The following is a 144,179-nucleotide window of genomic DNA, read 5'->3' as shown; positions in this document are numbered from 1 at the left end:
GAAAAAAGATTTAGACTTTGTATCAGTCATTCACTTTTCACTAGTTCAAAGGCCTAACTTTGCCAGGAGAGGTTTCATCCTTTGCAGCAGCTGAAATAAAGCAAGTAATGTCACTCTACTTCCTGGGATGAAGCTAAAGAGATTCATCTAAGGTGCCAAGGAGAATTGGGAAGAAATTGATGCAGGCTTAACTTTTGGCTTACCATTCTAGCCCAGGCAGTAAGGCAGATCCTCATGGCCTCTGTTGTAGAAAAGAAAGAGAGATTGTGGAGGTAAGACAGAGACATGCGTTGAGAATACATTTAAAAATAACAATATGGACCTTTTATAGCCCAGCAAAAACTGGATTTGTGCCATCAAATCTGTAATTTCAGTTTCCTGACCTAAAACTAACTCTGTGTAAATGTTTGTGGAAAACAGAATCCACTGTGGGTTTGGGGAAAGCTGGGCCTGCTTTTTAAATTTATCAGTCTTTTTAAGTGATATGTGATCTTGGTCAGAGTACTTTACTACTCCCAGTCTTGTTTCTCACCTGTAAATCATAAGTAATTTCTTTCTGGCATGCATAGATGCTCTTATGTATTTTGTAGTTGTTTGTTTTAATTTGCCTTATTGAGACAATGCTTCATGTATTCTTGCTTGATTTGAATTCACTATGTATCAAATGATGACCTTGAACTTTTGACCCTTCTCCCCCTATCTCTTAAATGCTGGGATTATAGATGGGTACCACCACACCTGGTTTAAATATTTTTATATTTTTGAAAAGAGAATAAATAGTTTAGATTTAATCTCTTAATCATCCAAAATACATCACTTCCAAAATTGCAGTCTCCTTTCCTAAAAATCAATGGAAATAAAGTTGATTCTGTGGAGTTGGAAGGAATCAAATACATTACAAGTATACTATGCAAAAAGTCATAGTAGATAGTATATCTTTCTCTGTTCCTTTCCCTTGTTGATCTCTCTCTCTCTCTCTCTCTCTCTCTCTCTCTCTCTCTCTCTCTCTCTCTCTCTCTCTCTCTCTCTCTCTCTCACACACACACACACACACACACACACACTAAGATGTTTTCCCTTTTTAGGTTACTCCCTAAACATAGTTGCTTATTTTTCTAGACTATTCAAAATTCAAAATCTTAAACAATTTTTAACTTTTAAAAATACTTCATATATAAGTACAAAATTTCAATCAGTTCTGCCCTCTGTGTTGTCCTCACTCAAACTCTTCCTATGCCTCATTCATACCCTTTCAAACTAATGGCCACATTTTAAAAATTATTGTGAGATGTGTATATATATATAGCGCCAGATGGAAAAATTTAGATATTCACTCTTTTCTGAATCTAAAAATATTGAGGCTTTGTGAGGAAGAATGACAGTACAATGTGAACAGTGGTATACCTATATAGCAAAACCTCTTGCATAGTCTGGGGTCTGTAAATGGGAGGACAATTTTTCTTTCAGTAATGCCTTTTTAGTCACTCTGGACCTAGAAATCTTTGAAATTAGCCTTTCATAAGCTTTATTCATCTGGTCAGGCTTTGTGTAGAGCTTGAGGAAGAATTTAAAGACAACAACCAAACAGCCACATTAAACAACACAATATCATCTGACCCTTTGAAACTCAAATATCTTAGCTTTTATTTACATTTTATGATTAATTTGGTATAAAAGTGAATCAAAATTTTAGATGGATGAAAGAATGATAAGTATGTTAGGGAAACTTAGAAAAACTGTCATTTTTTGTTTATTTACTTGTTTTGCAATAGGGTTTCATTGTGTAGCCCTGTCTTTCCTGGAACTCACTTTGTAGAACAGGCTGTCCTTGAACTTACAGAGATCCTCCTGCCTCTGTCTCCCTGAGTGCTGGAATTAAAGACTCGAGACATCACTTCCTAGAACAATCAATCCTTCTTTCATGTGACAAACAAACCTTTTTAGAAATAAAGGAGGAGTACATGGCATGATAAAAATCAGAGAGACCTACTCAAGTCATAACTGAGAGGAAGAGTTTCTCGGAAAGATTGCATTTGTATGAATTTGTTCTGCTTTTTCTAGAAACTGTTGTACTCAAAATGATGATTGATTCCATCAGAGAAGAGCATAGGTTACCAGTGCCTTAATTTAATATGCTGACAAAGCTAATGATTTTTTTATGTTTTTCATAGACTATCAGGCATGTGGTGCTGGTTAAGCTTATGTCTCAACATGTTGATGTGAGGTTTTCAAAGTTTTGTCTTTTAGAAAAGGTTTTGGGGAAAGCCAGGCAGGCGAAGTAAAAATACTTAACTCCCTATATTTTATAGTCCAGTTTCCTCAAATTCACTGAAAATGAAACTAATTCTTTGAGATTGTAGGGAAGCAAATTAATTCCAGACAGACTATTCAAACAGTTATAATAAATAATACCTCTTTTCCTGTCCCTGTATCCTTTCTTCCTGTTACAAGAACAGAGAAGAAACAAAAGAAATATTTTTAAAGGGATACAATTGAACGTTCTTCATTGTTTTAATAAGAAAGTGTACACCAATGATATAGGTTATTATCCTTGCTCACTGGGGGTTTGGGTTCAAATACATTTAAAGTTCAATCTGATGTGGTCTAGGAATGTTGCAAGGCCTACATGTTGGGCATTCTGTTGATATGCTTGTGTTTGACCAATGCAAAAGTTCTTTTCTTTTGCAGTTTTTCAAAGGCCTTATTTAAACAAGCTTACCATCACCATTTCCAACTTTTCTTCATCCATTTACCCAACATCAATTTATTAAGTAGTTAGATTGCTTCATATATATTTACACATATATATTTACACACACACACACACATACACACAAACACACACACACACCCTGATCCTTACATTTAGACTCAGAGTCTACTAACATTTTTTAGTTCTTTATTAATTTATTCTTGTTACATCTCAATGGTTATCCCATCCCTTGTATCCTCCCATTCTTCCCTCCCCCCCATTTTCCCCTTATTCCCCTCCCCTATGACTGTTACTGAGGGGGATTTCCTCCCCCTGTATATGCTCATAGGGTATCAAGTCTCTTCTTGGTAACCTGCTGTTCTTCCTCTGAGTGCCACCAGGTCTCCCCCTCCAGGGGACATGGTCAAATGTGAGGCACCAGAGTACGTGAGAAAGTCATATCCCACTCTCCACTCAGTTGTGGAGAATATTCTGACCATTGGCTAGATCTGGGTAGGGATTTAAAGTTTACTGCCTGTATTGCCCTTGGCTGGTGCCTTAGTTTGAACATTTTAATTACTTAAAAATGTACTAGAGAATATATTGCTTGTATTTTCTACTTTCCATCACTTATATAATACTAAAAACAAAAGATAAAGAACAAAAACTAGATTAGTGAATCCACTCCTTAACTTAATGCCTCAATTGGTACTGTCAAGGTTATTTTTAATCACTGGTATAGAATTTACAAAATGCAAAATAAGTTTAATTTTAGATACAGTGATATATAATTTAAATGTAAGATTATTCATCACACACATTAGATATATTTCTACTCTAATATGAGGTATTGTACCTATATAACTTAAATAATATAAGGCTTACTTCCAATTCTTTGAAAGTGCTATTGCAGGCTGTTTAGGATAAATGAGTTATATAAGTTAATTGTTAGTTGACCAAATCATGGTCATATCAATTACTAGTCAACTTTTATCACAAGAAAATATATCTTAGGCACAACAAATAGATATGATTCTATAGAAAAATAAGATAAAATAGTTAGACAAGGTATCCAAAAACCTCAGAGAGCTATAGAATATGACATTTTAAAATGTTTTTATTATTTTAAACATTCACTGATAATGATACAGCTTAACTCCTGGTAACACCCAGCCTACATCAAAGAGGATGATGAGCATCAAAGAACCTCCTTATGGAGATTGCTTCAAGTGTGGCAAACAAGCCACTGGGTAAAATGTCCTCATTTCTACCATAGACAGAACTCTGCCTAAAAAACGGCAAGATTGGATGCAGGCAGAGTTGATGGCCTTACTCTGCCTAGAAAGGGTAAGCAAGTCCTCAATAGTTCCTGTCTCATAAATGTCTGTCAGGTAAATTGGGCCAGGAGGCTGAAGATGATGCTCTAACGTTATAAATAGTTTTGGGTGACTGTTCAGGTAGCAAACTGTCTGTCTTCTCATTTGGAAAGCAACTACACTGCATTCCCGGTATACTTAGGTAATCAATTTTATTCCTTCTCTAGTCTTTGATAGAGTTGAAGACCAGATAGTTTAGTTTTACAATTAAGCTTAGTTGTTGAGGAGTTAAGATGTTCTTAGGTCTAGATAGATGTTTTAAGTTGGTAATGACAAGATATGATAGATATTGATTTACATTCAGAATTTTAGATGTGCCAAGATAGGAAAGATGTTTTCAAGGCTGTCAAATACAAATAGCCAAAACACTATGAGTATAACATTCATATAATTCATGATTGTGTTATGGTTCTGCTTGCTATAGGTAGTTTATTGTAAACATGTGTAATAATATAAATGTATATGTAAAAAAGAAAAAATAGAAAAAAGAAAAACAAAACAAAAATGTTGACATAAAAAAATCACAAGATAAAGCTAGTTAGCATTTACTGAGTTAATTTGTTTGAATATTACCTAAAAAACAAAAACAAAACAAAAAAAAAACCGCAAGTCTGTAATGGTTCTATAGGCCCCTTTTGGCTTCTATGGTGGTTAGAATAGAAATGGCTCCAATATGATCATGCGTTTAAATCAGTGGTTCTGAACTTTCCTAATGCTGCAACCCTCTAACACAGCTCCTCATGTGGTAGTGACCCCCAAGCATAAAAGTATTTTTGTTGCTACTTGATAACAGTACTTTTGTTACTGTTATGGATCATAATGTAAATATCTATGTTTTCTGAAGATCTTCAGTGACCCCTGTTAAAGGGTCATTTGACCTCCCAAAAAAGTTGCAACCCACAGGTAGAGAGCCACTTATTTTTAAAAATTCTTTTATGATTTTTTTTTAACAGACTGTCCTAGAGTAAGGGGACCTGGGGAAGAGAATAGAGGCAACAAGGCTCTAGACCCACAACCTCTCTCTACCTACCCCTTCTGCCTGATATAGTTATAATCTCTATATAAAACCCTACGGTGGGAACACACTCAGTAGGGTAGGTACATCCAGGCTCCTTGTACCTCTGGGACCCAGGCTCCCCTGCTCTTCAGGGAGGCCCTTCTTGACAACCTTGCCCTTTCAGTTACCAAGGCCTCAGTATTTAGCACAAAGCACCTGGTAGGGAGTCTTGTTGGTAGCAGTTCATGCACTGAGCTCAGAATACTCTGCTATAGGCTGAAAGTGAGGAATTGAGATGATAATTGAGATCAGAGAAGGACTGTCCAGCTAGGGGAATCTGCAATAACTCAGGCTCCCCAAAGTTGCTACTCAGCTTTGATAATCCTGAAAAGGTTTCAGTTCTACTGGGTGCAGCTGTGTTCATCCCAAGCTAGGGGAAAGAGCCTGGCAGATGAAGGCAAGACCAAGCTAGCAGGAGTAGGTGGAGACAGTACAGCCAGGCTCGGGGGCTGCAGAGCAGGACCTATAGGTAATAGAGAAAGAGGGTGGAACAGGAGATGATTTTAGCAGCAGGGAGCCAAAATTCACCACTGGCAGCTGTGAGTCTTCCACATGTAGAAGCATTTGCTGAGCAAAGCCCCTAAAGGAAGGAAGCCACCAGGCTGTAGAGTAAAAATCTGAAGGGGACTGCAGATCTTGCAATACCTGAGGCAAGAGTGGGTCAGGCAAAGGGCTGGGGCAGAAAGCTGTCATAGAATACCTCAGGGTTTAGTCTCCCACCTGAAGACCTCAGTGCCCAGAGCCAAGGCTTTTGGATTATGGTTCTCTGAGTCGGTGGCCAGCCTGGTGTACAAATCAAGTTCTAGGGCAGCTAAGCTTAGTCAGTGAAGAAAATCTTTGAAAATACAAGGCTGGTTGAAATGTAATCAAATGAGGGAGCTGTCCTGTATCCTCATCAAACAGAAACATTTAGTAGCTTCTGCCATGTTGCTCTGATTTTACAGTCAAGTTTACAAGAAAGGGGATGTAGAATTTCTCTCCACAGCTAAGCTACTGTGGCCAGGCATGTGCTAGGGGTGTCCCTACATGGAGCCTTAGAGAGGCCATTGTGTGAAGCTTTGAAGGTGAAACCTAGATTGTCTTGGAGACAATGTTAGATGTGCCAGTGTCACAGTATACCTGCCAAGGAAAGCTGTAATCCAGGTGTGGACCCATTCCAAGACGTAGAAGTGTGTTGCAGTCAACAGAGCTGAAAAGAGTGGGAGATCTGAAAAGGGCTTTGAAATCTCAGACATAGATATGCAGAGTGTGGCATTTTCTCTGCTGGCTTTAGGTATTGCTTTGTTCCAGTGTTTCCTCACGATGATCACCCCTCCCTTTTAGAATGGTAATACATATGCTGTGCCATGGTCTGTTGGAAGTATGTGATCTTTTTTATTTTGATTTTACAGGGAATCACAGTTAAGAGACTGACAGGAGTCTCAGAAGAGAGTTTGAACTTTAGACTTTTACACTTCATAGAAGAGACTCAAACTTGGACTGTTGAGATTTTGATAGACTACAGGGACTTTTGAAGTTGGAGCAAATGCATTGTTTCATTATGATGTTGCTACAAGCCTATGGAAACAAGGGAGTGTTACATGGTAGTTTAAATAAGAATGGCTCCCAAGGGCTCATATATTTAAATGCTTGGTCATTAATAGTGGCACTACTTGATGGATATTAAGAGGTGTGGTCTTGTGGGAGGAATTATGTCATTGGGTTGAGCTTTAGGGTTTCAAATGCTTAATGCAAGCCCAGTGTCTCTCTCTTCCTGCTACCTGTGAATGCAGGTGTAGTACTCTCAGGTACCTCTCCAACACTGTGATTGCCTGCTTGCTGTCACATTTCCTGCCATGTAGCTCTAAATGCACCCTAATTAAATGCTTTTCTTTATAAGAGTTACCATAGTCATGGTGTCCTTTCACAGCAATAGAACATTGACTAAGACAGGCTCCTATGTATGTCAACAAACACATGTGAAAATGTAAGTATCTGAAGCTGGTTTATGTATTAGTACCTGACACAGTGTGCTACTCAGTTAACTTCAGAAACAGATACATGAAAGTCATATTTTCTTATTGGTAAGAAATTACCAAACATTTCCATATCATGTTGTCCTTTTTACAACTTTAGCTATATCCCCAATGGGTCAATTTTCTTTTCATATTCCACGATCAATGCTGCACTCAGTCTTCTTTTTTTAGATATGAAATTTGAAGAATTATAACCTATGCTTTCCCCAACCATTCTTTATTTTATACAAATGATATTGTCTCTAGAAAATGGTTGGTAGTAATGCTCCTTCAACACACATTAAAAAACAAATTGCTTGTTTTTAATGGTATTCATAGCAAATAAGTACATATAAACTCTCCATAGCATAATATCATTCTCAAAACACAATATTTTAAACAGGATATCTAGTCAAGATAAGAATTTGTAACTGACCAAACTAAAAATTCATGTTTTAGCTTTTGCCAAATTGAAGGTGGGAGGGAAAGCAGAGTAATATGGGTTCAGAAAAAAATGAAAGGGTAGAGGGATGGGGATGGGGGTGAGGGGGAAGGGAGTCCCAGACTTAAAAGAGGACCAAATAGCCAAGCATGTTTGGCCAGGTTCTAAAAGGGACAGCCCCAAGATATCTCGAGAGCTCCTGTCTCCTGGTCCTTAGGAGTGTCTGAATGGTGCTTTTAAGTGTCTGAATGGGGCCAGAATAATTATACGTTTCTACCAAATAGGATTTTATGGTTTTTTTTCCCAGAAACAGGAGGGAGTTGCCTCCCCTTACTCATGCTCAGGTGAAACTGGATTTTCAGAGAAGAGCTGACTCAAACTCTGTCCAGAAAAAGTCCTTCACTACATAAGATAAAATAGTATTTTTAGTGAACTGGAGTATTTCAAGAATTTCCCTATAAAACTCTAACCTAATTTCTTCCATCTTTCTATGTCTGCCTGCTGGGATGATATGCTGACAAATAAAGCAGTTAAATTCAAACCATTAAGAAAAGACGAAGGCCATATCTGGTTCAAACAAAATGAATATGTCATGTTGTCCTTTTTCTCTCTAGGTTTTTGACCATATGTGGCATTTGAGTAATTTTGGCATGTTTTCAAAATGGTTATTGTGAACTGATGAGTCTAAACAGTAGCAGTTTGTTACATGGACACATCTCCTTGCATATTTATAAGGAGATAGTACTTTTCAGATGAGCACTATTTCTCTTCCTGGAAGACCGACATTTCTCTCAAAATATTTGAATAACAAGAAAGAAATGGAAAATTTTAGGCCTGAAATGAAGGTCAAAATTGATTGATTACCTGAAAAGTAGCCTCACATGTACAAACTAGAATTTGTTGTTTTGGAAAGCTTGTTACACACATGTGTATATACACAGTTGGCAAGTGTATGAGAAATTTATAGTTACTAAGAGGATATATATCAATATGAATCTTTAATTTTGTATCTGTGTATAGCACAATTTTGTATTTTTGTTTGGATCAAAACAAAGCCTAAATTTACAGCACATATATGCATATTTGTTTATCTCATAGGATAAAGGACATGTACAATATAGAATACTAGCAATTAAGTGTCTTTAAATATAACTGAATGTAAAATTTTAATGTAGCTAAAATTATAGAAGTATATTAATAATTATATCCTGAGACAGCTAAGTATAATTACATCTGTAAGCAAAGTTACAAACAAACAGAAATGGATGAGGTCAATTAATATGATAGGACATGTAGCTATTTTGCATTACAAAAGTGAAAATGGTCTGTAATTCATCATTTGGAAAAAAACTATGAATACTGCATTCAGTGTGAAAATGATCACCTTAGTTTAACAGTAATATAATTTGTAACCTACTACTTGTGTTGGAGTGACTACATATCCACAAGTCAATCAACTCAAGGGGTAGCTAACCTCTGCTGTTGAAAAAGATGATGACAATTCAATACAGATCATCTGGGTAAGAGACCTCAACCTCCAGACTATCAGGAATGAAAGTGAACCCATATTGATTTGATTAGATCGTCATGACTTCCTCATGATAGATGTAAGTCTACCAAGCATACCACAGGGCAAAATTAGTGGTTGTTTGTACTGCTAAGTGTAGAGGATAGCTTTTGTTGAGTATCATAATGTTGAAGATATTTTCTTCTGATTTCTGAAGCCCTACTCCCTTTTTACCTTCCACCAAACATGTACTAATTATTGTGATTATGTGTTGACTAATGAAGACTTGTTGAAATTATTGTTTGTTGAATAACTATAATATAGATGCACACATACACACACACACACACACACACACACACACACACATATATATATATATATATATATATATATATATATATATATATATAGAGAGAGAGAGAGAGAGAGAGAGAGAGAAATAGAGAATGAGAGAGAGCTATATACCTACCTGATCAGAGAGAAAAATTAGCTGTCAAAATGATTTAAGTAATCTGGTACTTCATGATGCCAAAACCATGCTCTCTAATGTAATCAGGCATGTAAAAAGAATTTCTGGTTACTCTTTGTACAGTAGTGCTCTGGTACATTTATTTCATATGATTTTGTATGTTTTCCCCAACACTAAACAAGTAGACTTACTTGGCTACAAAGTTTTCTCATATAGATCTTAAAGTCATTGAGCAAATGGATGCATTTTTAGTTACTCCTGAATTCCTTGATAAGAATTATCTATAGGGGAAAAGGGAAGAAACAAGAGAGAAAGTACAGGAAAACCATGTAGCCACTGCTGAGTCACTAGATGCCAGTCACAGTAAGGATAAGCGGTAGATAGACTGTATTAAGAAATGTTGTTTAGTTCATTTGCCTCTTAAAAAAAAATAGGACATAGTTCAATTAAATTGATTTGGCTTCTTTCTTGGGATGATTACTAGCTATGAATTCAAGGGTACTCATATTGTTAGATTTTATAGAAACACTAAAGTATGGCAGAAATCAAATAATCTTTCTTTGGGTTAAACTTCACATAGTAGTATTGTTAGCTCCTTCTATCTTTTGGACATCATGTCCTGCCTATTTGACATTTAGTCATCTGCTGATTCACACCATATTGAATTCATTTCTTGCCTACTTAGACATAGATTATTAATAAGATTTCTAGACCTCCTGATGCTTTTAATCACCCATACTTCAAATACCAAAAGCTGAAATGATTAAGATGGTAGTCCAATCCATGTAAAATGAAGTAGTAGTTTGATAATTAACAATGGAAAGCTGGGGCAAATGTATATGTAGCATGATTGTAATCTTTTGAAAATACTATGATTATTAAATGATGGCCTCTGCATATGGTCCTTGGCACATTATAATACGAGTATGATATTATATTATTGTCATTTTTAATCTTATAAATAGCAAAAGATCAGAGTCACCTTACTCAAACACACACACGTGCGCACACACGCACATACCCAGTAAAATAGTTTAAAATCAATTATCTCATATTTATACAATAAATGTCAGTGGTTGATCCTTAAATAACTATGAGTATGCATTTATACAAGCCCTCTTAAGTGATTGTGTCCTATATAATTCAGGGTGTGTGACTATTAGATAACACTATAGTTAGTTCCCAGAAGGTAGTATCAAAAGCATAATGACTGAGTGCAAGAAAGCTCATAGTTTTCTCTTTTCATCAATTATTCAGTGAACTCTCCATCTTGGTAATGCAAAACAAATGAATGAAGTGCTCTTGAAACAGATGAGCTACAACATGACAAATCCCGTAGATCAGAGCTGATGTTCCAAGAAGCCATTTTTGATATTCAGTGGTGATTTTTCATATTGAAAATTGGGCAAAGAGGGATCACAATGGCTGGCCAAAATAGAGCTTTCCATCTGTAACTTATGACTATTGTCACTTAAATGGCCTATATATCACACCAACTTGTTACCGGCCCATGGCATCTAATGCAAAGAAGATGTCATGCAAATAATTTATAGCCTATTGTGTAGATGATGAAAAGGCTGATGTATATGCTCTTTCCAAGCTGCAGATTGAACCAGGGCTTTCAAAGCCAAGGTTTCTATTCACTCACCTACTAATACTGGCCAATATTTTTCAGTTAGTTGGGGAGATTTCATGTTCCCTTCCTAAAACAAGTGAAGAAGAAATCTAGGTTTTTTTTTTCAATGCATTGTGACTATATTTGTTATTCTGACACTGTTTACTAAACCTAAATATTCAAAGAAAAACAAAAGTCATATAGTTGATATATTTCAGCATTATTTTCAGGTATAAAGCCACTCAGAGTACTGGCTTTATTTCAAAAAGAAAACAAAAAATTCCAGGAGAACCTCATAACTGTTGTCCTTCCTATCCAATCCAAAATATACAACAGATAGGAATACTCATAGAGGGTTAAAGTAGAGCTGAATGATGCTTCTTTTTTATCTTGAAAGATCAGACAGCTGAGCTATCTCCATAACTATTCTAACCTTATTTAATGATCCATAGTTGTACTATATGCACATTTTCCAAAAACCTTCTTCAACTCTTTATGTTTTTAATGCCCACCATATGTTCATTCCCTATTGAATAAACTAAAAAAGCAACTGTATGTCGTTGAGACTGAACAAGAAGCTTTATGTGCAGCAGGGATCTGTAATCAGATCCTGATTGTATACCCTTTGGACTCATTTATGCAATCTAAGGGACACAGACATCTGCCATTTAGCTGTGATTTTCATCAGTGTGGACAGCTGAATCATATAGTCTAAATCTAGGTTATCCTTTGTGCATAACAAGTCAAAATGAGGATAGTGATGATTTATGAAGCACATAGACTAGTTTTCAGCTCATTGTATAGATTGAAGTTTGCAAGAGTTGACAAAAATATTTACTCATAAAAAAGGGGGGAAATACCATATTGAAAAAAGAGAGTTCATTATGTTCCATGAAATGAGCCAGACTCAGAAGATATAGGTCACATGATATTCATTTTATGTGGAATATAGATTTAAGCAAAACATAAAGCCAAAGAGTAGAGGGGTTGCATTTAGAAAGAGAAGAGGAACAAGAATGAAATAGCAAGGGGAAATGATAGGTAATGGGAAGGTGGATATGTTATATCACTGAACAAACATGCAGTAATAAAACTCATTACTCAGTACATTGAATATATGCTTGTCTTAATAAAAATTGAGATGGAATGATTATGTTGAGGTTGAGGTAGACATTTGTACATTTCAGCATTAACTGTCAACCTGACAAAATTATCGTTACTTGGCCGATGGACCTCCTGGCATGCCATTGTGGGATTGTCTTGATTATGATAATTGAAGTGAAAAGACCAAGGCATTCATGGTAGATAGCACTATTCCATGACCAGGATCCTGGAGTGTAGGTAATAGAAAAAGAAAAGTAGCAGCAGCAAGCATTCATTGTTCTATACGTTCTATAAGTGTGATGTGATGATCTGCTTCAAGCCCCTGCCATCTGTCTTTCCTTCAACGATGCGCTGCACCTTGAACTGTGAGCTAAAATAAATCCATTTTCCCTTAAGTTGATTTTGTCAAAATATTTGTCATTGTAACAAGAAAATAAGAAAGATATTGACAGAAATAAAGGACAGAAATAAAGGATAGTCAGTTCATGAAGAGCAAAAATAAAGACCACGTTTAAAGCTCAGATGAAGAGTGAGATAGGTTAAAAAGCATTCTTGTGCTGAAGAGATGGCTCAATGCCTGAGAATATGTATTGCTCTTGCAAAGAAGTAACTTTCAGTTCGCAGCACCTATATCAAGCAGCTCATAACTGACTGTATTTAAGCATAGAGAGGCTTGAATTAGAATGCCTCTTCCCTAGGTTCATATATTTGAATAGTTGTGTCTCAGTTGGTGAGATGAGATCAGAGGTTTCAAAAACCCAGGCCATTTCCAATTCGCTCTGTCAGCCCCATGTTTATCAACAAGGATGCAGACACTCAGCTACTATTATATCCTGACCTGGCCTTCATGCTGTCATACTCTTGCTATATTGATCATAGACTCTAACCTTCTGGAGTTGTAAGCAAGCCCCCAATAAGCTTCTTTTTTCTATAACTTGCTTTGGTCATGCTCATTCTTCATAGAAGTGGAAGAGTAACTAAGACAAACTCAATGAGGTCTAAGATATTTTTTCCTGCCCTCTCTGGACACCATGTTTATATGTGCACAAACTTTATCCACACACAAACACATAGTCTAAACAAATAAGCATAGTTAAAAATTAAAATATAGCAAAGGGATAATTTCACATATCCTTTCAAAAGTTTTTTATTTTTATTTTTATTTATTATAATTTATTCAGATTACCTCCTGATTGTTATCTCCTCACTTGTATCTTCTACTTTCCCACCCTCCCTCTTCTGCCCTATTACCCTCCCCTAGACATCTGGCAGAAATAGTCTTTCTCCCCCACCATTTAACCCTAATCTATCAGGTTTCATTGGATAACCTGCATCCCCTTCTATGTGCCCACTGGGCCTCCATATCAAGGAGAAGTGATCAAATCAGGAGCACCAGAATTCATGTCAGAGGCAGTTCCTGCTCCCCTCAACAACCTTGGAGAATGAGCTGTCCATTTGCTCTATCTGTACAGGGGGTCTAGGTTCACTGCATGCATTTGTTCTTTGTTGGTGCAACAGTTTGTACAGGCATACCTGGGTCCAGATCAGCCAGCTTTGATGGTCTCCTCGTGGGGCTGCTGAACCCTCTGGGTCCTTCCATCTCCCCACTTTTCCATACCACTCTCAGAGATCTGCCTAGTGTCCAGCAGCAAGTCCCAGCATCTGTGCTGATCCAGCACTGGATTTAGTCTCTCAGAGGACATCTAAGTTGAGCTAATGTCCACTTATAAGTTCTTAATGGCCTTTGTACCCTAGAATCTGTTGTCCATATTCATGAAAACATGAATTTCCCTTAATACATTTTAATTTATATTAAAATACAATTACATAAGTTTCCATCTTCACTTTACTCCTAATTCTTTCCATACTCTCCTATATACTCTCTCAAATTTATGGCCTCTTTTTTTATTATCATTGCAATATATATATATATATATATATATATATATGTATATATATATATATACATATATATAAATGTATGAATGTATAAATACAATCTGCTGAATTCATTTAGTGTTGTTTGTGTGTACATGACTTCAGGGATGACGACTGAGTATTGAATAAACAATTATGGGTATCATCCTTAAAGAAGAATAATTTTTCCTCTATAAGCAGTCATTAGTTGTCTGTGCTTCTTTTTCTAGTAGTGGGACCCCCTTGAGATTCCCCTCTTCTATGTTAGCATAGATATATATTAGTGTTGTGACTGTTTATGCAGCCATATTGTTGTGGTATTGTGTGCATAGCTTCCCTGTTATTTGTGGGAGACACAGTTTCACACTGCAGACTTCCTGGTCCTCTGGCTCTTACAATCATTCTGTCCCCACGTCTGTGATGTTTTCTGAGTCTTTGGTGTAGTAATAGTATTGTAGACATATCTGTTGAGGCAGGGCACATCATGATCAATTGTCCTCTATATTTTGACCAGTTGCAGTTTTCTGTGGAGATCTCCATCTGTTGCAAAGATATGCTTCTTTAATAAGGAATGAGAGCTACACTTATCTAGCAGAGCCAATTTTTGAACCATGGGCCTAGGGATTGCTTTAAGACTCTTTGTTTAAGCTGGAGTAAGGTAGCAGAATTTAGGGAATTGAGTAACAATATTCAAATATGATTATACTTCATTTTCCACTTCTACCTCCTAACAGAGCTGTGTATGTTTGAAGATTTTTATTTTAAAATATATTATCTTTATTAGGAAGAAAATTGGCCTAAGTTTATTTGTTCCAGGGAGAAGGTATAACATCTAGTTTTTCTAGCATGTGGTACCACACATTAAGTCCAATCTTGCTTATACTATTATTCTTTTGATATTTATTTATGTTTTATAGCAATAAATTTTTATTATACTTTTATTACTTAAACAATTTTTAAGTTTAAATATATTTTGATCACATTTTTCCCTCCTTCAAGTTCTTCCAGATCTCCTCTCCCCCTCTATATCCATCCAACTTTATGTTCTTTCTTTTAAAAAATGCAATACAAGAGGAAGACACACCCAAAACAAGAAAAAACAAAAACAAAAACATGCCAATCTATATATAAATAAAAGCACACTTGGGAATGGAGAGATGACTCAGAGGTTAAGAGCACTGGCTGCTCAACCAAAGGTCCTGAGTTCAATTCCCAACAACCATATGGTGGCTCACAAACATCTATAGTGAGATTTAGTGCCCTCTTCTGGCACGCAAGCATATATGCAAGCAGAATACTACACATAATAGATAAATAAGTAAATAAATAAACAAATCTTTAAAAAAAGAAAAAAGCACACACACACACACACATACACACACACACATACACGACTGTGGAATCTGTTATATATTGGTCAACTTCTCCTGAACAAGAGGCCTGCCCTGGAGTGTCACTCCACTGAAGGAAACTGATTTTCCATCTCCTAGCATGTATAAATAACAGTTCAGTTGTTAATCTTTACTCTAGTGGCTAGGCTTCCATTCATTTGTTTTTTTAAATATATACCAGCATACAATATAGTAAATTAAAAAAAAATTGTTACATCAAATTTGATCAGGACAAACCAAAAGGAGGAAAAGGGCCCAAGAGAAAGTATAAGAATCAGACTCATTCACACACTCAGGAGTTCCATAATAACATTAAACTGGAAACCATAAAATATGTTTAAAAGACCTGGTGCAGACCTGTGTAATCCCTGTGCATGCTGTCTTAGTTTCTGTGAGTTCACTGAGTTTTGTTCATGTTGATTTATAGGGACTTGTTTTCTTGGTGTCCTCCATCCCCTCTGGCTCTTCTATTCTTTCTGAATCTTCTTTTGATGGATACCCTGATCTCTGTGGGGAAGGATTTGCTGAAGACATTCCATTTAGGACTGAGTGTTACAAGGTCTCTAATATCTGTGTGATTTCTGGCTGTTACTTTTTAATATTTGTTCCTATCTGCTGCTTCTTTGATGATGGCTGAACAAAACATTAATCTAGTGTAGCAGACTATCATTAGAAGTAATTTTGTCACTACGATTTTTGTTTTATTTTCTTTTTTAGACTAGTAGTATTTGATTTTACCCTAGGTCCGTGGGCTATCTAGTCTCTGGGTCTTGATCATGCAAGCAGTGTCAGGTGTGGGTTCTACCTCATGGAGTGGGCCTTAAATCAAATCAGTTATTGGTTGGTTATTTCTTCAAGCTTTACGCCACCATTGCCCTAGCATAGCTTCAGGCAGGTCATCATTGTAGATCAAAGGATTAATATTTCAGCACACCCACTATGGAAATCAGTGTGGCAATTCTTCAGGAAGATAGAAATTTATCCACTTCAAGTTTCACTTATACCACTCTTGAGTATATACCCAAAGGACTTGTTATCCTATCACAGAGAGGCTTGCTCAAACATGTTCACTGATGCTTTAGTCATAATAGCCAATAATTAGAAACAACCTAGATGGTCCTAAAGAGAAGAATGGATAAAATTATTTTTAATATTTATTTTATTTAAAAATATGTGTGTGGTTACATGCACATGAGTGCAGATGCCTTTAGTCACTAGATCTGGATCTGAATTTAAATGCCATCAATAGATGCTTTCTGACATGGGTGTTAGAAACTAAACTCTGGTCCTCTGCAAAAGTAGTGTGTACTCTTAACCTCTCCAAAACCATGCATCCACTATTAGTAACAGTACTAATAACAACTACATAATTCCATTGGCATGGCATAGAATAAATAACAGGGACTCTAACTGCATAAATATCAGAAATGCATCCAAAATAATTGTTTAAATGTTACTATCATTAATGGTTCCATTATCTTGCCCACAAAATGAATAGCAGGAATAGTGGTCAAGATTGGTGATCTTCTAAGTGACTTGTTTACACACACATGTTTCTGCCTGTATTTTCTAAGCATAATCTTATTCAAATAAAATCCAAGGTATAACTCCAACATTAAGAACAGAACAACAAGAAGAAAAACAATTCTTAAGCCATCTCTATTTTACAAAACCCACTTGTCACCTCTTAGGTTTATTGGAACTCAGGCTAAAATACACTGTTGGAATTTAAAGCCCTTCTTCATTCTGATTTTCATGATCCTATGACTTTGTGATTTGAGTCAACAGGTCCAAATCACCCAATTAAAATAAACCTTATCTTTATTTACCAGGATGAGAGAAGCTGTTGACTTATATAGTGGTGCCCAGCAAAGGAAGATTTGCCTATAGTATTTATTATCCACCACAATAAATACCCAATGTCAGAAATAGTGAGTTGTTGCAGGACTGTTTAAAAATGATCAGAGCTCTATGTTTACTCAACCACACACTGTGCTAAAATGATTTTTTCCCATTAAGAATGGACATCAAGAAATAAAGTCTATCAGAGAGAAAGGCAGCTAGAAAAGTTACTAAATTACTGGTGTATGGGCATGTGTATAATAAGTGATAGTATAGATGCCTGAGGTTTTTATTGCAATGAGTTTACAGGGATAGCATTACTTATAAGTGGTAGCACTAGGCATGAGTTATGCTAGTCTTCCCGTGTAAGTGGCAATAAAATCTTTATAGCACCCCATACCATCACTACATATTTTATTTAAACCACTATTTTCTTTAGATTTTGTTTCTTTAATTCATCTCCATTTTTCCCTCCTCATTTACGTTATCCAGTATAGAAATATGGTTCATATGCAGTGGGTGGGGCCAATTGCATTTGAAACAGACAGTGTAGAATCAATTTATGTTCCAGTTAGAAATTTATCTTTTGTTGTGGGAAGCTGACAATATATCTCCTGGTCATTGTGGTCAAATATAGATTAAGAAGGATACATTATAAGCCATAATTTATAAGAATAAATGGAGAAGGCATTTGAAACACTGAAACAAGAATAAAGATATTCAGTATTACTAAGTCTTTCCTCTACTTCTTCCTACTCAATGTATACTTATAGTAGTACTAGTGAGCATATTCCACTTAGCCCTCTAGTGTGGAAAATAAATTAGGCTCTATTAATACTTGATTAATAGTAAGGTATAAGCCTCACTAGACCAGTAATTTTTTTTAGTCTCTCACCAATCTAGTACTTAGAATATACAATTTGGTACTATGATGATTAGTCTTACTGTCAACTTGACCCAAGCTAGAGCTTTCGGAAAGGAGAAAACCTCAATTGAGAAAACGCCTCCATAAGATCCAGCTTTAAAGCATTTTCCCAATTAGTGATTGATAGGTGAGGGCCCAGCCCATTATAGGTGATACCTTCCCTGGGTTTCTACAGATGTTCATGTGGTACCCTAGCAACTGGAGGAGAGGATATCTCTGACATGGACTCTCATGCCTGTTTTTGCATAACTTTCCCCTAGCTTGGTTGACTTGTCATGCCTCAGGGAAAGAAGATTCACTGAGTCCTGATGTAACTTGATGTGCAGAGGTGGTTTGATACAGATGGACTCTCCTTTTCTGAGGAGAAGGGGAGGCAAAAAGGGGAAGATGAAGAGCAAGCCTGGGAGGAGATGAAAAATACAAACATCAATAATGAATGGATGGATGGATAGATAGATAGATAGATAAACAGAAAGTAGGCTGAGCAAGCAATGAGGAGCAAGACATTTGCTTGAATACTTACTAAGTATTTTCTATATCCGTTCCTTTGAAAACATTGAAGTAAGTTAGTCAAAATACATGTGGTAATGTTATCCTTGTGTTCAATTCAAAAGTACAAGGAACTGGAGAGATGGCTTTCAATTGCCTCTTCTGGATTCTATGTGTGATTGAGTACATATGAATGCACTATTCAAAATGGATGTGTGCATACACACACACACACACACACACACACACACACACACACACACACAGAGAGAGAGAGAGAGAGAGAGAGAGAGAGAGAGAGAGAGAGAGAGAGAGAGAGAGAGAGAGATTTAAAAATGGAAAGAATATGCATTGTAATTGAGGAAGGTGTATCTGACAAATAGATATTTTGTTAGATTAGGTTGCTGAGGATGAATCAGGTTTTCCATGCAAAATAACCATTACTGAAAATAATAATAGCACCATATAAATTAATTAGTATCACTACAGGGAGACCATTAGGATTAAAAGAAAAGCTGATTGTGTAGCTCAGTTGATAGAATACTTGCTCAGCATGTACTGAGTTTCATTTCTAGAACTACATAAACCTGGCATAGTAGTACATTTTGTAATCCTAGAATTCAGATGGTACAGTCAATATAATCATAAGTTCTAAATTATCATATGTTACATAGCTAGATACAGGCCAACCTGGCCTCCATGAAACCATTCTCCAAATTAACAAGATAAAACAAAAGTAAAGATCAAAAGAAGTAAACTAAAATTTGGGGAGGGATGAGACTGACAAAATTTAACAAAAATGCAAACATTGGTATGAAAAGCAGATGTTGCCTTATAGCTATGTGATCATTTATTTTTGAGCATGTATGTGTCCTTCTGTATGTGCAATAGCATGTGAACTGAATAATAGAACCACTATCATAAATTATCTTGATACCTTTTACTAGAATCAACATTTGTATCTGGAATTGTATCAGAATTCCTGATGTCAACACTGTGTCTTTGGTGTGCTAATACTTGTTCTACTCTTCTAGCTTTGCCAATTATTTTTCACTTTCATTTATTTATTTGGTGATCCAATGAAAACTATTTAATGATAAATAGTACTAGGATCTGTAATCACAGTTACAGAAAGATAAGCATAGTTGTAACTATCAAAAAGCATATAGGAAAGACTTTCATACTTCTCTAACTCAATTTTGAAACACTATTTTTATTACTTTCTCCTATAAAAGTGCTTTTTTAACCTGCCATCTTCCAGCCATGTATTATTAGACCCTGTGCTAGTTTTCTTCCATTTTATTAGTAGTTATTTGCCTAAGTTTAATGTGAAAGCTATATTTGTGGGAAATTAAGGATATGATGATTTTGCATCTATTTCTTTGAACCACTGTGTACCCAGATATCTGGCCAAACATTTTTATGATTCGTTCTGTGACTGTATTAAGTGACATTGACATATAAACTGGTAAAGCAGACTGTTCTTCATAACAATGGTGGACTTCACCTAATAAGTGGACAGCTGGAATACAACAACAACAACAACAGCAACAACAGCAGCAGCAGCAGCAGCAACAACAACAACAACAAAACCTGGCTGACCTCAAGTACCAATTATTCCTGCTTAATGACATTCAAAACTGGGACTTCATCTTTGTGCTGCCTTTGTACTTGATTTGAGTGAAATATAGGCTCCATCTCATTCTAAAGCCTGCGAGGAAATGCTACATTTGTTTTCTTTGTTCTCAGGCCTTTCACTATGCAGAGAAACTAAATGAATAGTTCCTTTAGGGTTTGCAGCTTTCTGTATCACCCTACAGATATGATGACTTGACAGCTTCCACAAGCCAATTTCGTATAATAAATCTTTGACATTCATATGTGACTATGTAAATATAATTATGTATATCTGAATATAAAGCTTTCAAAATATATTGTAACACATACAATCATCCTACTTATTCTGTTTCTCCATAGAATCCTGACTACCACAAGGTATTCTTGGGGAAAATATAAAAAATATCTCTGCATAACTTTCATATTCACTTTCTCATATTCACTTTGTCTTGTTTATATCTGGCTCAAAATGTGAGAACATAAATGAGATTGAGACTACTTTTCCTAATGTATCCCATTACTGGACATTATTTGCATTTTTTTACTAAATTGGGATAATGATTTTCCCTAATTAATCATTTTGTTTATGTAAGCTAAGTGTGCTTCCTGTTACTTGCAATATTTGTGCCTGAAAATGTCATTTTCGAGGCAGTAAAATTATAGGTCATGCCGTCTCAATGAAAGAATTCATGGAAATAAAATTACATAAAATACGAATATAGAGAAAACAGCACTTCACAATCATTTGCTACAGAAACTATTGGAACATGGATGATATTAACTGACTTTTGCCCCAATCCCCTATTGCTTTTATATCATAAATTTGAAAAAATAATGAACATGTTCTAAAGTGAATTTGAATTATTTATTTCCATATCTAATATTCTTCCAGTCCTAGCACCTTTTCCTATACGGACTGGTCCCCAAAACACTAATTGTTAGACACTGAACATAACTTCAGTTTATATGTAAAATATAAATATAAAAAGTTAATGAAACCTAACAAATATTTCTTCTATTAACAGTTCCTGCTAAGATATAATTTAAAATGTTTCTTAAAGCATCACCAATCTCTAATGTGAGTACTTAAGATATCCTGAGGCTGTTTTTTCATTTTCATGTCCATTCAGTGTTCTGCTTCTAAAAGAAGGAACTTTTCCTGGGTCATGATGACTTATTTAAAAATAATTGTACCAAGAAGGTGTTAAACAGGCTACAAAAGTGATAACATTAGCTCTTCTAGGCTATTGAACGTCTCATTTCTACTTTTAATGATTCATATGTTTTCCAAACCTTTATAAAATTAATATTACCTAATAGGTATAAAAATGTCCATAAGACATTCACCCAAGGAGATGAAATATTTTTTAATGGCTGCAATATAAAACTCCAAGCAAATGGGTTTCTCAGATAGTACTACTCTCTTTACCAGTGTAAGAGACATTTTCAAATTGTGCACATTAAAATTTTGACTGCACATACCACCTTAAAAGTATGCTTCACTGGCTACTGGGGGTGGGAAAGTCATTACTAATTGAAATGCCTTAATGACCTGAGAGCTTTCAAAGTTGGGTGAATCCAAGAGAAATGCTGTGAAGTAGATATTTGATTCCAGTTAGGTCTAGTACATGCTGGAAGTAAACCCTTTATGACAGTTATGTCGTTGTAACTTGACTCTCTGACTAAATAACATCTCAGTGAATGAATTAATTGAAAGAAAATTACATAAAATATGAGTACATAGAAAATACCACTTCACAATTATTTGCAGCAGAGATTCCTAAAGGTGTACATTAACTGACTTTTGTCCCAATCCCCATTGCTTTGACACCATAAACTTAAAAAAAAAAAAAAAAAAAAAAAAAGAATCAGATATAATTAGTGCTTCGTAGGTAATTTGGGATCTTGTGAAATATCTTACTAAGTTTGGTTAATATTTACATTCATTATCAGAAAAAAGTGGTAGTGACACTTTTTTTCCATTTAAGTGGATAAGCCTTTGTTTTGGTTAATTAATTTTAATGACGCCATCTTTGTTAAGTTTTTCTGACTTTCTGGGTGGTAGAGAAAACTGAGCGCTATTTTGAGGAAAATACCAATAGATATTAGCATTACCTTTCCATTACTCCTTATATTTCATGTATTAGACAGTTGGAATTCTAATCCTGAACTTCCTCCTGATACAATTTTGATTGTTAAGGAGATATGTAGGAGTATTTTATGTTTACCACTTGGCTCAGTTGAAGATGAAAAACTAAGTTAGATCTTGAAGTGTAAGGTATATACTTTTTAGTTCTATTTCTTATCATTATCATCATCAAGTTTAGGAACTCAAGAGATTTCTGCATATATCTGCAATGCCACATGCAAGCAGGTAATATACTTTCTTATATCTGTGCTTGGTGACAAAGAGGATATTGTAGGTCTTTCATGGTGAACACATATTTAATAATGCATAGTTATTGTACTGCAAAAGTTAACACATCCAAACTATGGGACCATCAAAACCTGGCCCCAGTGATACAACTCTTTCCAACAAGACCACACGTTGTAATCCTTATCAAACAATTCTACCAACTGGCACCAGTTGAATAAATTATTTCTAAATAACTAAATATTGAATTTCAAAGATTCTACTAGATCTTTGAAGGGCATAATAGGTTAGATTGTTCAGCAAATGTAGCCTATAAGACATGGGGGGATAGTTTTATCCAAAAGGTTCTCGCCAAATAAACATGCAGATTTGAGTTTGTTGCACAGAAGTCATACCAAAAAGCTGGGCATTGTGGCTTGTACTTGTTTTTTTTTTTTTTAATGAGATATTAAGATATTTTTATTTATTATTATATATACAGTGTTATGCCTGAATTTACACCTGCAGGCCAGAAGAGGGCATCAGATCTCATTATAGGTGGTTGTGAGCCACCATGTGGTTGTTAGGAATTGAACTCAGGACCTTGGGAAAAGCAGTCAGTGCTCTTAACCTCTGAGCCATCTCTCCAGCCCTGGTGGCTTGTACTTGTAATCCATGAACTAAGGAAGTAGAAACTGATAAATTCTCTCAGTTCTAGCTTACTATCTGCCTAGTCTACCTAGTGAACCGAAGGTTAGTAAGGAAAACAGGCAAATGCTTCCTGAGAAGAAATGACACCTAAATATGTCTTCAGTTGTACACATGGGTCTTCATAAATGTCTTCATAAATGAACATGTGCATACTCACATGTGCATGCACAGGGACACACACACACAGAGACAAACACACACACTACAGAGGAGACTAGAGAGAAGGAGAGGAGAGAGGGGGATAAAATTTAAAATGTATTCTTTATTAGGGAGAGCAATTTCAAATAGAAAGATAGGGAAAAGCTAAGTGTCACAAAGAAGGAGGGAGTGCCCATCCATGCATCATTATTTTTTAAAAAGTCACATTCGATATCAGGAAACATTTGCTTGGGGTTCAAATATTTTATAAGCAATTTCTGTGTACAACTCTATAAACAACTACTGGACAATAGCTCCAGAGACCTAATGGAAATTCTATATTCTCTAGTTGCTCTCCACCACTGGTCATTGTTCAGATTATGGGCCCTTAATTTCTTTGTACTCTGGCATCATGGGATTTGGAGAGAGTCTCCTTTTTACCATCCCCTAGCAAAACATGGGCTCTTCGGGAAAGAGGCAAACTATTACTGCATTGTTCTCCTGTCTTCTTTTATATTTTCATGGTTATTCACAGCTCCTTTTATGCTTTCATTAGTAAGACTTTGAATGGACATTTGCAACTACATTTAGGTAAATCAAATTTCTGTTTTTCTATCAACTTTCACTATCATTTTAGCTACCATATATCCTTCAGAAGATAGTGGCTATTTCAGCTCTCAGTCTCTGTGCTGGAAAGTAAAAACCTGTGAACCAATATGTAAAAGGACAATTTAAAAAACTTTCCTATTAATTAATATATAAGGGGAAAAATCACAGTTGTATGGACAATAACAACTTCTGTACTTATCTATATCCAGGGCTTATATCTTTTGATTTGCACATTTAAATGTTTTAAGGCAACATGAAACTGTAGAAGTGACCTAAAAAAAAAAAGGAAAAAAAGTTAAAACTAGCTCTTTTTTGTTTCATCATAAGTGGAAGCTCTTTTATAAACATCCTGCTAGAATGTTTTTTTGTTCATCTCTTTGACAACTAATTTTAAAGAAGATATGTAGATTTCCTGCATTCAGAACCCCGTGTTTATGAGTTGTTTTTGTATCGTTGGAGATCTAAGAAAAAGTTGTGAGATCAGATTGTGACAAATATCCATGTCTATCTCTTGATTGCCGGGAGGGTTTCTTGATTTGTATTATCTCAAGGCCTCCTTCAGTTTAAAGAATCACCACGGAAACCATGAGAGACAAAGTCATTAGCTCTTGATGAAATGGACGCGCTCAAATGTGAGGCACCAGAGTACCTGAGAAAGTTTGACCATGTCCCCTGGAGGGGGAGACCTGGTGGCACTCAGAGGAAGGACAGTAGGTAGCCAAGAAGAGACTTGATACCCTATGAGAATATACAGGGGGAGGTAATCCCCCTCAGGAACAGTCATAGGGGAGGGGAATAATGGGAAAATGGGCGGGGGGAGGAATGGGAGGATACAAGGGATGGGATAAACATTGAGATGTAACAAGAATAAATTAATAAAAAAATATAAAAATAAAAAAAATAAAATACAAAAAAAAAAAAAAAAGAAAAAAACAAAACAAAACAAAAAAAGAATCACCACGGAAAGGCTGAAAAGCAAGCAGTGGGTATTGAACTTTGGCTTTTTGAAAGGGTTGGAAAAGTGATATCTGTAAAAGTTTTAGCAGTATTGTTTATATATGTAATTGATAGTGATTGGAAATTCTATCTTATAATTTATATTGTATTTGTTTTATACTTACTTTTCCATGTCTTTCCTTTTCACCAGCATCATTTTCAATTTCCTTAAAAATTCACACAAACATACAAACGTTATCGTACACGCACACACACACACACTCACACAAATGCATATCCATTTTTAAAATCATTCATTTTTCAAAGACATTTCAGCATTTTCTCTATTTTGGCTACTGTGACTAATGTTACAGTGAACAGAAGACTGCAAATATACCTTCAAAATGGTATGCGAAATGTTTTTTTCTATCAAAGATAGTCTGCAAAAGGGCAACAGTCTACAAATCTTCTCATGCTGAATAACTTCAATGCAATTGTATTAAATCTTTTATTGTTTCACATTGTAATTAAAAACATTATTTTATATATTCCAGTATTTTGTTTGCAAGTACTATGTGCACTCCTGGAATGCCTGGTAGCCACAGAATCCAGAAGATAGCATTGGATCGCCTGGATGTGATGTTAAAGGTCATTGTGATATGCTTTATAGGTGAAGGAAATTAAACTAGGGTCCTCTGGAAGAACACCCAGTGCTCTTGACTACTGCGCTACCTTTCGAGTCTCACCTTGTAAGCCTATGAAAATATTTATGTTTCTTTGATCTGATAAATCTTTTGTTCACAGAGTGACTCCATTGCATTTTTAGAACTCAATGGCTTGTGCCAGTTGACCTGCTCACCCTTTCCTTCAGTTCCCTTGCACTACTTCTTTTAAAACTAGCAAATCAGAAAAGACTGCAAGGTGAGGTCCCAGCCAAGGGGGAATCATGCAGTCACCATATGCACTACAGTAAGAACATAGGAAACTTCTTAAACTAATAAAGTTGGTATCCTGGCTTATAACATGTTGTATCCTTTTTGCAAAACTAAACTGTCTCGTTGAATTACTTTCACGTTGTTCATTTTTCTCTTGTGTGACACTGAGAAAATTTATTTCTAACAATGGAAGCATTAACTTCTTTTGAACATATATGCAGAAATGAAATTGCTGGACCACTTAGAAGGTCGTGTGTGTGTGTGTGTGTGTGTGTGTGTGTGTGTGTGTGTGTGTGTTATTAAAACCTATGTACTGTCCTACAAAAGGGCTACAATTTTTTTCCGTGAAGTGTCAGGAAATTTTGACTTTTCCTACATCCTCATCAACACTGGTGATCTTCTGATTTTTATTTATTTACTTATTAGTCAACTAATCAGAAAATGTTAATTGTAGATTAGCCTACTATTGTCATATTTGTGAATGTGTATGTGTTTGTTTGACCATGTGTACAGGTATGCATGCATGTGTAGAGATGTACATATGCATTTAGGCTCAAATGCATGTGTCTGTACATGTATGGAGGCTGGAGAACAACTTTGGGTGTCATTTTGGGACTATAAGCACATACCAGTAAACTTGGCTTTCTTTTTATGTGTTCTAGGGATCATGTACAAGTCCTTATACTTGCAAGGTAAGTACTTAATGAACTGAATTATATCCACAGATTTCTCTTGATTAAACAACAAAAACCCATTTGATTCAGTGTGTGTGTGTGTGTTTGTATTTGTGATGTGTGTGTGTTTATTTGTGTGTGTGTGTGTGTGTGTGTTTATTTGTGTGGAGTGTGTGTGTGTGTGTGAAAATTTAAAACAATGTACCCTAAAGGCCATGGCCATGTATTCAAGGCTTGCTTGCTAGCCTGAAGGTGGATCTTTAGGATGCCTAGCCTAGTAAAAGGAAGTTCAGTCCTGGGGTGGGTTCTCTAGGAGTACATGAAGAGATTTGATCTCTTCTGATCTATCACCGCTTCCTAGCTGACCTAAGCCAAAAGGCTCTGTTCCTGTATGCTCTCCTCACAATGACAATATGGTTTTGCCACAGGCACAGAAAAAGTGGAGTCAAGAAACCATACACTGAAACTTTGAGAGAAAAGCAGTCTTTTCCACATTGAGGTTGATTACCGCAAGCACTTTTCCACATAGGCAGAAAACTAACTAGTGGAAAGTTCTACATATGGGTGTTCATTTTTCTCAGCATCATTTATCGAAGAAACCGTCTTATTGATTGTTTTATTAGTAAGCTTGTCAAAGATTAATTGACTACATTTGTGTGGATTAATTTTTGGGTTCTTTTTATATCTCACAGGTCTGCATGTCTGTGAACATGCACATATCATATAGTTTTAATCAATTTGGTTCTAGGATGTGATATGAAGTCAAGAAAGATGGCATCTTTTGTTTCATTCTCTGTTTCTTACACTGCTTTAACTATTACATGTCTCATAATTGCTTTTAAATTTTGAGTTACTTTTTCCTATTTCCAGGGAAACTGTGAGGGCAATTTTGATAGAAGCTAAACTATCTTGAGTATATCCTGGGTAGCATTAGGAAGTTTATCAATATTACATCTGCCAGTTTACACATATGAGGTATCTTTTCATTTATTTTTTTCTTCCACAGTTTTTGTTTATTAATGTTTAATAGATTTGATACATACAACTTTTACCTATTTGCTGAATTTTAAACCCAAGTATTTTATTATTTTAATTCTTTCTTTTCAATATGGTCACTCTCATCACTAAACAATAACCTATTTCCAGCTGACATCTGCTTGAAAAGAGAAACAAATTAGTTTTCCCCAATAGAGTCTCACTGAACATATTAATTACAAATAAGGCCAGGCCTCATGCCTAACAGTAGAGAGCCAACACAAAACAAATTCAATGATTTTTTTCCCATATTGTTTCATTTTCACTTTTGTTTACTGATCATTTACTTATTCTTATGGGTTCAATTTGTGGGATTGTGTATGTGTGTGTTTCTTGTGCTTTTTCTTAATTTAAAAATGTAATCTAATTTTTTGTGAGTTTGTTTCCTAAAGAAAGAGGAAAAGTATGGAGTTGAGTAGGTGGAGAAGTAGGGAGGAGCTAGGAGGAGCTGAGCCATCATCAGAATATATTATCTGAAAAATATTTCAAACACACAGAGGGAGGGAGGGAGGGAGGGAGGAAGAGAGAGAGAGAGAGAGAGAGAGAGAGAGAGAGAGAGAGAGAGAGAGAGAGAGAGAGAGAGAAATATGCTGAGCAAGCAGCCATGGAACACAAGCCTGTAAGCAGCACTCAGAAACTGTAACTAAGACATCAAACAACCATAGATTCTTTTTCTCAGTGTAGGCATATATTGCTGCAGAAAGAGGCCCATGATTCTCATACAATACAGACACTGAATTGTAACCCATAAGGATATTTTGTAGGTCATATCTTTCTCTGGCTATATATACTACCCACATACATTGGGGGAATGGACCTCTTTGAAATGTTTTTGGTCATGACTGTTACTTGGTACATGAGCTTTTTCCTATTGCAACTGTTAAATTTAACATATCCTAAGTTTTTCATTTAAAGATAGACCAATTACTGCTGTCTCTGGGATGTCATGTAGAGCTGGGGCCTGGTGGTCCTGATGGTTGCTGGTCTCTATGATTTCAGGTAGAACTGGGGGATGTGAAATGTTGTGTGCAATGGCTACTGAGTTTTCCCAAAGGAAACCAGCAACCAAAGGACTGGGGGAGGTGTTTCAACAGGAAGTTCCCAATGGCTACTTTCTCTGGGATTTCAAGTAGAACTGGGCTTGGGAAATGGCATATACTTGAAGGTCTTCACTGCTGATGGCTTGCACAGAGAAGGATTGTTTAGTTTTGATTTCTCTTTTGATCTATCACTTTTCAGGAGTTCATTATTTACATATATTTGTGAAGTTTCTAAATTTTTTTGCCTAAATGTCCATGAATTGCAGAAATATGATGTAACTCTAAATCCTCCTCCTGCATTATAGTTACAGATGCTTGAAACCACATCAGTTTGTTTTATGTGGGTGATAAGTATGCCAGATCAGGTCCTTAAGCTTACATGGCAGGCATTTAATCAACTGAGCCATCTCTCCATTCTGCTATTTTATTAGTTTTATATTATATTTTACTATATCATTATAACAATTCATTATATTAAGGATTAGTTTTAACTCAATTAATTAAAAATATATGTATTTATCTTCTTTTCATGACCTCTTCTATTGATTGTCATTATGTATGTATGTTTTTACTCAAAAATATTTTATTTCTCATTTTTTTCTGTGACTGCATTCCATATAGCTCAGACTAACCCACAAATCACTATGTAGCCAGGGATAATATTCAATCTGTGATTCATCAGCCTCTACCCCAGTTGCTAGGATTAAAGGTACTGCCATTCTAATAAGTTTATTAACTCAATGGCCTCAGTTGTGCTGAGCATATACTCTACAAATTGATATGCATCTATAGCTTCAAAGTTTTCAATCCCCACTTTTTTATTTTTCTCTATTCTTTTAATTATTTTGGTTTGTTTCTCAAGTATACTTAGCATTGGAAGTGGACCCCATTGCTGCTTATTCTAATTTATGACCAGACTACTTCTGAAATCAAGCCATGAGTTTCACATAATGGCTTACACAACTTTCTGTGTGGAAGTTTGCTTTTAGAAAACTAAAGAGAAATTGGGTCAGTTTTGAATAAATAATTTCTACCAAAGAATATTCACTTCTTAACTTTAAAAATAAATATTCACACTGTTAAAGTTAAGGAGAGTTCAGCCATTATTTTTTTTACTGCTAAAGTTAAGGAGAGTTCAGCCATTTTTTTTTTTTTTATTTTTAAAATGGCCTTGGTTCGCCTGGGACAGGGAAGATATTAATCCCCTAAACTATCTTCTATACCTTCCTGACAAAATGCCATGCCATAGGCTTCTAATAATTTCTATAGAGCTAAAATTGTAGAATTAAAGTAGATTAGCTAACTTATTCCTAACCCACCCATATCAAACACAGAAGTGTACACACATATTTTATAACTGAATATTGTTCCATCACAGAAAGTCTTATATAAATTAAATATAGTTTCATATAAATTTCATAGTTCATTGCTTAGTGCATAAAGATGCCATTATCACACTGTTTAAGGTTAAGTGAGGGTGACTAAGCCTCCAGGCATGTAAAGTTTACTATGTTCTTTCCCACAGTAAAAAATAGATAGCTTTTCAAGTGATTTTGCCTTGGCCAGTTTCAATAATTTCCATTGAGAGAAGATTTCTGGAAAGCTCTTTTCTTACATTATGTGATTGTGTAGATGAAAGGAAATGTTCAGATTGCATTTTGAAATGTTCAGAACTCCAGACATTTGATTTTTAAGAAATCATTGTATTGACTTCAGCACAAAAGCAGAAAATACACAAAACATGAGTACAGAGCTCTAAATCTTTAGCAAATAACAGCCAATGTAGCTGCTAAACAGATCAAGAATACAAAATGTTTTTGCACCCCAGAAGATTCCTTATGTCAACTCTAAGTCACCATCAAATCACATCTCTCTCAATTTGCTATTACATAGGACTTCTAATGCTACTTTTTGTTTCTTTTTATTTTTTTATTGATGGAACAGTATAGTATGTATTGTTTTGTTACTTTAATATGTAAAGTCAATCCATCTTAATGTGGCTATCAACAGTTAGGTTATATTGATTATATACCTTACTATAGAATGACTAGGTCATAGAGAAAGCCTATGTTTTTTTCACAAATATTGTAGATTTTCTGGTAAGAGTGTACCAATTATACTTTTTAAAAGCAAAGTAACAGTATCCCAGTTGTTTTCCATTCTCCCTAATTATTTGGTTTTCAGTTTTTAATTATTAAGTTGTATTGTATTAAAGTACCTACAAGATAAAAGATCAACTTTAAGTGTTAAAGTGAATACTTTAGTGACATTAAGTACAGTCCCACTTCTTTTTTATCATTATCCCTATCCATGTCTAGACATCTTTCATTACTCTACATTGAAAGTCTGTGTTTATTAACTGTTGAGTCCATATAACTATGTCTCCCTAGTTCCTGGGAATCACTATTTTATTGTCTGTCTGTATAATTTATTCTAGGGCCCACTCGGAATAGATCCATACAACATTTGCCCTTTTGTGTCAGTCTTATTTCACTTATTATAATGTTCCCATTGTCCATTCTTCTGGTGTCTGTAAAATGTGAGAATTTCATTTCTTTTTAAAGTTAAAAATTCCAGTGTGTATTTGGGCATGCATGTAAATGATTTTCTTCATTGGATCATTTGAGGTGTAAATACTCATCCTAACTGTTCCACAATTTATTCTGGTAACATTCATAAAAGGACATAGAAGAAGTGAAATTTTGCTTTTGGTCTGCTTGTCCTTAGTCTTACAGGCAAGTTCATTTATTATGTCACTGAGGCATTCCTTCACTGCTACTAGAACCTTCTTCTTCTCAATTCCAATTTATACTGAAGACCAATGTCCCTCTAGGAATCCTCAAGACTCCAGAATCAGATTGAGATGACAGAGACATCCAGTTTTGTGGACTGAAGAACTACTGGATTTCTAAACTTTCTCTCTCTCTCTCTCTCTCTCTCTCTCTCTCTCTCTCTCTCTCTCTCTCTGTGTGTGTGTGTGTGTGTGTGTGTTTATATATACACATACACTATATATATATATATATATATATATATATATATATATCTAATTCTATTATTTCTGTTTCTGTTTTCAGAGAATGGAATATTACACTGACAGACCTAACTTTGTGAAATTTTAGGAGAAATGTGGAAATTTTTGGAACTTTAGACTAGAGAAGTGGATGAACATTGTGATCCCACTGAAGGAATTTTTCTGGAATGAGCCCTTCAACACCGACAGGAGTGGAAGGGAGATGTCAAAACTAGGATAGCTTCTAAAAACTTCAATACTGGGTCTAGTTTGCATTCCCATTTTGTATTCTAAAACCACAAGTTGGGGTGAGAAATTAAGCAAGATTCTACATAAGCTTATGAGAAAGTCAGCAGGTTGTTAAGGGCAATGATGCCCCATTGTTCCAGTTCTTTCTTCAGGTCATTCTGTTACAAGTAGCTAATGAAGTCATGCTTGGCAAATAGGCAGTACAAGCAGTGCTTTAAGTAGCTCACTAAATAAATCAGTGCCTAATAATTGGTCTTTTATACATCATTCTACTTCATTACCTCCTCTTCACCTTCATAACACCTTATGAATCTATCTTGGAAGAATAGGTTGCTACTCCTGGCATATCATCTCTATTATACTCCATTGGATCTCACTTGTACCTCCTGCCTTAATTCTTCCTAATAACTTTTCAGCATTTTTCTCATACGATTTCTCGCTGACTAGTATAAAATAGCATTTTATTTTATTTAAAACCATGCATATGCCTCCCTATTTAGCAGTAATCAAGTCTAGTCTTCTACTGTTTTGGAGGACCATTGTTGCCAATGAATCAGTCTGATTCTGAAACATGACCATGCTTTCCTGAACAACAGTCATGTTCTTCTTTCTTTTTGATATACATATTTTTATTATAATTTATTTACATTACATCTTGATTGCAAACCCCTCACTCTTATCTTTCTGTTCCCACCCTCCCTCCCTCTTCTGCCCTATTCCCCTTTCTTAGACCTTTGACCAGTGGAGTCCCCCTCCCCACCCTATGACCACAGCCTATCAGATCTGACTCTTCTATATAGCCTGCATCACCTTCCTTTGTGTTCTCACAGGGTTTCTCTTCCAAGGGCCAGTGCTCAAATCACAGGCACCAGAGTTCATGTCAGAGGCATTCCCCAGCATTCCCCTCCTCTTTTCCATGTGGAGAATGATCTGTCCATAGGCTACATCTGAACAGGGGGTCTGGGTTCACTGCTTACAATGTCCTTCATTGGTGCATCAGTTTGTTCAGGCCCTCCTAGGTCCAGATTGCCAGCCTTTATAGTCTCCCTGTGGAGTTTATTTCTTGAATATAAGGAATGTAAACATTTCTAGACTCTGCTTTCTATGAGTACATGAAAGCTGGGTGCCAAGAATACCAGTCTATAACTGTATACTGGGTAGCAGGCACAAATATCCTTGTGCTAGGTGAACTATGTACCACTAGGAACTACTGCTCTTTTAACTGGAATCTGGTATATCTCTTCATTTATTTTTTTTATACATTGGGCTTTTCCTATGATCTGATCAGGTGGTACAGTTCATATGTCTCTTGTTGTTAGTCATGTCTTAGTCATTCCCACTCCAGTATAAGTATCCTGGCTTGCATGTCCAGGAGTTCTGACTTAAGGTACTCATGTCTGGCCTTTACCAAAGCCAGCATTCTGAGACATGGCTTTTCCACATGAAGGGTTTGTCTATGGTCAGTTTCCATATAATTTCTCCTGGGTACCTCACCCTCTTCCATCCAAAAAGTTCTTCTATGGTCTTAATTCCTTGTTCCATTATGGGAATTCTCACTTCAGACCCTTCTCATGGAAAAGCCTTTGCATGGTCAGTGCTTAAAATAAGATCAATAGCGTCTCCCACAATTGTTCTTTTGTCTTCTGGCCACCTGTCCATAGGCAACACCAGCTGTGGCCCCCTCCAAAAGAGAATAATAGTCTAGTTCTTTTTGGTGTGGACAGTTTTGTCATACCATAATGAGGTCGAAGGTGTGATCTGTGTCCGGCCTATGCCCAAGTAGCAGTACCTGAAGGGGATAAAGCTGAATCCTCTATGAAGCAGTTATATTGATGAGTGTCCAAGAACTGAAGTTGTCCTGGGAAATGGTTTCTATTCAAACTAATTTATGTGATAGGGTCAGAGAAGCTAAGTGGGGAATGGCTTGGATGTGTGATCACAGGATCAGGAAGGATATCAGGAGGCAAAGTAGAAGCTGAGACATTATTATCCCCATTATTCTTGATCAGTTCTCATAAGTCCACTCCTGGCATGGGTCCATGATAGCCTTGGCATGGGTGTGGTATATCATGGCTTGACACCTGCAACTTTAAGAGCTGAATGGTGATGATTGGATGATTTTCTATGCAGTGTTAGGCAAGTCTTTCAAGAACTGCTGGAGGCAGGTATGTTTGAAGTCTCTAAGGTCCTCTGAGTCTTTTTGGAGGAGTGGTTGTGGGTGGCCAAACATGTTCTCAAAAGGAAGATATCCATATTTATGGAGGTCCATTTCTTGGCAATGTTTGGCCAGTGTTGTTTATAACTCCACGTCATTTCTCCACTCACCCTAAAGATTGGGGATGATACTGTCTGTACAAGTTCTAAGTTAATTTGATGTGAAGGTAGAATAATCTTCTACCCAGCTTGAAAAGTGCACATAACCGTAAATATTGACACACTCTCTTGTGTTCAATGTGAGTAAAGTCCACATCTAGATGTTCAATTGGATAGGAACCCTGTTTTTGTTTCAGCATGAGGTCTTGGATCCTTGCTTAGGATTGTTTCAGGAACATTGCAGATGGGTTTTACCTACATGTTTGGTCACTATTAGCAACATCAGAAGCACCAAATATCTTTGTAATAATTATTGTAGGCAGATTTTTTTAGATGGGTTGTTTCATGAACTTGCTGGCCAAGGCTGGAAGCTATCATCTCAGGAATTATTGTTTTCCTATTTGTGTCAATCAGCAAGCCTTCCTGATTTTCAGTGACACCTTGACTCATTCTTTTCCTTTCTTCTGGCTTATATAAGGGAATCTGGGAGTATCATAAGTATGGGTGGAATATACCTTCTGGGGGGCAAGGAAGGGGACTATGGGGATGTTTTTCACAAAGGAAGCTTGTTTGTCTGTCTGTTCTGTTTGTTGGTTTTCCCGACTTTACCTTGCCTCTGTGTGAGCCTCGCAGTGCAAACCACTACCACAGCCAGGATAGGTATGGGAGTTCCAGACAGCTTTTAGGAGATACAGGATTTGGTTTCTAATTTTTATTTATTTACCCTCTGAGGCAAGCAGCTTGTCTTTCAAGATTGAACATGAGGAAATTTTTTTCTCCTCTAATTTCTTTGCAGTTATAGAAATGTTCTCCCTCCCCTTCAGGCAATATATGGCTGGATTACATAGCTTTCATTTTCTTAGATGAGGGAAGGCCTGGCATTTCCTTTGTAGACACATTGGAATTAACTAGTTCCTGGAATACAGCCAAGTGCAGTCTGGCAGAGGTGCCCAGCAGTCAAAGTTGGTGAGCACTGCATCTAGAAGATGCCTTTGGAGGCCTGGGACCAGGTGATCTTGTGACTGACACTGTGCTGCCATTGGAGCTGCTAGGGAAGCAGCATCACAGGCAAAATTTGACCCTTTGGCTTCTTGGCATCTTCAGGCTTAAGAGTTTGAGAGGATTGTGTGGGTCTCATATCAGGAATTCATGGACTCCATGACCAGAAGAATTTTCAATCAGGATTTGAAGTTCATGGATTGGGGTGAGCTTAAGCTGAGCTTAATGGGCCATCCAAAGAGGAGCTGGAAAGACAGTTAAGCACACAATGTGGACTATGGAGGCCGGAAGGAAATGACTTTAGAGGCTATCAAGGTCAACTTGGCTGGAGACCATTCATGTGATGTTTTGGCAAAAAAATGTGACTTACTTCCCTGATCCTAAGAACTTGCCAGATGCTAAACTTCTTTAATGGAGGAAATGTCAAGACAGTCTAAATAGTGACTATGTCACATGTTTATTCGTAATCATTCTAATGTAGATATATAATGGAAAGAACAAATTGGGCCAAAGGAAATATGAAATGTACAATTTGAAGATAAAAAGAGAACCAGAAAATGTAATCTTGGTCTTAAAGCTTGCACTAAACGAAATAAAGAGATTAAAGAGAGTCCTGATGGATCAGGGAGATGTATGGATGCGTGCCTTCAAGCCAAGACCTCATAATGCTAGGCTTCCAACTTGTGGAAGGAAAATTCCTAAGTAATTTTCTGCTCATAAAATCAACAACAACAAAAAAAATCAAATCTGTTACAAATATGATTCAAGTGAGCCACTGTTCACCTGAAGTTGGTAATAAAACTTGGCAATGTTCTCTCTGTGTGGCTGGCTTTAAAGTCATGAAGGATACACTAATAAAGGAGTTGTAGATTCTCCCTTTACCATATGGAGACCCATTGAGGTAAGCCTTTGTGGAAAAGAGCCCTTTCATGGAGACTCTGAGAATCCACTCCATGAAATTGTGGAAGTGAAACCTAGATTGCCTTAGAGTACCCAAGATTTTGGAGATCTCAGAGCCCTGACACATCTGTGAAGGAGAGATGCACACAGGAATAAGAACCAGCCCAAGAGACAAAGTATGTTTCAGTCAGCAAAACCAGAAGGGTAGAACTATATAGGCCCCCAGACATCAGATATTAATGTCTATAGGATTGGGAGTTTGCCCTGCTAGGTCTTGGTCTTGTGTTGGTCCACCATTTCCTCACTATGTTACCATTCATCTATTTGGGAATGGCAATGCATATTCTATAACAATGTATGTTGGGAGTATGTAATTTCCTTTTTTATTTTATGAGGAGTGGCTATGAGCCTTGAGTCTCAGAAAAGACTTGGATTTTAAAATGATTTTGAAACTGTGAAAGAGTAGGTACTTTTGAAACTAGACTAACTTCATTTTTTCTTATGATTTTGCCAAGATACTATGCATTCCAGGGTGTGAAGTATGGTAATTTGAATGAGATACTGCCCCCCCCCCCCAGTAGATCACCTCAGAATTTAAACATTTGGTCCTGAGTTGGTGGAATTATTTGGGAAGGATTAGGAAGTATGGTCTTGCTGGAATGTCAAAGGTCAGCTTCAACATGACAGGGTAAACTGAGGCAGGGCATAGAGTCAGCAGGGTCCAGGCTGTTGGAGACTGGAGGCAAGTACTGCTTGTAACTGGCAACTGGTTCTGAACTTTGAACTCTCTCAGGGTTGGTAGTGAGAAGGAAAAAAGGAAAAAGGGTGGTAGTAAGAAGCATAGACATTTATACACACACATTTAGTGGATGAAGAAAGACAAGCTTTAGTGAGCAGGTTTGAATAAGCTTCAACAATTTCACACATACACATACATATACACGTATGCATACATACATACATTACACATGCATTCACATATTGGGTGGGTGGAACAAAGCTCCAATGACTAAGCTCCAACCATAATTATATATTATATATACATATATATATATGTATATACATATACACACATGTAGGTGTACACACACACATACATACACACACATATACATTTTATGGATGGAAAAAAACTCCAACTCTATTTTTACTCCCATAGCTTATATATGCCAACAAAATTTTTCAAGCAGTACAAAATCACAATGTGGTTACTTTCTATTTTTCTTTAATGAACAATTACAATGAGCACATATATATTTTTCCCCAATAAACTCACATGATCAAATGTTTTACATATTATGGGTCAAAAACAAATTTCAAAAACAAATTATTCCCAAGAACCCACATACATTTGTAGCTAAGCAACTTGTTATAGATTAACAAAGTGTAAGCAAGCAAGGAAATTTGTTCAGCCAGTTTCTCTTTACTGGTGGGCTGTAATTTGTGATTACAAAGAAAGAATCAGTAATCTTAAACAGTAATCTCATAAAAATCTTAGAAGATTCACAAATATAAACTTTATGTAAAACAATTAGGTATTTCTACTTTAAGTCTTCAAGGCGTACATCTACTCATTGACAATTTTTATTGTCATATCAGGAAGCTGAGAGCAAAATGTGTACAAGAAATTAATCAACACCAGCCCAACTTTAGCAAGATAGTCCTGTCAACCAGCATTAATTGGGGTATTGTTCTTGCTTTCTAACCTCAAAAAGTCCGCAGCTCAACTATTATGTATGTTTCTGAACTTCCAAATGTTCCTCAAGGTTTGCTACATCAGAGCCATTGACAAAAATACCTTAATTTAACTTTCTAAAACTATTTAAATCAAATCAGAATATCTATAAAAATCATTGAGTCATCTAAACAATATTATTTTATGCAAGTTCATCTTTATATTTATTTGCAGGAAAATTGGCCAAATGAGTTGGCTGTCATTCAGGAAACAATCACACCAGACTATAGGCACTGAGGATCTCCCCATGCCCGATCACACCATGCCAGGTATATGAGGAGTATAGCAATTACAAACCTGAGAAGGCACAGCAGTAGCAAGAAACAATCCAGAGATGAAGCCTCTGTAGCTTGTGTCAACAAGTACATTCATAAGAACTGGGCAAAATGGTGAGCCATCTCCAGGAAGCTCACTTGCTCACTGCTGCTCCTCTTCATGGCACCCACCACTGGAAAAAATATGTCACTGAGGATGTGAATTGAACTTTCAAAAGACTCATGGCATTCCCAGTGTGGTCTCTGTCTCCTGCATGTGGATCTAGATGTCAATTCTCAGCTGTTTGTGCTGCCATACACACTTTGTTCTATCATTATCAACTCTAACCCTCTGGATCCATAGCCCAGTTAAACAGTTTCTTTGTTAAGTTGCCTTGATAATTAAATTATAATCTTATTTGTGGAAAATTATCATGTTAACATTATTATTTGGTACAGTTTTGTTTATGGTATGTGCATTCTTTTTGTTAGATTGCTTTAATATCTCTCAATATTGATATGTGATATTCTATACAGAAATATAATGCACATATTAATATGTTAATATATTACTAAGTGCATGATATTTTAGATAGTATCACAAACATCACATTTTAAAAGAAAATATATTATGTGGTTGATTATATTTACCCACTCCCATATCTCTTCCCAAATTTATACCCCCTTTCCTATTAACCCAATATTTTGTTCTTTATTTTTTTAACCAATCAGGTTCAATGTATACCACTGATACATTCTTGGTTGTATGGCTTTCCGCTAGAATGTGATTGACTTATCAAGGCCTAGACTCTTAAATAAAACTTACTCTTCCTACCCTACCAGCTAACAATTGTCAATCCCCTCTATATCTAGGAGAGGGATTTTATGACTAAATCACATTTCCATCGTGAGATTTGGTCTAGCTTGGGCTTATACAGGTTTTGTATATGTTATCTTACCCACCATTAGTGAACATTCAAAACATCTACTATGCATTTGATGACCATGAGTTCACCACTGTCCCAAAACTTGGAGAACTCAGCATAATTGAAAGATGTGATTAAATCTATTCATGGTAGCCTTTTTATACACTTGTATATCAAATTGCCTTACTATTCCTTCTAGGAGCTGCTGAGATAGTTTATCAGGTAAAGTCCATGCTGTGTAAACATGAGGGTCAGAGTACAGATCTTCACCCTCTATGTAAAAATATAGGAATGACACCATGTGCCTATAGCCCCAGGACCTCTGGGTTGGGTGGTGATAGTCCTATAGCTCATTTCCCAGTATGTCTAGCCGAATTGGTGAATGCCAGGCTCAGTGAAAGTCTGTTTCCCAATATAAGATGTAGAGCAATTGAGGAAGGTTCTTAATGTCTACATTAGTCCTCTAATCTCACACATCTGTACACTCATTGAACACCCACACAAACATGTACACATATGTCACATGTGTATACATGCACACACACATATACAGAGTGTTCCTTTTATTTGAAGAAATATGCAGACTCAATAATCATTTTTTCTTACAATTTGCCTCGTTTTTATTTATTTAAGTAATTTATTCAGGTTACATCTTATTTGCTATCCCCTCACTTGTATCTTTCCATTCCCCCTCCCTCCCTATTTAATCCTATTGCCCCCCATCTGTGACGGAAGGGGACCTTGTACCCCACTATAAGATCACAGCCTATCAGGTCTCTTCCTGGTAGCCTGTTTATTCTTCCTCTGAGTGTCATCAGATCTCCCCACCAAGGGGAAGTGGCCTAATGGGATGCACCAGAGTTCATGTCGGAGTCAGTGGCTGATCTCCACACAATTGTGGAGAATGTGCTGTCCATTGCCTAGATCTGGATAGGGGTTCTAGGTTTATTGCATGCATGGTCCTTGGTTGACACGTTAGTTTGAGCTGACCCACATGGGTCCAGATCCACCAGCCTTAATGGTCTTCTTGTAGGTTTCTAGGACCCTTTGGATCCTTCTATTTCCACATTCTGCCTTACCTCTCTCACTTACAGTCCCAGTATCCATCCCAATCTCTGGCTAAGTGAAGACTTTCATAAGATATCTCCACTGGTCTAGTGTCCAATTATAAGTGAATATATGCCATGTGCCTCTTTCTGGGTCTAGGTTAACTCACTCAGTATGATCATTTCCAGTTCCATCCATTTGCCTGCAAATTTCAGGATTTCCTTGTTTTTAATAGCTGACTAGTATTCCATAGTATAAATGTACCACAGTTACTTTATCCATTCTTCGACTGAGAGACATCTAGGTTGTTTCCAGGTTCTGGCTATTACAAATAAGGCTGCTATAAACATGCTTAAACATGTGTCCTTGTTGTGTGGTGGAGTGTTTTTGGGGTATATATCCAAGAATAGTATAGATGGGTCTTGAGGTATCCCTATTCCCAGTTTTCCGAGAAAGTGCCAGATTTCCAAAATCGTTGTACAAGTTTGCACTTCCACCAGCAATGAAGGAGTGTTCCCCTTTCTCCGCATCCTCTCCAGCATGTGCTGTCACTTGAGTTTTTGATCTTAGCCAATCTGATGGGTGTAAGATGGAATCTCAGAGTTGTTTTGATTTGCATTTCTCTGATGACTGAGGGTGTTGAGCATTTCTTTAAGTGTTTCTCAGCCATTTGATATTCCTCTGTTGAGAATTCTCTGTTTAGTTCTGAGCCCCATTTCTTAGTTGTGTTATTTGCTTCAGTGGTATTTAATTTCTTGAGTTCTTTATATATTTTGGATATGAGACTTTTGTGAGGTGTACTTCTCCCAGTCTGTAGGCTATCGCTTTGTTCTGTTGACAGTATCTTCCGCCTTACAGAAGCTTCTCAGCCTTATGAGGTCCCATTTATTAATAGTTGACCTTAGAGCCTGGGCTGTTGGAGTTCTATTCAGGAAGTTGTCTCCTGTGATACTGTGTTCCAGGCTCTTCCCCACATTTTCTTCCAACAGATTTAGTGTCAGACTCAATAATCTTAAGGGAAATTAAATATACAAGTAGATATTACTTCATACCTTCTAGGGTAAATAAAATTTTAAAAAGATGAGAACTATACTCTCTTGTCTTCAATGCCCCTAAGAGACTTGAGAAGGAGTAAAACTTAGATTCCTGAGTGAACCAGCTGTGTAGGTTAGCAGCTTCCAAAATGTACAAATTGACTTAAGATGGTTTACTGCCCGGCCAGTCACCCAATACTATATAACGTTGGAGCACCATCTTCAGCTTTCTGGCCTAATAGCTCTGCTAGACTTGTTCACAGGGCAGTAACTATTGAGGACTTGCTTACCCTGACTTGGCAGAGGGTGGCCGTCGACTCTGCTTACATCTAAGTTGCCCATTTTTAGGCAGATTCTGTTTGTGGCAGGAACGAGGACATTTTGCCCAGTGGCTGGTTTGCCACCTATGAAGCCATGTCTATAAGGAGGCTCTTTGATGCTCATCATCTTCTTTGAGGTCAGCTGGGTGTTGTCAGGAGTTGTCTTGTGGGTGAAGAAATTTAGGGTTGAAAGAACAACTTTATTTTTTTTTTATTTTATTTTTTATTTTTTTGAGACCGAGCAATTGTATTTATTTAACAAGCATCATGGCGCAACAACTGAGCATTATTAATCTATTTTAACCATCTAAGCTAATCTGGCTACCTCCCAGCCGAAATCACCAAGATTCTTGCATTTTATCACTTTTTCTGTTGCAGCTACTCTCTCATGATGTCTCCTGGACTTCTGATGGGTGAATCACTATTTCTCACCCGCTCCCTCCTCCTCCACTGGCTGGCTGGAAGTCCTTCCCTATTCTCTCCCCTGCTCTGTCATTGGCTGTTAAGCTTCTTTATTGACATATCAGGGAACAATTGGGGAGCAATATTTACACAACATTGAGATAGGGAAATTTGGAACAAGGATTGCAACCAGATATTGGAGCACAGAAATCAGCCTTTGAATCAATGCTTAGTGTACAATAACATTATGCCTACAGTCTTTAGAGTCTTCACATTGAATATCATTTTTTTTTCATTTTTTTAATTAATTTATTCTTGTTACATCTCAAAGTTTATCCCATCCCTTGTATCCTCCCATTCCTCCCCCCTCCCCCATTTTCCCATTATTCCCCTCCCCTATGACTGTTCCTGAGGGGGATTACGTCCCCCTATATATTCTCATAGGGTATCAAGTCTCTTCTTGGCTACTTGCTGTCCTTCCTCTGAGTGCCACCAGGTCTCCCCCTCCAGGGGACATGGTCAAATGTGAGGCACCAGAGTACGTGAGAAAGTCGTATCACACTCTCCACTCAACTGGGGAGAATATTCTGACCATTGGCTAGATCTGGGAAGGGGTTTAAAGTTTACCGCCTGTATTGTCCTTGGCTGGTGCCTTAGTTTGAGCGGGACCCCTGGGCCCAAATCTGCCTATCATATTGTTCTACTTGTAGATTTCTAGGACCCTCTGTATCCTTTTATTTTGCTATTCTCCCATGCGTCTCTCATTTAGAGTCCCAATAGGATGCCTTCCCCTCTGTCCCAGTTTCCTGGTAAGTGAAGGCTTTTGTGGGACATGCCCCTTGGGCTAGTATGCAGATATAAGTGAGTATATACCATTTGATTCTTTCTGCTTATGGGTTAACTCACTCATTATGATCATTTCTAGCTCAATCCATTTATCCACAAATTTTGGGAATTCCTTGTTTTTAATAGCTGAGTAGTATTCCATAGTGTATATGTACCACAGTTTCTTTATCCACTCTTCTACTGTGGGACACTTAGGCTGTTTCCATGTTCTGGCTATTATGAATAAGGCTGCTATGAACATGGTTGAGCAAATTTTCTTGTTGTGTGCTGGAGCATCTTCTGGGTATATTCCAAGGAGTGGAATAGCTGGGTCCTGAGGAAGCCCTATTCCTATTTTTCTGAGATAGCACCAGATAGATTTCCAAAGTGGCTGTACTAATTTGCATTCCCACCAGCAATGAAGGAGTGTTCCTCTCTCCCCACATCCTTGCCAGCATGTGGTGTAACTTGAATTTTTGATCTTAGCCATTCTGATGGGTGTGAGATGGAATCTCAGAGTTGTTTTGATTTGCATTTCCCTGATGACTAAGGAGGTTGAGCATTTCTTTAAGTGTTTCTCAGCCATTTGATACTCCTCTGTTGAGAATTCTCTGTTTAGTTCCAAGCCCCATTTCTCAATTGGGTTATTCAGTTTGGTAGTGTTTAATTTCTTGAGTTCTTTATGTATTTTGGATATTAGACCTTTGTCAGATGTAGGGTTGGTGAAGATTTTTCCCCAGTCTGTAGGCTGTCGCTTTGTTCTCTTGACCGTGTCTCCGCCCTTACAGAAGCTTCTCAGCCTCATGAGGTCCCATTTATTAATGGTTGACATTAAGGCCTGGGCCGTTGGTGTTCTGTTCAGGAAGTTGTCTCCTGTGTCAATATGTTCCAGGCTCTTCCCCACTTTTTCCTCTAAGTGACTTAGTGTCTCTGGTTTTATATTGAGGTCTTTAATCCACTTGGATTTGAGTTTTGTGCAAGGTGACAAATATGGGTCCAGTTTCATTTTTTTACACATAGACCTCTAGTTAGACCAGCACCATTTGTTGAAGATGCTATCCTTTTTCCATTGAATGGATTTGGCTTCTTTGTCAAAAATCAAGTGACCATATGTGTGTGGATTCATGTCTGGGTCTTTGATTTGATTCCACTGATCAACCAGCCTGTTGCTGTGCCAGTACCATGCTGTTTTAATTACTATTGCTTTATAGTACAGTTTGAGATCAGGTATGGAGATTCCTCTGGAGCACCTTTTATTGTACAAGATTGTTTTAGCTATTCTGGGTTTTTTGTTTTTCCATATGAAGTTCAGAATTGAACTTTCAATGTCTTTAAAAAATTGTGTAGTTATTTTGATAGGGATCGCATTGAATCTGTAGATTGCTTTTGGTAGGATGGCCATTTTTACTATGTTAATTCTCCCGATCCATGAGCAAGGAAGATCATGCCATCTTCTCAGTTCATCTTCAATCTCTTTCTTCAGAGTTTTGAAATTTTTTTCCAACAAGTCCTTCACTTGCTTGGTTAGGGTAACTCCTAAATATTTTATATTGCTTGTGGCTAATGTGAAGGGTGTGGTTTTCCTAATTTATTCCTCTGCTAGCTTGTCATTTGTGTATAGGAAGGCTACAGACTTTTTTGAGTTAATTTTGTATCCAGCCAATTTGCTGAAGGTGTTTATCAGCTTTAGGAGTTCTCTGGTGGAATTTTGAGGGTCACTTATGTACACTATCATATCATCTGCAAAGAGGGATAATTTGACTTCCTCCTTTCCCATTTGGATACCCTTGATCTCCTTTTGTTGTCTTATTGCTCTGGCTAGAACTTCGAGTACTATATTGAAGAGATATGGAGAGAGTGGGCAGCCTTGCCTTGTTCCCGATTTGAGAGGAATTTCCTTGAGTATCTCACCATTTACTTTGATTTTGGCTATTGGCTTGCTGTATATAGCCTTTATTATGTTGAGGAAAGTGCCTTGTATCCCCAATCTCTCCAAAACTTTAAACATGAATGGGTGTTGAATTTTATCAAATGCTTTCTCTGCATCCAGGGAGATGATCATGTGGTTTTTTATTTTCAGTTTGTTTATATGGTGGATTACATTGATGGATTTCCGTATATTAAACCATCCCTGCATGCCTGGAATGAAGCCTACTTGGTCATGATGAATGATATCTTTGATGTGCTCCTGTATTCGTTTTGCAAGTATTTTATTTAGTATTTTTGCATCTATGTTCATAAGAGAAATTGGTCTGAAATTCTCTTTCTTTGTTGAGTCTTTGTGAGGTTTAGGTATCAATGAGACTATGGCCTCATAGAATGAATTTGGTAATTTTCCATCCATTTCTATCTTCTGGAGTAGCTTGAAGAGTATCGGTATTAACTCGCCCTTAAAGGTCTGGTAGAATTCTGCACTGAAACCATCTGGCCCTGGACTTCTTTTGGTTGGGAGACCATCGATGATTGCTTCTATTTCTGTAGGGGAAATGGGACTATTTAGCTTGTTTATCTGTTCTTCATTCAACTTTGGCAAGTGAAATTGATCAAGAAAATCGTCCATTTCCCTTAGATTTTCAAATTTTGTGGCCTATATGCCTTCAAAGTAGGATCTTATGAGTCTTTGAATTTCTTCAGTGTCTGTTGTTATGTCTCCCGTTTCATTTCTGATTTTGTTGATTTCAATACTGTCTCTCTGCCTTTTAGTTAGTTTGGCTAACGGTCTGTCTATCTTGTTGATTTTGTCAAAGAACCAGCTTTTGGTTTTGTTGATTCTTTGGACTGTTTTCTTAGTTTCTAATTTGTTAATTTCAGCCCTGAGTTTGATTATTTCCAAGCGTCTACTCCTCTTGGGTGTTTCTGCTTCTTTTTTTTCTAGGGCTTCCAGTTGTGTTGTTAAGATGCTTATGTGTGATGTTTCCAATTTCTTTTTAAAGGCACTTAGTGCTATGAATTTTCCTCTGAGCACTGCTTTCAATGTATCCCATAAATTTGGGTATGTTGTTTCTTCATTTTCATTGAATTTCAGAAACTCCTTGATTTCTTTCTTTATTTCTTCCCTGACCCAGGTGTCATTTAGCAGAGTTGTTTAGTTTCCACGTACGTGTAGGCTTTTTGATATTTCTGTTGTTGTTGAATTGCAGCCTAAAAGCATGGTGATCTGATAGGATACAAGGTATTATTTCAATCCTCTTGTATCTATTGAGGCTTGCTTTGTGACCTACGATGTGATCAATTTTGGAGAAGGTTTCATGGGGTGCAGAGAAGAAGGCGTATTCTTTCTTGTTTGGGTGAAAGGTTCTATAGATATCTGTTAGATCCATTTGACCCATGGCATTGGTTAATGATGTTATTTCTCGGCTTAGTTTCTGTTTCAATGACTTATCCTTCAGTGAGAGTGGGGTGTTGAAGTCTCCCACTATTATTGTGTGGGGATCGATGTGTGGTTTGAGCTTTTTTAGGAGATCTTTTACAAATGTGGGTGCCCTTGTATTGGGAGCATAGATGTTCAGAATTGTGATGTCATCTTGGTTGACTTTACCTTTGATGAGTATGAAGTGTCCTTCCTCATCCCTTTTGATTAATTTTGGCTGAAAGTCTATTTTGTTCGGTACTAAAATGGCTACGCCTGCTTGCTTCTTGTGACCATTTGCTTGGAATATTTTTTTCCAACCTTTTACCCTGAGGTAATGCCTTTCATTATGGGTGAGATGTGTTTCTTGGATGCAAAAGAATGTTGGATCTTGTTTATGTACCCACTCAGTTAGTCTGTGTCTTTTTATTGGAGAATTGAGGCCATTGATGTTGAGAGATATTAATGACCAGTGACTGTTAAGAGTCTTAATTTTGATGTTGTTTTCAGTCGAGCGTTTGTGTAGTTGTGTTTTTGCCATGGGATAGTTATCTATTTCCTGGGTAGTTTTGGTTGTAGCTTGACCCTTTGGGATGGAGTTTTCCTTCTAGTACCTTCTGTAAAGCTGGGTTTGTGGATAGGTACTGTTTGAATTTGTTTTTGTCATGGAATATTTTGTTTTCTCCATCAATGGTTATTGATAATTTTGCTGGGTAAAGTAGTCTGGCCTGGCATCTGTGGTCTCTTAGGGTTTGCAGGATCTCTGTCCAGGCCCTTCTGGTTTTTATGGTCTCTGCTGAGAAGTTGGGTGTAATTCTGATAGGTTTACCATTAAATGTTATTTGGCCCTTTTCCCTTGCAGCTTTTAATATTTTTTCTTTCTTCTGCATGTTTTGTGTTTTGATTATTATGTGGCAGGCAGTTTTTCTTTTCTGGTCAATTCTATTTGGTGTTCTGTAGGCCTCTTGTATGTTTATAGGCATCTCTTTCTTTAGATTGGGGAAATTTTCTTCTATGATTTTGTTGAGAATAGTTTCTGGGCCCTGGAGTCTGATGTCTTCTCTTTCTTCAATGCCTATTATCCTCAGATTTCTTCTTTTCATGGTGTCCTTAATTTCTTGGATGTTTTATGTCAGGACTTTTCCAGATTTGGCATTTTCTTTAATGGTTGATTCAATATCTGTGATTGTATCTTCTAGACCTGAGATTTGTTCTTCCATCTCTTGGATTCTGTTAGAAAAGCTCACCTCTGTCTTGCTCGCCTTCTTCTCTGAGGTCTCCCGTTCTCGTTTTTCTTCTGTCTGTGTGTTTATCATTGAATCCATTTTCATTTTCAGATCTTGAACTGATTTTTTGATTTCTTTCATCTGATTTTTTGTATATTCCTGAGTTTCTTCCATTGCCTCTTTATAGGCCTTCAGAGCTTGAACCGTTTTATTTATTTCTTTCATCTGGTTGTTTGCATTTTCCTGCAATTTTTCCAGTTCCACTCTGTGCTTCTTTTATGTCTCTCACCTGTTTGTCTGTGTCTTCCTGTATTTGATTATGAATTTTATTTGTTTCCTCCATTATCATCCTCATTACTAAGGATTTGAGGTCATTTTCTTGTATTTCCGTTGTATTTGAGTTCTCTGGGTTGTTTTCTTTGTGATAGCTGGAAACTGGAGACGCCATGTTGTTTTGGGGTTTTTTGCGTATGCTTTTTCGTTGTCCTTTAGACATCTTGCCGTCTTTGTTTTTGTTGGGTAGCTTCCAGAGTTGGATGGAGGGTGTCTGACGATAGATTCACTTATTTTCTCACGATTTCCCTAGGTTGGGAGCTCAAAGCTTCACTGGTGTGGATGTTAGGAGGTTAGCCCTGTTGTTCTGGTCTCTCACAGCCAGTGATCTTCAGCCCCCCTGTGCTGTGGATTCTGCAATTGTTCTGGGTCTCTGAATGAGCGTTGGGTCAGGCCAAGGTATCCACAGCCTTCTGTGTTCCCTGCCAAGTCCAGCCAGGAACACTGGGCCTGAACCACGGGCTGAACTCAGCTAGAGTCTCAGGGCCTGAACCATCTGCCGAGCTCAGCTAGGGATTCTGTGCCCAAAATGCGCACAGGGTCCAGCTAAAATTTTTGGGCTGGGACTACGCACCAAGCTCCGCTAGGGCCTTTTGGCCCAAAGTGCGTGCTGTGGTCAGTTATTTACTCAGGGCCCGAACTGACTACCAATCTCAGCCAGGAACTCTGGATTCAAACTGCACACTGCGTCCAACCAGAGTCTTAGAGCTGGTGGAACCGAGAGCTCTGTCCAGCCTGCGCCACAGCAGGAGAACTGCGGCTGCTCTGACTTAGCGGCTGTGGTTCAACCAAGTGCTCCGCCCAGACTGTGTCACTGCAGGGGAGCTGCTGCTGAGCTGAGGTGGTGCCTAGGATGGAACTGCGCACGTCACCAAGCCTGCGCCACAGCAGGAGAACTGCGGCTGCTCTGAGTTAGCGCCAGTGGTGGAACAAGTGCTCTGCCCAGACTGTGTCCCTGCAGGGGAGCTGCCACTGAGCTGAGGTGGCACCTAGTGTGGAACTGAGTGCTCAGCCAAGCCTGCGCCACAGCAGGAGAACTACAGCTGCTCTGGGTTAGCGCCTGTCGTGAAACCAAGTGCTCTGCCCAGACTGTGTCACTGCAGGGGAGCTGCCTCTGAGCTGAGGTGCGGCCTAGTGTGGAGCTGCGCGCTCAACTAAGCCTGCGCCACAGCAGGGGAGCTGTGGCCGAAGCTGAGTTAGTGCCTCAGGCAGAATTGTTTGCTGGGCCGGGCCAGTACCTGGACTCTGAGGCTGAACTGTCCGCTGAGTCCAGTCTGGGTCCAAAGGCTCCACGCGACCCAAATCCTGCCCCGAGTCCCCTCTCCCGCAGCAATTCCCACCAGCCACCACACCAATCGCCTTCACCGGAAGGCTATGAGCTGCAAACCTCAGCCGCCGCTGCTGGTGCCACTGGTGCTGCTGCCTCTGCTGCTGCCACTCTGATCAGAGAAAAACCACGCTCCTCCCGTGTGCAGGGGCACGCAGGTCCTCCGCACCCTGGTCCCTCCGAACCGTGGAGCACTCCCGCTGCCGTGATGTTCGGACCTCGGTGTTCCTGGCTCAGAAATCTGTGCAATTCCCTGAATTGTTCACTGGAGCCTCCAAACGCGGTCCACACTGCTCGCCGCCATCTTGGATCTCCGTAAGAACAACTTTAAATGCCATATTCTGTGTGTCTCTGAGGCTTTTGAAGACCTTATTCAACTATTTTACCACATAAATCGATAGAGTTCTATCATTTAGACTTAGGATATATATTCTTGTGTTAAAATCTGCCAAGTATTTGACATGCCCATGTTTTATATCAATACACTAAATTCTATAGCAATGACTTAGACATAACCTTCATTAAAAGTAACAATTAAGGCCTTGAGTTAAGAGTAGGTTCAATCATCTAGCTTTTGTTCTATCCTCACTCTATGTTCTTAAATCTCTCTTTCTTTCTTTCCATCTCCCATCTCCTTGCCTATGTATGCAAGATAAAGGCAAAGAGAGGCATTCCTGTGTTTCCCCTAATTTTTTCTTATGTACACCTCCCGATGAGAATAAGCATTTGTAGATCAAGACGTCAAACAGCAACCTATACAACTCTCCCTTAGGTGGAATGGGGCATTGTTCTCTTAAGGTTTCTTCAGGTTGAATTGGGGCAAATAATACTTCGGAATGGGTCCCAAAAATTGGAGAGAATGGTTAAGCAGTCTAGTGATTGCATTTGTGGTTCAGTTTCTAAATGTTGAGAGATTCCAGGTTTAGTAGGAGATTGAAATGGTGGTCCAAATTGGATCAGAAGTTTTCTACAATGTTGTCCGGGAAGCTGGTTAGAGGATAAGATCATTTTAGATCAAGATAAAGAAGTTAAGCTATTAGAGTTGAGATAGGATAGATATTGAATCTCATTTGGAAATTTAGACCCAACAAGACAGGAAAGACACTTACTTCAAACAGGATGAACGCAGATGGCCAATTCACTATGAATGTAACATGTATAGAGCTCATTATTCTCATGATTGTCACATGGTTCTCCCTGCTGTATGTAGTTTGTTTTATACATGTGTAATAAAATAAATGTATTATTAAAAATGCAAAAAAGGAAATGTTATTTAAAATAAAATTTTAATTGCACTGTAAAAAAAGACGAGAGATTTGTTAATGTGGAACACAATTTAGTACAAATATTATCAAAACAGAGTGGAGGTTTCTTAATAAATTAAGAATGGAACCATCACATGATCTATAAATCCTACAACTAGGTATTTGTTTACCTGAAACACTAAATGAAATTACTATGTTCAAGTAATATCTGCATTTTCACGTTCATTTGTAGCATCATTCACCATAGCCAAAAGTTGGAGTCAATCTATTCAACTTTACTCTAATGGATAAAGATGACATTACATAAACACATGATGGAAAACATCTTCATACCTAAAACAGCATGCGTGATATAAACCAGGAATATTGGTGATTACAAGAGGATGGTAAACAAGTGACAGGAGTTATTGCTCAAAAGACTCAAAATCTCACTTATACCTTTAATAACAATGTACTTTGGAAATTTCTATGACAGTAGATTTACAATATTGTCTCCAAAAGAGAAATATGTAAGATACATATTTAGCCTGCTCTAATTCTGGCATAATGAATCTCTCTTTAAAAACATTATGCTATACCATAAATACACATTATTAAACTTATCAATTAAAACAATAGAAAACTCAAGAAGTCTATCAATTTTCATCATGTGGCTTTTGCACATTTGTGATTCCTCAGTTTAATATGTTCAGAGCCATCTTCTATTCCACATGATGTTTGTTCTTCAATCTCATTGCAGTATCTTGATTGTTCTAATTTGGTATAATTTCTGGCATTTCTAAATAAACTTTTGTGTCAATATGTTTGTATCTCCAAAAGTCCTTGTAGTTTTGTTTAGAATTGTAGTCGATCTCTAGGTCTAGGTGAACAATTTGACACATTAACAATATTAGTCATTTTCTTGCATATTTATATATTCAATAAGTTTTGTTGGTATTGTGGATATTGTGAATGAAATATAGGCGATTGTTTGAATTTTTTCAACTTCCTTCATAGGTATTGGTTTTTGTTCGGATTACAAACTATTATTTGTGCTTTAATTTTTATTCCTCCTTAAGGCTTTTAACATTTTCTAAGTTGTAGATGACCTCGGTTGGCTCAGCTCATCCACCTCCTCACTTAATTCTCAGAATAACTATAGAATTTTATGAGAATGTAACATTTTGAAATAAGAATAAACACTCAAGATTAACTGGAGCTATAAAACCATCACTGCCAGAACAGGATTGCCTGAAACACCTGACACCACTCTTTTAGTTATCCTAGTTTATGAAACCCAGTGTTGAGTATTTTAAGTGTGTCTAGTGTGTTGTGGGTCATGCACCTTTGCCGAGCCTTGAGGAATAACTTACTTTGAGTCCTCAAACTCTATTTTTCTTTCTATTGTTTTATAAGTAGTAACATCACTTTTTAAAAACTTGTGTTGGAATAGTTCTGTGTTACTACATTCCTGTATGTAGATTGATCCCACATTCAAGCTGATCCCATCACATGGTATATGATCTCTGAGAACCACTAATCTTGCAGATTTGAATATCTATTGTCCAACCTTGCAATGTTTTACATTATACAGAGACAAGTGAGACCCCTATAGATTTATGGATTCTTTTCTTCTTAATTAAGAATTCTTCTTCCTCTTTTTCTTCTTCTTCTTCATCATCATCATCATTATTTTACATATGTAAACATCCTCAGAATCTCTGAATTCCGCTTTTCTCTCTCAATCAAGAAATCCACCATTCTCTATTTGACGTTGCCTGCAAGTTGAGTGCTGGCTTTCTTTTATTAATTAATTAATTTACTTATTCACTTTACATCCTGGTTGTAGCCCCCACCCCTACTCTCCTCTTATCCTACCCTCTCTCACCCTCCCACATCTGTCCTCCACTATTCCTCAGAAAAAGAGAGCCCCCCTTCCCATCCACCCCCAGATCATCAAGTCATATCAGAACTGAGTAGATCCTCTTCCCCTTTAGCCTGGCAAGGCGGTCCCACCAGGGGAAAAAAAAAAGCAGACAACAGAGTCCATGTCAACAACAACTCGGGCTCTTCTTACCCACATGAAGCCTGATTTGCCCATCATTTACATCTATGTAAGGGGCCTAAGTCCAGTCCATACTTGGTCCTTGGTTGGTGCTTCAGTTTCAGGAAGCCCCTCTGGGCCCTGGTTACATGGTTTTGTTGGGCTTTTTGTGGAGCTCCTTTCATTTATGTATCCTTTTCTCCTTACCTTTACTTTTCCACAGGACTCCCTGTGCATTGCCTAAATTTTACCTGTGAGTCTCAGCAGAAGGCCTTTAGAGAAAAGAGAAAATATGGGCAGGGGAATCTCTATGGCAAGCTGGAGACCTAAGTCTGGGTAGGCTTTTAGAAGGAAGAGAAGGGGACTTTAGCAGATACTCCTAGTCACAGGGGCTATAGAGACTAAATAGGATACCCTCTAACTAGACAAGACTCCTAGTAGAGGGAGGGGAACACCAACTCAACTGCAAAAACTTCAACCATAATTTCACCCTGCCTACAAGATGTGCAGGGATAAAGATAGAGCAGATAGAGCAGAGAGTGAGGGAATGTTATACCAATGCTTGGTCCTACCTGAGACACAGAAGAAGATGAGCTAGAATCTGGAAACAATCTAGATGTCCATCAACTGAACAATGGATTAAAAACTGTGGTACATTTACCCAGTGGAATGCTACTCTTCTATTAAAAACAAGGAAATCATGAAATTTGGAAGCAAATGGATGGAACTAGAAGAGATCATACCGAGTGATTTAACTCAGAGCCAAAAACACAAACATGGTTTGTACTCTTGGCAGATTTTAGCCATATAGTACAGGATATACATACTACAATGCACAGACCCAAAGAAGATAGGTAACAGGGAGGACCCAAGGGAGAATGCTTAACTCTCAGAAGTGGAAATTGAATAGATATAGATAGGAGAGGGAGCACAGGGAGAAATGATGGCAGAGATCAAACCTGGGGAGAGAGTAGGCAGGAGGACAGAAGGTCTATATGAAAGGAGAAACTGTGGCTAAGAGCATCTTTGTGATATGGTGGAGATTTAAGTCAGCATAAGCCTATGGGAGGATATGAGGAGATTCTAGTTGAGATTGCTAGTAGCAGGAGCTTTGGAGACTAAAGAGGACACCCTCCAACAAGACAAGACTCCTAATGGAGGGAGGGGAACACCAAACCACCCCCAAAAACTGCAACCAAAAATTTACCCTGCCTACAAGACATGCAGAGATAAAGATAGAGCAGATAGAACAGAGATTGTAAAAGTAATGCCTGGACCAACCCAAGTCCCATGCGTGGCAGAGAGCCAGCCCCTGACACTATTAATGATACTCTGTTATCTTTATAGACAGGACCTTAGCATAGTTGTGCTCTGAGAGGTTCTTCCCGGAAGCAGTTAGAAACAAATGCTGAGCGTCTCAGCCAAACAGTCGTTGAAGTGTAAGGAGTCATAGGGGAAAAGTAGGGGGAAGGAGAAAAGGACCTAGAGGTGACAGGAGTTCCATAAGAAGACTACTAGAGCCAACTAACCAGGGCCCAGAGGGGCTTGTGGAGACTGAAGCACCAACCAAGTGCCATGCATGGACTGGATCTAGCCTCACTACACAGATATAGCTGATGGGCAACTCAGGATTCAAGTGAGTTCTCTAGTAAGGGGAGAGGGGCTGGTATGGATTCCATTGACTGCTATATCATTTCCCCCTGGTGGGATCACCTTGCAAGACCACAGGGGAAGAGGTCTCACTCAGTCCTGATGTGACTTGACGAGCTGGGGTGGGTTAGTGGGAGGTTCCCCTTTTTTGAGGAGTAGGGGATAGGGGATGAGGAAAAAGGGAGGTAGGATGGGGTTCTGAAGAGAGGAAGGAGGCGTGTAGGCCAGGAATAAATAAATAATTTAATAAAAGAAGACTATAGCATGCTTTAAAGAAGGCCACAAGAAGACTGCATCTTGCATTACTAATCTTTCATGTTCATGTTAAGAAAAATATTATTGACATATTTTTGATTGAAAAGTAAATAAAATACCAATTGCATCTTAAAAATAGTATCTTAGGTGAGACTGGACACATTCAGAATGGCATGAATATATACAAGTAGGATTATGATTATATTCATACACCTGGGCTGCTCTCAATTTTTTTCCTTCTGAGAAGCTTCATTTTATAGTAGACAGCGGTCAATTAAGATACTCACCATCTCTGCAAGTTCAGAGATGTACTTCCTTATATAGAGACACCAGAAGGCTCAGATGTTCAAATAATTGAGATCCATTTAAAAGGTGTCCCAGAAATCTGCATCAAATACTTTTGTCAGTTGACCAGCTACTTTCTGAATGGACTTAAAGTCACCTCCACAGGAATGAATTCATGCCTGGTACTACAAACCCATCATAGCTTTTACTGGGGTGGGAGACTCTACTATTATTATTTTACTAAATGTCATATCATCTAACTGCCTTCTACATATTTTATTTTGTAACCAAACACTAGGGCTTCTCTCAGCCTTCATTTAAGAAATTACTTTTTGCCATGGGGAGTAGTCAATATGAGATATGTAACTAGCCAGACAGTTTTATATTGACAACAAAATAAGTAGAGTTGATATGAGGAAATTAAAGTAATAGCCTTCATATACTTGGATGTAAAAATCATTAAAAAAGCATTACCAGATTGAATTCGGAAAAACTGAATAAGGATCATATTGTAACTAAGTGAGGAGGTGTATTTCTTGGAAATAGAAAGTTTGTTCAACTTTTAAGCATCCATCAGATGAATTCTCTATAAGTATATATAAGAAATTATTCGTATCAAAAACAGAACATCTTAAGATTTTTCATAATAATCTCTCTCTCTCTCTCTCTCTCTCTCTCTCTCTCTCTCTCTCTGTGTGTGTGTGTACATGAATGCAAGTATCTGTCTGTCTGTCTGTCTTTCTATCTCTGTTTCTGTCTCTCTCTGTGTCTCTGTCTCTCTCTCTCTGTCTTTCTTTCTCTGTCTCTCTCTCATCTATGTCTATGTCTATCTCATTTTGGTTTTTTTTTTTTTTGGTTTTTTTTTTTTTTTTTTTTTTTGTTTTTTTTGAAGCGGGGCTTCTCAGTGTAGCCCTTGCTGTCCTAGACCCACTTTGTAGACCAGGCTCGCCTTGAACTCATAGATATCTACCTGCCTCTGCCTCCCTGAGTGCTGGGATTAAAAGTGTGTACCACTACACCAGGGTCATAAGAATCTCTTAGTCAATTAAAGGCATGACAAAATGTATGACCAACAAAAAATTCCCACAGCCAATAATTTTGACCAAGTTATATTCTTCTTAAGTCAGACATGAGGCAGAAGGACCTATTGGCACAATTCCTACCCAACATTACAGTGAAAGCCAACCAATGTAAGTAAAAATCAACAAAAGTAAAAATCATGTAAGATGATAACAAAAATTTAGAACAGTTTCTATTCAGAAATGGTATGTATCTCTATAGAAAACCTTTAGTAAAATTTACCAAAATGTTATAAAACATAAATGAGTTTTTAAAATTCTAGCAAGAGAAACATAAAAATACTGTGTATCACATTTCAACTTTATATAGAAAAACTGTAAATTAAGATGTAAGCAAAATATATGTACTATGAAAGCACACTAACTTCTCCAAAACACATGAAATAGTTACGCATTCAAAAATCTACATATAAATAGGAAAATAGAAGATAATATGAATCAATTGAGTTATAAACTGCCTTATTGATTCTATCAACTTGAGTTTTTATGATGAAATTTCTTTTCAAGTTGATTTGTAGTTTTATGCCATCAAAATTACCATTCCAGTTGACGTTTAGAGATAATCACAAGACAATCTAAAGATGTTCAGGAAAAGCAGCAGAACAAGAATAGCTAACAGTACTTTTGAAAATGAACAAGTTGAGAGAACTCTTATTACTTGATTTCAAAATTTAATCTCATTGTGCATTAATCAAAGAACACATAATTAACAATAGAACAGAAAATTCAATGTGAAAATTCACTTCCATTGAACTCAACACAAAATACACACACATAATGCTCAATTACATGAGTTCATGTTAGTACACATCATGTAACTTGAATATAAATACTATTTTATTGCATAATTATATCAATAAATCTGGGGGAACATAGTGATATACACTAAGTCACCTATGAGTCATACAATTTATAAAAAGTTATCTCAGAATAAATCACAGAAATAAAACATAAAACAAAAAACAAAAATATGTAGGAGGCAATACATGAATTTCTGTTTCCATATTTGGATAACATTTTATAGAAGAGCATTCATTTTTATTTTTTAAAAATATTGGACTTTGTCATACAAAATATATTACGAAATATAATGCAAACAGAATCAAAAGGCATGACTCAGAGAAGGAGAAAGCATTTGCAAAGCAGATACCTGATAAAAGACCTGTCTCCATAAGCTAAAAAGAGCTCTTAAATAGACTCTAATGAAAAACCCATTTTGAAAATGGGCAAAGGATTTGAAGTGATGTTTCACTCAAGAGCACACTGAAATAGGAAAAAAAGCACAGAAAAAAATAACACTCAAATAATCCATTTATTATAGAAATACAAAATTAAATTTCAATGAAGTGGACAGTATGATTGAAGAAAATAAACAAATGACCTCTTGCTCAATCACCTGTTAGGGAGTATGGATTCTCATACATCACTGGTGGTAATGTAAAACGGCACAATCACTGTGGAAAACATTTAACTTGCTTCTTACAAATTTAAATATACACTTGCTTTTATGCAAGACATTCCTTCATTATGTTATTCTGTCCTTTTAAGTGTAGGGTTCTCCTGTCTCAGTCTCCAAAATTCTGGAATTCCAGGTTGACTCAATCATAATTTTTCGGCAAATGAAAAAATTATGGTTGAATATCTTATGATGCCTTTGTTAGTAAAGCAGCTACATGTCACAATTTAAATATTGTATCTTATTAATTTAATTGGCATTCTGAACAAACCTAAATACAGGAATAGGAAGGAAATCAATGGTTGCCAGGGATTGGAATAAGAGACTGATTCAGAAAAGACATGGGGGAGCTTTATAGGCTGACAGGATTTTTCTTTTCCTTGATGTTTGTGGTAGAGTTTGCAGGACCTTATACCTTTGTTAAAATACATTGAATAGTGAAAGGAAAATGTAAATTATACCATTTGAAAATTGTACATGCCTAAAACTAGCTTTTTAAGGACTGATGGCCTGTGGGCTAGAAGCCTTAGTATTTCCTGAGGACTTATTTGCAATTCAGACTCTAGGGCAGCATCCTGGACATAGTGAATTACAATCTGCATTTAATAAGACATCCAAAAAAAAATTTTAAAAAGACACCCAAGTGATTCAAATATGTATTAGAATTTGACAAACATTGATTAATAATCTGTGTACTTCACTTCTGGACAGCCTTTGAACACCAGTGAAAAATAAGGTGAGAAGAGATACAGGCTGTTGGTCCAGTATTATGGATAAAAAGTTTTGCATCTTTATTGTCCCACAAAGAAGTTTTCAGAGAATTAGGGGATGTTCTTAGGCATGACTTTCTGATAGTAAATGATTTTAGGATACATGTGTCTGTCAGACATTTTTGTTATTTGTTAGCTTTGAAGCAACCCTGTAAGATGTAGCATGCACCCTTAGCTTGCAGCTGTTCTAAAACAAGCTGGAGTTGTATTTGGCACACAGGCTATAGGGCACCCAGAGAATTAGCCTCATATCTAAATTTTAAAAAGGAGAGTGTGATACGACTTTCTCACGTACTCTGGTGCCTCACATTTGACCATGTCCCCTGGAGGGGGAGACCTGGTGGCACTCAGAGGAAGGACAGCAAGTAGCCAAGAAGAGACTTGATACCCTATGAGAATATATAGGGGGACGTAATCCCCCTCAGGAACAGTCATAGGGGAGGGGAATAATGGGAAAATGGGGGGGGGGAGGAATGGGAGGATACAAGGGATGGGATAAACATTGAGATGTAACAAGAATAAATTAATAAAAAAATATAAAAAAATTATTTAGTTATTTCAAAATATGTGTATGTGTGTAGGTATGTGTACATGTGAGTGCAGAAGCCTGCAAAGGTCAAACTCCTTGGGTGCCCTTAGATCAGAAGCTACAGAAGGTTGTGAGCTGCCTGATGTGGGAATTGGGAACCAAACTCTAGTACTCTGCAAGGGCACTTTGTGCTCTTAACCTGAGCCATCTATAGGGCTCCAACCTCACTGTTAGGCTTGGGTAAACTCTGAAGGTCAGCCATTTTCTCTGAAATCATTTTATAGTGTTTTCCTGATTCCAAGAGTCTTTTTAAAATTTTATTAGGGAATTTAGACAATAATCGAAATAGTATTCTTCCAAACTAGTGCAGATAGTGCTTGAGAAGATCTTGAAATGTAAGTACTGTATTTTGCAGTGAGACTTCAAATACTAAAGTCTCATAAATTTACATTTGTCTGAAGAAAATAAAGAAATATGTTTGTGATACACTAGGAATATGTAAAACATATATTGTATATTGTGTTAATATTTTGACAAGCAGCACAACTTTTTCAAAATTGAACTAGCCTGATAGCCGTTTGTAGGGACCATGATCGGTGAAGAGACTAGTATTGGTGATATCTGCCCACAGACAGAAGAAACATTGACACTTTGACATAAACCTCTAGCTATTGAGTCCTTTGAGCTTCTTCCCTTCACACTTTCCTGTGTAACACAAGCTGGGTTAGGTTTACATATTAAGGTTCAATCGTGCATATTCTGGTATCTCTTTTTGAAGAAAATGAAATAATCAGATTAATTATGCAAATGACATGAGGACAGGGACTTTGTTGTAATTCTGTCCTGTGCTTATAACTGAATGTAGGTGGTAGAGTATTATAATACAGTTTTACTGTGGTCTAGGATATTGTTATTTGGCATAGGATCCCATCATTTAGCTCAGAAGAGTAGAGAATAATACTAGGTAGCACATAATAAAGCATTTTTCAGGTGTCACAAAATCTAATGTCTCAAATATTCTAGATATAAATTGCGTATTTCAGATAGATGTGGTTGTCAAGCCTTTTTCTTTTTCAAAATATTTATATAATTAAAATAATTATTTTCTCCTTTCCTTTCTTCTTTCTTTCCCTTTCCACTTTCAAATTTATGGCCTCTATTTCTTTAATTGTTGCTACACACACACACACACACACACACACACACACACACACACACACTGCTAAATATATAAACACAACCTGCTCAGTCTGTATATGAACACTTGGTATTAGATAACCAATTTGTAGGTTCTTTCATGCCAGACTATTTCTCCTCCTTTCAGTAATCTTTATTTGTGTATAGGTCTTTGTCTAGGGTTGAGGCCACATGAGATTTTCCACTTCTCTGTTAGCATGTATATAGTGTCGTTCTTATCCATCTCATGCTTAGGTAGTAATGTTAATGAGACTTTATAGGTATAGATTCTTTCTTTGCTAGGTGAAACAATCTCACTCCATACTTTCTTTGGCTCTTACAATCATTCCATCCCTGTTTCTGATATGACCCTGAGACTTAGCAGCACGAGCTGTGTTGTGTTGTAGAGCATTTCTTTTAATTCTATTTTTTCAGGTTTTCATACATGTACAAAGTGTGTGATGAGCATGAATCCCCTCATACCACCTATGTGCTCTTTTCTTTCCCCTGCACACTTGCTGATGTCTTTGTCCTACTGGACAACTTCTCTTCTGCTTTCATGACATATGAATATATCTTTGTGTCTATATAAAACTGAAGAACCTCAAAAGAGATAAAATGTGAAACTGTCATTCTGTGGTTGCTTTAATTCGTTTAACATGATTATTTCCAGTTGCATCTAGTTTTGTATAAAGGAGCAAACTTCACTCATGTTGGTGAAAAATTCTGCTATGTATTTATGCTATGTTCCTTTTTCTATTTCCTTATTCTTATACTCCTTGTATATGTTCATAAAGTAGCTAGAGTTAGTGTGCTAGTGTGCGAGTGTTTTATATGATGTATACAGAAATTGGGTGATCATATACTTTTCACATACCAGATTATTTTATTAAAAGAATAATAACAGGCCTACAATTTGGTTGAGTTATAACAGTTATAAAATCAACAAATTGATGTATATTTAATTATATGGGATATGAAGAATTAAAAAACTGAATATAAAATTAATGGTCATGACCACTATTTTTCTATGCCAAGAACTTTCAGATTCTATCAGTGTTTTGAAATTATTGTCTCTTTCTTGTCCAATTAAATATTTGTTAAGGAAATTAATAAAGGAATAAAAATAAAATGTATGTGCCTTGTTTTAAACCAAATCTGAGTAAAGTATTCTTTAAAAATTAACCTGTGTATTCAACTCACATATAGGTGTACTTTTTTGTTGATTTAATAAGGATATCTTTGTTGGGATGGAACAAATTGACAATGAATCTGCCAACAGTGATTCTGGATTAAATAAAAAAGAGAAGAAAACGTGTTTCCTATCTTGGTGCGTCTAAAACTCTGAATGTAAATCAACGTCTATTATATCTTGTTATTATCAATTTAAAACATCTGTCTAGACCCAAAATCATCTTAACCCTAAATAATTAAGCCTTTTTTTAAAGACAAGGTTTCTATGGCTGTCCTAGAACTCACTCTGTAGACCAGGGTAGCCTCGAACTCATAGAGATCTGCCTGCCTCTGCCTCCCAAGGGCTGGGATTAAATAACTAAGCTTAATTATAAAAACTAAACTATCTAGTCTTCAACCTTGTCATAGACTTGAGAAGGAATAAAATTAATTACTTGAGTATACAGGTGGTACAGGTTAGCAGTTTACCACATGAGAAGATGACAAAGACAGTTTGCTACCTGAGCAGTCACCCAAAACTCTCTATGTTGGAGCATCTTCTTCAGCCTTCTGGCCCAGTATTTCTGATAGACACATTTATGAGGCAGAAACTATTGAGTGCTTGCTTACCCTGTCTTGGCAGAGTTCAGCTACTGACTCCACCTGCATCCAAGCTTGCCCATTTTTAGGCAGAGTTCTGTCTGTGGTAGAAATGAGAACATTTTGCCCAGTGGCTTGTTTGACATACCTGAAGCCATCTCCATAAGGAGGTTCTTGGATTCTCATCATCTTCTTTGAGGTAGGCTGGGTGTTGCCAGGTGTCAACCTGTCTCATTGTCAATGAATCTTTAAAGTAATAAAAATGTTTTAAATGTCATATTTTGTAGATCTCTGAAGTTTTGAAGATCTTATCTAACTCTTTTACTTTATCTTTCTATAGAATTATATTTATCTGTTGTGCCTAAGATGTTTTCTTCAAGGCTACCAAATACAAATAGCCAAAGCACTATGAATGTAACATTTATATAATTCCTGATTGTTTTATGGTTCTTCTTGCTGTAGGTAGTTTATTGTATATATTTGTAATGATACAAATGTATATGTACAATAAAAATTCATAAAAAAGACAAATGTAAATTAATGAGAGTCAGATGACCCTTAAAACTTCTGATTTCCCAGCCAATGAGAAAAGGAAGGAGGGACCCTAAACTGATGCTATTAAATCTGTTCTTTGCACTCAGAAAGAACTCTGTTATTTTTGGTTCAGGATGGGATTTGCAAGGTACAAAAATAAACATCCTCATTTTCATTAAAAAAAAAGGTAAGAAAATTTAGGAAATAGATGCCCTATTGGATTTTAAGCTCTTACGTGAAAATGCCTTATTTATTAGTTGTGTACTTTTCCAGTACAATATACAACACAGAACACTTGTTTCATAAGTACTAGTTAAAATAGTTGATCCTTAGGGTCAAGTTAAATGAGTAAAGTGGTTCAGAAAGCAGGGTATCTGTTACCTTTCTTAAATACAATACAAATTAAATTCTTCAAGATGTGTGCATCTCTAGAAATGCCTTAATTGAGTGGCTGTAACTATGGAAATATGCTAGCCAACTGGAGCAAACAATTTGAGTTTTTTGTACGGATTTAAATCACTTTCTTTAGGTGTATGAGTTATGCTATCTTGCATCATCTGCCTTCATCAGGAGCTCTATCAAGCATAGAGCTAGATTTCATTTTAGCAGCTTTTGAAAAATGGGATGGACTAACTGAGGGATGTTTACCACACCATTAACTTTTCCAGGGACTTTGTTGAATGGTGACACCAATGTGATTCACTACTCCCTTAGATATGTTTGCCTACCAGATTTTTCCTGCTTGATTGAACTCTAGATTACTCATCAGAGTAATCAGAGGACCTTTAAAGAATGATGACCACCATGGATTTAATACTTCATAGAAAATTTCTTGCTACTAGATTGTGTGTCATTATCCAGTATTCATCAAATTGTAGAGATACTTACTTTCGTTTGTACTGTGAGTTGGAGCTTGCTGAAATTTCTAATTACAGTGCACACACCATTCTGTATACTATATCTCATGCTTCCATTAAAACTTAGTGCTATTTACTGCTGCTTAAAACAGGTTAGGAAGAAAAATATGAATGTATACATGTATAAGTACAGGGTAGCAAAGAATGTATGAAGCATTGTGAATTACATTAATGTCATAATTTAACGAAGTCCCAAGAACAGTGAATAGTTTGCAAGACATCACTTAATAGTCATTCTAGTTTGTTTTACAAACAGAGGACACAGAAAAGAAGTAAATCTTGTATATTATTTCTTATCAGTAAAGAGGCTACATTTTACTTAAGAGGAAAAAATTACTCTGATTTTAATTTATGAAACAATGGGAAATAACATGGTACAAATGAAAAAATTGTCCAAAATGAATACCTTAGGTGGATATGGTGTTACATACTTGTCAACTCCAATAATTGAGGAGTATAAATAGAGGGTTCTAAGGACAGATTGAGAGCTGTAATAGCATTCAGAAAAATTGGAGAAGAAAACTGAATTACTAGTATTGGTCTGAGCACTGGTAGACTAGGATAAAGTAAAAGTTGTAATTCTGAAGGCATTTAATAGCCTGTGTGATAGTTCATTTTCATTGTAAATTCGATTCGATTAGCAATCACCTAGGAGACATGGGGTGTGTCAGTGAGGGTATTTCCAGAGACAGTTAATCAAGGAAAGTTCCACCTTTATATAATACTTTTGGGGCCAGAAACGTGACTCAGTGGTTAAAGATGGTTGCCATTAAGACCAGTAACTAGAGTTCAATTCCCAAAACCTGTATGGCTGAATGGCAGAATGAGAGAGTGCAAATTACCTTTTGACCTCTACATGTGTGTAATTATTCTTACACCTGAAACCTCAAAATAGTAAACACTGTGTTTTAAAAAGTAGCCTGGTATGGTGTTGTATGCCTGTAATCTCAGAACTCAGGGAGGCAGAGGCGTGTGGATCCCTGTGAGTTTGAGGCCAGCCTGACTTATAAAACAAGTCCAGGGCAGCCATGGCTACACATAGAAACTTGTCTTGAAAAACAAACAAACAAACAAACAAACAAAAAACCCAGTAACTTGATAGACATTTTTTAAGTAAAGTTACCTACATGGTCATATATAATATTGTGAATGAATAATTTTGGAAGATATTAGTTTTTGAATTATAGGACTTGGAAACTTGGATATAATCCTTTGTATTATGTCCTAAGCCTGCCTTGGGATGAGCTATTTGAATGTTTAAATTAGAACAAGGAAATACTTATTTGCAATGTAATAGAAAAGATGCCATATATGTTTGTCCTTCTATTTCTCCTCAATCTGGAACAACAATACTAAACTCTAATATATCATTCAATTCATAGACTCCTTGAAAATCTGGTACACATGTTCAATACAAAGTAGAGTCAGAAGCCGGGTGTGGTGGCACACGCCTTTAATCCCAGCACTTGGGAGGCAGAGGCAGGTGGATTGCTGTGAGTTCAGGGCCATCCTGGTCTACAAAGCAAGCCTAGGACTACTCAGATAGCACAGAGAAACCCTTTCTCAAAAACAAAAAACAAAAAACAAAACAAAACAAAACAGACAAAAACAAAAACAAACTAGAGTCTGGGAGTTTCTAGAGACTAAATCATTCCTTCTTCCAGCAGGGCTCTGCAGATCTTTCCAGCATTTTCCAGTGACATTTGCTTAATTATACATTATGATTATGTAACTACACATTGTAATTATATGAGTATACATGTTTATTCTTAATAGACAATTAGATATAATCACTCATAGCACTTACATTCATGATGACAAAAGTTACTTGATGTAATTCAGAAACCTACAGAGAACATGAAGTAAATGTTACTTTCATTCTTTCTATATAATAGTTTCTGTGAGATTGAAGATGTAAGACTGTGGAAGGGTTGCAGGCTTTGTCCCAGGTGAAAGAAGTCTTGGTGGGCTTTGCCCCAGGCTTTGCCCCTTGGAAACACCATAGATACCCCACTGAGATGGACATTGTTATAGACTAGGAGGAACTATCCTTGGGTCTGGAATTCAAGGAGCAAACCAAGGACTCCAGCCAGGTATTTTGTTTCTAATCAAACATCGAGGTGAGGAGGGATCCTGAGGAGAGACCATTGCACCCAGGAGAGACACAGGTTGAGGAGAGAAGGCTGTAGGTTCTGACCATGAGGGTGTGATTGGATCAGGGAAAGGATCCACTTGCAGGCCCAGAGACACCAAGGGATCCATCCCATGGAGCTGATACCTGGAAGGTTTATTCTTGTTTCCCTTTAACCTTTTTCCCATCTTGTATAGAATAGTTGGGTTGTATAATAAAGTCTAATTGTTAAGAAACAGAGTCAACATAAGACAGCATACATAAGAATGCATAATGAATGATGGAATATATTTTAATAATGTTAATGTACTTTAAAACCAGGAAAATCATTGTCAAACATTACAGAAACAGAATATCCATTTAAAATTTTTTTTTGGTTTTTTTTTTTTATTAATTTATTCTTGTTACATCTCAATGTTTATCCCATCCCTTGTATCCTCCCATTCCTCCCCGCCCCCCATTTTCCCATTATTCCTCTCCCCTATGACTGTTCCTGAGGGGGATTACCTCCCCCTATATATTCCCATAGGGTATCAAGTCTCTTCTTGGCTACCTGCTGTCCTTCCTCTGAGTGCCACCAGGTCTCCCCCTCCAGGCGACATGGTCAAATGTGAGGCACCAGAGTACGTGAGAAAGTCATATCACACTCTCCACTCAACTGTGGAGAATATTCTGACCATTGGCTAGATCTGGGAAGGGGTTTAAAGTTTACCTCCTGTATTGTTCTTGGCTGGTGCCTTAGTTTGAGCGGGACCCCTGGGCCCAAATCTGCCTATCATATTGTTCTACTTGTAGGTTTCTAGGACCCTCTGTATCCTTTTATTTTGCCATTCTCCCATGCGTCTCTCATTTAGAGTCCCAATAGGATGCCTTCCCCTCTGTCCCAGTTTCCTGGTAAGTGAAGGCTTTCGTGGGACATGCCCCTTGGGTTAGTATGCAGATATAAGTGAGTATATACCATTTGATTCTTTCTGCTTCTGGGTTAATTCACTCATTATGATCATTTTTAGCTCAATCCATTTATCCACAAATTTCAGGAATTCCTTGTTTTTAATAGCTGAGTAGTATTCCATAGTGTATATGTACCACAGTTTCTTTATCCACTCTTCTACTGAGGGACACTTAGGCTGTTTCCATGTTCTGGCTATTATGAATAAGGCTGCTATGAACATGGTTGAGCAAATTTTCTTGTTGTGTGCTGGAGCATCTTCTGGGTATATTCCAAGGAGTGGAATAGCTGGGTCTTGAGGAAGCCCTATTCCCATTTTTCTGAGATAGCACCAGATAGATTTCCAAAGTGGCTGTACTAGTTTGCATTCTCACCAGCAATGAAGGAGTGTTCCTCTCTCCCCACATCCTCGCCAGCATGTGGTATCGCATGAGTTTTTGATCTTAGCCATTCTGATGGGTGTAAGATGGAATCTCAGAGTTGTTTTGATTTGCATTTCCCTGATGACTAAGGAGGTTGAGCATTTCTTTAAGTGTTTCTCAGCCATTTGATACTCCTCTGTTGAGAATTCTCTGTTTAGTTCCAAGCCCCATTTCTCTATTGGGTTATTCGGTTTGGTGGTGTTTAATTTCTTGAGTTCTTTATATATTTTGGATATTAGACCTTTGTCAGATGTAGGGTTGGTGAAGATTTTTTCCCAGTCTGTAGGCTGTCGCTTTGTTCTCTTGACAGTGTCTCCTGCCTTACAGAAGCTTCTCAGCCTCATGAGGTCCCATTTATTAATGGTTGACATTAAGGCCTGGGCTGTTGGTGTTCTGTTCAGGAAGTTGTCTCCTGTGCCAATATGTTCCAGGCTCTTCCCCACTTTTTCCTCTAAGTGGCTTAGTGTCTCTGGTTTTATGTTGAGGTCTTTAATCCACTTGGATTTGAGTTTTGTGCAAGGTGACAAATATGGGTCCCGTTTCATTTTTTTACACATAGACCTCCAGTTAGACCAGCACCATTTGTTGAAGATGCTATCCTTTTTCCATTGAATGGATTTGGCTTCTTTGTCAAAAATCAAGTGACCATATGTGTGTGGATTCATATCTGGGTCTTCGATTCGATTCCACTGATCAACCAGCCTGTTGCTGTGCCAGTACCAAGCTGTTTTAATTACTATTGCTTTATAGTACAGTTTGAGATCAGGTATGGAGATTCCTCCGGAGCACCTTTTATTGTACAAGATTGTTTTAGCTATTCTGGGTTTTTTGTTTTTCCATATGAAGTTCAGAATTGAACTTTCAATGTCTTTAAAAAATTGTGTAGTTATTTTGATAGGGATTGCATTGAATCTGTAGATTGCTTTTGGTAGGATGGCCATTTTTACTATGCTAATTCTCCCGATCCATGAGCAAGGAAGATCATTCCATATTCTCAGGTCATCTTCAATCTCTTTCTTCAGAGTTTTGAAATTTTTTTCCAAAAAGTCCTTCACTTGCTTAGTTAGGGTAACTCCTAAATATTTTATATTGCTTGTGGCTAATGTGAAGGGTGTGGTTTTCATAATTTCTTTCTCTGCAAGCTTGTCATTTGTGTATAGGAAGGCTACAGACTTTTTTGAGTTAATTTTGTGTCCAGCCAATTTGCTGAAGGTGTTTATCAGCTTTAGGAGTTCTCTGGTGGAATTTTGAGGGTCACTTATGTACACTATCATATCATCTGCAAAGAGGGATAATTTGACTTCCTCCTTTCCCATTTGGATACCCTTGATCTCCTTTTGTTGTCTTATTGCTCTGGCTAGAACTTTGAGTACTATATTGAAGAGATATGGAGAGAGTGGGCAGCCTTGCCTTGTTCCCGATTTTAGAGGAATTTCCTTGAGTATCTCACCATTTACTTTGATTTTGGCTATTGGCTTGCTGTATATAGCCTTTATTATGTTGAGGAAAGTGCCTTGTATCCCCGATCTCTCTAAAACTTTAAACATGAATGGGTGTTGAATTTTATCAAATGCTTTCTCTGCATTCAGGGAGATGATCATGTGGTTTTTTATTTTCAGTTTGTTTATATGGTGGATTACATTGATGGATTTCCGTATATTAAACCATCCCTGCATGCCTGGAATGAAGCCTACTTGGTCATGATGAATGATATCTTTGATGTGCTCCTGTATTCATTTTGCAAGTATTTTATTTAGTATTTTTGCATCTATGTTCAGAAGAGAAATTGGTCTGAAATTCTCTTTCTTTGTTGAGTCTTTGTGAGGTTTAGGTATCAATGAGACTATGGCCTCATAGAATGAATTTGGTAATTTTCCATCCATTTCTATCTTTTGGAGTAGCTTGAAGAGTATCGGTATTAGCTCGCCCTTAAAGGTCTGGTAGAATTCTGCACTGAAACCATCTGGCCCTGGACTTCTTTTGGTTGGGAGACCATCGATGAATACTTCTATTTCTGTAGGGGATATGGGACTATTTAGCTTGTTTATCTGTTCTTCATTCAACTTTGGCAAGTGAAATTGTTCAAGAAAATCGTCCATTTCCCTTAGATTTTCAAATTTTGTGGCGTATATGCCTTCAAAGTAGGATCTTATGATTCTTTGAATTTCTTCAGTGTCTGTTGTTATGTCTCCCTTTTCATTTCTGATTTTGTTGATTTCAATACTGTCTCTCTGCCTTTTAGTTAGTTTGGCTAACGGTCTGTCTATCTTGTTGATTTTGTCAAAGAACCAGCTTTTGGTTTTGTTGATTCTTTGGACTGTTTTCTTAGTTTCTAATTTGTTAATTTCAGCCCTGAGTTTGATTATTTCCAAGCGTCTACTCCTCTTGGGTGTTTCTGCTTCTTTTTTTTCTAGGGCTTCCAGTTGTGTTGTTAAGATGCTTATGTGCGATGTTTCCAATTTCTTTTTAAAGGCACTTAGTGCTATGAATTTTCCTCTGAGCACTGCTTTCAATGTATCCCACAAATTTGGGTATGTTGTTTCTTCATTTTCATTGAATTTCAGAAACTCGTTGATTTCTTTCTTTATTTCTTCCCTGACCCAGGTGTCATTTAGCAGAGAGTTGTTTAGTTTCCACGTACGTGTAGGCTTTTTGATATTTCTGTTGTTGTTGAATTGCAGCCTAAGAGCATGGTGATCTGATAGGATACAAGGTATTATTTCAATCCTCTTGTATCTATTGAGGCTTGCTTTGTGACCTATGATGTGATCAATTTTGAAGAAGGTTCCATGGGGTGCAGAGAAGGTGTATTCTTTCTTGTTTGGGTGAAAGGTTCTATAGATATCTGTTAGATCCATTTGACCCATGGCATTGGTTAATGATGTTATTTCTCGGCTTAGTTTCTGTTTCAATGACTTATCCTTCAGTGAGAGTGGGGTGTTGAAGTCTCCCACTATTATTGTGTGGGGATCGATGTATGGTTTGAGCTTTTTTAGGAGATCTTTTACAAATGTGGGTGCCCTTGTGTTGGGAGCATAGATGTTCAGAATTGTGATGTCATCTTGGTTGACTTTACCTTTGATGAGTATGAAGTGTCCTTCCTCATCCCTTTTGATTAATTTTGGCTGAAAGTCTATTTTGTTCGGTACTAAAATGGCTACGCCTGCTTGCTTCTTGTGACCATTTGCTTGGAATATTTTTTTCCAACCTTTTACCCTGAGGTAATGCCTTTCATTATGGGTGAGATGTGTTTCTTGGATGCAGAAGAATGTTGGATCTTGTTTATGTACCCACTCAGTTAGTCTGTGTCTTTTTATTGGAGAATTGAGGCCATTGATGTTGAGAGATATTAATGACCAGTGACTGTTAAGAGTCTTAATTTTGATGTTGTTCCCAATCGAGCGTTTGTGTAGTTGTGTTTTTGCCATGGGATAGTTATCTATTTCCTGGGTAGTTTTGGTTGTAGCTTGACCCTTTGGGATGGAGTTTTTCTTCTAGTACCTTCTGTAAAGCTGGGTTTGTGGATAGGTACTGTTTGAATTTGTTTTTGTCATGGAATATTTTGTTTTCTCCGTCAATGGTTATTGATAATTTTGCTGGGTAAAGTAGTCTGGCCTGGCATCTGTGTTCTCTTAGGGTTTGCAGGATCTCTGTCCAGGCCCTTCTGGCTTTTATGGTCTCTGCTGAGAAGTCGGGTGTAATTCTGATAGGTTTACCATTAAATGTTATTTGGCCCTTTTCCCTTGCAGCTTTTAATATTTTTTCTTTGTTCTGCATGTTTTGTGTTTTGGTTATTATGTGGCGAGCAGTTTTTCTTTTCTGGTCAATTCTATTTGGTGTTCTGTAGGCCTCTTATATGTTTATAGGCATCTCTTTCTTTAGATTGGGGAAATTTTCTTCTATGATTTTGTTGAGAATAGTTTCTGGGCCCTGGAGTCTGATGTCTTCTCTTTCTTCAATGCCTATTATCCTCAGATTTCTTCTTTTCATGGTGTCCTTAATTTCTTGGATGTTTTGTGTCAGGACTTTTCCAGATTTGGCATTTTCTTTAATGGTTGATTCAATATCTGTGATTGTATCTTCTAGCCCTGAGATTCGTTCTTCCATCTCTTGGATTCTGTTAGAGAAGCTCACCTCTGTGTTGCTCGCCTTTTTCTCTGAGGTCTCCCGTTCTCGTTTTTCTTCTGTCTGTGTGTTTATCATTGAATCCATTTTCATTTTCAGATCTTGAACTGAGTTTTTGATTTCTTTCATCTGATTTTTTGTGTATTCCTGAGTTTCTTCCATTGCCTCTTTATAGGTCTTCAGAGCTTGAACCATTTTATTTCTTTCTTTCATCTGCTTGTTTGCATTTTCCTGCAATTTTTCCAGTTCCACTCTGTGCTTCTTTTATGTCTCTCACCTGTTTGTCTGTGTCTTCCTGTATTTGATTACAAATTTTATTTGTTTCCTCCATTATCATCCTCATTACTAAGGATTTGAGGTCATTTTCTTGTATTTCCGTTGTATTTGAGTTCTCTGGGTTGTTTTCTTTGTGATAGCTGGAAACTGGAGACGCCATGTTGTTTTGGGGTTTTTTGCGTATGCTTTTTCGCTGTCCTTTAGACATCTTGCCGTCTTTGTTTTTGTTAGGTAGCTTCCAGAGTTGGATGGAGGGTGTCTGACGATAGATTCACTTATTTTCTCACGATTTCCCTAGGTTGGGAGCTCAAAGCTTCACTGGTGTGGATGTTAGGAGGTTAGCCCTGTTGTTCTGGTCTCTCACAGCCAGTGATCTTCAGCCCCCCTGTGCTGTGGATTCTGCAATTGTTCTGGGTCTCTGAATGAGCGTTGGGTCAGGCCAAGGTATCCACAGCCTTCTGTGTTCCCTGCCATGTCCAGCCAGGAACACTGGGCCCGAACCACGGGCTGAACACAGCTTGATTCTCAGGGCCTGAACCGTCTGCCAAGCTCAGCTAAGGATTCTGTGCCCAAAATGCGCACAGGGTCCAGCCAAAATTTTTGGGCTGGGACTACGCACCAAGCTCCGCTAGGGCCTTTTGGCCCAAAGTGTGTGCTGTGGTCAGTTATTGAGTCAGGGCCCGAACTGACTACCAATCTCAGCCAGGAACTCTGGATTCAAACTGCACACTGCGTCCAACCAGAGTCTTAGAGCTGGTGGAACCGAGAGCTCTGTCCAGCCTGCGCCACAGCAGGAGAACTGCAGCTGCTCTGAGTTAGCAGCTGTGGTTCAACCAAGTGCTCCGCCCAGACTGTGTCACCGCAGGGGAGCTGCTGCTGAGCTGAGGTGGTGCCTAGGATGGAACTGCGCACTCCACCAAGTCTGTGCCACAGCAGAAGAACTGCGGTTGTTCTGAGTTAGCGCCAATGGTGGAACCAAGTGCTCTGCCCAGACTGTGTCACTGTAGGGGAGCTGCCGCTGAGCTGAGGTGGCGCCTAGGGTGGAACTGAGTGCTTGGCTAAGCCTGCGCCACAGCAGGAGAACTGCGGCAGCTCTGAGTTAGTGCCTGTTTTGGAACCAAGCGCTCTGCCCAGACTGTGTCACCGCAGGGGAGCTGCCGCTGAGCTGAGGTGCTGCCTAGCGTGGAGCTGCGCGCTCAACTAAGCCTGCGCCACAGCAGGGGAGCTGTGGCCGAAGCTGAGTTAGTGCCTCGGGCATAATTGCTTGCTCGGCTGGGCCAATTCCCCGGGACTCTTGGGCCGAACTGTCCGCCAAGTCTAGTCTGGGTCCGAAGGCTCCACGCGACCCAAATCCTGCCCCGAGTCCTCTCTCCCGCAGCAACTCCCACCAGCCACCACACCAATCACCTCCACTGGAAGGCTATGAGCTGCAAACCTCAGCCACTGATGCTGGTGCCGCTGGTGCTGCTGCCTCTGCCGCTGCCGCTCTGATCAGAGAAAATCCACGCTCCTCCCGTGTGCAGGGGCACGCAGGTCCTCCGCACCCTGGTCCCTCCGAACCGTGGAGCACTCCTGCTGCCGTGGTGTTCGGACCTCGGTGTTCCTGGCTCAGAAATCTGTGCAATTCCCTGAATTGTTCATTGGAGCCTCCAAACGCAGTCCACACTGCTCGCCGCCATCTTGGATCTCTCTTTCTTGGTTTTTGTAGTGACTCCATGATATGTGCTCACATCTGAAGATTTGGAGCTAGGGGCCTCAGATAAGAGAGAACATGTGATGTTTGTTTTTCTTGGTCTGGATTACTTCATACATTATGATCTTTACTAATTCTATCTGTTTACCTAAAAATGATTATAGCTAAATAGTACTCAATAGTGTATTTGTACTATGTTTTCACTATCCTTTCATCTGTGGGAAGGTATTCATACCATTTCCATTTCCTAGTTATTGTGACTAGGGCAGCAATGAGTGTTGCTGATCAACTATCTGTGGAATAGAATGTCCAGTCCTTCAAGCATATGCAAGGAATGGTATAACTGAACCATATAGTAGATATGTTTTAAGTTCTTTTGAATTCTCCACACTGATATCCATAGTGACTATATCAGTTTGCAATCCTGCCAACAGTGAATGACCATTCCCTTTTTCCAACATCACCTCTAGTTTTTTTTTTTTATGTTATTTTGTTGATCTTTGCCATTCTACGATATGGTCAAGTCTGGAAATTGTTTTGATTTGCACTCCTTAATTTCTGTGGATGGTGATCATTTTAAAAACTATTTCTTAGTCAATTTGTTCTGTTTTTGAGAACTCTTTTTTTAAATTATTTTATTAATTTATTCTTGTTACATCTCAATGTTTATCCCATCCCTTGTATCCTCCCATTCTTCCCTCCCTCCCATTTTCCCCTTATTCCCCTCCCCTACGACTGTTCCTGAGGGGGGATTACCTCCCCCTGTATATGCTCATGGAGTATCAAGTCTCTTCTTGGCAACCTGCTGTTCTTCCTCTGAGTGCCACTGGGTCTTCCCCTCCAGGGGACATGGTCAAATGTGAGGCACCAGAGTGAGGACTCTTGGTGTAGGTCCTAGGCTCATTTTTTCAAACGACTCTCTTATTTTTGACTCTTTTGTGTTCTTTAAGTATTCTTAAGTATTTAAACATGTTTGTTCTCTGTCAGATGTGCAAGTGACAAAGATTCTCTTCCATTCTGTGGGCTGTCCTCCTCACCCAGTTGATTGTTTTTTAATCTATGTAGAAATTTTTAGTTTTATGAAGTTCCACTTATGAACTCTTGGCCTTAAATTATTGGGTAAACAGTGTCCTATTTGGGAAATTCTTTCCCACATCTACTCATGATGTTAATACTATTAAAATACCCTATATTATATGTCGCGTCCCTTCCAACCAGTGGAAAATAAGGACACGAACTGAGCGTTCTTCTCCAGGCAGTTTATTTAGGAACCTTTTCAGCAAGCTTCTTCTTCTCCCGCTCGCTCACTTCTCCTCCCCCAACACCTCCGCGCCCCTTTATATCCTCTGCCTCAACCAATCAGCAGCCCTTACGTCAGTAGCTCCAATTGGTTCCCGACAAGGCGGGATGCATACGTCAGAGCAAAGCGCGGCCCACAACCCAAATAAGGACTTGTTTACCAGGAGCAGAATTGCAAGTCATCCTGCCTGGCAGGTTGCCAGGCGCCATCTTAGCGAGGGCAATAGCTTCAGCTTCCCACAATTATATGATTATTTGTGTTATTGTTGAGGTAATTGTTCATTCAAATTCCATCTTGATTAAACAATATGGTAAGCATATACTGCTCTGCTTTGTATTTGGGGGCCTATTCATTACTTAATCTAGCCATCCCTTAAATATTCATTACATTTCAGCTGGGTACTAAAATATTATTTGATAATTGTTCTATGTAGAATCCTTTTGCTCCTGATGCTATTATGTTTCTGTATAATACAGAATCCATACTCTCCACACTCATAAAAATACTTCTATTTGGTATCTCCCATGCCTGGATTGTCAACTAGGTGATAATGAGTGTCATGAGTTATACAAGAACAACAACAAGAAAATAGAACCCACACTAAAGTGTTATAAAGCTAAAGTTTGATTTTTAAACATGTTACCAATAAGGCCCTAATGTTTTCCTGTGTCTCTCTGCAGTATGCTCCAAGTGCAGCCTATACTTGGCCTTGGCTCTACAAGCTATTGCAGTAATATATTTCTTAGGCAAAATGTTTTTTACCACTCCATCTTCTTCAGTACTTGTCTCCTGATCGGTCAAATCTTTACCACCATGTGAGAGTGTAATGACATTTTGGATATTATTGACTAAATTTGACTTGTAGAAATAAAATAGACCTTTCCTTCCAGAAGATGAGATTGAAGGAGAGCCTAAAATTAGAGGGGGAAATTAGAGTCCATTAACATGTCAATATGGGATTCATGTCATAGTAGGCTCCTTGAGAAAATACTTTCATTTCAAAATCTAGTGGATAGCCATGGAATTCTTATAAAATACCATCTGTACATACTCACTAGTACTATGAATAAAAAGGAATTCAATTAAGCTGGGCCATTTCCATGCACATTAGTTACTTCCTCACTGCTGTGACAAAAATGCACAGAAAGAGGCAGTTGAAGAAAGGAAAGGTTTATTCCAGTGTATAGTTGAAAAAGAAGGGAATTTATTATTATTTTTTTTTCACAGAAGGGAAGGTATGGCAACAGAAGTGGGAGGCTGGCTGCTTACATTACATCTTTAGTCAGCAAGTAAACATGAAGTGGGGTTAGGCCATAAAATTTCAAGATTCATTTCCAGTGTCTATTTCCCACAGTAAGTCTCCACTTTCTTATGGTTCCATAATCCTCCTAAGAAGTACCAGCATCTACAAACTAAGTATTCAAACACATGGATATAGGTGAAATATTTTCTATTCAAACCACTACCACTATTTCCTCCATTGTTACGTAAGTGAATAATCTTTCACATGTATCTTTATTTGTTTCTACATGTAGCTTAATAGGCAAACTTTCTGAATCCCCTGTCAGTAATTGTACAAATGAAATCTATAAGGGAAACCTGTTTAAGTATGATGTCACTGTTTTATTTTTTGATGTGCAATCTCTGGTATTGCTTATTCACCTTCATAAATAGCTACTTATATGATTCCAGCCGGAATGTTGCCATCTAGCCTTTAAAGTTATTGCATCTCTCTTTGAAATCTACATGAACATTAAGTAGAATATCTAGCAAGGCTGCCGGCTAAGTAACACTATAAAAAAAGAAATGAACATGAATTTTTGGTGAACCCATATTGGCTTCTTTCATAAATGCCCAAATGCCATCTGCTTAATAACAGTTTTGCTGGAAACCAACATTTATCTCTTGATTTTTATTCCAGAATAGAACATTTTTATGCTTTTGAAAATCAAGCTAATAATTCATCTCAAATCTTTAGCTACTTCTCTTAGTTTTAGTCATTTCTTTAAAAAATAAAGTAGTTTAGAAATTGTAAATACCCAATTTCCTTCTCATATTATTGAGTTCATTATATTCTTATCTATGTCAAACTATTACTGCTATCATAGACTTTGCATATACTTTTACAATTTTTATTTATTTTATTATGTATATGCAGGCTTATATGCCCCAGAATGCTTGTGGAAGTCAGAAGAAAACTTTGCAGAGTGGATTCTCTTTTACCATCATAACATTTTTTCCAGTGACTGAACCAACATCAAAAGGCTTGTGTAGTAAGTGCTTTTATGCACGGAGCCATCTCACTGCCCTAATCAGTACTTCTTAGCCAAAACGTAACCATTTCCCAATAACACTTCTGGAACCCTTTCAACACCAGGTTATCATTTCTGATTTACTCCTGAATTGTGCCTCTTTAGGGAGAATTTGGGATGGCTGAAGAGACAGAAAACAACTGAGGAACATAATAAATTAACATACATATTGTCAGCTCAAGTTGGCTTACCTTTTGTAAATAATATTACAGCATCTTTAAAGTTTCCCACCCATTCCTAATTCATATATAGAAAACATTTGTAGATCTCCCTAGCTTGTGTATACTTTCCTGACCATAATTTTTACTTACAGCTGAAGCTACAGATTTAATTTTCCATTCCTTCTCAGTTACTATATGAGATTTTCCACCTCTATTGTCCTTCTAGGACTCTCAAACAATTACTGAACAATGGCATCCTTCCTTTTTATCTTACCTTGGCCTAGGTAAGGTTTCATATTTTGCATATTCTCTGAGGCTAATTTGTTTATGTCATTTGGTGCTCTGGTCTGTCATGTGATAGAAAAACATCTGTTCCATTACTATATCTTTTTCATTAAGATGTTAGCTATTTCAGATAATGAACTACCTTAATCTTCATTAAAAGTGGATGACTTGAAAATTATTTTCACATGTATGGATGGTCTGTGGCATCAAAGCAAACTGACCCAGGAGTTGGTGAAGAAATATTTTTAAACAAATGACTCTAACAATGGTGTCCAGTAGAATGAAATTCTGTATATATATGTACACTTACACTGCTATTAGCGTTTTTCAGGCTGAGGCATTTGCCACTGACTTTTGCCATGATTGTGACATATTGGAGAATGGAGACAATGTGACAGGAAATATTTCTGGCTCAGTAGATTGAATTTCAAATAGCAGTATTTTCGGGGCTCTTGAATATAGGGTGTGGGCATATTTTCTGGGTTTTAATATTGTGCTGTAATAATCTAATAACCTTGGTTGCTTCTCTTACATGCTTAAATTGCATGTTACCCTTTCAAGCTTTATTTCCACATGTATACTGAGAAAACATCACCCTCTGTCCAGTTCAGGACAAGAGTAATCCATTTAATCTGATAATTTTCCACTTGGTGATTATAGAAGAAAGTATTCAATGAAAATATAACAATGTAATTAAATATATTAAATTATTGTATGTTTTCTAACTGTGTACACCACCCATGTGTGTAGCATTCCACACACACACATATACACACCTACATGCACACACAAGCACACATGGATGTACATACATAGATACCATACATTCAATAACCATACATATAGGGACTAACTTACTAAAATTCTTCCAGTTTTGTCCACTTTGCCATTATAGAAACTGAAATTAGAGTCAGAAAATGAAGGCACAAAGTTGCATAATTGACTCAATATAGTAACTGGTGTTTCTACGGTTTTCTTATTCTCCTTTCTTTTCTCCATGCTTCCTTATGTCTACACTGACATCTCTGTTGTACTTAAACAATGTACAGAGTGATGTAAAGCATAATAGAAACTGAATTTGGAGAGGTTAGTGCTTGCAGGTGCTTTGGAATTGTGGCTGAATTATATGTACCTAAAGAAAGCTGTGATAGTTTCTTTATAGCCTGATACTAGGAACAATGGATTAAAGTTTGCTTTCCTGCCTCTTCCCCTTTACACCTTCCACTTAATGCCTGAGTCTCTTCATCTGTAGATTGTCGAAACTATTGTGAATATTAAAAGTTGTTATGTATCTTTAACCCCCCAAAAAGGTTCAGGGGTGTGTGGTGGTGAAGAGATGACTCATGAGTTATGAGCACTGGCTTCTCTTCTCTTTTTATTACTCTCAGATACATTTGATGTCTTGCTGATTGCGAGTATGCTTTCCTCCAAGTTTTCTAAATTTAACTCCCCTTGAAAATATAAATGTATAAGCCTCAGTTCCAACAGTTTTGATATTATATTTTTATTATTCACTTAAATATTTTTCCATATTGTCCACACAATTGACATATTTCAACACATTCGTATTTATTTTAGCATGTTTTTATCCTCAACTTCATTTCCTTTTCTTTTTATATAGAAGTTGTAATTGCATTCTCAACACTTTTCTTTGTTTGAGCTATGATGTAGCTTTTATTCTCCAAGGCAATTTGATTAAGTATGATATATCTGGGTCACTTTTTATTTTACACAGAACATGGAAGACAATATTTTAACATGTTCTCATACTGAATAGTGCAGTGGAGAATTTTGACATCAATCAAGTCCTTTTTGTACACAATATATTTAATGACTAGACACAAACATGTGCCATTTATGAATATTAAAAATTAATTCCTTAAGAAGTCTATGAACTGATTTGAGTTTCTTGTATTAATTTTTGTATTATCGTTCCATGGGACATTATGTGTTATTTTACACTATAGAGTTACTTTTTTATGAAAATATTTTTCAATGTTTTATATTTTTTTGTATTTTTGAATAAATTGTATTTGCCTATTGCATATATATGTACACACATTCCTAATCTTATCTTTGATTACTTTATCTTCCTTCAGATTCCCTGATGGTCTCAGATACTTTCAATTTTTTTTCAATAATTAGAATCTAATCCATAGCTACTTATGCTATGCATATTAATGATCATTACTTACATAAGGACAGTATTTTGATCCTTGTTTTGTTTTCATAGCTCAGTAATCTCTTGTCATCTTAATCTGGTACTTTCTTTGTCTTGTCACCAAGATTTAATATTACTGAAATAATTGTTAACATCAAATTCTTTCATAGTATAATTAGAAAAAGGGGTTTTTCTTCCTTTCATTGGGGATCTTTTAAAAATGGGATTATTCAGCCATGTTTGCATATCTTTAGTTGGGTTCCCTAGAAGTAGCCCCTTACAGGAGGATTTCCATGTGAATAGGTAACTAAAGAAGGGAGTAGCCCCCTTGGAAATGCTCAAGAGAGATGGGGAAAGCAGGGGAGATCCCAGGGGTAAATTTAAGTCAAATGTGTACAGAGAGAAGCTTTGGTTTATTTCTGCACAGACATTGTGGTATCAATATTACACTTCAGAGTTTCCAACTAAAAGAGTAGGATTTTCAAGTCTTTTTTAGGCATTAGTCAAACCTTCACTTACCTAGTGTGAATGAAGGAAGAACACTTAACTGATGCTTCCATTTCAGCTAGACTGGATATCAAAGCAGGAGTCCAAGGACAGACTTTTCACAAACTGTTGGACATAAATCAATATCAAAGCAAAAGACACAAAAATGTAGGAGAGGACAGAAGGAAAATTGGGAACAACAGTGATACTATGTACTCCACTGGTGATTTTACTTTTATAGGTTTCATTGTTATGATAGAATTCTTTGTCATATTACTAATTGATCATGTTTAACTTGGTAAGCTCTGTATATGGTTTATATTCGTTCTAAGAAAAATTCAATGAATTTTCTTTCATTTCTGTCCTTTTGCATTTAAAAATTTATTACATCTCAAGTATATTTAGTTTTGTTTTTCTTTTTCTCTCAAGAAAAGTTAAATATAGAAAAGTAGTGTCAGGAGAAAAGGAAGAAGAGCTCAATTGATGCCAATATTACTGTGTGGATGGTATACATTCTTTTATTTCTTCCTAAATCTTATAATAGATCTTATATTTTCCTTTAATTTACTGTGAACAAAAAGTTCTTGGAAGAAGCTGAATCTACAAAGACTGATCAATTGAGTAGTGTTGCAATAATGTGTAGAAGTTGGAACGTTTCCGGTTCGAAGCCTAATACACAAAGGCTTTTTAGCTTTCATTAATTTAGAATACTAGCTTCCACTAACCTGAAAGCTAAGAATATTATCAGATAGAATCTGAGTCCTATAGGAGATATTTTTCTATCGATCTGTAACTGATAAACCAACCTGCCTTCCTCTTAGTCTTAAAAGACATCTTACAGTAAAGACAGGCTAGGCTCATTCCTATTTATGATGAAAGCTCAGTTTCTCAAAATTTGCACTATGCCCCACTTGTAACCATAACTACAAATGGTTCTGTACTTCTTGTTCCAGGAAAGGGCAATCATGCCTTTGTTTCAAAAAGTTGTGATGGCCACTTTGCAACCCTACTTTTGTTTTAAAAAGGTTAGTTTTACTATCTTTTGTTATTACTACAGTGTCATGACCACATTCCAATCATGTAATTGTTTCAAAAGTTTATGATCAGATTATCCTTATGTTCTGCTCCCGTAACCTTGCCTATTTCTTCCCATCTAGAAATCTCCTGCCCCTGAGCTATAACAATGTTATCTTCCTCATGTGCTGACCTCTTGAACTCCACTTTAGGGGAGGCAGCCCATGTACACAAATAAAATTTCTTGCTTTAATTAATTTAGGCATGATGATTTGTGTCGGTGGTCTTTCTCCTTGAGTCGCTGAAAGTAACATAACCATTTGTCTGATATCTCTACCAATGTCATTTTATATATCCTTATTTTATGATTTTCTTTGTTTTGTTCTGCTATTATAAAATTTCATGAAACTGTCTCCCTTTCAGAATATGGAACCTAGGGTAATCCAGATATATGTTCCTAGGCATTCAAATTTGACTTCAGAATGTAGTATTTTTTATTCCCCAGGTAGTTAGAGTGCTTTTCTTTGAGTTGACATCATCACCTTGAAACATATATTCTCTCAGAATATTCTTGGGCTTTATATCAGTCTAAGTAATCATCACGAAATTTAAAAATTGCAGGCTTTTTATAACTATGATGATTTCTTCATTGTATGTACTGAATTTGATGGATGTAGTCATGCACTCCTACTTTTGAAGATGTTACTTGAACTTTTCTCTAAGAGTGGTCAGTCATTGGCACATTATACAGATTTTAGGTTATTCCTGAAATGCTCCTAAGTATCATCCACTAGCTTCCCTTTGAATGGATTTCCCCAAGATTTGTTATTTGTTTCTTTAGTTGGCTACAACTTTTGAAAGTTTACAGCATATGGTAGTATTTCTTCCTCTAAGTAGATACTTCTGCCTAATATTTTCTGCTCATCTACTTCTTTACCTGGGCATAAAGTTAATGTGATTTAGTTTTATATGTGCATCCCAACTGAGATATTCAATGCCTTTTCTATCAGAATTCTTCCTTCAAGCTTTTATAAGAAATAATTAATTCATCTCCTTCAAATTTCCTCATATATTCTAATTTCCCTGCATATTATAGACTTAAAAATTACATTGATCTCCAGTAACATTATTCTACAATACTTAGATTTGTAAAAATCTCAGTCAGATAATAGAAGTCTTCTTGAAAATTTAGTCATTAATAAGAGGGGATAATTTTCAAAGAATCTCTGAAACAGAGTCAAACACATTTCACTTATAGAACTTCAATTGTTTTATCTCAAAAGCACAAAGGAAAATAGTAATCAGCTATTTCTACTCTCATTTTGAGCATCCCATAGTAATTAAATCACAGTATCATCAGAATATCTGATTTAGTTAAAACATCATTGACACTGAATAATAGTGTCTTCAATGGTTGCCTATATTCTGTTCATATGGCTCAATATGGAATGTGAATTATGAGGATAATTGACAGAGTGATGAACTAGGAGTGGACTATGAAAAAATTATCATGGAAACCAGAAAATAATCCTACATAAACATTTAAGAAAATTAATTGTTTTTCAACAGGATATAAAGTTTTTCAGTGCCTCCCTCCTGTGATTCTGGTAGGCATTATGCCATTAGAACATTTTCTGTGTTGGGAAAATATAGTTTGTTTTTGCATTTTCCACACTATTTCTCAAAGATGATTACTCTACCAGGAAGACTAATAAGTATAACAGTTTAGAGGTCTAGTTTTCTTTCACTATACTAAAAGAAAAGTAGGTAACTGAAACATGGGACTGCTTGAGAATCTGAGAAAAAAGGGAGAGTATTGCAGTTCTTAGCTGGAGCATTTGATTACTATATTTCTGAAACAATTTTTCTAGGAAGTTATTTTACACCTATTTGCTACTACTTAGGCAAATTTTGACTCTAAGGAGTAGGACTAACTGAATCACCAAATAGGAAAAACTGACAAAGAGGCAATATAACGCTTATAGTCTTTTAAATAAAATAAAAGAAGACTTACTTGGTGGGACATGTCTTTTTCCCCCTACTCATATTATTCTACTCATAGAACATTAGTAGCTGAACAGTTTAGGATATATGTTGCTTGTTCTGTTTGTTTTCAATAGACATATATGAACGACTCCTTTCTGTCAGCTTGTTCATCCTCAGAAAACTAGATTTGTCATTCTGATGTTAGGGTCACAGTGTCACCCACTCATCAGCTGCTGACTGCTTATCTGTTTTGACAGGCAAGGAAATTGAGGATGTTAGTAAAGGTTATTAGGGTTGCTCAGCAAGTGTGTTGAAAGGAAACCATGGAAAGAACTTGAGTCAATTTGAATTTCGAAGACAATAAGAACAAAAAGCACTGATGTTTCATTATCAAGCACTTTAATAAAATAAATTGTATTGCACTGTTCCATTGCTTTTCTATATTCATGATATATGATTTCTTTCTGTACACATCAGTCATAGCTGATATGTGCAGCCATGATAAATTGATCAAATCAGTATTTATAGATTTCCAACAATATTAATGCTTTCTAAATGCCCCCCCCACATATCCAGATATATGTCCAGGTATGTATGTCACACAAAATAGGTTTTGTACCTGTTGTGTATATCTCTACCATGAAAAAAATTTATATGAAGAATTTAAATGTGTTTTAATAAACATTTTCGATTATAAAAATATGTCTCCTTGAAGAAATATTAACAAATTCATATGGTTTTTATATTACAATCTGACATAAATGGTTGAATATTCTCTAATTTATATGGTTTATCCTTGTCATATGATTACACACATAAATACATACATGCACACACACACACATACACACACACACACACACACACACACACATGGGAGAGAGAGAGAGAGAGAGAGAGAGAGAGAGAGAGAGAGAGAGAGAGAGAGAGAGAGAGAGAGAGAGAAGCAGAGACAGAAACAGAAGATGATATCCTAAAAGGTTGTATAGTAGATAACTGGCTTTGAATCCAGCATCTATTTTTTTCTCTACATATAACAGAAATCTATGCTTCCTTTGGAAATGGACCATTTTCAAGTCCTCTCATGAAAAGTAGATTCAGCCTAACCTAATCTGTATGTTACATTTGTCTAAATGACTGTCGTCATAAGTACACAAAGTAAGCAATACAATCCAAGCATCATGTACCCTCAACAATTTTTCTGTGAGTACTGGCATAGAGATTATCATCTTAAGCATGTTGAGGAATCTGACAATTCATGGGTTCAAATCACTTTAGCCATTTTTGGACACAATAAAAATGAAAGCCTGAGGACAACATTTAAAGGAAGAAAAAGCTGAGTTATGGTTGTGGGAATATGGCAGAAACCAGTAAGATACCTTGAATTCCTAAACCAAACTCAGTCTTAAGTAAACCATAAACTCAATAAAGTAAGCTATAGTATGTTGGCAGTCTAACATCAGCCATGCTTTGGAGATTTTTCTTCTAGGAGGCAATCAATATTCTATTATGTCAAGACACTTTGAGTGAGAGTTTTTAGCTCACTAGAAATATAAAGTATCCTAACATATATAGGTGGTTAATTTGAGATTTGCAGAAAAAAATAGGAAACATGATTTGTTTTAAAAGAAATGTGATTTAAGAGAAATCCAGGGAACTGTTTAAACATGTCTGTGTTGTAACTGTTAATGGAATTACTGAGGTGCCTGTTTGAACAGATCTCCGCGATGAATAACATTTAGTTGAACATTTTAACTGTATTTAATAAATATTTTTATTATAAAATGTATGTATGTATCCTTGAAAAAAATTAAAATCAGCTGAGTTTAATTACCAGTTATTTATAGCTTTACTAGACAGAAAAAAATCCCACTAGCCTGTTTTAGTATATTTGCTTCTATTCTTTCTGTTTTATGTCGTTACTATCACACTATTTATTTGAATTTTATCTTGCTTTTTCCATTCAACACCAAATAATAAATATTTTCCCACATCATTAACAACTCTTCAGGAGGAACATGATTTTATTCCCATGAAAATTACAGACTATATGGAGATGTGATACAAATATACGTGAAATAGTGAAGTGAAATAAGAAAATTGTAGTATAAGAAATTTGCAAGTATGAATATACTAAAATAGATTTAATCTCATCATTTAAATTGTCAGGTCCAATGATCTTGTAAGGAATTAGAAAAACATCATAGGTAGTAATTTATAAAGGGATAAGAAACAATTTATAAATGAGACGAGGCTCAACTAGCATATACCAAGGTAATTGCAACAAACATATTTTTGTCTAGATAGTGGGCATGATGCTTTACAAGAACTTTCAAAGGCTAAAAATAAAATTTAGTAAATTATAAATTAGTAGCTCTATAAGGTACATTTATTTTGGGTGGTGTTTTTCATTAGGCAAAACTATTTTATTTATATAGAACAGTAGGATATATATATATATATATATATATATGTATATATATATATATATATATATATATATATATATATATATATATATATATATATATATATATATTACTAGGCACAAGTAATTTCCTAACAAGTTGTAAGCCATTCACATCATTTCTCACTGTGATGCTTCTGTTAGTTCTGGGTACCTAGGTCTTTCACTCAGGGCAATTACATACTTATTTTAATGAAGTATCTTTTTTTTGTGAATTCTGATTATTCAGTCATAGTTCTGGAAGTTATCATACATCATCATGATGGCACAATTTGGCTTTTGCAGTGTTCTATGAGCCTCATGAACCATAAACTGAACACAACTGTGCCTCTAAACACAAAGAACAATTTAGGTTAACATAATTCTTAGTACACAGCCTTTTCTTTCAAAGATCTGTTTACTTTGTTGCCTTTTGGAACATATTGTGTGCCTAAGATATTTGAAGCTAGCTTAAACTTTGTAGCTTTATAGACTCTCTCTTTTATTTTTCTCCATGGATATTTGTAGGGAGTTTTCTTCATCTTTTGAATACACTGTTTTTGTTTGCTGGGTTGTTTGTTTGTTTGTTTGTTTGTTTAGGATATGAGCTGAAGTGGAAGTTTCTGGTTTCTTTGAACATTCATTTGTGTCACATGATGTTTTTTCTAGAAAAGATCTTGTGAGAAGGCATATCATGGTTTGCTGGGAGCACATGCATGAGAGGGTGAGTGATGTTTGGAAGGGTTATAAATAGAACTCCACAGAGAATGGGAGAAGGTTTTGCATTGCTACCCTGCCTTGCAAGACTTGCTGGTCTTCCCTGGTCTTTGCCGGTCTTCATTTTGCAGAAAGGAATGTTCCGGAGAACTTCTTGTGGTACTCTGGCTGATTCTGGCCACTCATATTGTTTCAGTGGAACCTTTTGTTTCCTTCTGGATTATTTCTACTGCTATGGAGTCATGTGACTGGTGTTGAGTATTGGACTGGACTGCTGGTATATCTATAATGCACAGTGATACTGTCCTAAGGAACTACATCTAAACATGTCCCAAACCCCTTTCTCTTATTAATATTCTTTCTCCCTTCCTCCGGTTGGTGTGTTAGAAGTGAGGTTGATGTTGTATTTAAGAACCCTAAATAAAGTAGGTGTAGAAAACCTAAGGCCACAATGTACGAGCATGGGTCTCTTTTTATTACTTTCTTAGAAACCTCAGAAAAGCATTCTTCAATATTTGATATTCCTTTTTTTTGATATCTTCCCCAGTAGCCTCCAAAATTACACTGATTTTCTTTCCCCTCTGCTTTATTCTGTTTTGTTCTCATGGTTGTCTTTAACACTCTACATCAGAAGACTGACCAAGTGTTTTTGTTTTTGTTTTGAGAGCTTAAATTTCATATAGGAAGATATATAATAATGGTGGTTGTATGGAGAGAAAAGAACTTCTGGTTGCTTTAAAATATGTGTATATGTCCTTTGTGATTAGTACTGGCTTTCTGAATCTTATAATTGTCTGTGAGAGAAGGATAAAATGTATTTTACTACCTAGATTTAAATGAGATATTTGTCTGCAGTGTGATGGTAGAAATGGGCAACTGAATGTTATTTTTATTAATTCTTCGATAATTTTATAGAGTTTTATAATACATTTTGGTTACTCTTTTCCCCCCTCTTCTCATATCTCCCTCCTACCCATATCAACACACTATCTTATCCTTTCCTCAAATTCATTCCTTTTGGTATAGTTGTGTGAGCATTGAGTTTAATCAGGGCCATCTGTGTGATGATTGGTTTGGGGTTACATACTGGAGCATAGTGAGATCACTAGTAAACTGAAAGCAATGGTTCTCCATTTCCCTGAACCTATGCGTTAGAAATAGCTCATCAGTGATGGGTGAGGCCCTGCTAAGTTCCTCTCCTGTCATTGTTTGGCTGTTGATAGGTGCATTTTTGTTACAATTAACATGCTCAGCTTCAACCAGAGAAGGACAGTTTCCAGTGTATCATGATGAAGGCAGAGATGTATGACTACATAAGCTTCTGAGAATAAATGACCACTGAGTGCTTAGCTCCAAATAAAACAATTTACCATTTCCTTCAGGGCTAATAGAACATTGTATAAAAGAAAGAGGAGGTTGTGAAAAATGGAAAATAGTGAGAAGGACAGGATGCTATCATTTGGGCAATACTTAGTCATATCATCATAACCTCTCAACAACTAAGATGTTCTATGGATTTTTTTGAAGCAGTTTACCATACATTGACTTATTTAATCCTCATTAAAATACTTTAAGAAAAAGTCCTGTAATTGAACTCAATGTGCAGATGAGGATAACAAAGGGAAATGTATTTCAAATTATTTCTTTAAGATCATATAACAAAGAAGCATTGAAACCTAGATTGAAACACAGTGAACCTATATTAAATGGTTATGCTATTCTATTTACCATATACATATAAAATACATATATTGTGTGTATATGTATCTGTGTAAAGTGAATCTGAAATGAACAGAGCATGAAAGCGTCAAATCCAGCACATACACCCTTCAAAGTTATCATCACATTCTACTGGTTAAATCCAGCCACTACTCTAGCTCTTCAAAGCCCATTTTTCATCTCTTTTTTATCTACATTGTTTAACATCATTTCAAATCACTGATACTTATCCTTTCATTTGTCACAAGCATAGAGACACATCTGGACCTTGAAATAAGAATATTTGAATTTATTTCTATGGCACTTGAGTTGCTCTTGTCCTTTGTATCCATATTCATCCTGAAAATATACTATATACTTGATTACAGAATGAACATGGCATGATCTTGCTGCCATGTATAAATTATTCTTGCCAGCCTTTCTTCACTATGTATTACCTTGAAAGAGACCCTTCACTGAGACAGCAAGAATAGGTGAGAAGTTTGGATGCCTACAAGTGTTCTCAAGTATTGTATGTCTAGAACACTGCTTCAAGTCTGTTTTTTTAAATTTTCTTCCTGATTTCTCATTTCATGAGCACATAGAACATCTTTGTCATTTCACTCACTGTTCCCAATATAGCCCCACCAAAGAGCTGAATCATTATCTTAAATTGATCTCACTAGAAAACACTGTGTAAGTCCCACTTTAAATCAGCAGCTGGCATCATTTTATATTGATTCTGTAACAATTTTAAATTTTCTAATCCATGGCATTTGACTTTTGACTGGTTCGGAGCTTTAACACTGACTTTACTTCAGGAACCTTGGCTACAGTACTTGTATAATTTATACCCTTTGCCACAAACATCACCTTAGTCTCCTAAAGTCTGTCTTTATAGTATGATATTTCTTTCTTTTATGTCATTTCTATTTCTTTCTTGATTGACTTTGAGCTTTGAAAATATTTTTATTTATTCATCAAGTTTTCCACATACCTTTTTTTAGAGGACTTGGGGAAATCAGGCTTGTACAGGCCTGGAAGCCTCCTCCCTGAGTCAAACTCTCATTAGGGCAACAATCTTACCTACTTCTAAAGCTTGAGGACCATGATAATGACAGCATCAGCAAGATAGAGTCTAACAGTGAAATACTGGCACTTATAGAGTGGGAACAGCTGAAGCTGTCTACCTGAATTTAAAGTACCCTCAATTGTATTGAACTCATGCCTGGACTATAAACCTGCACATGGCTGGAAAGCTCTCAGGCCCTAGAGAAGGACCTACTACCATCACGTTACTAACATAATGTAGTTTTCATCTGCTTTCTCAATACTCACTCTTCTACACAGAAATAAGTGCACCTCTCACATCCAACCAAAGAAGCTTCTTTTTGTAGCAGAAAGAATAGCAGAACAACCTACAACTGGTCAAAATGCAGAGCATAAAGGACTGAATGGTGTCCTTCTTTTTCTTATTGGATGTGCATATTATGACCCATACACCTAAGCTTCAAGGAACATTTCATAAGAGAGCGAAGAAAGATGGTAAGAGCCAGAGAACTACAATGACTTCTACATGATAGCATCTTCTGAATAAGACTTGAGATACATTCTATTATCAAGCTCTCTTCAAGCCTGGTATGGTATGTATGCTTATAATCTCAAGGAGACTGAGGTAAGAACATTGTAAATTGAGAGGTGGGCCAGGCTATATATCTAACTCCCAGCCTCCATGAGCTACATGTTGAGGTCCTGATTCAAAATAAACAACATGAACAACAACCGAACTTGTTTCATATATACCAACTACTTGAATACTGAAATGTGAACCCTTTACAGTAATACCATTCCAAAATATGTGCAGTTAACAGTCTTTTTTTGCTTGTTTTTTCAGAAGCATATCTTTCTGAAGACTGAAAAACCTGTTTCCTTTCTAAAGGAGTAATAATACCTGATTATTAACACTGAGTAACAATATCATAATAAACACTGAGATTCCATAAAGAAACCACTCAATTCATATTTTTTTCTGAATTAAATTATTGATTAGTGAAAAATTGAGAGTTGTGGCATGAGATGAGAAGAGTGCTGTGTTCTAAGTTATCACCTGGAATCTAAGTGGGGCAGTACAGCAGGGCAAGAGAAACATCCAGTGCTGTGGCACAGTGACAGGGAATTAACAAGAGGGATGCAAGGAACTTGCAGAGAAAACTTTCCTGCTTTGTTGCAGTGCTTTGCCAAGAACAGTTTTTTACTACCTATGAAGCACAAGCTTGAGAAGAAAACTGACTAAGGAGAATTGTTTTGGAAGCTCTATTATTCAAATCCTGCTGTGTCAGTGAATAAATGGACATTTGGCTATGCACAGCTCTCCTTTGCACATCTGGACTTGAAACATTACAGCGTCCTGTTAAGGCCTTAGACAATAGGATTTGTGCACCTGTAAAGTCAGAATCAAAGACTAATCCATACTTGGTTATTGTGAGTGAACTAAAACACAGTAATTCATTTTCATTATAGATCGAGCATGCTGAGGAGAGGAACTGATCCATTACCAAAATCTGCTGTCTGTTCTCCATTAAGCCTGCTGAGGCAAGGGTCAGTCTGACACCTCACTATGGGAAATCCAGGAGGAGGAGAAAAAACTCTAGGAGTGAGAATTTGGCCAAGGTAGTTTACACAGTATTTTTGGCAGCTGAAAATGCACTTTAACTAAATGGCTTCTGTCAAATCCGTCTGTGGTAACAGCTTTTGTGGTAACTGTGTGGGATGAGTTAGGGAGCTTCATGAAGGCTGAACAGCTGTGGAAAAGCTTCACTTTACAGGACATAGAAACCAAGATGTAGATAGATTGTTGATCTTCCTTATAAATAGATCCATAAAGGATTAGACAGAGTATAGCAAGGTACAATAGGTAACATCCACTTAATGTTCTTAAATGTTTGGGAAGATAATTTAGCAGAGCCTGTGTCAGAATGGAGTTTTCCCCTTCTTTCTCTGTTAACTTTTTTTGATTCTAGGATATTGTTATTAATAGTGCTTCTCAAATTTGGACGTTTTTCCCTCTACCTGTTCATACTTATGCTGGATATACTTGTTTCTCTGATGTTGTGTTTGCATAATGTGCACATAATAGATGCTCTTTCTATTCTAGTACAAATGTCTAATTTTGCAGAGTATTTATCTGCTTTTACTTCATTTGATTTCTCTCCTGTGCTATTTCTATGTTCCTATAGCATGGAGCTTACTCAGACCAATTTTCTCAAAAGAATACATTCCTATGTATTCAGTCAATGTAGAAAAGCCATTGTTAAAACTATCACAGAGGCAAACTTGTATAAAGGAAGGAGATAATAGGGATCTGAGTGTTAACCCCATAGATATCACAGCCTTCCAAATGATTTGAGATAACTCAGTCTCTTTCTCTGAGCTTGAGGTTCCTGATCACCAAGACTTCTTTAGAGCTAGTCTTCTTGAATCTGTTATGACTCTTCTTTATTATGGCATATCAAGGAACTTAGAAGAAATTCTGGCAATATGAGTGAGGATATTATCCTTGAATGAATATATCCATTTCTGCTGGAAACCTCCTATAGTTGATCTATGATTCATATGAGACCAGGTATATGCAGGGTGGTATGGCTACAGAGTAAAATATGATTCACAACTTTTGCATTGTTATCTCATCTTTGTTCCCCAAATAACTGTGTGTGATGGGTATTCAAATTTTATTTATTTTTCCAGTAGAATTTATATTACTATAAAATGTGGCTCGAAATTTCAAAGTCAGTGTGTAAATGTTTTTTGTGTGACTCAAAAGCTCATCTTTTTAACCTTTATTGTAGTGACCATCATGGCATGCTATACTCCTGTCTGAGGAAACAAACTGGGAAGACAAACTAGTATATACTTACAAAAAATGTAGGAGGCCAGCTCTGGAACTGACAGGCTGTGGTTACTTGTGAGTTGGTGAATTTTAACCTATTTCCTCTAAACTAACAGATGATATAAGCCTGCTCAGATCTGATGTCACAGTGTTCCTAACACAAATATTATGAAAGTGATGTGGAACGTCAGAGAGAGAGATAACAACGTTCACTCAGTGATATAAGAGGCACGTTGCAGGAGACCGTATATATCTATGCAAAGGAAAATTCTGTGAGATACAGACATTATATGGGAAAAATCGAGAAAAATGAAGAAAAGGTTGATGGAAAGCAAAGCAGAGCCATTCTCCCTGACTCCTGCCCAGATTGGATTTGTATACTCCATTTACTACTTGTAAATTCCAGCCCCCAGCTCCAATTAATTCTGCTAAAGTACAAATATGAATTTCAAATCTTTTTAATCAGCTAATGATGAGATACAGATAATATATATGAACCATAAAATTTTTGGTGCCTGATCCATAAGAAAGAAATTACTACAGCTTATGAAGTAAAATAGTCTTACTATTTTGAACTTAATATTGACCTATGAAGTTGGTCAGTCATAGATCAAAGGTCAAGCCCATCCTTAGTGCCAAGAAAAAATAATATATAGCCCACATTCCCATATCAATTTGATCATGAAAAGGGATAGTTTATTATGAAATGCATAATCACAGCAATCTGCGTGGTATAGGAAGACAGAGGGCTTGGAAGACTGAGAGGTAGCAAACAAGGAGGGAAATCTCATGGCCCATTTAAGCTATGCTTTCTGGCAGGCATTTAGGGAGGGTGAATTGTATTTAGTTGAAGGAGCTTCTGGGGTGAAAAGCAATGACCTGTGTATGATCAAATGTTATGTGATTGGTCTGAGTACTATGTGGAAGGGGCTTAGTGGCATGGTGGGTGGATTTGGAGGGAATCCTTATAGCAGATTAGAATGAAAGAGGGATGAAAATGTGTTCTCAGAAGGAGTGTCTACTCCAAAGCTCTCCCTCTGTGGCTGGTGTGCAGCCACTGTGTAAAGCTTAGCCATTAAGTCCTCATTCATATGGCTTCAGGTCTTCTATGTCCTATATTATTTAGCAACTCTCTCAATGAAGCACAGAACATTTTCTGAGGTCATTTGTCTCACTTGGTAGGGGCAGTTGAACTGAGTTGTTAAGACGATGGAGTAAGACAGGAGGAAACTTTTTGAAAAGAAAAGAAAAAGTAGAAAGCCTTTAGCAAATGCTCCCTGATCCCAGACAGGATAGTGCCAGAAAAAGGGCAAAAGAGATTCACAGTGGTTATGGAAACTGAAAGGCACTTAAATGAAAAGTCTGTTCAAAACCCCCAAAATAATAGAGAGAAAAGTATTTACAGAAGTTGGAAGGCTGTTTTATATCCTCTACACTTCCTCTTGTGAAAAATAGCACTTTTCAACTGCTTCCCTGTGTACTCTTCACTCTGTGGATTAGCTGCAACCAGTTGAGAATGGTCAAATCCAATGTTCAGAGTCTAATAAGCCTGTGGTTCCCATTAGGAAGTGTGCTGATTTTATTATTACTGTAAGCAAAGTCTTACAAGCTAAAACTCACCAAGCAAAGAAGTGTATGTATACACATATCCTCCATTGAAAAACCAAATATAAACCGATATAATTATTCATTTGAGAATTTTTGTGATTTTTACTCATTAGTACAAAAATAATAGGATTGTTTGACAAGCAGTATGGACCTCATCCAGAGAAAAGAGAAAACAGTATATAATAGCTAAGGCTTTAGCTAATATGAAGATCTTTGACGCTAACAGGATACTCTATCCCATTAGCTTCCAAAGACCATGGAAAGAATCCCAATCCCAATTATTTTATCTACTCTGGGCTTTCCTTCTTGCATGCACAGCAGAAAATTTTTTTTGTTTCCAGGGAAAAATAGCTTTGACCTCGTGATTTTCTAAGTAACATAAAAAATATAACTTGGAAAGCACAGTCTTATGTCTTGTTCAAGGCACAAAAGTATATAACAGTGAGCCTCTGGGCACCAGCTAGTTGAAACAGAAATGTGGAATTTGATCTGACTTGTGTTACTTCCTATAGAGTCAAAGTAACAACCTGCAGGTTTTTGGTTTTTGTCTTTTTTTTTTTTTCTCTGCTCCATTAGTGAAGTGTGCTTCCAGTATAATACCTGAATAAGTTAGGAACTCCTGACATGCTGAAATAATCTTTAAGGGAAATGTCTGAGGTAAGGAAGATTTCATTTTTGGTTCAGGTTAGAGTTAAACCTAATGATCATAGGTACCTTCTATAATTGTGAAATGGGATTAAAACTCTAGCTTTTGAGCAAGGGAATTACAATCAAGATGTAATGTAAATAAATCACAATAAAATATGTATTAGAAACTTTAGCTTTTGTCTAAATCGCAAATTAGACTTGGAGGTTATTGATTGTTCTCACAACTTGATGATAAGCCCTGTTGCTGAAGACAACACTGATTTATGCCATTGAACACAGAGATGTTGAGATGCTGCATAACTAGAAACTTTACCCCTACTGCCTACTATTTTTGGCACTGTTTGGTACTTTGCATGCTATCAGAACAGAAACATAATCAATAATCATCTAGTTATAAAACCTGTGACCTATAACAGTGATCTACCTGCAAGATATGCGGGTGCAATAGTGGTATAAATATCACGGGAGTAGCCGGTCACTTTTGTAGGAAATTGTATTTCAAGCCAACTCCATAAGAGGTACCCATAAATGACATTACCAAAGTGGCCGAGAATCTGAGACAGAAGCACCTACTATTATTATTTAGCTAAAAGAACATAGCAACAAAGTGAATTCCAATGACATGCTCATGTACACATAGATGAATGCCAATGCCTTGCTCAGCCTTTTTCAGAGATGCTTCTTGTTGTAGATGGAAACTAACTCAAAGACTCACCCCTGGAGAATGTGCAGAGAGTGAGAGACTTTGGAGTACTCCGTTCTAAATCAGATGCCTTTATCAAAGCCCTTTCCTCAAGGCTCAGGAATCTATACATAAAAGGAGGCAGAAAGAGTATAAGGGCCAGAAGTGGTAGATGACTCAAAGTAAGCACTCTTAAAGGCAAAGCAGAAATGATGACAGACATGTGCAAGACCTGTTACAGGTTCAAGCCACATGGGTAAAAGCACTGAGCAGGAAAAGTATACATGAAGCCTTACCCCTAACCAGGAAGCTATCTGCAATTCATACCTGCTGGGAAAGGGAAATCTGTTTTCTCCGCTGGAGTGCCACTGAGGATATCAGCCACACTCCAGGGCAAACACTTTGTACAGAGGTAGTTAACCACACAAAATAGACTCCATGTAGTTTTGCATTTCTTATGTCATTTGTCTTGGGGGGGAGAGAGAGAGAGAGAGAGAGAGAGAGAGAGAGAGAGAGAGAGAGAGAGAGAGAGAGAGAGAGAGAGAGAGAGAGAGAGAGAGAGAGAGAGAGAGAGAGAGAGAGAGAGAGAGGAGAGAGAGAGCGGAGAGAAGGGAGAGAGGCGATGTGGGTAGGACGATTTTTTTGGATGCATGGGGTGGATCTGGTTGAGTTGGAGGACAGGGAATCCATTATTGCATCGAAAATAATTGCAGTTGGAAAACAAAAGAAGGTTAGATTTAGAAAAATACCAAATCATCCCATGACAATGCATTTGTTGGGTATTCTGGTCCATTATTTGCTTGGTACTCAAAGGAATTAACGGACAGAAACAAAATGATTTTACCAACATTCTATTGGTGTCTGATATGTTTTAAATAATGTTATATTTCTATTATTTTATTTAATTTTAGCATTTGGCAAAGAACCCACAGTGTCCTATGTTCTGTACCTAATTTAATCATCATGTCAATGTTAATGGTGTTTCTAAGAGTCATTATTTTACAGGTGAATTAACTGATACTCAAACACTAAGTGTACAAACTAAGTGTACAAACACTAAGATGACAAGTCAATGTCATCATAGAGTAAGGAGCCTGGGTTGAGGAAATTCCCCCATGAGATCCAGCTCTAAGGTATTTCTCAATCAGTGATCTATGGAGGATGGCCCATTCCACTGTGAGTATTTCCACCCCTGGTGTGACAGTCCTGAGTTCTGTAAGAAAGGAAGCTGAGCAAGCCATGTGAAGTAAGCCAGTAAACAGCACCCCTCCATGGCTTCGGTATCAGATCCTGCCTCCAAGATCCTGTCATTTGAGTTCCTTTCCTGATTTCCTTCAATAATGAACATCAAAATGGATGTGTCAGCCAATAAACCATTTCTCTCCACTTGCTTTTTGGTCACAATATTTTGTTGCAGCAACAGAAACCCTAAAAATATAGTAAGTAACTTTCCCAATATCCTTATGTTATTCATTAGTTTCTTTTGCATTTCTGGAATGAAAATACCTGACAAATACATTTTAAGAGGAGCAACATTATTTTGGTTCATGGTATGGAAATATTTGAGTCATATTTAATGATGGAATAGCTCAGTCCATAGTGATTGGAGCAAGTGACAAAGTCTATTCACATGTTGGCAAACCTAGAAGCAGATAATAAGCACTGAATGAGCAGCAGGTATCACCATCAAAGGCTAACAGTGATCTACTCCACAGCTGATGAACTCTAAAGGTTCCACAGCCTTTCAAAATAGTGACAGCTTCAGCACAGCTACTTTCAAAATAGTAACCATTTGGAGATGGTTAATCTTTAGTGTCAATTTGATGTAATTTAGAATCACCATGAAAACAAATCTCCAGGCAGGTCTGTGAAGCATTTTCTACACTAGAATTATTGAGATAGGGAGCTCTGCACTAAATATGGGTCTTGCCATCTCCTGCTCAGCTGCCATGCTTTCTTTTCCATGATGGTCTGTGCTCCCTGCAACAGTAAGCCAGAATATATCCATCATGCTTTAAATTGCTTGCACCAGGTATCTCGTCACAATGAGCATAGTAACTGGCACAAAAACTTTCATGTTCAAAACTTGAGTTTGTGAGTGGTATTTCAGAATATAACCATATGAGACTTGTAAGTTGTGGAATCTGTATTTCCACTGGCATTTGCCTGATTCAAAAATATGTGCTCATTACATCAAATGATGTCTCAATTTCTGTTCTTGTTGAGTTAATTAAAAACTGAACAGAATGAACTACCTACTTTTTATGCAAGGCCCTGGATTCCAACTCTAGCACTGAAGAGAGAGAGAGAGAGAGAGAGAGAGGAGAGAGAAACAGTTATATAGCATATATAATATATTCTCTCTCTCTCCCTCTCTCTCTCTCTCTCTGCCTCTCCATCTGATAACTATACTTGTACTGTATTTTGTATGCCTCAGTTCGTCCAGAGCTGTATCCATTCAGATCTCCATCTATAAAATAGTTTTTCTTAAACAGTTCTACCAACTGCAGACTAAGCCGTCCAAATCTACAAGCCTATGGGGCCATTCTCATTCACACCACCACAGGCACATTTCACTTGGCATTTTGTTGTATCAGTTATAGCTTCATGGTCATCTATAATGTAAAATTCATTAGGTAGAACTTTGAAAGTCCTCCTAGTCTTAAAAGTTATAACATTGTTCAAAAATTAAAAATCTCTTCTGAGATTGAAGACAAATTCTCTTGCAAATTAAAAATATAAGTAAACATATGTTCAAGTATACATAAACTCTGAATGTGTGTCATGTGTGTATGTATGTACCTATCCAGTATACCATAGCATAGAGAAAACATTCATATTCAAAGAAACAGACAAACAAACCCAAAACCAAAAGAAAAAAATAAAAAGGATTGGAGGAAAGTAAAGAAAGACCATATCAAAGAAGGACTGACACACTGTAGGGAAAACACTTCAACTTGCTTCTTAGTGTCTGGTTTGGGGGATAATGGTGGTATCATCTAGGCTTTAACAGGCTTTGGAACTCACATGTCTCCATTTCTATCACCGGTGTCACTTGTGTGTTTTTTTTCTAGGTAGATTTTACTTAGTCCTGAAGCCTTCTCCTCAGATGTCCTATATACTAGGCATTTACGTAATTTTGGGTTGTCTATTTCAACTTTACTTTCACCTTCACAGTATCATGCACATCCAACTCAGAATTTCACAAAGGGAATCTAACTCTGATGCTGTTGTTGCCTGCCTTAAGGAGCTTGATGGAACTTTGGTATGGTGCACTAAGTTCTACTGCTAGTTCAATGGATAGACTGACACCTATTTACCATTACTTGGTGGTGTTTCAGTGACCACACAACTAGATTTGGAAAATTATTTCTCCAAGAGGAAAATTATTTCTCCAAGAGGCTATTTTGGGGAAGTGAACTCCTATGGATGTGGTCTATTTAGACATTCTATCTAATGTCAGACACCAACCACTCAAATGAGTATTTTTAAAATGTGTTTTCAGTTATGTACTACAAAGTGTGCTGTTTGCCTTTAATTCATCTAATATATTTAACAAATATTGCTCTTTTGTCTATATCCCCTTGTTTACCATGTCTGGAACTCCAATCCTGTTTATATTTACTTTTGTCAAATTGTACATTTTCCTTTCTTTCTTCCTTCATTCCTTATTGTTTTATTTGTAATGTAGGTTAAAAAGTAGGTGAACAATACCCATGACACAGACTGTTATGATGTTTTCCAATTTTCTTTACCATATAAACTAGGCTCTTGCTTTTGAACTTAGCCTCATTGAAATTCAGGACATAGCCATAATGTTGTTCAGAATATGGTATGGATGACTTCTGGCTTAATTTATGATAATTTTTCAAACCTTTTGAAACCCCATGAATATAGATTTCACTGTCTATATTTATATAGGCATTTTTTGGTTTTCCACACTTCTTTGGAAAGCCTAGTACATTTTTCTTTTATCAATATAAAACCTCATTAGCTTGCATCTCCAAATTTTTCCTGGAGAGAGTGAACATATACCTATTCGACTCTGTGTCATAGTTCATTTTTGTCAGCTTGACACAAACCTTAACATACTTGGGAAGAGAAAGTTTCAATTGAGGAATTTCCTCCATCAGATCAACCTGTGGGTAAATCTCTTCAAATTACTTTTGGTCAACACCATCGTGTTTATGACAAGTACAATGAAGGAACTAAGCTACCCAGATAGAACACTGATGATGGACTAAAGATACAATTCTGCCCAAATCTTTCTTGGTGAACCAATTCACTTACTTTGTTTCCTTACAAATGAATTGGTTAGAGGTCACTTGGAGGAACATGGATGATGCAAAGGCAGCTGTGTGGCTGAAGTGCCAACTCTAGCATGGGTAACAACTGATGAAAGCTCTATCATTGTAGTATACAGCTCCAATGAAGAGATTCTTCCCCACTAGCACTTGTTTACTACTCATATAATTCTTGCTCACTACTTGTTTATTGCTTATGAGAATGTCCTCATGGGTTTTATAGCCATTTGAAATTCTGGAGTCTTGTAAATTTTATTAACTTCAGAGCCTGATAAGGATCTTCCCAAATACATGTTGTTATTTTCCCAATTTTTTTAAATAATAAAACACGTTTAATGGCATCTGTACAAGGTTTAGTTTTCATTAACCACATTGTTTTAGAGTGAGAATTTACATCTAATAGAGAGGAGTGATTCAAAATCCACCAAATGTTTATAAGTAGAGAGCCCAGGCCAGCAGCTCTGTGCCCCAGCTCAGGAAGCACTTCAGTCACGTTCTGTGAATGAGTCCATGACAAAGGACAGTACCAGATCTGCCTTTTGACAAATGACTGGGAGGCTAGACAGCAATGCTTCGGTCACTTTGCTATGCTGGTGGGTGGCAAAAGCCTTTTCCCTGCACATATTTGTTTGAGCCACAATTTCCCAGGAGTTGACATTTAAATAATTTCTCCGAAAATATGTGGCTGTAATATTGACAAATAAGACTAAGAAGAACCAAAAGCATCTAGGTTCGCTTTCAGGAGACTTCACTTTGTAGACCAGGTTGGCCTTGAGCTCACAGAGTCCCTCTTGCCTCTGCTTCACCAAGTGTGGGATTAAAGGTGTACGCATTGTATCTAGCAGGAGATAATCTTTTAATTCAGGAGCTAACTCCATAACACCCCACTTTCTGAAAGTTCCCCAACCTCTCTCCAAATATCGCCACCCATTAGAGAAAATGTTCAAGTACTTAAGTATATGTGATTTAGTTTACATTTAAACATCAATAATCACTAAACTAATTCATCCCTCAGTCAACTCTAAGGTAACATAATGCTTGATAATATGGTTTCAAACATATGAATTTGGAGGAGATATAAAGTTTTAGACCATATCACAGATACCATTATATTGTAGAATGGAACAAGCAGATAAAACCAGAGCTGATAGCCCCTCACAAAATAGAGTCTGAGGGAAATAGAAATAATAGCTTTCAACCTTGCGCTTTCCAAACTCTGGAATCTGTTCTTATGAAGACCAGTTATAAGTAGGGCAATTAAATTATTTTCTCTTGTCCTTCAGTCTCCCATACTAACTTATAATTGAACTAATTTTCATCTCTTCCTGGTTCCTATTCCCAAATAAAACTTTGCTAAAGCATTGCATGTCAAAACGGCCTATCTGGAATCTTCAGCTCCACATTTTACACTTTGCTGAAAAATTCACTCTCTTTCATATACCACATAGTTATGATCTATTTTATTCCAACTGAAAACTAATGGGCCCATAGTCTAAGTGATTATTAGCATATCAGCCTCCTCTGTCTCTACCCTGAAACATGGGCATACACAGTATTAAATCCTATCCTATGGATCCTCATTGATATTGGTCCATGAATATCTCTTTCATATGGATATTTAAAGTCCAGGTATGTTATCATATCCTGCTTAAATAACATAATTCATAATCATGGTATATTTGCAGAACATACATTGTTATGTATTGTATGTATATAATTGTATACATATGTAATTTGTATAACTTTCAGAATTTGATAATTATGCAACAACCTCTAAAGGCTAGTAAAAATATAAAACTAACTACAACTTCAAGTATTATTAAGGGAGAGCTGGCATAGGAAATAAGACTCCAAATCTGGTCTTCAGTATTTAAGAAAATAGTTTAAAAGATAGAAGTATAGTTGTATACGTTATAAAGAGTAAAAACATGTAATTAGTCTATCAACTTTGTCTGTACTCTATTGAATATGGTACAATTGCAATATAGCTGTTGAATAAATATATATATTATCTTACTTGAACTATTTCTACATGTTTAACATATTTCAACCTGTAATCTGTCCATCATAATTAGCATTACATTAAGACCCCTACAAAAGACTAGAGTACAAACTTAAGTTTTTGGATAATTAACAATGAAAATAAGAGAATTTAACATTTCTACTCAGTGAGAATTAAAGCACCAAAGAACTGAGAAATAAACTAGATTTTTCTTGAACAAAACAGAGGAAAATCTGTAAAACCTGAACCCTTTCCTTTCTTGTTTTTCTCTCTCCCTTTGTCCTGTAGGACCTTAGTGAAAAATATGAAGTTGTCAAAGATGAGACAAAGGGTATGCTGATTTGGCCACTAGAGAGATATTTTCCTTCCCAAGGATTGAGATGAAGAAAAAGAAAACAAAACTTTTTTTTCACTTCCTGATTAATATCTTGCTTAACTAACATCATCTGCTGTTGTACTTTGATTGTACCTTCAGATTATCAGTTGACGAATTTGTTATAAGAAATCATAAAAAGAGTATTTCTTTCTCACCCACAAAAATACATGAAACCAAATTCTCTGTTCAGGATCTTGAGAAATAAAGATGCCAACATGGAAAGACTATTTATCATGGCTGTCATAATTGGGTCCAATTGGGGAAGTCAATTCCCGTCTGCAAATGACAAACTTCAAGTTCCAGCCCACCAGTACCTTTTTGCAAGACACATCCAATAACCCCTAGCCATTTATCACTATTCCCACATGCCAGGATGATGAGAGGCAAGGCAGGTGTTCTTCATTCCAGTTCACTAAACTAAAATTATAGTCATCATTTTTACCAATATGAAGATAACGCCTGAATTCTGATACAAGAACATTTCTAAAGAAGATTCCTCCCAACACTTGACCCCTTAGGCTAGGAAAGGCAGATTATAAAAGTTATTAAGGTAGGTTTTTTTCCCCCACTTTTGACTTTATCATCTTTTTACTATTTTGTTTTTGTTCTTTTTGACTTCTGTCTTTGCCAGTAGAAAGTCAATCGCTAACTTTCAGAACCAAGGCGTGTACACATGAAAGAGACGTTAGGAAGCCAGGGAATCAAATAAACCCAAGGTGTCTTCCATTCCACTTATGTCACCACGTAAGGCAGCAAACAATGCACATCTGGAACAATTGTCTGCCCAGCCACTACCTAACATGCTTAGTGCACTGTCTGAACTGATAAACTGAAGATAGAACTAAGCATTCTGTTTAAAGCACGTAAAGATCATTGTAAATATATCAGTAGCTTAATTAGGAAGAAACAGAGATTGCATATATGGTGAGAGAGATGATAAAAGGATTCTGTTGAATGAGATAGCTCCATAAATTGAGAAATTTCATGTGCCTCCCCTCTCAGGGTTGAAAGCTTTCCTTGAAGATGCCTGTTTCCAGCAGAGTAGGTAGTTTAGTAACTTTTTTGGCTAAATGAAAAAATAGAAAGAAGAGTAGTGATATTGACATGAGGCTGTCCTCCACAGATTAGTTGGGCATACTAACACAAATCTTTTAGTTCTTACAGACTGTGATTTTTTGTAAAATAGAGATAAATATCTCTGTACTTATGAGAAACCAGGAAGATGATGCATGAGTAATGTCATTAGTTTCATATAGGAGAAGAAAGTAAATCTCAAAAATGATAAACGATGTCTAGAAGCCATCAGTGTTATCTTGTTTCACACAGCTCACATCTATCAGAGGTAGTCTGTAAACACTTGTGAATTTAGATCCCAAAGATCCTCTAAGATTCAGGCACTGTATTTCCCTCATTGACAGTGCTATGGTTTGAATCCAGAATACTTTCCAAAGGTGTATTAAATGCTTTGACTACATACAATCTTTGACACTTTTGAGAACAGCGTAATATTTAGGAGGTGGAACCTATTTGGAAGAAGTTAGATCAAGAGAGGATGCCATTATAGGGGACTGTGAATTCTTGATTTTTCTCTTTCCTTCCTCCTTTCCCTTATTTCCAGCCACCATACTGTGACCAGGCCTCCACTATCACATACTCCTACCCAAAGCAACAGAACTATGTGATCACAGTCTGAAACCTGCAAAAATGTAAACCCAACCAAGCATTTCCTTCTTTAAAGTTTATTATGTTAGATTTTTGCATGACTGTAAAAGAGCTGACTAAAAAAGATGTGACTCCAATCAAAAGCATTTAAGAGTTTATACGTAAAAGGATATCATCATGTCAGCATTGCTACAAATCCTTGGGCTTCATGTGTGTAGGGGATGGGTGGCAGGGGGATTTGGGAATTATCCTAGTGCTCTATGTATGATAGGGAAATGGTGTAACTTTGAGCTATACCCCCAGTCCTCCATGGACAGAATTTTAAATCACTGTACTAAGTTCACTATATTATTATCTTTCTAAAACTCAGTTTTGTCATTGGACTGATAGCTTCTCAGAGACAAGGACCATAGTCTTTGAGATCTCAGTCAATGCCTACAACAAATGAAGAATATATGATTCACAAATTATTTTGGTCTTCTTTCTTGCCCTTAAGTATTTTGTAAAACACCTGGAAATAAGTCTGCCTTTTTAAACTTTCTTGAGTTTTCAGTTCTGGATAAATGTATGTTTACAATGAGGCCTAACAACTCTTGACTTCTTGAAGGCTTTAGTGATAAAGCAATAAGCTTGGCCAAGTCTCAGGTCATGTATCAGTTAATCAATATAATGTTCAAGCTACACTAAGATTTCCTAACAGCTGTCAAGGCTGACTAATCAGCGATTGTTCAAAAATCACACAGAAGAGAAAACCTTTCTCTCTTATAGGGTATTTGCTATGGGAAAAAAATCTTGGCTGGAAATGGAAGGATTTAATTCTCAAATGGTCTAATTATTATTAGCAAGAATACATAAAATGAGAAAACAGGGAAGAAGAAGGGAGAACCCAAGGGCTCAATCTTGTTCATCATATCACCCTCATGTTCAAATGCAAAAAAAAAAAAAAAAAAAAAAAAAAAAATCAGACCCTTAACTTGCTGTATTCCCCACAGGACAGAACATAACAAAGAAATACTAGTAATACCCAGCAAATTAGAATAAAGAATGAGGAAGCTATAGTAATAATAATCATATCTAGAGACTCCTCCTGTGGTAGTTAGAAAACAATTTCCAAATTGCTTTCTCTTTTCTCATGTATCCCCTCATAGCATTCATGATTTGAATCAATATGAGCATCCATCCTTTAGTCACACAGATTTATTGCTTTCTATGACATCTGCCATAAGACTTTTTTCATGCTCAACCCTGTTAGCTCCTTTAAGTGGCCTCTTCTTATTTCTACAATGGAGCTAGTTTGTTTCAAATTAAACCATAAATTTTATAAATATCTAGTTTGTCATAAAATATCTAGAGTGTAGTTAGTTTTTAAAAGTAGATCTAATAAAATATTGCTAATTTAAAGGTGAAGATATATAGTCTTGGTTTAGATTCAGAATTATTTATTCTCATCCTAGAGTACCTACATGCACATCGATTAGATTAGAGTCCTGTTGTATGGCAGTATAATGGTTGTCAACATGATACCTTTTGGAAGAGGAAACCACAACTGAGAAATTGCCTTCATCAGATTGACCTGTTTCATGGTTTCTTGCTTAATGGGTGATGGAAAAGGGCCTATCCCACTTTGTGGAGTGCCAAAATGGGGCAGATGGTCCACAATTCTATAAGAAAGATAGATGAGCAGAAGCAGGAAGCAAACCAGTAAGAAGCATCCCTCTGCTTCAGGTCCTGCTTCTAGGTCTCTGCCTTGTGTTCCTTTCCTGGCTTTCTTTGATGATAGAACACAATTTATAATCCAAATAAATCCTTTTCTCACCAAGTTATTTTTTTCATCATAGTGTCTATCACAGGAATGAATGACAAACATTTATGTAAAACATCTGTTTGTACAGCTTGGGAAATTAGAGTCCTAAGTAATAACTTTTGTTATGTTGTGAGAAAGGGAGTGGTAGAGGAAAAGTATTATGAAGCAATATAAACAGATATTTTAAGAACATATTCTTTGTGAGTGATTAGAGGTGATTAGTCTTTCTTCACATTTTTTCTTATGAGTTAAGGTTATGGTTAAATTGTACCTCTTTGTCCAAATACTAATATGATACTTACTTCTGTGGGATAGACTCAACTGACATTCAAATATTTCAAATTGCAAATACTCCCAACATTGCATTAAGTATGGAGGAAGAGAATGTGTTCTGCTTTCCAAAAGGTCTATATTCTAGTGAAGAACATTACTATGATCAAGTATGCTGTGAAGGTCTTTAATCAATGTGTAAAGAGAATCTATATTTTACATCATATCAGTAGATGAGACTGAACTACTTTACTTTGAAATTCACACTTTGTGCCCATGTGTTTTGAGAGATTCATATATACTCTTACATAATCTGTGCACACACACACAAACACACTCACTGATTAAGTATTACATTTAATACAAAGTTCAGCATGTTCAAAATATCTTTTTTTTTTTTTTGGTCTATCTAAAATGCAGGAATTTGACTTGTAGACATATTGACTGAATTGGTAGTCTGCAAAGAAGAATTAACAAAGTTAGCCTTATTTTTCTCTGTGGATATATATGTGAGTATGTTAGATGGGGGCAAGAGGAATGAAATTCCAACTTAAACTCTCCTCTGAGTGATGATGTTGGGAGCTAAAAAGTCATCCACCACCTATGGGGAACTAATTCAGATTTATTCATTCACACTGTGTCCTATTTTTCACCCTCCCTAGGAGTTGCCTCAACAGGGGGCAAAAGAAAGAAAATATACCACTGAAATAGGTCTTTCCAGCATCTGTTTTCCACAGCAGATTCTAGACTAACTGATTGCACTGAAAAATTAATTGCTACTACTCTTCCCTATTAAAATTCACCCTCTTCTCATTAAAGATTCACCTCACTCAAATGTGCTCTACTCTACCTGGTACTGTATAGTCTTAAGGGCTTTGTTATTCAATCAAGAGAAAAATTTTGGGGTATGGTTGGAGATGGCTCAGCAGGCAGAGTACTGACTTGCAAACCTGGTGTCCTGAGTTGGCTCCCTGGAACCGACATAAAGGGGAAAGGAGACAACTAATTTTACAAAAATTTCCACTGTCTCCACACATGCACCAAAGTGTGCTTGTTCAAACAGAACACAACACACACACACACACACACACACACACACACACACACACACACACTATATTATTTAAAAGAGAAAAGTTTATAATATTAGAATATGATTAACCATGTTAAATATTATGGACATAGGTAATATCAGATTTGATTGGCACAAGCAGGCATACTCAAAGTAATGATTTGGCTATTGAATCTTCTGGAGACAGTCATTCAGTGTCCACACAATGGCCTCATTGTTATGCCACAAGTCTAGGTCCATGGCCCAGAGGTGCTGAAAGTTAAAATTGTTGGATACTGGCTTCCACAGCAATAAACTTTCATATTGTACTTTTTTGGTTCCTTCTTGCTTCTATCTAGTCTAGTTTTCATGACATGACTGTGGTTTCTTCCTGACAGTGAAATTCTGAGCAAGTTTGACATGAGCACGCTTTCCTCAGAAGCTAGAGCAACAACTTTGCTTTTCTGAAGCTCTGCTTTTGTAAAACCAGTCAGATCATACACTGGTTTGTCAACATCCTGGCCTATGACAAATATATTCTGATACTTGCTAAAGTACAAATAATGCTATTGAGAGTTAATATAATATGTATAAGATATCTCAATAAGAGAGGTTGAGCTCAAGTCCTCCAACATGAGCATGTTGTCAAACAACGGAGTGGTGGTATTTGTGAATAGGATGTTACTAAGGGGATATAATAGTGGCATAAGATTTTCTTTAACTAAAGTAGCTGGCTAAAATTCTGGCTTAAAATTGACTGATATGTTTATTGTCTTAGCTACTTTTCTTTTGCCGTGACAAAACACCGTAGTCATGGAAATTTATAAAAGAAATCATGTAACTTGGGACTCATGATTTTAGAAGTTAGAGTCCGAGACCATCCTGGCAGAGGACATGGCAGCAAGTCAGCAGGTATGGTGCAGGAGTATTAGCTGAGAATTTACGTCTGATCCACAAGCATGAGGCAGATGGTGACCATTCTTCACCTTCTAATTATTCCCAAACAGTTCCATCTATTAGGGGACAAATATTCAAACATATTAGCATGTGAGGGACATTCTGATTCAAGGCAACACATTCAGTAATAACAGGACATAGTAGAAGAAGGCAGAGGCAAGATTAAAGCCTAGGTAAATAGTGCACAGTGAGAACTCTACAATTTAGTCAAGCAGAGTCTTTGACACCTCCCACCTTTCATGAAAATGTAGGATAGCATCATAAAAATGTCACAGAAAAGGTAATTCTTTATAAAACATTGTTGTTTAGAACTCTGAGGAAATATCACTTTGCTTTTCCAGTATACTTTAAAGTTTTTTCATTCATTCGTTTGTTTGTTTACAGCCTAATCCCAGCCCCCTCCTTCCTCTTCTCTCAGTACAATTCTCACGCTCTCCTACCCCATTTCCCGTTCTCTTTTTTCTCAAAGAGGAGAGGCCCCACATGGGTACCAACCCACCCAGGCACCTCAAGTCTCAGCAGGACTAAGTGCATCCTCTTTCGCTGAGGCCTGACAAGGCAGCCTAGCTTGGTGGAAGGGATTTAGTGGCAGGCAGCAGAGTTGTAGACAACTCCTATTCCCATTATGAGAGGATCCACATGAAGACCAAGCTGAATGTTTGCTACATATGTGTAGGGGGCGGGCTAGGTCTAATCCATGCAAGCTCTTTGATTAGTGGTTTAGTCTCTGTGAACACCCATGGGCCTAGGTTAGTTTACTCTGCAGGTCTTCTGTACTGTCCTTGACCCTTCAGGCTCCCGCAATCCTTCCTCACACTCTTCTACAGAACTCTCGAGCTCTGCCTATTGTTTCTTTATGGGTCTCTGCATATGTTTATATCTGCTGCTGGATGAAGCTTCTCAGAAGACAGCTATGCTGGGATCTTGCCTGCAATCATAACAGAGTATCATTAATACTGACAGGTTGGCTTGGTCCCATAGGGTAGGTCTCAATTTGGGTCATTCACTGGTTGGTCATTCTTTCAAACTTTGCTCCATTTTTACCCATAAAGAACTTGTAGGTGAGATAGATTTTGGGTTAAAGTTGCTATGTGTAGGTTGGTTCCCCTAATCTCCAATGGAAATCCCACCTGGCTACTGGAGGTGCCACTAAAGACTTCTTAATCCTCACTGCTAAAAGTCTCAGCTAGGGTCACTCTCATAGACTCTAGGGAGTCTCCCCTGTCCCAGAGATGCCTTCCATCAATTTCCATTCTCTCTCCTCTCCTGGTCAGCCCATCCACCCTCCGACTCCTGCTCTCCACACATGTAATCTCTTCCCCTGTTACCCTCCTCACCACCTTCCCATCAAATTTCTTCCCTGCATCTACTTTAGATGTCTATTTTATTTTCTGTTCTGAAATTCAGAATCTTCCCTTCAGTTCTCCTTGGTTTCTTCAGGTCTGTGGGTTGTACCATGTTTATCCTCTAATTTGTGGGTAGTATCCACTGACAAGTGAGTACATAACATATGTGTCTTTCTGAGCCTGGGTTACCTCACTCAGGATGATCTTTTCTAGTTCCATCATTTACCAGCAAATTGCACAATGTCTTTATTTTTTATAGGTAAGAAGTATTATATTGTGTAAATGCACCACATTTTCTTTATCCAGTCTTCCATTGAGGGACATCTAGGTTGTTTCTAGTTTCTGGCTATTACAAATAATGCTGCTATGTACGTAGTTGAGCAAGTGCCCTTGAGTTATGGAGGAGCATCTTTTTGGGTATATGCCCAGGAGTGGTAGATCTGGGTCTTGAGGTAGATCTATTTCCACTTTCTGAGAAAACACCAGATTGATTCCCACAGTGGTTGTACAAGTTTACACTCCTACCAGCAGCAGGGGAGTGTACCCCTTGGTCCACATCATCTGTTGCATGTGCTGTCACATACATTTTTGATCTTAGCCATTCTGACTTGTGTAAGATGGAATCTTAGAGTCATTTTGATTTTCATTTCCTTGATGACTAAGGATATTGAACATTTCTTTAAGCGCCTCTTAGCATTTAAGATATTTCTCAGTTGAGAATTCTGGGTTTAGCTCTGTACTATATTTTTACCTCCATTGGTTCATTTATTAATTTATATAATCACTTTGAATTGTGATCCCACCTCTCCCTCTTCTCCTCCCAGTCTTACCTCACACCCTTTCCTCCCATTTCCCTGTCTCCTTCCTCCCAAAGAAGGGGAGGCCCCCAACTGGTACCAATCTACCTTGAAATCTCAAGACACTGTAGGACTCTCTCCCACAGTGGATGATAAGACAGGCCAGCTAGGGGAAAGTGACCTAGAGATAGGTAGCAGATTCAGAGCCAGCTTCTACTGCTATTGTTAGAAGACCAACATGATGACCAAGCTGCACATTTGCTACATATGTGTAGGGACTCTAGGCTTTGTCCATGTAAGCTCTTTGGTTTATGGTTCAGTGTCTGTGAGCCCCTGTGGTCCCAGGTTATATTACTCTGTAGTTATTCTTATGGTGTCTTTGACCTCTCTAACTCCCTTTATCCTTTCTTTCACTCTTCCACAGCACTCCTGGAGCTCAGCTCATTTATTGGACTCGATTCCCTGCATCTGTCTCTATCAGCAGTCTAAGGAAGCCTCTAAGATGACAGTTGTGCTGGACTCCTGTCTGCAAGCATAGCAAAATATCAGTAACAGTGACAGTGGTCTGCACTTTCCTGTGGGGTGAGTTTCAAACTGGGCCAGTCACTGGTTTGCCGTTCTCTCAATTTCTGTTCTATCTTTGTCCCTATGTTTCTTGTAGATGAGAACATTTTTGGACTGAAGGGTTTTTTCTTAATGTGTGAGTTGGTGTTCCCCTCCCTCTACTGAGACTCCCATCTGGCTACAGGAGGTACCTTACTTTATGCTCCTTAACACTCATTGCTTGGAGTCTCAGCTAGGGTCACCACCATAAACTCCCAGGAGCCTCCCCTGTCCCAGATATGTGCTTCCCATATTTCTGTTCTTATTCCCAGTTCTTGTCCTCATCTGCCCTCCTGCTCACTCCACTCACCTGATCCCTATTCCTATTATCCTCCCCAACCCATCTCCCACCTAGTACTTTCCTGCCATCTCCTTTGGATGTCTATTGTATTTCCTTTTCTGAGATTCAGCATCTTCCCATGGGCTCTCTTTAGCTTCTTTGGATTTGTGAGTTGTAGTATGTTTATCCTGTACTATATGGCTAATATCTGCGTATAAGTGGGTACATACCAAGTGTGCCTTTCTGAGTCTGGGCTACCTTACTCTTGATGATCTTTCCTAGTTCTACCCATTTACTTGTAAATTTCATGAGTTCTTTGTTTATAATAGCTTAGTAGTATTCCATTGTTTAAATACACCACAGTTTCTTTATCAAGTCTTCTGTTAAGGGGCATCTATGTTGTTTCTAGTTTCTGGTTATTATGAGTAAAGCTGCTATGAACATAGGTGAGCAGGTGTTCTTGTGGTATGTTACAGAATATTCGAAGTATATACTCAGGACTGGCATAGCTGGGAAGTTTTCCCAGAAACTTCCAGATTGATGCTGACATTGGTTGTACAAGTGTGCACCCCTTCCAGCAATGGAGGAGTGTTCCCATTGCTCCACATTCTTGCCACCCTGTGCTGTCACTTGAGTTTTTTTTATCTTACCCATTCTGAAGTATGTACAATGGAATCTCAGAACTCTTTTTATTTGTATTTCTCTGATGACCAGGGATATTGAGCATTTCTTAAGTGCTTCTCTGCCATACGAAATTTCTCTGTTACAAATTCTCTGTTTAGCTATGTGCCCCAATTTAAATTGGATTATTAAATTTGTAGGTGTTTAGTTTCTTGAATTCTTTACCTATTTTGGATATTAGCCCCTCTGTCAGATGTGGGGTTATGAAGATCTTTTCCCAATCTGCAGGCTGTTGTTTTATTCTATTGACAGTGTCCTTTGCCTTACAGAAGTTTCTCAGTTTCACGAGGTACCATTTATTGATTGCTCATATTAATGTCTGAGCTGTTGGTGTTCTGCTCAGGAAGTTGTCTCTTGTGCCAATGACTTCAAGGCTCTTCCCCATGCTTTGTTCTAATAGATTTAGTGTTTCTGGTTTATGTTGAGTTTTCTTGATTCACTTGGACTTAGGTTTGTGCAGGGTGATAGATGTGGATTTGTTTGCATTTTTCTACAGACATCCAGTTAGGCCAGCACCATTTGCTGAAGATGTTATCTTTTTTTCATGGTATGATTTTGGCTTCTTTGTTAAAAATCAAGTGTACATAGGTGTGTGGGTTTATTTCTGGGTTTTCACTTTGATTCCATTGTTCACTCAGTCTGTTTCTATGCCAATACCACACAAGCCTTTTTTTTTTTTTTTTTTTTTTTTTTGGTATTAATGTTGCTCTGTAGTACAGCTTGAAATATGGGAAAGAGATACCTCTCAAAGTTCTGATGGCTCAATTGACAAGGCAGCAGACTTTAAGGTCAGAGGTCCTGGGTTCAGACTCAAGGTGTCCCATTTTTTTTAATTGTGCTATTTTGGTTGTGGTTTTCAATTTCTTGATTTCTTTATATATTTTGGATATTAGTCCTCTGTTAGATGGAGGGTTGGTAAAGATCATTTCCTATTCTGTAGCCTCCTGTTTTATCTTATTAAGTGTGTCCTTTCCATTGCAGAAAATTTTCAGTTTCATTTGGTCACATTTATTAATTTTTAATCTTAGTGCCTGAGCTGTTGGTTGGTCTTCTGTTCAGGAAGTTGTCTCCTGTGGCAATGAGTTCAAGACTATTTTCCACTTTCTCATCTGATTGATTTAGTGTATCTGGTTTTCTGTTGTGGTATTTGATCTACTTGTACTTGAGTTTTGTGCAGAGTGCTAATTAGATATGAATCTTTTAAAAAATATTTTGTTAATTTATTCATATTATATCTCAATTGTTATCTCATCCCTTGTATCCTCCCATTCCTCCCTCCCTTACTCTCCTCCCCTATGATTGTGACTGAGGGGGACCTACTCACCCTCTATATGTTCATAGGGTAACAAGTCTCTTCTTAGTAGCCTGCTATCTTTCCTCCTTTCACTAGATATGAATCTATTTGCATTCTTCTACATATAAACATCCAACTAGACCAGCAAAATTTGGTGAAGATGTTTTCTTTTTACATTGTATGTTTTTGGCTTCATTGTCAAAAATCAAATGTCCATAGGTATGTGGGTTTATTTCTGTGTCTTTGAATTGATTCCATTCATCTACCTGTCTATTTTTTTGCCAGTACCATGTAGTTTTTATTGCTATTGGTTTGTAGAAGTGCTTGAAACCAAGGATGATGGTACCTACATAAATTCTTTTACTGAACATGATGGTTTATGATATCCTCTGTTTTTTATTTTTCCATATAAAGTTGAGAATTGCTCTTTCCAGGTCTGTAAGAAATTGTATTGGAATTTTGATGTGAATTGCATTGAATATTGCTTTTGGTACGATGGTCATTTTTACTATGTTATTCTTACTGATACAAGAGCATGGGAGATATTTCCATCTTCTAATATCTATTTCAGTTTTTTCTTTAAATACTTGAAGTTTTTCTCATATAGGTCTTTCACTTGCTTGGTTAGAATGATATCAAGATATATTATATTATTTGTGGCTATTGTGAATGGTGCTGTTTTCCTATTTTTTTCTCAGACCCTTTATTTTTTGTTAAAAGAGGGCTGCTGATTTTAAAAAGATTTATTTATTTATTTATTTATTATGTATACAATGTTCTGCCTACATATGTGGCTGCACTCCAGAAGAGGGCACCAGATCTCATTACAAATGAACAGCTCTCCAGGCCAGGCAACTGATTTTTTGAGTTAATTTTGTATCCAGCCACTTTGCTGAAGGTGTTTATCAGCTGTAAAAGTTCCCTGGTAGAATTTTGGGGGTCACTTATGTATACTAGCATATTATCTGTGAGTAGATTTGACTTCTTTATTTCTAATTTGCCTCACTTGATTACCTTTTATTGTCTTACTGCTCTAGCTACAACTTCAAATATTATTTTGAATACATATGGAGATAGGGCAGCCTTGACCTTGATTTTAGTGGAATTATTTTCAGCTTCTCTCCACTTAATTTGATGTTGGCTATCAGCTTTATGTATATAGCCTTATTGTGTTTAGATATACACTTTGTATTCCAGATCTCTCCAAGTCTTTTAACATCAAGGTGTGTTGGATTTTGTTACAGGCTTTTTTCAGCCTCTAATGAGATGATCAGGTGGTTTATTTTTCTTTCAGTTTGTTTATATGGTGGATTAAATGGAAGAATTTTCATATAATGAACCATCTCTTTATCCCTGGGATGAAGCCCCATTGATCATTATCATGGTCTATGATTTTTTGAAATGTTCTTGTATTCAGTTAGTGAGTATTTTATTGAGTATTTTTGCATCAATGTTCATAAGGGAAATTGGTCTGAAAATTTCTTTCTTTTTTTGGGTCTTTGAGTGGTTTAGGTATCAGGGTAACTGTGGCCTCAAAGAATGAATTTGGCAATGTTCCTGCTATTTCTATTTCGTGGAATATTTTGAAGAATATTGGTATTCACTCTTTGAAAATCTGGTGGAATTCTATGCTAAAATAATCTGGCTCAGGGAATTTTCTTTGTTGGAAGAATTTTAATGACTACTTATATTTCTTTAGGGCTTATAAGAATATTTAAATAGTTTACACATCTTGATTTAACTTTGGTAATTGGTATCTGTTGAGAAATTTATCCATTTCATTTAGATTTTCCAGTTTTGTGGAGTATAGGTTTTTTAAACAGTTTATTAATTTATTCATATTACATCTCAATGGTTTTCCCATCTCTTGTATCCTCCCATTCCTCCCTCCCTCTCTCCCATTTTTCCCTTACTCCCCTCCCCTATGACTGTGACTGAGGGGGACTTCCTCCCCCTGTATATGCTCATAGAGTATCAAGTCAGGATAGTAGGCTACCAAGAAGAGTATAGGTTTTTGAAATAAGACTCAAAGATTTTTGCATTTCCTCAGTATTCATTGGTATGTCCCACTTTTCATTTCTGATTATGTTAATTTGCATGCTGTCTCTCTGCCTCTTAGTTAGTTTGGCTAAGGATTTCTCTCTATTGTTGATTTTCTCAAAGAATCAATCCTTGGCTTTTTTGATTCCTTATATTATTCTCTCTTTTTTCACTTAATTGACTTTAGCCATGAGTTTGATTATTTCTTGCCATCTTCTCTTCCTGGGTGTGCTTGCTTCTTTTTGTTCTAGAGCTTTCAGGTATGCTATTAAGTCGTTAGTGTGAGATCTCTCTAATTTCTTTATGAAGGTACTTAGTGCCATGGAATTTCCCATTAGCACTGCTTTCTTTGAGTACCATGAGTTTGGGCAAGTTGTCTTCCCATTTTCATTGAATTCTAGAAAGCCTTCAATTTTTTTCTTTATTTCTTCCCTGAAACAGTGATCATTGAGTAGAGAGTTGTATTCAATTCCCATGAGTTTTTTAGGTTTATTGTTATTTCTGAAGTCCAGGTTTAATCCATGGTGGTCTCATGAGATAAAAGGAGTTGTTTCAATTTTCTTGGATATGTTGAGGCTTGCTTTGTGACTAACCATATGTTCAATTTTGCAGAAAGTTTCATGAGGTGCTAAGAATTTGATATATTCTTTTGTGTTTGGATGAAATGTTCTATAGATATCCATTAGGCCCATTTAATTCACAACATTGGTTTGTTTCATTATTTCTCTGCTTAGTTTCTATCTCAATGATATTTCCAGTGGTAAGAGTGAGGTGTTGATGTCTCCCACTATTAATGTGGGATTTAAACTTTAGTAATGTTCCTTTGACAAATGTGTCTGTCCTTGTGTTTGGGGCCCAAATGTTTAGAATTGGGAGGCTATATTGGTGGATTATCCCTTTGATGAGCATTAAGTGACTTTTATCATCTCTTTGATTAATTTTGGTTGAAAATCCATTTTGTTAAATATTAAAATGACTACTCCAATTTGCTTCTTGGGTCTGTTTGCTTGGAAAAACCTTTTCTAACCCTTTAAGATAATGTTCAGTTGTTCAAAAGTCTCTAATGCTATGAAATATCTCACAAATAAAACATGTACTTGTTTTTTATGTTTTTGGATGTTGTGCTTGTGAGTGGCTTGTTTTCCTTGTTAGCTGGTTTTACAGATATCTATAGGAGTTTTCATTTTATATTGTCATTAAAACGTTATGCATGACATGGATAATAACTTCTCACTAAATTTATCTTACTCAGTAAGTTCTTTTCATAATTTTATTTGATTTCCTCTAAATCTATTGTATATTACTTTGAGAGTCAATATATATAAAACATTTATTTATTTATTTTTTATTTATTTTTTTATTTCTTTTTTTTATTAATTTATTCTTGTTACATCTCAATGTTTATCCCATCCCTTGTATCCTCACATTCCTCCCTTCCCCTTTTTCCCATTATTCCCCTCCCTTATGACTGTTCCTGAGGGGGATTACCTCCCCCTGTATATTCTCATAGGGTATCAAGTCTCTTCTTGGCTACCAGCTGTCCTTCCTCTGAGTGCCACCAGGTCTCTCCCTCCAGGGGACATGGTCAAATGAGAGGCACCAGAGTACGTGAGAAAGTCATATCACACTCCCCACTCAACTGTGGAGAATATTCTGACCATTGGCTAGATCTGGGAAGGGGTTTAAAGTTTACCTCCTGTATTGTCCTTGGCTGGTGCCTTAGTTTGAGCGGGACCCCTGGGCCCAAATCTGCCTATCATATTGTTCTACTTGTAGATTTCTAGGACCCTCTGGATCCTTTTATTTTGCTATTCTCCCATGCGTCTCTCATTTAGAGTCCCAATAGGATGCCCTCCCCTCTGTCCCAGTTTCCTGGTAAGTGAAGGCTTTCGTGGAACATGTCCCTTGGGCTAGTATGCAGATATAAGTGAGTATATACCATTTGATTCTTTCTGCTTCTGGGTTAACTCACTCATTATGATCATTTCTAGCTCAATCCATTTATCCACAAATTTCGGGAATTCCTTGTTTTTAATAGCTGAGTAGTATTCCATAGTGTATATGTACCACAGTTTCTTTATCCACTCTTCTACTGAGGGACACTTAGGCTGTTTCCATGTTCTGGCTATTATGAATAAGGCTGCTATGAACATGGTTGAGCAAATTTTCTTGTTGTGTGCTGGAGCATCTTCTGGGTATATTCCAAGGAGTGGAATAGCTGGGTCTTGAGGAAGCCCTATTCCCATTTTTCTGAGACAGCACCAGATAGATTTCCAAAGTGGCTGTACTAGTTTGCATTCCCACCAGCAATGAAGGAGTGTTCCCCTCTCCCCACATCCTCGCCAGCATGTGGTGTCGCTTGAGTTTTTGATCTTAGCCATTCTCATGGGTGTAAGATGGAATCTCAGAGTTGTTTTGATTTGCATTTCCCTGATGACTAAGGAGGTTGAGCATTTCTTTAAGTGTTTCTCAGCCATTTGATACTCCTCTGTTGAGAATTCTCTGTTTAGTTCCAACCCCCATTTCTCAATTGGGTTATTTGGTTTGGTGGTGTTTAATTTCTTGAGTTCTTTATATATTTTGGATATTAGACCTTTGTCAGATGTAGGGTTGGTGAAGATTTTTTCCCAGTCTGTAGGCTGTCGCTTTGTTCTCTTGACAGTGTCTCCTGCCTTACAGAAGCTTCTCAGTCTCATGAGGTCCCATTTATTAATGGTTGACATTAAGGCCTGGGCCGTTGGTTTTCTGTTCAGGAAGTTGTCTCCTGTGCCAATATATTCCAGGCTCTTTCCCACTTTTTCTTCTAAGTGGCTTAGTGTCTCTGGTTTTATGTTGAGGTCTTTAATCCACTTGGATTTGAGTTTTGTGCAAGGTGACAAATATGGGTCCAGTTTCATTTTTTTACACATAGACCTCCAGTTAGACCAGCACCATTTGTTGAAGATGCTATCCTTTTTCCATTGAATGGATTTGGCTTCTTTGTCAAAAATCAAGTGACCATATATGTGTGGATTTATATCTGGGTCTTCGATTCGATTCCACTGATCAACCAGCCTGTTGCTGTGCCAGTACCATGCTGTTTTAATTACTATTGCTTTAGAGTACAGTTTGAAATCAGGTATGGAGATTCCTCCGGAGCCCCTTTTATTGTATAAGATTGTTTTAGCTATTCTGGGTTTTTTGTTTTTCCATATGAAGTTCAGAATTGAACTTTCAATGTCTTTAAAAAATTGTGTAGTTATTTTGATAGGGATTGCATTGAATCTGTAGATTGCTTTTGGTAGGATGGCCATTTTTACTATGTTAATTCTCCTGATCCATGAGCAAGGAAGATCATTCCATCTTCTCGGGTCATCTTCAATCTCTTTCTTCAGAGTTTTGAAATTTTTTTCATACTAGTCCTTCACTTGCTTAGTTAGGGTAACTCCTAGATATTTTATATTGCTTGTGGCTAATGTGAAGGGTGTGGTTTTCCTAATTTATTCCTCTGCAAGCTTGTCATTTGTGTATAGGGAGGCTACAGACTTTTTTGAGTTAATTTTGTGTCCAGCCAATTTGCTGAAGGTGTTTATCAGCTTTAGGAGTTCTCTGGTGGAATTTTGAGGGTCACTTATGTACACTATCATATCATCTGCAAAGAGGGATAATTTGACTTCCTCCTTTCCCATTTGGATACCCTTGATCTCCTTTTGTTGTCTTATTGCTCTGGCTAGAACTTCGAGTACTATATTGAAGAGATATGGAGAGAGTGGGCAGCCTTGCCTTGTTCCCGATTTGAGAGGAATTTCCTTGAGTATCTCACCATTTACTTTGATTTTGGCTATTGGCTTGCTGTATATAGCCTTTATTATGTTGAGGAAAGTGCCTTGTATCCCCGATCTCTCTAAAACTTTAAACATGAATGGGTGTTGAATTTTCTCAAATGCTTTCTCTGCATTCAGGGAGATGATCATGTGGTTTTTTATTTTCAGTTTGTTTATATGGTGGATTACATTGATGGATTTTCGCATATTAAACCATCCCGGCATGCCTGGAATAAAGCCTACTTGGTCATGATGAATGATATCTTAGATGTGTTCCTGTATTCGTTTTGCAAGTATTTTATTTAGTATTTTTGCATCTATGTTCATAAGAGAAATTGGTCTGAAATTCTCTTTCTTTGTTGAGTCTTTGTGAGGTTTAGGTATCAATGAGACTATGGCCTCATAGAATGAATTTGGTAATTTTCCATCCATTTCTATCTTTTGGAGTAGCTTGAAGAGTATCAGTATTAGCTCGCCCTTGAAGGTCTGGTATAATTCTGCACTGAAACCATCTGGCCCTGGGCTTTTTTTGGTTGGGAGACCATCGATGATTGCTTCTATTTCTGTAGGAGAAATGGGACTATTTAGCTTGTTTATCTGTTCTTCATTCAACTTTGGCAAGTGAAATTGTTCAAGAAAATCGTCCATTTCCCTTAGATTTTCAAATTTTGGGGCGTATATGCCTTCAAAGTAGGATCTTATGAGTCTTTGAGTTTCTTCAGTGTCTGTTGTTATGTCTCCCTTTTCATTTCTGATTTTGTTGATTTCAATACTGTCTCTCTGCCTTTTAGTTAGTTTGGCTAATGGTCTGTCTATCTTGTTGATTTTGTCAAAGAACCAGCTTTTGGTTTTCTTGATTCTTTGGACTGTTTTCTTAGTTTCTAATTTGTTAATTTCAGCCCTGAGTTTGATCATTTCCAGGCGTCTACTCCTCTTGGGTGTTTCTGCTTCTTTTTTTTTTCTAGGTCTTCCAGTTGTGTTGTTAAGATGCTTATGTGTGATGTTTCCAATTTCTTTTTAAAGGCACTTAGTGCTATAAATTTTACTCTTAGCATTGCTTTCAATGTGTCCCACAAATTTGGGTATGTTGTTTCTTCATTTTCATTGAATTTCAGAAACTCCTTGATTTCTTTCTTTATTTCTTCCCTGACCCAGGTGTCATTTAGCAGAGAGTTGTTTAGTTTCCACGTACGTGTAGGCTTTTTGATATTTCTGTTGTTGTTGAATTGCAGCCTAAGAGCATGGTGATCTGATAGGATACAAGGTATTATTTCAATCCTCTTGTATCTATTGAGGCTTGCTTTGTGATCTATGATGTGATCAATTTTGGAGAAGGTTCCATGGGGTGCAGAGAAGAAGGTGTATTCTTTCTTGTTTGGGTGAAAGGTTCTATAGATATCTGTTAGATCCATTTGACCCATGGCATTGGTTAATGATGTTATTTCTCGGCTTAGTTTCTGTTTCAATGACTTATCCTTCAGTGAGAGTGGGGTGTTGAAGTCTCCCACTATTATTGTGTGGGGATCGATGTATGGTTTAATCTTTTTTAGGAGATCTTTTACAAATGTGGGTGCCCTTGTGTTGGGAGCATAGATGTTCAGAATTGTGATGTCATCTTGGTTGACTTTACCTTTGATGAGTATGAAGTGTCCTTCCTCATCCCTTTTGATTAATTTTGGCTGAAAGTCTATTTTGTTCGGTACTAAAATGGCTACGCCTGCTTGCTTCTTGTGACCATTTGCTTGGAATATTTTTTTCCAACCTTTTACCCTGAGGCAATGCCTTTCATTATGGGTGAGATGTGTTTCTTGAATGCAGAAGAATGTTGGATCTTGTTTATGCACCTATTCAGTTAGTCTGTGTCTTTTTATTGGAGAATTGAGGCCATTGATGTTGAGAGATATTAATGACCAGTGACTGTTAAGAGTCTTAATTTTGATGTTGTTTCCAGTCGAGCGTTTGTGTAGTTGTGTTTTTGCCATGGGATAGTTATGTATTTCCTGGGTAGTTTTGGTTGTAGCTTGACCCCTTGGGATGGAGTTTTCCTTCTAGTACCTTCTGTAAAGCTGGGTTTGTGGATAGGTACTGTTTGAATTTGTTTTTGTCATGGAATATTTTGTTTTCTCCATCAATGGTTCTTGATAATTTTGCTGGGTAAAGTAGTCTGGCCTGGCATCTGTGGTCTCTTAGGGTTTGCAGGATCTCTGTCCAGGCCCTTCTAGCTTTTATGGTCTCTGCTGAGTAGTCGGCTGTAATTCTGATAGGTTTACCATTAAACGTTATTTGGCCCTTTTCTCTTGCAGCTTTTAATATTTTTTCTTTGTTCTGCATGTTTTGTGTTTTGATTATTATGTGGCGGGCAGTTTTTCTTTTCTGGTCAATTCTATTTGGTGTTCTGTAGGCCTCTTGTATGTTTATAGGCATCTCTTTCTTTAGATTGGGGAAATTTTCTTCTATGATTTTGTTGAGAATAGTTTCTATGCCCTGGAATCTGATGTCTACTCTTTCTTCAACACCTATTATCCTCAAATTTCTTCTTTTCATGGTGTCCTTAATTTCTTGGATGTTTTGTGTCAGGAGTTTTCCAGATTTGGCATTTTCTTTATTGGTTGATTCAATATCTGTGATTTTATCTTCTAGCCCTGAGATTTGTTCTTCCATCTCTTGGATTCTGTTAGAAAAGCTCACCTCTGTGTTGCTCGCCTTCTTCTCTGAGGTCTCCCGTTCTTGTTTTTCTTCTGTCTGTGTGTTTATCATTGAATCAATTTTCATTTTCAGATCTTGAACTGAGTTTTTTATTTCTTTCATCTGATTTTTTGTATATTCCTGAGTTTCTTCCATTGCCTCTTTATAGGTCTTCAGAGCTTGATCCGTTTTATTTATTTCTTTCATCTGGTTGTTTGCATTTTCCTAGAATTTTTCCAGTTCCAGTCTATGTGCTTCTTTTATGTCTCTCACCTGTTTGTCTGTGTCTTCCTGCATTTGATTACGAAAGTTATTTGTTTCCTCCATTATCATCCTCATTACTAAGGATTTGAGGTCATTTTCTTGTATTTCCGTTGTATTTGAGTTCTCTGGGTTGTTTTCTTGGGATAGCTGGAAACTGGAGACGCCATGTCATTTTGGGGTTTTTTGCGTGTGCTTTTTCTCTGTCCTTTAGACATCTTGCCGTCTTTGTTTTTGTTGGGTAGCTTCCAGAGTTGGATGGAGGGTGTCTGAGGATAGATTCACTTGTTTTCTCACGATTTCCCTAGGCTGGGAGGTCAAAGCTTCACTGGTGTGGATGTTAGGAGGTTAGCTCTGTTGTTCTGGTCTCTCACAGCCAGTGATCTTCAGCCCCCCTGTGCTGTGGATCCTGCAATTGTTCTGGGTCTCTGAATGAGCGTTGGGTCAGGCCAAGGTATCCACAGCCTTCTGTGTTCCCTGCCAAGTCCAGCCAGGAACACTGGGCCCGAACCATGGGCTGAACTCAGCTAAATTCTCAGGCCCTGAACCGTCTGCCGAGATCAGCTAGGGATTCTGGGCCCAAAACGCACACAGGGTCCAGCCAGAATTTTTGGGCTGGGACTACGCACCAAGCTCCGCTAGGGCCTTTTGGCCCAAAGTGCGTGCTGTGGTCACTTATTGACTCAGGGCCCGAACTGACTACCAATATCAGCCAGGAACTCTGGATTTAAACTGCACACTGTGTCCAACCAGAGTCTCAGAGCTGGTGGAACCGAGAGCTCTGTCCAGCCTGCGCCACAGCAGGAGGACTGCCGCTGCTCTGAGTTAGCGCCTGTGGTTCAACCAAATGCTCCGCCCAGACTGTGTCACTGCAGGGGAGCTGCCGCTGAGCTGAGGTGGTGCCTAGGATGGAACTGCTCACTCCACCAAGCCTGTGCCACAGCAGGAGAACTGCAGCTGCTCTTAGTTAGCGCCAATGGTGGAACCAAGTGCTCTGCCCAGACTGTGTCCTTGCAGGGGGAGCTGCCGCTGAGCTGAGGTGGTGCCTAGGGTGGAACTGAGTGCTTGGCTAAGCCTGAGCCACAGCAGGATAACTATGGCTGCTCTGAGTTAGTGCCTGTGGTTCAACCAAATGCTCCGCCCAGACTGTGTCACCGCAGGGGAGCTGCCGCTGAGCTGAGGTGCTGCCTAGTGTGGAGCTGTGCTCTCAACTAAGCCTGCGCCACAGCAGGGGAGCTGTGGCCGAAGCTGAGTTAGTGCCTCGGGCCAAATTGCTGGCTGGGCTGGGCCAGTACCTGGGACTCTGGGACTGAACTGTCCGCCGAGTCCAGTCTGGGTCCGAAGGCTCCACGCGACCCAAATCCTGCCCCGAGTCCCCTCTCCCGCAGCAACTCCCACCAGCCACCACACCAATCACCTCCACCGGAAGGCTATGAGCTGCAAACCTCAGCCACTGATGCTGGTGCCACTGGTGCTGCTGCCTCTGCCGCTGCCGCTCTGATCAGAGAAAATCCACGCTCCTCCCGTGTGCAGGGGCACGCAGGTCCTCCGCACCCTGGTCCCTCCGAACCGTGGAGCACTCCCTCTGCCGTGATGTTCGGACCTCGGTGTTTCTGGCTCAGAAATCTGTGCAATTCCCTGAATTGTTCACTGGAGCCTCCAAACGTGGTCCACACTGCTCGCCGCCATCTTGAAAAAAAAAACTGTAAAACATTTATATATGAGTATACTAGTTTGGTGATTATATATAATTATAAGATTATGTTATCAAAAGGTATTGAATGTTTTATATATAAGCCTTTATATTTCCTAAAAGATCATTGAGCCCCTGCTGTGCCTTTTACTGATTGTGTGAGATAGATCAAGTTACATAAATATATGTCACCTTTTTCCAATCTAAAATAGAATAACAAGTTTTTCTTGGCTACTGAGAGAAATACATATAATATATCATTTAATATAATTGCATATATTCATTTTCCATGTCATCTTAAAATGTTTTAATATATCCTTTATCTCCAACTTATTTTTGAAAGATTAATTTTGTTCTCCTACCATTTCAATATTCTGCTTTATTTATATTGCGTGTTATACATTACAATGTAAAATACACGCTTAAGCATTCCAGATTTTCTAGTGTTTTCTGTTTTTGATTTTCCTGATTTATTTGCATTTAAATGATTCAATTTCATAGATCATTAAAATTCAAGAGGAAATTTCCCCAAGGGAAGGAAATCGATAAACTTATGGCAGAAACCCTGCTTCATTCAATTTTATTCTCTATTATTATTGGAACCCATTCAACAAACTTCTCCTAAATTCATTTTCTGAAGATGATATGAATGAATGCCCTTTGGCAAGTACATCAAAATACTCCTTATACAAAACAGTTCTCCTTAGCTAATTGAGTACTTCTATGAGATGTTTGATTTCAGAAGATGATGGAAAGTTTCCAGTGTTGGGTGACAATATAGATTTTTTGAGACAGAAGACTAGTCATACACTGTCAATCTACTGATTACATTTCATTTTGCTAGTACACTGATTTTTGACATTTTAATATAAATGAATTGTTTATTTTTCAACTTCAACCATTAATTTCTGTTAATTTTATGCCAAGACCAACTTTACTAATTTCTACTGACTTCTCTATGGGTAGTTAGAATTACAGCTCTTGAGCTGGTTTCATTGTGTAAATGGATCTAAGTTGTAAAGATCAGATGAAAAGAAGATATCACATTTGTCTAAACTTGCCAACTTGGCATCCATTAACCTAGGAATTTACCACAGGTTCAGTGAGTCCCATGTTTGTGTCAGAATATGATAAAAATGCTTAGGGTAGAATAAAAGTCAAGTTGTATAGTGTTGTTACCTCTCTTTGAGGTGGCTATAGCTTAATGAAAAGGACAGAGAATTTGAAAATTACGTAAAGAAAATACTGAAATAAGAATTTATACTTATGGAACAACTAAGAGACTAAACATAAAGGAGACAGAAGGAAAGAAAGGGGAAAGAGAGATAGAGGCAGAAGAGATGTGATTAAAATAGACAGTTGGGAAAGAAAAGGGTAGATAATGGAAGGGTGCCATTCAAGCTGATTTTAGCTTGTGATTCCAGAGGACAGGGAAATACTGTAGCAAGGCCTGGCAGCAGGAGCAGGAAGCAAAGAGATCACATCTTAAGCAAAATCATGAAGAAGAGAGTGAATTGGAATTTAAATGTCTATGTGAAACCAAATCACTAAGGTATTCTATAACTACTTAAAACAAAGCCAAATTTACACCTGAATAGCTGATTACAGCTCTGTTTTCAGCCTATGAATTCTCTATACCAAATGTTTGGCTATTTTATTTCAAATTTTACACCATTTTAAAATATCTTTTAATTCTATGTTATATATACATATATGTATATATTAGTTTTCCTTTATTTTTATTATATGTATATGATGTTTTGCCTCCATGTATATCTGTGCAGGCAGAAAAGGGCATGTGATCCCAGGATCTGGAGTTATAGATAGTCAAGCCATTTTTTTAAGAAAGACATTGCTTACAGACAGATTAATATTTAACTTCAATATGGACAATGCAATATAAATATTAAAACCAAACCACATAGATGCCTTAATATATAACTGTCTTTTATTGATATGTATGCAACATCAGAATGGAGAGTATCATTCTTTTAATCACCTTTCATAGATACTTGCTAGCCAATCATACTAACAAGAATGAACCTCTCCATTCTGATCTTGTCTAGTGTAATATTGCTTGATTTCCTTCCATTAAGTCTAGAGACACTAGAATAAACCATTTAGTTATGATTTCTGTCATGCTGCTGCCTGAAAGTATGTAATAACTTTTTAAAATATGAAAAGAAATTAAGATAGTGTTTTTTTGTGATGAAAAGACTAATGAAAAATTGTTTATTTTGGTAAGCTTTTTCTAATTTTCTTTCCTTTAGTTTTCCAGAAAACATCTTTCAAGTGTTTGCACATTTTTTCAAAGTATAATTTTATTTCCTTTTCTGATCTCTTCCATTTACTCTATCTTCCTCCATCTCAATTTATATACTTATTCATACTTTATGACAAATTATTTTTCTGTTTGTCTATATAAAGATAAAATTATTTATTTAAACATGGAGTTCTTTGATAAAACATAAACTTAAAATTGTGATCTAGCTATAGTGTTCTGTATTGAAATGTGTTTACATCCTTGTTATTTCACATTCTAGTCAAATTTCTTTTCTGAGCCTCTGTTTTCTGTTCCAAAAATATGGAAATATATAGGGAAGACAGAACAAAAAGTAGATTAGTGAATCTACTCCTCATCTTAATGCCATACTTGTCACTTACAAGGTTATTTTTATTTCACTAGTATAGAATTTTTTTATATAAATGCAAAATAATTTTAATTATAGATACAGTGGTATAGAATTCAAATGTAAGATTATTCTTCACACACATTATATATACATATACATATATATGTGTATATATGTATAAATATTTCTACTCTAATATGAGGTATTGTACCCATATAAATCAATTATAATACAAGGTTTACTTCCAATACTTTGAAAGTGCTATTGCAGCCTGTTTAAGATAAATAAGTTATATAAGTTAATTGTTAGTTGATCAAATCATGGTCATGTCAATCACTAGTCTACTTTTATCACAATATATAAATCTTAGGTACAGCAGATAGATATGATTCTATAGAAAGATAAGGTAGGATAGTTAGATAAGGTCTTGGAAAACCTCAGAGACATACAGAATATGGCATTTAAAAGGTTTTTTATTAATTTAAAGGTTCACTGACAATGAGACAGATTAACTCCTGGCAACACCCAGTCTACCTCAAAGAGGATAATGAATGTCAAAGAACCTACTTATGGAGATGGCTTCAAATGTGGCAAACAAGCCACTGGACAAGCTGTCCTCATTTCCATCACAGTCAGAATTATGCCTAAGAAAGGGCAAGCTTGTATGCAGGCAGAGTCAATGGCCAAACTCTGTGAAGAGAAAGTAGCCAAGTTCTCAATAGTTCCTGCCTCACAAATATGTCTTTTAGATATACTGGGCCAGAAGGCTTAAGAAGATGCTCCAATGTTATGGGGAGTTTTGGGTGACTATTCAGGTAGCAAAGTGTCTCTGTCATCTTCTCATTTAGAAAGCTACTAACCTGCATTGCCGGCATATTCAGATAATCAAGTTTATTTCTTCTCAAGTCTTTGATGGGGTTGAAGACCTGGTAGCTTAGTTTTACAATGAAGCTTAGTTGTTTAAGGGTTAAGATATTTTTAGGTCTAGATAGATGTTTTAATTTGATAATGATGAAATATGATAGATATTGATTTACGTTCAAAATTTTAGATGCGCCAAGATAGGAAAGATGTTTTCTTCAATGCTGTCAAATACAAATAGCCAAAACACTAAGAATGTAACATTTATATAATTCCTGATTGTTTCATGGTTCTTCTTCTATAGGTAGTTCTAAAAATATATTTTAATAACAAATGTATGTGTAAAAAATAAAATGTTTAATTAATAAAAAATTGAAAAAAAGAATGTCATTGTAACTACTTAAAATTCATTAATAAATGTTCATATTTAATAAAAATAAATACAAAGGAGTTTCTATTGTATGGAGATGTGTCAATACTAAAGATTTATCAATGTGCTTGATAGATAACCCAGTATATATTAAAAGCTCTGAAAGTATTTCCAATACCATTATCAAAATATTTTTCAGCCTCCTTCAAAAGATCATTTGAGCTATAATTATTTTTAAATGATGAGGCATCTGGACCATATATAAATGGGTTGCATTTTGTATGTTGCTGGTTCCAGCTCCTTTCCTCTATTAATCTGGTGGCAGTTCACTTAACCCTGTTCATGGAGCTCTCTTCCAGCTGGACAGCTTAAAGATGCTCATTAATGAGTTTATTAAAATAGCTTATGCAATTTTTCTTTCCTTTCCTATTTGTCCAAAACTGCATGGAGACGTCTTATGGTGTCCTTGACCCATGATCTGAGCTACCAAAGATTGTTTATTGATACATACAGATCAGTTTGATTAATTTTAAAGTATTTTAACAAAAATTATGTCTGCAGTGAGTAGACTAAAAGGAATTTTCCTAAAACTCCATTAATGTTTTGACATTACCAGCTCCTGATAGCCTCTCCTAGGTCAATCTATACATAGAAATATAATTATAGTTTGTATTATAAAGGTAGAATATGTCTTTGGCCTGTGCCTCTTTCCTGAAGCACAGAACCTGCATACTATAAACTTTAAGATGACAGACGTTTTATAACACATCTCAATGGGTCAGAACTTTTAAATATGTAGAAACTGCTAGTAATAATAGATAATGTCTATTGGAAATCTATTGCATGCTAATACTCTATATGATTGTCTTTTTCAATATTTCCAGTACTTATAGAAGTAGCAATATTGTTTTATTTCCACTCTATAAATGAGAAAACTGTGAATTAGAATTAATTTATCAAGATCCATTTTGGTCATTGGTGATCCTGAAATTTTAGACTTAGTTCTCTATGCATCTAGAAAGACAAGTTTTGACAACTGCAATGTCCTCGGAATAATTATTTTCTGTGTCCCTCTCCCATATTTCTCAAGCACTGATATATGCTAAAGTATTTTCTTAACAAAGCAAGATGCCTGGGCTTTCTAGTGCCATTGTGTGTTTTCAATGTATAGTTTTATTCACTATTTATACAAATATTAATTTAAATAATTTATTATTCATACTACGAAGGACTTCACATTATACTGTCATATATAGAGAGTCTAGTAATGTGCATATCTTGCAGTATAAGAAGGGCTATACTTTCATTTTGAGAAAAGAAACTTGATTACTAAGTGGTGACAATACTGCTGTAAGATCTGACAGCATGATTCTTAGGAAAAAACAAAAGAAATAATTCAATCCTGCTGGAATATCAACAGCAGGTTGGAAGGAATCATCCAAATAAAAGAAGATAAGTCTGAGGAGGGAAAGTATTAACAATTTGTTTTTCCCATATTATAGTAGGTACCTACCCTATGATTTATTTTAGTCATTTAAAATTTACAATCCATATCCCTTTCTCAAAAATTAAAAACCAAAACAAAACCTTAAAAAAAGAGAGGATTTAGGAGTAGTTCAGGAAAAGGAAAGAATATGGTCAAACTGTTTTATATGAAAAAGTTAATAAGCTTACATACATGTTTAATATATTTCCTTCTACACAAACACATATATAAAATATGAATTCATCATTCATCCGTTGTAAGACCTGTATCAAGCTTTATTTATTATTTAAATATTCTGTGAGCCCATTCAAAATATCTGATACTTAATCTTCAAATTCACTTTTTACACTGGTCCGTAAAATCTCTCAAAAAGTTCTTCTGAGAATTTTCCTTCTTTGTCCCTGGTATGGAGGTCATTGTAAGTGAATTTTAATGTGTACTAAAAAAAAAAGGGCAGCACAGCTGAAGCCTGATTGAAAATCTGATCTTCTCTCTAATGTCACAAGGACATCCTGAGACAATGACTGAGGAGCTATGCACCAGTACCCAGCTGGATTTCTGATACTTACATTGGCAGATGCATTATCAACAGAGACATTGATTTAGAGTGAATTAAGTAAGCAATTTCCATTTCTACCCTCCAGTTCCATTTTAGCACCAGGAGATATTAACCAGTATTGTTCTAGGTGAAATTTGATTGTGTTTAGCATGGCACATGGGTGATCAGAGGAAGTCAAGTCAACATATTTTAACTCTGAGTCCTGTTATCATCTCTAACCTGCTATGTCACCTTGAGAAACTTACATCATAATTGAATTTTTGTTTCTTAAAATAATTCTGTCTTCCTCAAAGAGAAATTTTATTTTATTGCCTTGCTATGTACAATATGCAAGGAATTTCGGTAAGAACAAGATTTTGCAAATTCATGAAATGAAACACAATTGGCCTTGCAATATACTAATTTTATCTGAGTAGCCAGGAAACTAACGTGGGGTATTTAAAAGTTCTCATTTTTGGCATGTTTCTAGATGACTGATGAAGCATAACAGTTAAGAATGTGAAAAAGATGACCTTTACATACAAAGTCGTTGTAAGATACACAACAATATAAATGTGATGCAATGACTTATTTGCAGTGAAACTGTACTACATTAAATATGTGAAATGGATAGTGGTGCTTGCTGTCATCAACAAAGAGTTTAAATGACAAAGGTTATAAACAGAATTCTGTTGAACCAAATTGTGAGAACATAGTTTTACCATGGACTACTCAGAAATTCTTATGGTAGTAGCAGAGTTACATAGCCTTTCACAATACACATATGTCAATTCACTTGATCTAGAATTATTTTCCTTAATTCTCAGGGTGAAAGACTCAGAATATTTACCAGGATATTTTACACAGGATTATAATTAGGGTTTTCTATATTCACTGCCAGTGATTTCTCTACTACAATATACTACCTATAATAAGTTGTACTACAAGTGAATAATGCAATAAATACTGAGAGATCTAGAAAACTTATTTCAGCCAAAGGCCTCAAAGAAAGGTTTTACTTCTGAAGTATGGAGAAAGGTATTTATATGGGAGGACATTTAACAGACATGCTAGTTTGTATCACATTTAACTGAGGAGCTGCCCAAAGTTTCTGAAAATAAACAGCCTTTGATATTTTCTTAGAATATATTTTATAGACTGTGTGTGAATGAGAGTTCCTTAAAAATAAAGACAAATTCATTTTGGATGCACAACATATGATAGTCTTTTATTGGAGATCCATAGTGCTTGTGGCATATAAAGGCTCTGAGAATACCTATAAAAGGGCAATTTTGGAGTTTCTTAGACTCAACTTTCTAATAGCCATTATATGTTTGGAACATCAACATTTATCTCAAATGCAGTTTACAAAATGAAAAATAACCATTCTATTTATGTGACTAAATATATCACCTCTTTTTCTTTTACAAGTATCCAATAAGGGAAAACTAAAATAATAGAAGATAAATGTGTAGTGAATATAGCCTTATTTATAGTCAATAATAGAAGAGCAGTAACCCATAGAGTTTTGCAAAGGACTGTTTTTGTATGCTTACTGCAGATTCTCATATATCACCCTTCTTTATATTTTAAAGATATTTCCATCCTTATAATATGCAAATTTTCTCTCTACATTTTTGCCTATGAGAAGAATAAAATATTTTTAGGATCTTTCAGGAATATAAATATGAATTCTGAGATATTAAATATTCATCTTTATAAAATCTGAAGCCTGGAACTGTTGTTTTTTTTTTTATATTTCCTGTTACTGCATTAACAGGGGAAATTTTTATGGCTTCTGGCCATTGCTCTTACTCAAGTCTGTAGCTGAATCAAATTCCAGTTGTGAAGTATCTGAATATAACTATTCTTTGCCTTATTGAATTAGATTGAAAGCTGTTTATACTGAGGTAAGTACTAGAAGAATGTCACATGCCAATGTTATTTGTGGCAAAGTCTCCTGTGAACTGTGAGGTCACCCTGGATGTTCAATTCTCTGGAAATATAATTCCAGGTTGGACCAGAAGCAGGAACTTAGAGGAATCTCTGCCCTTTCAATTGACTGAAATGTCACAGAGTACTTGTTTTCTTAGACAGAACATGGTGAGAATATGCCCTTTATATAAAGGAATTCTGGAGGAAGAATATCTAGGCAATTTTGTTAAAGGTGTTCAATTTTTTGACTCAAGTCTTGATAGTGGAAAGTTATTAGTAGAATTGGTGCTGTTGTCCTTAAAATATGGAGACAAGTTGAATATGGTAAGACCGCACACCATTTTGTGGGATTCTTTTTTTAAATATATTTTATTAATTTATTCTTGTTACATCTCAATTGTTATCCCATCCCTTGTATCCTCCCATTCCCCCCTCCCTCCCACTTTCCCCCTATTCCCCTCCCCTATGTCTGTGACTGAGGGGGACTTCCTTCCCCTGTATATGCTCATAAGGTATCAAGTTTCTTCTTGGTAGGCTGCTATTTGTGGGCTTCTGTGACAAAATTTGCTGAATATGTTATATACATTTGGATGGATTATTTTTTGTTTTGGATACTTTCCACATTCTATTGTCCTGTGTCTGGAACATTTCTTCTTATGCATGATTCAATTATTTCCTTCAGTTTATTTCTTCCTGGAAAGCTTTCTTGGTCCTCCTCACTTATGTTTTCTCTCCTAGGTTTAGGGTTAGATATTCCTTCTCTGTAATATCAGGAAATCCTCATAGTTCTCATCACTGTCCCCACAGTACTGTGTGGTAAAAGTTGGTCAGGTCTATGATGCTTGCTGAACTTTCACCAATGACCATATCTTTCTTGTTTCCAATCTTTCTTACAACTACTTAGCAGGTAGTGAGTACTCAAACATAAAATTAATTAGTATATGTATGGAAACTTAGGCTTCTATACGGTTTATCATAGCATTGGCTGTAATTTTCAACCTAGATTGCCAGAAGGAATGAAAATGGAAATAAGAACATTATTTTTAGAATAATCCTTAGTAGAAAAAATCCTTATTAGAGTGAATCTGATAATGGTTTGGCATGTGGAAATACTGTTGTGTTCCAAACTAAAGGTCAAAAGCAGTTTGGATGTACTTTTCTTAGAATGTATACAGAGTCTATCTCTTTGTGACTATCTTTTCTTAGTGATGGTTACAGTCATTTTACTTTAATTCCAGAAAAAAACAACAAACAAAATGAAAATCCTCACCTAATTTTCTCTTAAAGTAATCTAGAGAATAATACATTTTAAAATGGTTGATAGTTTAGGACAGTGTAAATAGACATGTGAAGATTGTGATTTATTTATATTAGCTATTATATATATATATATATACATACATACATACATATATACATATATGTAGTGAAAACATCAAATTTTGTCCTTCCTATGATGATGCTATTCATTTAAAATATAAGACCTTTTGTTTGCAAAGAAATCCCTTTGATACCTTTTCCTTTGTGGTCAGCTGTCTCCATCTGTCTTTGACTGTTCATTCCATTCACTATGGCCACTGAACAAAAAAATTGTGAAGGCAAAATCAAGAATCAATAGATGAGCAGTTGTTGACAAAGTGCCAGGAAGGAGTAGGAGCTGATAAAACAGGTGAGTTTAGCTATTTGACTAAAGCAAGAAGGTTGCCCCATCTTTTTTCCTTTCCATGTATATTATTTAGACCTTTGCTAGATTTAGTTCTTTGGTTCAAACAATAATGCCTTCCATTGTTCCACCATATGGAAAATGATAAACTCTCTGTACTTAAAAATGCCTTTTAGCCAAGAATTTTCATACTAATATTGCTGATTAAAGAACTAGAGAAGCATGGGAGAATAGCAAAGTAGAAGGATCCAGAGGGTCCTAGAAACCTACAAGAAGAACATTATGATAGGCAGATTTGGGCCCAGGGGTCCCGCTCAAACTAAGGCACCAGCCAAGGACAATACAGGAGGTAAACTTTAAACCCCTACCCAGATCTAGCCAATGGTCAGAACAGTCTCCACAGTTGAGTGGAGAGTGTGATATGACTTTCTCACGTACTCTGGTGCCTCATATTTGACCATGTCCCCTGGAGGGGTAGACCTAGTGGCACGCAGAGGAGGGATAGCAGGCTACCAAGAAGAGACTTGATACCCTATGAGCATATACAGGGGGAGGAGGTCCCCCTCAGGCATAGTCATAGGGGAGGGGAGTAAGGGGAAAATGGGAGGGAGGGAAGAATGGGAGGATACAAGGGATGGGATAACCATTGAGATGTCACAAGAATAAATTAAAAAAAATAACTAGTATAGTTTTGTGAACAGTGACATTTCAATAATAGTTGGATCATTAAAGGAGAGAAAGGAAACTGTTTCAATATGTTGACAAATAATATTACTTTTGAAATGGTGAGATTGTGCTAGTATTTCTCAACTATGAAACTTAATTTTCTCTTTGAATCATATAAAAAGCCAAGAACATGCTGTTTTATAAAATATGGAAAAATTAGTCATCAGTCAATCATTTACCAGGCTTTATGAAACTCCTATATCATACCTTGTCCTCTGTTAGGCATTGTAGAAGGCATAACAAAATGGAGCTATATATTTAGACTCCTCAAAAATGTATAATACTTTTGGAGAAAATAAAATTCACAGTCAAAATTGTGAGTATATTTAGCCAATAATGAGTGTTACAACACATGCTGTTAAATAAGTTAAAGGAAATTTAGATAATTTTAAACATGGTCTATTGGGAACACTGGAGACTATTCAAAGGTTAGGATGTCATATGCTGGCTTTAAAGAAGTGTAGCATATTTTCTCTTGTTATAAGCTGACAGAATACTTTTAATTTTAAGAAATGCACGTTCAGTTAAATATTTGCAAGAACAAGGAGGAAATGATGAATAGTAAATGGAAGTGGAGGTCAATAAATAGTGTTGTCTGTGATGGAAACCTGCTTGATAAAGTGTGCAGACTGCCAGTTTTTGTTGCTTTAATACAAATTATGACAACAACTAACAGTAAAGTGTAGGTTTGTCTGTTTATACTCTCTGCTTAGTTTCATTACTGCAGTCCAACTAGACAGATTTAAGACTGTAGTTTGTAATAATGGAAAATGGCTATACAATATTTATCACAGTCAAAAACTGCTCTAACCACTTTAAATTGATTCATTTATTTCATCCTCATAATTCTCTGACGTTTCATTTTGGGAGAAACTAAGTTGTGGAAAGCTAATTTGTCCAGCCTTGCACAACTAAGTGTCAGAGCCAATATTTGGATACAAGCATTATGGCTTGAGTTGCATGTATTTATTTAAAGTCTCAGGTCACTTCTAGGTATATCTATATATGGCCATTTTAGATTTGTTACAATTGCCACAGTAGAGTGACAAAACACTCTGACCTAAAGTAACTTAGGGGAGGAAATCAGTACACAATACAGGTCACCATCCATCATTGAGGCAAGCCAGGACAGGAGTTCTAAGGCAGGGACATTTGGTTTTCTATATTGCATTACCTCTGACCAAGGAACTAGCTCACTCATCACACATTCATAGGTTTATGCTTAGCTCATTTTTTGTAGAGCCTTGGACCACATGCCTAAGAATGGTGCTGTCTACAGAGACAATGTCCTAAGTAATTTAAAATTAAGGCAGTCCCTATCAGACACAGCTACAGGCCAATTTGATCCAGGACATTGCACTATAGATGCTCTCTTCTTGGTGATTTCTAGGTTGTGTCAAGTTGAATGTTAACATTAGCCAGGAAAGTAGTTAAAATTGTGCTTGATCACACACCTGTTCTTTAGATTTTCTTTCATCTTTATTTTTTTCTTTTTATAGCATAGACATTTTGAGGGAATATAATAGTCATCTGTACATCTAAAGGTTAAGGAGGAAGACATGTATATATATATGTGTGTATATATATAAACAGATTTTTAAAATGTATTTTACTATACAAATTAATGAGTCTTTAACTGGCCTATTGGATGAGATTCTTTCATAGCAATAGACTAAGAAATACAATGAATTATTTAGCTGAGTATTAGTCAACAGGGCACAATTTGTACACCGGTCAGAACAGGATGCAATTTTATAGTGGATAGCTGTCCAGGTCAGCTGACATGCATTGAGTAAGTTCTGAATATGTGTCTACCACCCTCCATTTTCCGTTTGTTTTGTTATCCTATGTTTTGAAATTTTCCCATCTAGGTTTTTATTTACAAGTAACAATAATTTCTTAGCTTTTGTACTTAAAAGTCCAAACTAGCACAAAAAATATTTCCTTTATTTCCTAAATAATTGTGGCAGATAAAGCTATCCTTCATATTTTTAAGTTGGTTTGCTTTAATTCCATCTGGCTTTGAGGATCCTTGACAATACCATAAACATTTCCACAAACTTGCTTCCAAAATGCTTTTCGGAATTCACAGTCAGATGGATAAAAGCCAAGTGTATATGCTACAGCCATTTCTATCTAGCGTGCTGTCTATGGTGTTTGCCCTTTCACTTTTTTCCACTGATTCAGATTAGTTTCTAGGCTCATACAGACCCTATTTAGGAATACCACTGCAGTCACATTTCCTTGAGCCTGAGAATAGATCTTACATTAGTGATGTATTTGAAAGGAAAAATAGTTCACCATCACTAAAATGCTGGTTTTCTGCAATGAAATATTATTTTGTTTGTTTTACTTTTGTTTAGAAAGGCCAAGAAAGGGAATTCCACTATGCCTGTCACAGTGATTGACAGGAATGAAGCATGAAAGAAAGCAACTGTGTTTATGAGCCAAGAAGGTGAAAACTAGACAAGACCTGGATCATATATTTTTAACAACTCAATAAATTTCTTTCACCCATTTCCCAAATCTTCATGTTCTAGTTGGGAAAGAATGACATCAAGTTTCAGTTAGAAATGAATTTTTGTTTGTGGAGGTGGAACGTTATAAGACTATAAAACATATTTTTAATAAAATTGCAATATCCTCTGAGTCTCACTGAAAGTTCATCCTTGGGGACATGGTATTCTTATAGGAAAAATAACCTTATAATCTATGTTTGTGTGCAACTTCAGCAACAAGATTATTCAAAGATAGGGCTGAAATAGTATTTTCTAACACTGAGTTGTGTATTGTTCTTACACTGTATTAGAGCAAAATATGAGTTATTTCATTGTCCCAAATCCTTGACAGTCAATGTGGAAACAGAAAGAATTGGTTATGGTCATGGAAATTTGATAAGGTTAGAGCTAATTAGGGGTCAAATTGTACCATGAAATGTATGGGTTAGACTCTGTATCATATTTCAGAAACCCAAAGAAAAATAAAGTTAGTTTAACAGAGTTAAAAACCCCTTTTCTCTGGAGTTATCCAGTATGTGCCTTGGAGATGTTTTGGTATCCCTTACTGATGCAGTACTCTGTGGTTGAAAGATCACAAGCTTTAATGCCAAACACATTGAGAATTTGGCTGTAGATGAAGATTGGAAATAATTTTGCTGTTCAGATTCTGCCATTTCTTTTGCAAATAACAAATCATTATAGTCATCCTACAGGATTTTTTGAAATAGATGAGATATAAATCTGTGCCACTATAGGAAATACTTGATTCCGTACTATGCACATTTCTCCATTGCTTGCAACAATGATTTCGTTTAGCCTCTAGTGTGAATGATTGCCCTTAAAAATCTAAGAATGGTGTCATAAATATTTTCCTTCTCTTTCTTCTTGTGTTTTACTTTTCAAGTAGTAAATTCATTTTGAAAGGTATTTTCAGCATATGCTGAATGAATCCAACTGAAAGAATATTACAGAGACTCTTCACAAGCAAGAATGTAGCCATAAAATTTACAGCTTTCCAAACAAAAGTGTGATTCCCTGATTACAATCCACAATGAAGAACTAGACAAAACCATATATATGATACAAGTGGAGTACTGTTGGTAAATGTACACCTGACTGTAACAATCTTGAACATGATAGCTACCTTTAAAAGGCATAATTCTTATGTGATAAAAACCAAACCAAATGAAACAAGAGAGTACAGAGTTACCAAATTCCCAATGATGTGACTACTATCTTTGGGAAATACAATTTTTCAAAAAAAGAAACCAAAGAAACAAAAATAAAACGTGGGTTTGAGCTTGACCTTGATGTAAAAGAATTCTAAGAGAAATTATTAGGATGCTGTGGAATTTGGGTACGGTCAAGATATGATGATTAATTTATTTTATATTTTTAAGATAATTTAATTACAGCATTTCTTCCTTACCTTTCTTCCCTCTAAACTTTGTTTTAGACCCCTACTCACTCTCCTTAGCATTCATGGCAGTTTTTTCTTTTACTAACTGTTATTTTATGCACATATGTATGGACTTAAGACTTGCTAAACAGGAGGGTGACCAAACTTACTATTGGAAATCTAGTTAACTATTCAATATTAGTGAAGTCATTGTTATTATTAGGCAGAAAATCTACAACCACTAATTTATTAAACAAGCAAAACCCCTAACAACAGTACATAAACATTTCTCTGTATACTCACAAATAAGTGTAGGCTTCACACCTCATCAAGAAAACTCTGTGCAATATGCTTTCAAGTTTTATTACATTTACTGAGTGTGTGTGTATTTGTATGTGTATGTACATGTGTAGCTCACATGACAACTTGTGGCTCATGTGGTCCTTATAGTTTGAATTCCGATAATCAAGCTTGGCAGCTGGTCTCATTTTCATGGATCCGTTTTGCTGTCCCTAGGTAATGTATTAACATTAAATCTATTAGCTATGAAAAATGGTATTACTGGTATTTAAGATAGTCATTTATTCTGGGAGAATATCTGCTATATTTATGAAAGAGGGAATGAGGTGAAATTGTAACAACTGGAGAACATGGTTGAGAAGTTTTCAATGTAACAATCTTTCTGACTATCTCCACATTTGAGTGTTTCAGAACGAAAGATAAATAAATAACAAAATAAATCTTTTGAAAAAAATAACAGAGGCGCATTGTATTAGTTTATTTTGTATTGTTATGACTGAAATACCTGACATGAACAACGTAAGAGAATGTATAAGGTACTTTTATGTTCATTTAATAAAATGACATGATGAAAAACAACTTATCAAAACTGGAGTTTTTTTTGATTAATGATTTCTGAGGAATTGAGTCCTTATGGGAAAGGAGACAGGGAATTATGGCAGGAGGGGGAAACTAACTGCTTACTTGTATCTTCAAACTGGAAACAAGAAAGAGAACAAGAAGCAGATTGATGATATGGACTTTCAGTGCTTGCCCTAAGTAGTGTATTTCCATGAACAAAGCTTTACCTCCTAAGTGTTCCATAACTGCTCCAAATAGCACCATAAACTGGAGACCCAGAAGTTCCAGATAAGCCTGTGGTACACTTCCATTTTAGCCACTCAAAGGGAAGATTTACTTTGGTTCACAGGTACAGATGGTTCAGTTAATGATGGGAAAATGTGTTGGAGCAACTCAGCTCATGTCATAACAGAGAGAAGGAAATGCCAGTGCTCAAAATACAAGCCTGTATATCTTATTGGACTCAAAGTTTAGAACAATCTAATATTCAACTTTGTAACTGGGAAGTATTTTACTTCAGTTAATCTGTCAACTGGTTCCAGCTTATAGCAGATAGACCACATGATGATTCTCCTTGACATCCTTCCTTCCTGTACCCACAGTTGTGTGTGTGTGTGTGTGTGTGTGTGTGTGTGTGTGTGTGTGTGTGTATTGGAAACTGTGGATTGCTTCTACCAAGAGAATATAGCCACATTGGTGGCTATAGATTCCTTGGTTATATTTTTAGTAGCTTGTAATTTGTAATCTTATCCCACATTTTATAGTTGGAAATAGAAACTTAAAACTCTTCCAATATCACATGGACAAAAACTAAAATCTATGATTCAATGTCAGCTCAGCCTGATTCTTTAACTATTTTTCTCCTCTGTACAAAGTATGTAGTGAAATATATAACAGCTGATTGTGGTGGCACACATCTTTAATCCCAGCACTCTAGTGGCAGAAACAGGCAGATGTTCCCGACCCGCGGGTTCAGTTATTCGTGGAGTGGCGAGGAGGGTCGCGACCTGTGAATAAAGAATGCACGAAAGAAAGGCACGAGCCCAGGAAATCTTTGCTTATCGAGGGCTGTTTATTGTAAGGGGGTATCCAAATTTATAATAAGCTTCTGAAAGGGCGGGGGTAGGAAGGAACACAGTGGAAAGTTACAAAATCTTCTGGGCCAGGCCCAAGGAAGTCTCGATACACCGAATGTTCTCTTTCTCAAGGTCAGGCTGGATCTTTGTGGTAGCCAGGCAGAATAATTATCTCAAGTATGCAGACAGCTGTGGCTTTCAGCCAGCAGGGCCTCTCAGCCACTGGGGCAGGTCAGGCAAGGTCCTATGGCTCCTGACAGGCAGATATCTTGAGTTTGATGGCAGCCTGGTCTACACAGTAAGTTCTAGTATAGCCAGGGCTACACAGAGAAACCCTGTCTCAAAAAACAATTTGAGGTCAGCATGGTCTACAGAGTAAGTTCCGTCCAGTACAGCCAGGGACACATAGAGAAACCCTGTCCCAAACAAACAAATAAACCAAAAAGTAAAAGAAAGAAAAATTAAATTTCAAAAGCCTTTTGTAAAAACATAGAAGGAATAAACATAAAACTGGTTCACAAACTTATAACTCCTGAAGATTAGCAGTAGAGACATTCCTTATGATGGTATTAAACTTAGACATTCTTATTTGTCACTCCAGGCACTCAGTCAGGGACTCTGGTGGTGAAGCTAAGAAATCTGTGTTTGATCATTCTTTCCTAGGCATTTGGATGCTCTCTATAATTTTAAAGTCACTGGAACTAAGCAATATAAAAGGAAAAGCAGTGAAAAAGCAACATAATTTGCATAAAATAAAGAGAGTTTCAGATTTGGGTATCCTATCCTTATTTCAAGCATGAACAATGGAAGAAATGTTGGTAACATGGGAGAAAAAAGAGAAAGCTATGTTTTTTCCTTCAGTTTCATATTAGATAGCTTTCAGCAGGTACATTCTGAATGTACAAAATCAATTTAATAATGAGTGTTATTTTTATTCCTGCTTTCATGACTGTTCTGAGAGCTAAAACAAAATATCAAGGTGTTTGCATCCTGCACTGAGATAAGGAGGAAAATTTGGTGTCAGTGGAAAGTGTGCAGTCCAATTAAGTGTGAAACCGAAAATAGTGAAGCGTTACAAAGCTCCCATGAAAATGGAAGGATTGTAGAAGTTAATTTTAAACTCATGTACATGTCGCTGATATGATAGCATGAGTCAAGGAGATGACTATATTAATAAAGACCGTATTATAGCAAATGGAGTTAATCAAACACTAGCATTAACTGGGCTACATCAGAAGCCCTACTGCTCATACATGCTTCCCTTTCAACCTTACTTGAAATTAAAAACTAAGCCCCTTGTGAAGCAAATCTCTTCCACCTGAAACAATTTCAAAAACCTTCATCTCAGTCAAATTAATTGCACTAGTATTTGCCATGGCTGAGGAAAACACTGGGAGTTAATGATAAACAAACTCATTTTATGAGCTAAGTTTCTGATGCACGGCCTCTGATCAACTAAACTAATAAGGCAACATACTTGGGTAGCACTTGAAAATTTTCAGAGCATTTTAACTTCCATTATTTTAACTGAGACTCATAAACTAGTGAGTCAGGTAAGAAGTTAATTTTCTTTCTATTTTGCAGGGAAGGGATGGGGACTTCTGAAAGTTTCTTATGACAAAGACATTGCTTTAGCTTAAGTTGTTATTCAAGTTCAAACTTGTCCTATATAACTTCCTCCTTCTTAAAAGTTAGATGTATGTAAAGGGGGCTTCCTCATTCCAAAATTAGTGCTTATTCTATCTCTTCATTCTGAGATTATCAGGTGAGAGTAGATACATGTGAATCACAACAGCATATAGAATTTAAAATCGGTCTTCCCTCACTAAGCACTGATTTTTTTTGTATTTAAAAATAAATTGTGATGATTGCTCCATATAATTAAAATCTTCTCTTGCACCATAATTGTTTCAATTTTGAATTATTGTTTGTTGTCAAACATATTCTTATTGCTTAAATACTCATGTATATTTAATTTCTTTATAAATTCTTTTAAAGTGTTTTTTAATATGCATGCAGACATCAGAGGATTACTTTTACACTTGGTTCTCACCTTCTACCACGAGGACTCTAAACAATTTTTTTAGATGGGCAAAAGTGTACTTTACTCACTGACCACATCTATTTTTTCTTTAGGACAAAATTGCAGCAGCATGAATCACTGTGCCTAAGGGTTGTAATCATTTTAAAATACTTTCTATAAGACCAAAGTATCCTCAGGAAAGATGTTACTTACTTATATATGTTGTAGTGATGCTTTTTTTCCTCAGGACTAGGAACACCGTCAGCCAACATAGATCAGAGTTTGCTGTGGTGAACTGCAAAACATCTTGGCCCTGTAGTTAAGGTAGAACAAGCAGAACAATACTGTCAGCTCAGTCTGTGATGATGGCAATGGAGCTGTGGACATTTCTTCTTTGAAGGAGGGTGCAGTGACATGGGTAGACATCAAGGTTCAATGAACACTTGGGAGAGATTCTTGGTTCCTGTGTCTCAGAACAAACAACTATGCAGCCATACATAGCCATACATACTACTGTGTGTGGAATGGGATATAAACTGGGGTAGGGAAAAAGTTTAGGTTATCAGTGGTGCATAATGGACAGAGTATGGGTCTTCATGTCATGTGGCCCGTGATTTTAATATTTGTACAGTGTATGCTTTTTGTGTATGTTTTGTCTGTTACATGTAGTTCTACATACAACCTCATGTATCACATATCTAATTACCATAGTATCTTAAGGGCCCAATCAGGCTCTATATTTTAGTATTATAATGAGTTGTAGGTTACGTTGAGACTTGCCAGAGCTCCTTGGTGCCTGCTGTATCAGTGGCACAGCAAAGTCCAATTGCTCCAAGCAAGTGATTTCCAGACTGCTTCTTTGTTGTGGTTTTTATAATATTAAATTTTCAGCATTTATGTAAGGCATTATTCTCCTATCTCAGTGTCACCAGACCTCAAACAAGATTGAGCCTGCCACTTCTTCAATCCCTCCTTTCTTCTGCTGCACACAATCTTGGGGGTATAGTGGTAGAATATACAGGAGATAGAATGTAGACTGAGAGTAGAACTCTCACAGTACAGCATTCTTAAGTCGTCACCCATACTTGGGTAGGACTTTTTAGTAGTGTAGCTGCTTTTAACTCACTAATGCTCTTATAAGTAATCCCAATGAACACACTGATTCTCAAAGCTGAACATGGATAGGGATATTTCTTTGGTCTGTTTAGACCCTATCATGGGTGAGTATATTTTTTGGGGACAAGGCATGCAACAGGATTCCTACCATTGCTTGTTCATGGCACACTCTTTTTCTTTGTCAAATAAGGATTATAAGCATCTTACAATTCTCTAGTTTATAGGTCTACAATATCCTTTAAACAAATGCACCCTTTTACAGTCCAGTAAATATTACTTGACAAAACACATTCTCCTGAAACTTTGCCAATGCTGCCAGTTTGACATGTGGCGTTTGTATCATACAATCTAAAGTTTTGATGACTATTAAATAGAAAAACTTAAAATTACATTTTAATAAGCCTTTGTCTTTACTTTTACGTACCTCTCTAGTCAAAGTATAAATTCGTGGATAGGAATAATTTGTTGTAAAAGACCAGAGAGATAATCAACACTCTAGGCTTTGCAACAAAATGGCCTTTGTAAAAAATGTTCAGTTTTTGGTCTGATAAAATTTTTACCAAGAAAACAAGTAACAAGGCAAAACAGATAGTGAATCAGTTTAGTCCTATGACTACAGTCTGCCAATTCCTGATTTAAGCAGAAAGATTTATCATTTTCTTACTGATTTTGTAAAGTCCCAAATATATGAGAGACATTCTTCTGTGAGATAAAAAATAAAAACTATTTACTCAGGTTTTATTGTGACTTAATTATAATGAACCACTATCCAGTCTATCTTGAAATACCTTTGATGTGATTCTTGGTATAGAAAATTAATCATATTTCCCAACAAATAGTCAAGCAATGGTGTCAGAACCTTTTATTGAATAAACTTTTTTTTTTCTTTAGCAGGCTTTCTTTGGAAACAAAGTCTTCACTAAGCTGGATGTATTTCCACTGTTCTTCAAGGTATTGTCCTATGAGTATATCATCTAAAAGTAATGGTCTTGGAAGTATGTTCACCATAGGGGCCTCTCCAGCTCCCTTTGTACTTACATCAGTCCAGTTTGAAATCTATCAAGAATTCTGTCTTAACTTCATCTATTGCAGTTGTTGTGGCTGCTACTGTCTTTACGCTTTTATCTTTCATACATTTCTGTCTCTTTACATTTATGTATAGTCTTGTAAGTCTCAGAGGGATACCAGCCTTTCTATAAAGCTAGAGAAACTGTAACTCCTCTTTCTGTTTGTAGTGTGGCCTTAGAAGCCAGTTCTTTAGGCTTTCCTTACTTGAGTGTAGTTGCCACTTTATATGCTAACTCCCGATGTATACCACACAATGTCTCCCCTACCACTTTTTTTTAACTGCTGTCTATGATTTCTTAAGTATCTGTCTGTAAGTACAGTCTTAGACTTTTCAGATTGTTTTGTTCAAAATTATTGACTGTTGTTTCCTAATTCTACTGACAATAATGACATATCCTTCCCATGTTATTAAACTAACATTGGCCATTTCTTTTTTGTTCCAACAGTATAATCATAGCAGAAACTGCTGGTCTCCAGAATTTCTCATCTAAGTTGTCATCTTCTGTTCTCTTCTCTCAGTCTTCTCAAATTATCCTGGGCATCCAATGTCCTTTTTTTGTTTTGTGTAAAGAAGAAATGGCTTTCATATAAAAGTTCATTTTGAAAGTTAACCCTACAATACTGGGAAATTCTATTTTTAAAATTTCTTTCCTATTTTAAGTTTTCAATTAACCTCTGTCCTTACAGATTCAGGCAAGGCACAAAGGTAGTGTCTTGTGACAAGGTAGTGTCACAAACCTGTGATCTGTATTTATATCTCTGCCTTTGTAGCAAAGCCATGTATGTATATTCAATTTTCTTGTGAAATATTTTTTGAAAATATTTTATATGTGATATGCAGGACAATATGTAAAATAGCATTAGAATTTATGCTCCTCAAATTCTATAGTGTTTCAAAGATATTGTAGAGGGTTAGGATTATTTTAGTGAAGATTATATAAACCTTTGGTACCAGGGAATCTATACATACATTTTATTATTCTTTACAGTTGAACAATATATATGTTTAATATCCTGCATTAACACTTTAGAATTAAAACCTGGATTAAACAGTGCATTTTAAAAGGCAGATTCTAGTATGTAATTACATTGTTTTGTGTGTTGAATGTAACTTTGGTTCATCTGGTTCCAAGTACCTTGTAAATATTTATTACTTGTAATACTGGCAGTACTCTTGTAAGGTCCATTAAATAAGATGAACTTGTTTGTACTACAGAGAAACCAAGAAGTGGAAGTAAAGTGCTTTACCCTAGGAGGTGTAGCCTCTAAATGAATATCAGTGACCATTCATGTCTCATCAAAATCTTTATACTTAACCTCAAATGACAGTAGGGTTGTTTGTGTACAGCACATTCTTTCTTATCATGAAGTGTCAAGGAAAATATAACATGGGTCTACCTACTGTAAGAATGAGGCTTCCCCTCTCTTTGCACTGAGCACACACTTCTATTTTGTTTCTGTATATATGCACATATCTTACATTATAGGAACTTTTTCTTATTCAGAACTACTAAAAAATGGACTAAATCTAATCACTTTCTGTTTCTAATTGTATTTAATGGTAATGCTTCTGGGGAAGGAGGCACAGAGTCTTATTTCTATGCTCTTTGGCACCTAGATAAAAGAATCAAAACCAGATGCAGAAGAGAACTCTAAAATGAGTTTTGGGACTTGGGAGATAACAGGGAAAACAAGCTTGCAACTGAAGATGATGGCAAGAAATGGGTGGGAAGAGGAATCAAGACTTGCTATCCAGCTGTATTCATCCAAATGGTAATATCTACCATGGAAAGCACTATTTATTAAACATGATACTATCAGCATGACATTTGTGCCATAAGATGCTAATATATTGATATGAATTTGTCCTGCAAGCTGCCTGGGTAGCAAATGAGATAGATGCAGAGTATCTTTTTAGATACCTTTTCTTTCAGTTTAACATATACTCTTACTCCTTGATACTAGAAATGACAAACTCTTCTTTTATTCTGTCTCCCTAGGTACCTACTACAGTACTGCAGAGCTGTATATAGCAAGAGGTTGAAACTGAGTCATTCCAAGGAACATGCATTTAATTAATGGATAGTACAATGGAGGGACAATGTCCTTAGTCAATTCAACCTGGTTCTTTGGTTTTGGAATATTTTTTAATTAAAAATAATAAATGGTTCATTTTTATCTCCAAGACAGGTAGTC

Source organism: Acomys russatus, chromosome X (assembly GCF_903995435.1).
Source record: "Acomys russatus chromosome X, mAcoRus1.1, whole genome shotgun sequence".
Taxonomy (NCBI): Eukaryota; Metazoa; Chordata; class Mammalia; order Rodentia; family Muridae; genus Acomys; species Acomys russatus.
The sequence above is the reverse complement of the archived record's forward strand: the minus strand, read 5'-3'. Positions refer to the sequence as shown.